The 144179-nt window shown below is 27.7% G+C and overlaps 11 protein-coding genes and 1 long non-coding RNA gene across 17 annotated transcripts; 6 read left to right on the forward strand and 6 right to left on the reverse strand.

Moving 5' to 3' along the window:
• Positions 1-4652: 4652 nt before the first annotated feature.
• On the forward strand, positions 4653-6293 carry LOC8279957 (transcription factor MYB8). 2 transcript variants are annotated; one of them, XR_003081021.2, is made up of 4 exons: positions 4653-4968; positions 5070-5199; positions 5488-6017; positions 6122-6293. XR_003081021.2 is itself a non-coding variant. In XM_002534668.4 (3 exons), exons 1-3 carry the CDS (start codon positions 4839-4841, stop codon positions 5927-5929), a joined length of 702 nt encoding a protein of 233 aa, XP_002534714.2. In that variant the 5' UTR covers positions 4653-4838; the 3' UTR covers positions 5930-6293. The 2 variants fall into 2 exon arrangements, 1 of the variants encoding a protein (XP_002534714.2); XM_002534668.4 differs by having other exon boundaries at positions 5488-6293.
• Positions 6294-22717: 16424 nt separating this feature from the next.
• LOC125370046 (uncharacterized protein At1g66480) lies at positions 22718-25287 on the forward strand. The gene is made up of 2 exons (XM_048373631.1): positions 22718-23560; positions 25067-25287. Exons 1-2 carry the CDS (start codon positions 22955-22957, stop codon positions 25124-25126), a joined length of 666 nt encoding a protein of 221 aa, XP_048229588.1. The 5' UTR covers positions 22718-22954; the 3' UTR covers positions 25127-25287.
• Positions 25288-34579: 9292 nt separating this feature from the next.
• Positions 34580-36049, forward strand: LOC125370132. Its single transcript, XR_007216015.1, has 2 exons — positions 34580-34766; positions 35646-36049. It is a non-coding gene; the product is annotated as an uncharacterized LOC125370132 (long non-coding RNA).
• Positions 36050-38519: 2470 nt separating this feature from the next.
• On the reverse strand, positions 38520-39282 carry LOC8276576 (uncharacterized protein DDB_G0280579). Its single transcript, XM_025159765.2, has one exon. It carries the CDS (start codon positions 39129-39131, stop codon positions 38736-38738), a length of 396 nt encoding a protein of 131 aa, XP_025015533.2. The 5' UTR covers positions 39132-39282; the 3' UTR covers positions 38520-38735.
• Positions 39283-44734: 5452 nt separating this feature from the next.
• LOC8276575 lies at positions 44735-45260 on the reverse strand. The gene has a single exon (XM_015727688.3). It carries the CDS (start codon positions 45121-45123, stop codon positions 44899-44901), a length of 225 nt encoding a protein of 74 aa, XP_015583174.1. The 5' UTR covers positions 45124-45260; the 3' UTR covers positions 44735-44898.
• Positions 45261-45381: 121 nt separating this feature from the next.
• LOC8276574 lies at positions 45382-50150 on the forward strand. Of its 2 annotated transcripts, XM_002532922.4 has the most exons (8): positions 45382-45617; positions 45990-46084; positions 46580-46699; positions 46790-46868; positions 47461-47547; positions 48749-48811; positions 49201-49300; positions 49765-50150. In XM_002532922.4, the coding sequence occupies exons 2-7, from the start codon at positions 46029-46031 to the stop codon at positions 49276-49278; spliced, it is 483 nt and encodes a 160-aa protein (XP_002532968.1). In that variant the 5' UTR covers positions 45382-45617; positions 45990-46028; the 3' UTR covers positions 49279-49300; positions 49765-50150. The 2 variants fall into 2 exon arrangements, with proteins under 2 accessions (XP_002532968.1, XP_025015534.1); XM_025159766.2 differs by lacking the exon at positions 49765-50150 and having other exon boundaries at positions 45394-45617; positions 49201-49498.
• A 3211-nt stretch (positions 50151-53361) lies between these two features.
• LOC8276573 lies at positions 53362-53751 on the forward strand. The gene has a single exon (XM_002532921.4). It carries the CDS (start codon positions 53362-53364, stop codon positions 53749-53751), a length of 390 nt encoding a protein of 129 aa, XP_002532967.2.
• Positions 53752-62676: 8925 nt separating this feature from the next.
• LOC8276572 (extensin) lies at positions 62677-63638 on the forward strand. The gene has a single exon (XM_015727687.3). The coding sequence runs from the start codon at positions 62980-62982 to the stop codon at positions 63424-63426; it is 447 nt and encodes a 148-aa protein (XP_015583173.1). The 5' UTR covers positions 62677-62979; the 3' UTR covers positions 63427-63638.
• Positions 63639-66982: 3344 nt separating this feature from the next.
• Positions 66983-83227, reverse strand: LOC8276571 (protease Do-like 7). The gene is made up of 24 exons (XM_002532919.4): positions 82757-83227; positions 82381-82451; positions 82140-82274; positions 81675-81733; positions 80059-80095; positions 79386-79511; positions 78127-78216; positions 76106-76171; positions 75926-75982; positions 75773-75838; positions 75428-75535; positions 74344-74424; positions 73798-73847; positions 73149-73314; positions 72257-72772; positions 71353-71535; positions 71174-71279; positions 70694-70864; positions 70535-70614; positions 70228-70455; positions 69359-69574; positions 69080-69237; positions 67565-67676; positions 66983-67397 (listed from the first exon to the last, which is right to left on the reverse strand). The coding sequence occupies exons 1-24, from the start codon at positions 83034-83036 to the stop codon at positions 67221-67223; spliced, it is 3339 nt and encodes a 1112-aa protein (XP_002532965.1). The 5' UTR covers positions 83037-83227; the 3' UTR covers positions 66983-67220.
• A 9435-nt stretch (positions 83228-92662) lies between these two features.
• On the reverse strand, positions 92663-111492 carry LOC8276570 (protease Do-like 7). Its single transcript, XM_048373919.1, has 24 exons — positions 111119-111492; positions 110309-110379; positions 109687-109821; positions 109290-109348; positions 108943-108979; positions 107586-107711; positions 106521-106610; positions 105349-105414; positions 105219-105275; positions 105047-105112; positions 104180-104287; positions 103278-103358; positions 103087-103136; positions 100845-101010; positions 100082-100585; positions 99571-99753; positions 99395-99500; positions 97911-98078; positions 97756-97835; positions 97457-97678; positions 95916-96131; positions 95605-95762; positions 94123-94234; positions 92663-93044 (listed from the first exon to the last, which is right to left on the reverse strand). The coding sequence occupies exons 1-24, from the start codon at positions 111399-111401 to the stop codon at positions 92880-92882; spliced, it is 3309 nt and encodes a 1102-aa protein (XP_048229876.1). The 5' UTR covers positions 111402-111492; the 3' UTR covers positions 92663-92879.
• A 2391-nt stretch (positions 111493-113883) lies between these two features.
• LOC8276569 (probable aquaporin NIP-type) lies at positions 113884-117057 on the reverse strand. The gene is made up of 5 exons (XM_002532917.3): positions 116911-117057; positions 116531-116752; positions 116131-116331; positions 114598-114659; positions 113884-114162 (listed from the first exon to the last, which is right to left on the reverse strand). The coding sequence occupies exons 1-5, from the start codon at positions 117055-117057 to the stop codon at positions 113997-113999; spliced, it is 798 nt and encodes a 265-aa protein (XP_002532963.3). The 3' UTR covers positions 113884-113996.
• A 7222-nt stretch (positions 117058-124279) lies between these two features.
• On the reverse strand, positions 124280-128614 carry LOC8276577 (U-box domain-containing protein 2). 4 transcript variants are annotated; one of them, XR_007216125.1, is made up of 4 exons: positions 127869-128614; positions 125507-126546; positions 125288-125375; positions 124280-125061 (listed from the first exon to the last, which is right to left on the reverse strand). XR_007216125.1 is itself a non-coding variant. In XM_048374976.1 (2 exons), exons 1-2 carry the CDS (start codon positions 128168-128170, stop codon positions 125691-125693), a joined length of 1158 nt encoding a protein of 385 aa, XP_048230933.1. In that variant the 5' UTR covers positions 128171-128614; the 3' UTR covers positions 125377-125690. The 4 variants fall into 4 exon arrangements, 1 of the variants encoding a protein (XP_048230933.1); XR_007216124.1 differs by having other exon boundaries at positions 124280-125106; XR_007216123.1 differs by having other exon boundaries at positions 124280-125375.
• Positions 128615-144179: the final 15565 nt, after the last annotated feature.

A 144179-nucleotide genomic window follows, 5' to 3' on the forward strand; every position in this document is an offset into this window, starting at 1 on the left:
TTAACGTCATCCTAATAGATATTTAGAAAGAAAAAAACCAAACATATGTTAACTTAATATATGAAATTCAGAAACTTAGATCCAAAATGCAAAGGCCAAGAAATTCTTAAAGAAAAAAAAAATTCCTGCAGTTGAAGTCTTCCATAATTTTATATAATTAATTATAAATACCACTTTCCTTCTCTGTCTAATTGATAATGCTGCAGGAAGAAGACTGTTAGAATACAAGTTAACTCAATATGTTGTTTTTTTCTTTTTCTTTTTCCTGAAAGGACCTGAGTATGCTGTTAAGAGTGCGTAAAATGCAAGATTGAATATCAGAACCACTCAGTCTTGGAATCTTAAAGAGTAGAAGAATTATGACTGTTAGATAAAGTAAAGAGGTTCCATAAACCAACCAGTCTAAAAGAATAGTAATAGAGGCATCATCCAAAGAGTTAAACCTGTCAAGCTAATAGCCCTCTGCCAATGAAAATTCTAAACACATTGTTTGAAAGTCAGACAATAAATTTATAATATTTAGTTAATTAAGCAAATAAATTTAGGGCTGTAGCTAAAATCCAACAAAAGGTAAAGACAAACGAAGAATCTATGGTAAAATATGAGTAATTTATGTTTATTACCTTTTTTTTATCTTTCCTGATACTGATCAAATGCTGTTTTGAAGTTGTAACTTTCTGCTCCTTTTCTATAGATACTATAAACTAAGATAGAGATTAATGTTTGATTCTATGTTATCAAACTTTGGATGTGTAGATTATATGTTATTTTTATATATAAAAAAAGCTTTTAGCTACGCTTGTTGTATTTCTATTTAAATTATTTGTATATATTTATTAAATTAAAAAATTAAATATATATCAATTATTTAATATCAAAATTTATAAATTTATTATATTATTTTTTTTAGATATATATTTACGTTTTTATTATTTTTATATAATTTTATATGTATTTAACAATGACCCATTATTAGATTGTAATTTTATAAGCAAATGTAGGATCTAATAATTACTCTTAAATCATAAATATATTAAAATTATATTTTAAAAAATTATTTTTTAAATTTGGTTAAAATTAAAAGTATATGTTAATAATTTATTATGATTATAAAATATCTAATCGGATGATAAATTATTCAAAAATATTTATTGTATTAAATATTTATATTTCTATTAATATTTATAATTTAAAAAATAAAAAATATTAAATGTATCTAAAAAATACTTAAAAAATAAAATATATATTACTTATTTAATATTAAAAAAATATTTTTATTCTTCAAATATAAAAGTGTTAAACCATTGGATAGTTTTCTTTTTTGAACTTTTTCCCATATTCATATTCAGTTGAGGATGCAAATTGATTAGTTGGTTATGGTGGGGAGGAAGTTGTTCAATTGACATTGGCATACGCCAATACTGCAGTTCCAGGTCATGATTAGATTAAATTAAATTGATTGATAAATTCTCACTTTCTAGTTTTAAGGTATTTGCATTTCCTAGGTTTTGTAGTTCAGTAGAGTAGCTTCTTCAATATTCATATCCACCGGTCTTCTCTTCCTTTTTGCAGCATTCTCATCAGGAAACTTTTTGGACTTTTCTTGGATACTCCTGCTGTCAGTCCGTCAATGAGTTTAGGGTTAATTGCAAAACGCCATTCCTTCTAAAAAGATTAAGCTATCAACTTTAATAATATATTATATGGTGTAGAATCGTAGTTGAAACAAATAAATATCCTTAAACTAATGTCTGCACTGACAGACAAAACCCTTTGCCTCTTATCTCCTGGTTTTCCATAAAACTGTATAGGTTCGGTGATTTGAGGCATGGGGATCTCCATACGATTGTTTAATCTTGAGGAACTAAGTAAGCACCTCGCTACTGTAACTATGGATATGGAACATGAAAATAGAATAATAATAATAAAACAAAAGAGAGTTAGATGCATTCTTCTAACATATTCTTCTTAACAAGAAGAAACAAGTGAAGTTATCAATATTTTTAAAAATAATATATAAGTTATTTTTAATTTATAAATTATTTTTATAATTGAACGATAATGCTAATATCAAAAATATAATATTTTAATTATACTTTTAATATTTTATTAACTAACAAATTAGTTTCATAACTATATAATAACTTTAAATTCTAAAAAATAACAATATCTATTATATTTTTAATTTTAATTTTATATAAAATTAAAATTAGTAATTAATATTTTTAAAATAATTTTTGTATTTATTACATCATTAAGATTTTTAAACATTTGAGATTTTATTAAAAGAGACATTTAAACATATTTTAGATTATAATAAATGATTATAAAACATTAAAAACTCTAAGAAATTCTTTTTATATACACATTCTATATTATTAATATAATTAAAATGATAAATAACAGTCGTGCAACACACGAATAACCGACTAATCTATATATATACATATATATAAATTTCTGATATTTAAATTTTTTTTGATATGTGTGCTTAAATTTTTGACACATAGAATTATTGTTTTGATATGTATGCTTATTTTTAGCACATAAGATTCAAGCTTATATGTAATTTTATAATTTTTTATTTATTTATTAATTAATAATATAATGACCCAGAACCAGATCACATTAGATATTGCCCGCTTTGGCTCCCACTGGCCTCACAGTTTTGTCCTTTTGGCGGGTTCGAAAACTTCCTAAGAGATCCCCCATTCTGGAATTTCTCTGAACCAAGTACGTTTATCTTTGGAGTTCCTATAACTTCACAGCCAAACAACCAAAAGACACCTAATGTGATTAGTTTCAACTATTTACATATATGTTATCGATCATTTCCCACCCTATTTTTATGTGTAATTCGATTCATTTATGTACCCTTGTACTTTAGAGTGCTGCCATTCTAGAATCTGCCAAAAGTTGCTCCTTGCCGAGATATCCTATCTTTACCTCGGCGTCCATTTCCCGCTTCTCTAAGTTAGGCTACAAATAAATTACATTTCTAATTAAATACCGACTTTAATCTTAAAAACTAACATATTAATTTTATTTTAATACTAAATTAATTAATAAATTAATCTTTATAATAATTCTAATTCTAGAAAATAATATCTTAAATAATGTTTTTAATATTATATTCAATATAAATAAATTTTTTAAATATATAATAAATTTTAAGATAAAAATAATTTATTTTTCTTCAATCATACTCCTTCAGTTACTCTTTTCTTTTCTTCTTTCCTTTTTTTTTTTTGTACACACCCAAATTTCTTTTATATATTCTTTTTACAATAGAGCTCACTTTTATTAAATTAAAAAGGGCAAAAACCAAAAAGAGAGAGAACTCAACATGACAAATTTCTTTTATAGATACTGTCATTTACACTTTTTAATATAAAGGTTCTTTTCCTAAAGCCCTTTCTTCTCTCAGGAATTTTATGCAAGTCCTATAAAGTTTTTGCACTACCAATCAATCAAAGTGTGCTAAAAAAATATTCTTAAGCAATCAAATGTATAAATTAACACATGCTTAATCCCTAATTCCAGGAAAGTTGCCTCACCATTCTATATTATGCCCAATTAGAGAAAAGAAAAGGCACCAACCTCAGTTCCAATTTTAGAACGTACCAACCCTTTATGTAGATATGTTTATACAGGTAATTTATAGCTTCTTTGGATAAAGTCATATTTCTCACCAGTTAGAGGAGGAAGGGAAGCCACAATAAATGGGACAAAATTTGCAGGTACCCAAAGCAAAGAACTATAGCATTATTTTTAAACCAACCTCAAACTATGATATTTATATTTGTCCGCGAACAGAAAATAAATCTACTTACATGTTAATTTGTTAAAGTAGTTTAACATATTATCCTATGCAGAATAGATTGTGGCATCATACAAGAAATTCCGATGAGTCCTTAAAATGTGTTGTTAATGCTTAATACTAAGAATATTGAATATATTATTTATTTAAAAAAATTAATGCAACATATATTCAATGTATTTGATATTTTTAGTATTAAGCATTACAATATATTAAACCGATATATATATATATATATATATATATATATATATATATATTAATTTTAAATAATTGAATATGTATTAATTATCCAATGTTAAAAATAAAATATTTAGTGTATATAAATCACTTAGATATTCATTATGATGTATATATAAAGTAAGTAAGTACCACTCGTACAAAAAAAAGGTATGTTCCACTAGATGAACAAGAAGAATAATGTATATATATGTAGAAAGTTTTTTTGTCTAGTATATGTGTATGTCTTTATTATACACCAAATCGATAGATGATTGACTCATATTCAGTAGCTTTAAATAATAAAATATGTGTCAATCATCAAATGTTAAAACATAAATACATATTACTCTTTTATTTGGTATGATTTATATATCCGATCTGATGTAGATAAAAATTTTCGGGTATATGTAACTACATATACATAGGTAAGTAAGAATGAGACATGTACTTAACCGTAAACAACAAGAGAGACTCTAAAGAAAGAAAGATCCTTATCCACACTCTTATTTACAGTAGGGCAGCATTTGCAACCCAACCTCACCTAAACACCTAAAACCACCAGTCCAAGTCAACACCCATCCTTCTCAACTATGTCTATAAATCTTCTCTTTCACTTTATGTTTCTTTGAATGGGCTAGCTTCATTCTCTCATCTCTACAGCTAATATCTCTAGTTCTATTGCTTCTTTTGTGATCAGTTACAAGTCTCTGCAATTCTTTTTCTTTCTTGAAGATCTTCTCTACTGCTTCAAAGAGGGAAGGAAAGAAAGAAATTAACAAAGAAAGCAAGAAAGAAAATGAGAAAACCTTGCTGTGATAAAGAAGGAAACAACAAAGGAGCTTGGTCTAAACAAGAAGACCAGAAGCTTATTGATTATATCAAAATTCATGGAGAGGGTTGCTGGCGTTCTCTCCCTAAGGCTGCAGGTATATACAAAAACTAGAAATTCCTGTAACTTGAATTTCTTTGTGTATGTCAGTCAATCATTAACATGTCATATATATGTCTTTCTGGTGGTGTAATTTAGGATTGCACCGTTGTGGCAAAAGTTGTAGGCTAAGATGGATAAACTATCTTAGGCCAGACATTAAACGGGGAAACTTTACTGAAGATGAAGAAGACCTCATCATTAAGCTCCATGCTCTCCTCGGCAACAGGTACTCTTCGCCCTCTCCCCCTCTCTATCTATATTCAGGTTAGGGTCTTGAGTTTGATATTCAGACAGACCCATTATGGGAACTGACTTAGTTAGCTCGGTGGTAGTACTGGACTCATCTATAAAACTATGAGATCATGAGTTCGAACCCAGCTAGGGCCAGAGAAAGAAAGAAAAACAAAGAAAAAAGAAAACACTCCCTTTTAGATAGATGGCCTTTAAGATGAATATATGCATGGGTAATTATATGGTGAAATATGTGCTAAAAGAATGTTTGTGGGGCTGTTAGGTGGTCACTGATAGCTGGGAGACTGCCAGGAAGGACAGATAATGAGGTGAAGAACTACTGGAACTCTCACATGAGAAAAAAGCTAATAAACATGGGTATTGACCCTAAGAATCATCGGCTTAATCAAATTCTTCCTCGGTCGCATCATCATCAACATAATCATCAAACGGACCATGTTTCTGCTCCTGTTGAAGTTGGTACATGTAATAGACCTAATAAGTCTACCCATGGTCATGATAATAACGATAGGGTTTCTGATGCAGCAAGTTGTTTAGAGGACGAAACTTGTTCTGGTTCTTCTGATCTAAATCTTGATCTCACCATTGCTGTTCCTTCTCCTTCTCCTACCACCACTTGGGAAACCAGGCCAGCAAATTGTGATATGGCAGCAAGTTGTGAAGTAGAAAGTGATACATCGCCCACCCTACTTCTCTTCGTATGAAGCAACAATTTTTCCTAATGATTTTGAGGGAGATAACTGGGTACTATTAATGGCTAACTTGCTAGGATGAGAGCTGTGCAATTTGCTGGTAATTAATAACTTTGTAACTTATTTTGTTGCATTTGAAGAGAATGGAGTGGCTAATTAGCTGATGCCTTGTAATGGGTCTTCATCTATATATATATTGTACAGCCTAGGAGAAAGAAGATGAGCTTCGAATGATAACAAACATGAAGGCGACTGAAGCTAATCCGAGCATGGAACACAAGAACCAACCCATATGTTGTAGAGCAGAAGATATCTATTCATGTATTTTTTCCCCTGGAAAAACTGATAATAATAAATATATATCTCTTATATAGGATTACTAGAGTAGAAAATTTTTACATGCTCTAAAAGTAATTTACATTTCTAAATTTTAATAATTATATTCTTGGAGCTAATTTCATTTATTTCACCGCTTTCTACTGTTTTAAATAATGGTAACGGTGTTTATTTGTTTTCATTAAAGTGAAAAAAACTATCATTTTATAATGTTTATCCACTAAAGCAAAGCCAATATTTGTAACATGCAAAGAAATATAAATTAAAAAGAGTCAAAGCGATTCCTTTTAATTCTAAAAATTAATTGAATCTCATATCATTGTATAATAAAATCGACAAAATTAACTGTAAGAATATAATTATTTTATTTTTCAACCCTTAAAATGTAATTGAGCTATTTTAAATTTATTATACTTAAAATTCAAAGACTTATTTCTAACTTTTGCCTTTATATTTTAACTAAGCATTCTCTTTATTTCGGTATCATATAGCTACAAATGAATCTTCAGGTCCCATTGCTTTGTTTGTCTTTCTTTCATACATTTTCTAGGTGTTTTATTTTGGAACGGATAGCCCAATTTTGGACTATGAGTGGACATGTACATGATATGGGGTGTTTTATCCAAAACACTTCTCAGATAATGGATATCCATTCTCCTTTAATACAATCCGGCCCCAGCATGAAAAGAAAAAGAAATTATCTTTCTGTTTTAATAATTTTAGAAATGCACATTTCTTAATACATCTGGCTCAAGTTAAAATTGTATAGAAAATTATGAGAATTGTTACTTACATTAGAAATGATGTTCGAGTACTATATAAAAAGAAAAGAAGAAAAAGAAATGATTTTCGAGTGGAGTTTGAAAGTAGGAGTTCCTTTTCAACTAAAGGAAATGGAAGAATCTATCTTATTCTTTATCAAAGTAAGAGCCACTTAAGCAAATGGTTTAACATCTAAAACCATGAGCTATAGTGTCAAGTAAGTACTACTCTTTGAGTCCTATTGGAAAAAGGGCATTTATTCTACATAATACTATACAGCATTTAATAAATATGTAGAGAAAAATATTGTATCACAAAATTCATTTGGGTTCTTTTTTTGCATGAATTAATGGTAGGTGGAGAGAAGGGTTTAAGATGAATATTGGCAAGTGTATCTCTGCTCAGAGTTTTGGAGTCTTAATCAAGGTTTTATATCTATATATATATATATATATTGATTAATTTAGAGCATGTTAGTGTAAAGTAGAACTTTTTAAACAAAAATATTAACTCAAGAGTTTTAATGTAACTGGATATTTAAGGCTCATGTTTAAAATTTTAATTTAATTAAAAAAAAGAAAACGATTTGCAGTCTTAGTTAAGACTTATCCATTAAATGGAAGCTCGTCTCACAAATTGATTTTGAAAGTATACGCATTCTATGTTTATAGTGGATTGGCTTAACATGAAATATAATCTACAGTCTAATTTTACCTACAGTAAGTGTTTGTTTGGAAGTTTTTTAATTGTGAGTAGGAATTCAACAGATAGGATATTCGTCTATTTAAGGATATTTGAATTCAATGAAAATACACATATATGAATTCATCTCAAATCAGTTTAAAAGATTTTCTTTATTATTCGAATTTGTTCCAAATTCAGATAGAAATACCTGCATATTAACTAAAATCGATTAAAATTTATTTAAATTAAATAAATATCAAATATATTTATAAATATATAAATGGATAGCGGATACCCTATCCGCTTATTTAAACATTCGGATAATTGAATAGATATTCTTTTATCTAACCGGTTTACAATAATTAAAATCTAAAATATATTAATAAAAATCTAATATAAACAAAAAATATAAAATATAAACTAATAAATTTTAAATATTCAACATTAAATATTCAATATATTATTACAATCCAAATATACATTTTATAAAATTTAAAATAATATTCTAAATAATAAAAATAAATTCTAATATAATAAATTCTAATATAATTAGGTCGGATAATGGATACTTACAGATTCAAATTCGAATTCGATCCGACCCGATATGGATAGTAAAATTAAATTTTAAATTCCTTCCAAACCTATTTGTTAGGTAGAAAAATCAAGTAGCAATTTGATTTTCTGCAACTGTTGGAAAGTTTCTTGGCCTAGATATGTTGTTGTTTAATTTATTCCGTCTTTTAGCTGTGTGTGGCTATCTTTTTTTCTTTTTCTATTATGCTTTATTATTTGTTTTTTAACATAAAGGTCTCTTTATATTAAAATTTGGTAAATAAACTAAAATCTCAATGGTAAAAAAAAAAAAATGAATCTGGCAATAGAAATTTGAATAGGATAGTTATCATAATTGAGACATAATTAGTCGTTTACTTATACATTGCATGATCGTTATTATTATTTTGATTATAAATTTTAGTTAATAGATATAATTTAATAAAATTTTAAATATTTAATAGTAATTATAATATTTTAAAAGATAATAGCAAACTAACTATTTCAAAATATTTTTTTTAATTTTTTTAAAATTTCAAAATTTTCTTTATACAATAGTATAAAAGTTATTTTAACAACTAATACTATCAATTATATTTTATTACTATTTTCTAGGATTAAAAATTTTATTTTATAATAAACAATTAATCTATTATTAGATATAATATTAAAAATATAATTTAAGATGTTATTTTTAGAATTATTATATAATTTGAAAACTAATCTTATTAGTTAATTTTTGTTAAAATATAATTAATATATTATTTCTATGATAGAATTAGTATCATGATTTGATTAATAAACTATTTTACTTAATATAATATTAAAATATTAATATATGTTATTTCTTAGGAATTAGAATCAATGTTTAATTAGAAATGTAACTTATCAATCAATAAATTAATAAAAAAATTATAAAATCACAAATAAGCTTGATACAACACTCCTATGTGTCAAAAATTAAGCACACGTGTCAAAAGAATTTTAGATCTTAGAAATTAATATATACTAGTCGTTTACTCGTGCGTCGCACGGCCGTTATTATTATTTAAATTATAAAATTAAGTTAATAGATACAATTTAATAAAATCTTTAATATTTAATATTAATTTATAAATCTTAAAAAAATAGCAAACTAACTAAATGTCTATAATTTTTTTAAAATTCTAAAATTTTAATAATATAATAATATAAAAATTATTTTAAAAATTATTTATTAATTAATTTTGATATTATATAAATTAATATATCAATAATAATTGATATACTATTTTTATTATATAATTAAAAAATTAATTTATTATTGAATATATTAAAAATATAATTTAAGATGTTATTTTCTAGAATTAGAATTATTATCTAATTACAAAACTAATTTATTAGTTGATATAATATTAAAATATAATTAATATGCTATTTTTTAAGTTATAATTAGTACTATTATCTGATTAGAAAACTATTTACTTGTAATTATAATATTAAAAATAATATATTATTTCTTAAAATTAGAGTTAGTATTTAATTATGAATGTAACTTATGGATCAATAATTAATAGAAAAATTATAAAATTATATATAAACTTAAATCTCATGTGTCAAAAATAAGTACACATATCAAAATAAAAATTCTATGTGTCAAAATTAAACATACTTGTCAAAAAAATTTAGATCAATTTAAATAATTTAAAAATATATTAATTTTTCACCTTAACATATTAATAAATTAAAATAATTAAAATAAAATTTAATTTAGTAATCTATTTAATAAAAACATATTTTTATTTTAAAAAATATCAATTTTGTAACTAATATTTATAGTGTTTATGATTTTAGTTTTAATCTTTAATTTATATTTTCTTCACCTTATTTCTTATATAATATTATATTTTTCTTAAAATATATTGTAATGAATCAGAATATATTTACTTTTTATATTAATTACATCGGTATATTTTTCCTGTAATTCTTAAAATGCATTAATATAAAGATGATGTTAATTACAGCTATTCTAGTTAGTTTATCACAATCAAATTAACGAAAGATTATAAATTTATAATTAATTATTTTTATATTAAAATGTATATATTAAAATTAAATTAGTTAATTGATTAAAATATAAAAATTATAATCAACTAACTTCTATAGCACTTAAAATTCTAAAAAGTTAGACTTCTAGAGTTAAACTTATATTTAATAAATTATTACTATTTTTATTATTATAAAATTAATTAATAAATAATTTAATTATTTTAATTAACGAAACAATTAATAAAATTATTTTAATAAATATAGTTTTGAAACTAACTGTAATAATTATTTTGCTAAACACATAAATGCCTATTGAGTTTGTTACGTTTTTGCATTTGATCTTCTAAATTTGGGCCAATCACAAATGTTATTTAATCCTTTCGTGTGTATTTTACAATCTAAGAATGTATAAATTCAAATAAAATAATAATACATTTAAAATATAATAATTAAATAATATAAAATAAAAAAATAAGCCAATGAGTTTTGATTTTTAAACATAATTTATTATTTTTTATCATATGTTAAATATCTTTTCTACGATTACTGATGTGGGCATTATATGTGAGTATAAAAAGACCTTAATGATATAAAAGTTTAAGGATTACAATCGTTTATTTTAATTTTTTTTAAAAAAATTTCATTTTATTCAATAAAATTAATAAAAATAATCTAAATGTATAATAAATAATATATTAACAACGAATTTCTTTTGTTACTAATCTTTTCTACGTTCTTTTCCGTATGAGTATTTTTTTTTTTTGAGTGTTTCATTTTGTTCTCTATTATTTATTCTCTTTGCTCTCACTATTATTATTATTGATGACACTTAATTGACTATTAACATAAAAATATAAAATTTCAATAAAAATTATTTCTTTTAAAATGAACTTAGCGACACATATCTTACTAATAAATTAATTAGTTTAGTGGCAAAGAACTTCTCTTCAATTGCTAATATTAGTAACGGATATTCAGGTCATTATTTTTCTTTTTTCATAAAGTCAATTTTATTAATATAACTAGGAAAAACTTAGCATAGGAATGGCTAGACTATTTCAAATTAATAGACTCCCCCAGTGTCACTAATATTATTTTTCCATAAGCTATTTTTACCGATATATTAATTTTTATTTGTAAAAATAATTAAACTAAAATATAACTAAAATTAAATAAATAAAAATTTTATGCTAAAAATAAATTAGATACCATTTATATATTTATTTATATAGAAAGCAAAAGAGAAATGTTTGATTTTATCAACTTTACTCCATGCATGCCCAATATTCCCATTGCAGATAAAACGAAATCACTTACTTCAATACATTCTTTTTATATATATATATATATATATATATATATATATATATAATTTTTAATTTTAAAGAGTCATATAATAAAAATAAAACTCTTTATTCTTTAAATAAAAAAATTAATTTACTTTTCATATTTTGAAGAGCCAAATATCACTTTTTATATTTTATAACTGTATTAAAAATTTTCATATATTTTATTAATTAATAATATTACTCCTAATCTTTCTATTGCCTAAGGTAAAAAAATTAAAATTATTAATAGTTATAGAAATAAAGTAAAATAAAAAGCAAATTATAATGAGTTCATTGAAATTAAATAAGATATATTACTATTTAAATTTAATATTTTCTAAAATATTTTATATTATAAAAATTATATTCTTTAAAATAAAAAATATTCTCGTAATTATTATTATTATTATTATTATTATTATTATTATAGCAGACGGGACCGAGAAATTTTATATGTCCACAGAGTCTTTCGTCAAGGATTTTACTATTTTTAGGGGAAGGTTTGACTTTTTTTTTTTGGCTTATGCTACGTGGCATTAAAGGGCTCAAGAAGAGGGTGTGATGTTACCTTAGTGCATAGCTCAAGTTTGAGTCTTTATTTTATATTTTATATCTAAAGAAAATGTAATATTATGATCTATTTTCTATTATATTCTATTTTTCTGAAATATACTTTTTATTAATAGTTAAATAATTATAAGTTTTTTTGCTAAAGTTTATTAATTATTGAATAATAATATTTTTTTATACATAATGAAAAACAAAGTTGAGCTTTAAAAATTTTATTAATTATAAAAATTATTAGTAATATTGAATTTTAAAAATAAGAGAACGATTTGATTTGTATGTACATATTATTTATTGAATTCTTAAAATAAAATAAGTTATAAGTGAAATCATTAAATGAAATTAAATTTTTAAATAGATTCAATCTATCACGTTATATTTATGGATTAAATCAATTATATAGTGGTATATATTTGTATTTATTAATTATTATTATTTTTAAATTATAATAAAAATAATAAAAGAATTTCGAATTTCTTTTATAATAACGTGTGCAATTTATCATTTTAAGGGAATAATATAAATACAATAGTATGATATATTTATAGAATGGAAAATAGGTATACCACATCAGCATCATATTAACAAAACTTATAACACTAAGCAAAATATATATCTATAACTTTAAAGGAAATAACTAAATTACATGCAGTAATTTATTAAGAAAATATTAAATTTAAATAGTAATATTTATTGATATTCGCAACATATAAGTTAATACAAATTCTTGACTTGCTCGCACAAACACTTTTGGTCTTAAATTTGTATAGGAATTTCCAACTTGCAAAAGAAATATCATTAGGGTATATGTTTCATTCCATATCCCTGGAAGGAAAAGTAGGTAGCTAGCAATAAAATTGTAATTGTGATGTGTACTTTAATTTTTCTATAAATGAACTCCTATAATCTAACATTGGCAGTTTGGCACCATAGACATGCTAACAAACTGGAGATAAATAGGGAGGGGGGGTTAGGTTCCAATTTGCCCCCAAATTAATAAGCGGCTGTTGTTTTCTTTTGACACCAAATTACTAAACCCAGTTCCGATTTTCAATTTGGCATTTGCTAATTTGCCAACTATTAGAATTCCCAACTCTCTACCTTGGATGCTGATAATGATTCATTGAAGGGTATGATTGTTTGGTGTAAAAATAATGATCTTTACTTCGAATTCTATAGTTTTTCCCTTTCCTTTCAACTTGTTTGTTTTTTTTTTTTTAAACTAAATGTCTTTAAGAATAAGTAGCTAGCTTGTGGCTGCGGGTGAAATTCCCAAAGTTTGAACTATCTCAGAAAATTAGATTTCATGAAATTTTGAATTAGTTATTTAAAATTATATATAAGTGCTATAAGTATAAGTATATGTGCGCGCGTGCACACACATATATAAATTTCTAAGATTTTAAATTTTTTTTTTGATACGTGTGTTTAATTTTTAATATATAGACTTTTTATTTTGATATATATACTTATTTTAAGACATGAAATTCAACCTGATATATAATTTTATATTTTTCAATTAATCTATTGATTAATAAGTTATATTTCTAATTAAAAACTGACTCTAATTTTAAAAAATAGGATATTAATTATTATTTTTATACTATATTAACTAATAAATAATTTTCTAATCAAATAACGATATTAATTCTATCATATGAAATAGCATATTAATTATATTTTAATATTATATTAATTAATAAATTAATTTCTAATTAGACAATAATTCTAATTCTAGAAAATAACATCTAAAATTATATTTTAATATTATATTCAATAATAAATTAATTTTTAATTATATAATAAATTTTTAATACTAAAAAATAGTAATATCAATTATATTGATAGTATTAATTCATATAATACTAGAATTAATGAATAAATATTTTTAAAATATTTTTATTTTATTGCATTAATAGAATTTTAAAAGTTTAAGAAAATTAAAAAGTCTAAAAATAGTTAGTTTGCTATTATTTTAAAATATTATCAATTAATATTAAATATTAAATTTTTTATTAAATTATATCTATCAACTTGATTTTATAATTAAAATAATAATAACGATCGTACAATGCACAAATAAACGACTAGTATATATTAATTTCTGAAACCTAAATTCTTTTGACATGTGTGCTTAATTTATAGCACATAGAGTTTTTCTTTTGACATATGTATTTCTTGACACATGAGATTCAAACATATGTGTAATTTTATTATTTTTATATTAATTTATTCATTAATAAGTTATAGTCCTAATTAAAGACTGACTATGATCTTAAGAAATAGTATGTTAATTATATTTTAATATTATATTAACTAATAAATAGTTTTCCAATAAGATAAAACTACTAATCTATCCTAAAAAATAGCATATAAATTATATTTTAATATTATATTAACTAATCAATTATTTTCTAGTTAGATATTAATTATAATTTTATAAAATAATATCTTAGGTTAAATTTTTAGTTCTTAATATTATGTTCAATAATAAATTAATTTTTTAATTATACAATAAATTTTTAATTTTAAAAAATAATAAAATGAATTATATTGATAGTATTAATTCATATAATACTAAAATTAATTAATAAATATTTTTAAAATAATTCTTATATTATTGCACTAGTAAAATTTTTAAATTTAAAAAATTAAGAAGGATATTCTAAAATAATTGATTTTCTAATTAATTTAATTAGATAATGATTTTAATATTATAAAATAACATTTTAAATTCTTAATATTATTATTCACTAAAAAGTAATTTAAATATAAAATAACTTTTAGAAAATAGTAATATAAATTATATTGATAGTATTAATTTATATAATATTAAATGAAATTAATAGATATTTTTAAAATAATTTTATATTATTGCACTAATAAAAATTTAAAATATTAAAAAAATTAAAATATATTTAATTTATTGTTAATTTTAACATATTATAAATACATATTAAATGTTAAAATATCTATTAAATTCTATTATATATTTAATTTTATAATTAAAATAATAATAACGGTTCAATGTGCGGATAAACATAAATGTAGACTTTTATATAGAATTATAAGCAATAAATTTTGGGACGTCTAGTAGTAAAATTAAATTAAATATTTCTTTTGCTACCGTCATATTTAGATTATATATATATATATATGGGTGTTAAAATGTGTTAGTGGGTGGTGTTCGTGTCAGATTGACCTACTTAGGTGACACGATTAGGGTCAATACGAACACGATCCATTTATTATTCGTATCATTTTATCTCAATCCTAACTCGATACGAATCTTTAACGGATGACATGAACACGACACGCATAACACGTTTAGTTAAATGGGTCGTATGTGGATCATAAAATCTGACACGACCCACTTAACTTGTTAAATAAATAACAGAACCATTTAATATTATTAACATACAAATCAATATATTTTTTCAAATTAAACAATACAAATAATACCAATTATAAATAAAAATTTCATCTAGTACAAGGAGTATCCTTAAAGTTCATTACACATAGTACCAAATCATAATGCAAAACTCATTTAAAGTTCATATAAAATTCCAAATTCCAGAATTAGATGAAGCAGTAATATCTTCTTCTAAATCCAATGACTCTATGCTAAGCTCCATAATTTTTTTTGAAAGTTCTTCCAACTCTAATTTTGCATCTACAAAGTAAAGCAAAAAGAGTAACAAATAAAAAAAAAAAACAAAAAGCTTATAAAATGATTGTTGAATGCACTTATAAAATGATTGTTGAAGCCTATATTGATCAAGAACCCTTCCACTATTGTTGAATGCACTTGCTGAAGCTACCGTAGTCACAAGAATTGCTAATATATCATGATCTATGGCTGCAATTTGAGGATACCTATATTGATTTCCTTTCCAATATATGGTAACACATCTAATTTAATCTTTCGATCTATTCTTGGCTCATCAAGATTTGACTCTTTTAAGGAATAATATCATCACACTCAAAAGAGTCAAACTGCTTCAAAAGCATAAGAAAATAATATTAAGTTAATTATTTTCATATCTAAAAAAATAAAATTAAAGAAATAGTCATTTTTTAGATATGCATATATGAAAAAATGCAGCATATTCGGTTATTTTTATATCTGAAAAGAATAATAATCTTTAATGATATTTCAGACTTGTATATATATCTGAAATCAATAAACAATATAGCTACATTACCTTCAATATATCCTTAGAAGAAAGAGTTTCATGTGCATCGACCTCCATTATTTGCATAAATTTAGTTTCGAAAGCTCCACTACTTGCATTGCTGCTTAAAATTCCAGCATTCACATACTCGGAATATAAGGAGAACATGACATTTTTAACTTTTATAACCTCGACTAATCCCTCATCACCGTAAAGCTTTTTATAGCACCACTCAACAAAACTCAACTTGTACCTAAGATCTAAAATCACAGCAATAGCTAATATTCTGTTATATACAGATTAAAACTTCAGAAATTTTCCATACATATTTTCTGCCATTGTTTTGATGTACACATTCTCACTAAATATGCTATTCTTCAAAGTTAAATGTTTAGTATATACTAAAAGAAAAAATAGATTTGTTGTTGGATATTTGATGCCAGAAAAGAGACAAGAAATATTATAGAGAACTTGTAAGAACTTACAAACCTTTTCTACTTTAACCCACTTTTCAAAGGATGCACAATGCTTGAAGTTAGAGCCACTAATTTGAAGATGTATAAAGGCATTTTGATAATACAAAGTACTATCAAGCATCAAATATGTCGAATTCCACCTAGTAGGAACATCTTGTCTAAGACATTTTCTTAAATCTAAAGCGCAAAGACGAACACAGTCCAAAAATTTAATTCTTCTAGGTTGAGGTCCTTTCACATGCTTAATGCTTTCCCTGATCTTTACAACTGCATCATCAATCTCCTTCAATCCATCTTGAACTATCAAGTTCAAGATGTGAGTAGAGCATCTCATATGAAAAGAAACCCCCTTGACATAAAAGTCTTCCTTTAGTAACCAAAAGATTTTTTAGCATATCAGCACACACATTATTGGCAGTTGCATTATTCTTAGTAATAGAAAAAAATTCTATTATCAATTTGCCAACCACGTAGAAAAGTGTTAATCTTTTCACATAAAGCTACTCCATTATGAGGAGGCAAATAACAAAAATTTAAGATTTTCTTTTGCAAGTGTCAATCCTTATCAATAAAGTACCTAGTTAAGTAAATATATCCATCAGTAGTCATAGAAGACCAACAATCAGAAGTTAAATATATCATTCCCAATGTTCCAATATTGATTTTATCCTAACATTTTCTCTATTAAATATCTTCAAACAATCTACCCTACAAGTATTTTTTGATATGAGATGCTAATCAGGCTTTAAATAACATAACAATTTTCTCATCGCCACCCACTTAACAAACTGAAATGGCAAATCATGCATAATAACAATAATAACAATTAGTTTTCTAAACTCATTAGCATTAAATTTCACACAATTCACAATAGATCTATCACCTTGAGAAATTAAAATTTGACCTATATTCCTTGTATCTCTTCTAGGACATCCTAGTATATGACGTTACTTGTTATCGGTCCCATATTTGCTGTCCGCTATTTATATTTTTTTTATTTTTCCCCTCCACCAGTTCAAAATGCTTCCATAAAACTGAAGATAACTTTCTAGATTTTTTTACTTTTTTTCCTTCCATTCCAGCAACCACATTTTCTAACTCCTTAATCTTATCTTCTTCTTCTTCTATGTCAATTGTCTCTCTATCAACTTCAATTGAATAATCTTTCACTACTAGCCATCTAAACAAATAAATAAAAACATATATTAGAAAAGGAAAAAATAAATAAATAAATAGCATAATAATATTGATAAATTATTCTACTTTAATGAATGCACATAAACTTAAATATTTAATATATTAATACAATCTAACTATAAATTCAATAAAATTTAAAATAATATTGTAAATAATAAAAACGAAATAAAATATAATATTTATTACAACTTGTAATTCTTCCAACTTCTTCAAAGTGCTTATCTACTATATTTGGAAAAAAAAAAAACACAATTAGTATTTTAAATACTAAATAATAGATCAACTTTCTAAAGGGTAGAAGACGAAATATAAGGTCAAGCATTAGAGTCCAGTCCAAAAAACAAATTCTAGAAATTATCAATAATAATAAAAAGCCCACAAATCAGCCCAGTGCAAAAGAATTTCAAAATATGGGAAGGCAAACAAGTAAGAGCGTTGCATATTTTGAGCTGAAATTTTACCAATCAAAAGACTCTAATATAGGTGAGAAACTGAGATAGAAAATTTAAAAGGGTCTTTTTTCATAGAAAAAAAAAAAGTTAAATGAGGCTCTGGAAAATTTCCTTCTTATCCAAAGTTTTTGGCAATTAGTTCCTTTCATAATAATTATTATAAAACCAAAAAAAATAATAATAAATAAATAAATTAGAATTAGATAAGAAATTATGTTGATCCTTTCCTCACAGTTGGGAATCCCACCAAATAACATTCATAAGACTATAATTCCAAATAATTTCTTCTACGAGAATGTCAGCTAACTGATGGTTTATATGACAATGAGCATACTTTCATATTATAGGCTTCTATTTTACCAAAAAAAAAATAGCAAATATTAGCTAAAGTTCCATAAAAGTGTATTAAAACTACCATATAAGAGAATTAAAACTACAACAATACCTAACAACAACGGCGACAACGACAACAGCAGCAAGTATGACAATAGCAAGAGCAACCGCAGCAGCAGCAAGAGCGCAGTAGTAGCAGCAGCATGAGGCGGCGTGGATGGCGGCAGCAACTACGTGAAAAAGATGATTTGTGAGAGTGGTTGGTGGAGGCTTTGAGGGGGTTGATGTGAGTTTGAGATGAGAAAAAAAGACTAGAATTAGAATTTAGTTTGTGATAGGTTTTGTTTAGTTTGGTATCTCAAAATTATGTAATTTTACTTAAAATTATATAGATTTATTTAAATTATGGAGATCACATTGAAATTATATAATTTTTCCTTAAGATATGTAGTTTTATTTTTATTTATATATATAATTTCTTTTCATTTGTTTAAATGAATAAAAGAATTTACGAGTTGTAAATAGGTCGGGTTGGGTTGACACGACCCAGTATGACACAAAAAATTAAATGGATTATAATGAGTTCACGAGTCAACTTGTTACACGACTCGTTTTAAGTCGTGTCATAAATGGGTCAATCCATTTACTAATCCGAACCTACTAAGATTCAACTCTAACTCTTTTTTTTCGTATTTAGCACATCGAGTTCGTATATCATGATCTATTTTGACACCCCTATATATACTAAACTAAACTAAATTAAGTTATATCAAAATATTCACATATAAAGTTGAGTTTCATTATTATATCTTGTTATAAATTTAAGTTATATATATTATATAAATAGAAAAATAATTTAAGATATTTTAATTTAAGAAATTAATTTTTACTTTATTGTTAGTCAATTCAAAGCAACATCTCAAGCAATATAAAAGAAATATTATTTAAATTTTTTAATATTTATTTACTACTTAAAATTTTATATTAATCTCTTATCCCTTTTATTATTATGAAGTTTAAAGTTTATCTCTTCTTACATTCTTTCTTTTACTATTTTTTCTGAAAATAATAAGTTTCTATTTATATTTACTTATAATTATATTACTATTAAAAGTATTTTGCTATAAGAATAAATATTTAAAAAGAAATTATTAAGACTAAAACATTAGAATTTTTTTATATTCTGCTTTCTCTATTAATATAGAGATTTTATTTTAAAATTTTTCATTAAATAATCATTAAAATAGTGAAATTATATATTTTAAAGAATGAAACAGAAATAATTATCCAAATAAAATCAACATATAAAATCTAATATTGGTAATTAGTCATTACATCGAAATAAAAAAAATTACATATTTAATCATTTTTATAAAAAATATTTTTTTTATGTCAATTGTTCATATAATAATACCTGAGCTACTAATGTACGGTAAAAACATACTTATAAAATAATTAAAAAGTGTTTAATATAATAAATTAATTTATTAAATGCTCTCTATATTATGACTTTATCATAATAATTTACGCCTATAATGAGTTTTGCTCGTTACTTACGGTCCAATAGCAATTATGAATAGGATCAATTTGTTTAATGTGCATTGTTTTTTTTTTTTTTGGTTTCAAAGAAAAAATAAAAATTTATTATTAAATGATGTTTTTGAAGTTTTATAGGGGTCACAGCAGTATCAAAGATTTAATTAGCTTTAGTTATAAATGACGGAAAGGTCAAACATAAAACTTCATCTAAATTAAAATGTGACTTACGGTCTGGGGATGGCAATAGCTAGGCTGTGGATATGCTAATATTATATCCTTATCTATACCCAAAATCATATATCTCTATTCATATGTATACTTAATTTTTTTTAACATTAACATAGGTTTTTTTGTATATTTATTTTTGACATATGAAATTCAAGTTTATATATAATTCTATAGTTTTTTCTATCAATTTATTGATTAATAAATTGCATTCCTGATTAAACACGGATCCTAATTATAAGATATAACATATTAATAATAAATTATTTTTATATTATTGTCATTATCTATATCCGAAACGATATATGTCTATTGATATTCTACTCATATATATTTAAAAATAAATATTAAATTTGTCTCCATATCCATAGAGTTTTGGGTAATTCATGGGTAACCTATTGTCTAAAAAGTTATCAAAATATAATAAAAATTGTATAAGATAATATTATTGTGACTAAAAATATTATATTTTATAGAGATTATTTATTTATCAATGAATATTTTATTAATAAACAAATATTTATTAATTTTGAAATAATTATATTTAGTTATTTGTTTATATATTTTTATCATAATTTTTCTATGAGTTATATAAAAAAAAGGTGGTCAAAAGTTAGTGTGCATGTACATAGAATATAAAAATTAATATTTATATACGTTTGTAGTAGAAGTTATATATATATATAGACAAAATAAATTTATTGTTTTATACATTAAACAAGATTATTTATTTAGTATATTGACCCGAGTTGAAATTTTTTGATAACTTATTTATCAAGATTTCAATAAACATACATAACCTGAGTATGTTATAATACATAGATTTTTATAATACATAAATTTTTAACTTATAATTTTATTTAACTAAAATTATATAATATATTCATATATGCTATATTAAAATAATGAGAATGAAGAATTAATAAAATATTAAAGAAATATTGAATAATTAAGTAGTTTGTCTAATTCTCTAAATACAATATATTAGATAATCAAAATTAGTAAGTTTAATTATAAAACTTTTAATTTTCTGCATCCAATTTAAAAAAAAAAATTGAGTAAAGTATGAGTACGAATATGAATAGGATAATATAGTATCCGTATCCTATTCATACCTAATACATTTTTTGGAGTATAAGTTATTCAAACATGTTATCCAATCAATTCGGATATTAATCAGTTTAGTTGGGTAGAGTTCGGATGAATACTCAAAGAATAGGATATAAATTTCCATCCATATTACTGTCACACAAGGCATAGATGCTTAGATTTTGTTTAATTTTTTTAATTTGGTATTGGTGGTGTTATGCATGAAACGCTTTGGTATTGAAATTGCCTTGGTTAGGTATTGCTAAGACTCCAAATGTAGTATGATTGACATTCATTTATTAATTATTGGTACTAAATTTGGTAGATTTCCTCGCATGTGATTTAGGTTTTCTAGACCTCAAAGACTAAAGCAAAACTTTGACCAAACAAGCACTTAATTTTATGCACTTATTGCCCCAATCAAAGTTAAATACGTTCAAACAGAAAATCCTGCATGTGATCTTACCGAAACATAGTAAGACTCGGTAAAACGAATCTTCATGATTCATATTAAAGCATATTCTTTTGTGTATATATATATATATATATATATATTTTGATTTTCACAACTATTCACTTTCCACAATATTTCTTAAGAGAAAAGAAATAAAAAAAAATAAGAATAAAAATGTACAGAGCTGTTTTTTCTTTCGTTTTCTTTTTCTATCCAATCAGTAAAAGAAAACACATATGCCTTGTAATCAACCAGGCACCTTAGTGATAAACGTTAAAATAGAGACATATATATATCATAATTGCATGATGTAAAGCCGACCCTCTTTTCTCTGAACCCTTATCCCGTTCTTGGAGTGATCCGAGCACCTAATATTACAGACACTTATCTTCTTCTTAGCCCCACAATGTCTAGCTTTAGCATGAAAAGATGGACACAAAACAAGACTTCCATCGAATAACTAATTGAATATTTCTTTCCATTAATTAAATTGATTCCGACTGGAGTTCGCATTCGAGATTTTACTGTACCTGAAAGAAGTTCAATATAATATAGATGCACAATTAGTAATAACTAATTGGACTTTGTTGTAATGGATTTGAATTTTTCTGCCTTATAGTTAGTTTTCACATGCTCATTATGACTTTTGTAAGGAAACAAAAAACAAAAGAGAATTTCTTTCTTTTCACACCACACCGAACAATTGTTGAAATTACCTTTAAATTACTAAACTAAATCCTTTTTTTTAGGGTATATATCCTTACTACTTGTAGACATAATTCATATATAAAAAGACCACATTTTCTTGGAGAGAATTTGATACATGTTTGATATATAGAGATGGGAAACAGTATAGGTAGAGGAAAGAAAGCAAAGGTGATGAAAATCGACGGCCACACATTCAAGCTAAAGACTCCGGCGACGGCGAGGGACGTAGTCAAGGATTATCCAGGGCATGTACTGTTAGAATCAGAAGCCGTCAAGCATTATGGTATCCGTGCAAAACCATTAGAACCTGAACAAGAACTAAAGGCAAAGAAAATATATTTTCTAGTTGAGTTGCCAAAGTTTCCTCAAGAGAAAGAGCAGGAACAGCAGCCCAGGACCAGAAGGGTAAGGTCAGGTATACAAATGAGTGCTAAAGATAGGCTGGAATGCTTGATGCTAAGTAGGAGATCAGTTTCTGATCTGTCTCTTGTTAGACCTGTGTCGTCTAGTCAATTGCCTGATGGGACGAATTCCGGGCCGATTCGGGTTAGGATGAGGTTGCCTAAGTCACAAGTTGAAAAATTAATGGAAGAGAGCAAAGATGATGTAGAGGTGGCTGGAAAGATTGTTGATCTTTTCATGGAAAATTCTGGTGACAGCATTGGTGATGGGAACCGGCGGCATGTTCAGTGGAAACCGGAGCTTGGTAGCATTGGAGAGAATCTTAAGCCACGGCAGGTAGAGTTTCTTTAAGATAAAGAATTTTATTAATTTTTACAGGACCTGTTTTCTTGTTTTATATATATTTATATATATAAAACAAAAAAAAACAAGTCCTGTAAAAATTAATATTCTATATATATATATATATATATATAAGAATGAATAATAATATTTATTCTTTTGGTTCTTTAATAATAATGTTTATTTTGGTACATCAAAATAAAAGAAAAGGGTACTAAGAGTTTAATTTTTGATGTAACTGATAGCAATCAAATTATAAGAAGAGTTAAGTGGAATTTCAACAGCGTGTAAAGAGATTAGTAAGATTTTTTATAATCTAATTAAGATATACAGTTGTGTTAAAATTTTTCAATAGTATTCTATTATTCTTAAAGCAGTCGCTAAATTAGTTGGACTACTAAATTTAAAAGAAAAAAAGAGTTAATTCTTCAGTCTTGCTCAAATTGCATTTCTTAACTGCTATCCTGACGAGTTCAGGACCTAATTGTTGCAATATTTGATTGCATATTGCTTCTATCCGAAGGGACATTTTCTGTTAGAAACCATAGTTTATAGATCTCCAAAATCTATAATGATTACATTTATGCATTCGTTAGTTATTTTATTCATGTGGGACTGGCATTAGCATACTACAAAATAGGCTAAATTGTATATAATAAAAAATTTGATTATTTCAAAGTCTCTTTTCCATTGACAACAAAACCAATGGTTGTTGGGTAATCTTATGTTTTTGTTTTTGCATAATAAATAAAATTAGATAATATATTTGTATTAATCATTGCTACTTTTATATTTTTTTTCGTATTTGTCTGTTCGATTAAAATGAATTTTTTAAAAAAATATATAAAAATAAATTTATTTTGTATAAAAATAATCATCTTTTTACACTTATTTTAGAAGTAAAACAATTTTATAAAAAGTAAAATGAGAAGAAATAAAAATAAGCTGAATAAAATAGTGCTAAAGATTATATGTTAGTTTAGTTGTATCTCATGAAAAGGCAAGCACTTGTGGTATTTTAGAAGTTGAAGATGACATCCTTCCTAGCCACAACGAACCTTGTCTGATTTTCAAAGCACTGGTAGTAGTGAAGTCAAATCCATCATAGGTCTAATTTATGGCACAATATGTGGTAAAAGCCATAATGGTCCTAGTATTTTAGGCACAAGTGGGTCACAAGCCTTTACTAATTGTCAATTTTTCTCTACCGTTACAACCACCATATATTTGGCTGTCCCTAAAATAAAACTACCTGCAAACTTTAAAAATAATAATAACCATCTAATATAAGCAAAAATATATGTCTCATAGTTTAGGAGTTTCCAATATTTTCTTAAAAGAGAAAATTGAATTATATATATAAAAGAACAGTTTATGTAATTCAATGGTCTCTCGAAACCTTTAATATATTTTTAAGAAGAAACACAAGTAGAATTTTTAATTTTTATTTTATTTTTTAGCTTTCTAACATATTTTGATAATGATGAAATAAATTTGCAGAAGCGAGTGAGCTTCGTAGCAGACGAAGGAGAAATTCAGGTAGCTGTAGACTCCCATTAGAATGGACCGACAAGATTAAAGCTTCACATAAAGAAACAAGAATCTTTATAATTTCTTATTTTCTTTTCTCAAGTCTTTTGGTCTCCACTCTGTTTATTATTATTTTCATATATAAATGATTTGTTAGCAGATTATATATAGCTATATTCGCTTTGTCTCCACTGTGAGTCTTTTTGCAAAAATCTGAAGGAAAAATGATCAAATACCTCCTTAAATTTGTGTTAAGGTGCTAAATAGATCCAGTTTCATTTTTTTTCTAATAGATAAACCCACAACTTCTGTTGAAGGACTAAATAACTCTAAATTGTAATTCAATACATGTGTGTAGCTCGCTTCTCATCCATTACAAATTAGAATAATAGAAGAAAACCAACATGTGATTATGAATTTAATTTTATTTTTATAAAGAAAATCGATATGCATTTGTTTTTATTTATACTTTCTTTAATTATTAAAAAATAAGTCATTCTCTATTTCAAAAGTAGTAATAAACTCGCTTGATCAAGTTAAAGTTTAGATTAATTTGATTTTTAAATAAAAATTATAAATCTATTTATTAGAAAAATTAAAATTAAAATCATTTAATCCTTTGACATAATTTCATAAAGGTAAGGTATTTGATGCTTTGTATTCAACATCTGTCACATGAAGAATATGTGCGCCAATCTTTTGGGTTGTGTATTAGAGAAAGATGCAGGCTTCATATTATGACTTTACTATTCAAATTTTGATGATTCCATTCTTAATGTTTGTGTGATATGATGGTCGATAGCTGGACCAAACCGACTAATTGTGTGCACGCGCGCATAAAACGGCTTTTTTTTTTTTATAATTTTAATTATATTGTAAGTTTTAATTAATACTAAATTAAATACATTTCATTATAATTCAGTAAAAGAGATAACCAATAATATGCCATTTAAGATGAAATTTTTGTGTTAGTTTATTAATTATACATGATTATATTTATATACATTAATATTAAATATAATAAATTTTCTAAAGATAAAAAATTATTATTTAATTAAAAAATAATTATTAAATGCTATTTTTAGGATTAAAATTAATATTTAATTAAAAAATAATATATTAGTTAATGTATCGATTTAATTATATTTAAGTAAATATATTAATTTAGAAAACATAAAAATTATATATTAATAGAATGTTTATCTGATAAAAAATAAATATAAATTTAATATTTTTATTCTATGTGTCAAAGCTTATCTTGTATATCAAAACTTCTATATCTCGTAGTTTTCTAAACACGCCATTACTATTATTTTAATTATTAATACTTTCGATTCATAAAATTTAATTAAATTCTTATTTAAAAAATATCTAAATGTATGAAATATAAGTAATACTAAAGTATATACGTGAAATGATTTAATAAAAGCTACAATTGGTAATATGTTATATAAGATGAGAAAATTTAGCTGATTTATTATTATATTTATGTTAACTAATATTATGAATATAATAAATATTTTTTGGGATTAAGAACTATTATTTAATTATAAAAGTAATTCAATATTTAACATGCAATTTCTTAAGATTAAAATTTATTATTTAATAAAAGAAAGTAAGATATTAGTTTATATTTAATATAACAGTTTAAATAAAAAATAATTTAAAAATACATAATAAATACTCATCAATATAATACTTATGTATCAAAAATAAATATATATTACCAAAATTATTTTTCTATGTATATTAGATTAAACTACACATGGAGATGAAAACGTTAAAATGTTTATAGTGCTTTTATAAGATAGAAATAATATAGTCAAAGCTCTGATAACCTATTGTCTTGACTTTTGAAAGCATATAACACTGACTGATTAGTGAATGTTCTCTAAACTCTTGAGCAAAATGATCAAGAGAATAAGAAAACTTTCTTTATGTACAACACACTATTTAATAGGTCGTGAGCTACACAATGTGGGTAGCTATTTTTTTACATTCACTATGGATTGAATGGGTCCTTTCTATCTCCCGGAGGGAGAGGATAGTAAATGGGGAATTACATCGCTCTTTGATATATAAAATAAGGCCTACGAGCTCTCAAAACTCATTTAATGAGAATGTAAAGACATAAACTCAAGATCTATACCTCCTAAAAGCAAACACTCTTGCCACTTGAGTGGGGTTTCAATATATATTTCAAGATTGCTTGAGATGAAATAGTATACAATATTTGATTTATTTAAATTTTTTTGCAAATTTTCTTTTGAAATAGTTTCTGAAATAACATCCTGGCAATGTTTTTGGTATTTATAAAGAATGAGAAATTATGCATCTTTGATTTATTTTGGAGTTGATTTGAATATCTTCTTTGTTTACTATTAATACCATTCCTCAAGTTGAGGAATGGCAAAAGGTTGCACGCCTAACTTGTCCTGAAAATTGAGAAATGGATCCTTAGGCAAGGTTTCTGAGCCCATTGGCCACTTGCCATTATGAGGGGATGAACTTGATTATTATGGCACCAAGAACCACTTTTTCATTAATAAAGTGATAATTGAAGTCAATGTGTGAAATATTGGATTTGAGGCTTTGAGAAAGTGAATACTAATATCAGGAATAATATATGATAGCCATATTATTTCTATTGTAGTTGCAGTAAGGGTTCTATATTTAGCCTCCCCATTCGATATAGAAATGTGGATAATTTCTTAGATGACCATGAGATGTAATTTGCTCCAAGGAATATACATAGCTTGTGATGCTCCGTCTAGTACTTTGACACTCTAACCAGTATCTATCGCAAATACCATTAAAATTAATATCACTTTGAGAGATAATTCACTTCGACCAAGTGTGCCTTTGAGATATAAAAGGACCCTTTTTGTAGCACGATGATGTCCTTCTGTTAGTTGGTGGAGATGTTGAGAAACTCCATTTACTACATAGGCAATATCTGGCCAATGAAGGTTAGATATTGCAGCTAGATTTTAAAATTTAATAGGGATATATAAAAAAAAAGTATGCTAAAGTTTTACTATTTTACAATTTGAAGTATGTATTATTTTTTTTATAAAGAGAGAGATATGATTATAAATTGTGAAAAAAAAAAATATATTTTGTTGTTAAAAAGTTTCAATTCTTAAGGATTTAGCCATCTTCATTCCAATAAATTACTCGTATTTGATAACTTAAATTTAAAACTTAACAATTTCTAATTTACTAAAAAAAATGTCTAAATGAGCTTAAATAAATTTGGTAAAAAACGTAAAGGTAATGGATGAAAAATGCTAAAATTTGAAGGTAAGGATATATCATAACATATATAAATGGGCGAAGGAGGGAGCACAAACAAATTGATTAAAACATCTTTATATATCAATCTATTAAAATTGGTTAATACAATTTTTTTATTAATTGAGTTACTTATTAATTAATTTTTAATTAAAAATAGTATTAGGACTAAGATTCTCTTAGCTAAAATCCTAACTCTATTATAAGTCTATTAATAATTAATGAGAAATATTAGAAAAATCTAACATTAGTGCTTCTAACTTAATATAATTTAATAGAAAATGATTAAAAATAGTAATAATATAGGAATAGAGAAAGGATATTAAAAAATTATATATAATATTTTTTTTTATTATAAGTAATGAAAGAAGTGGTTAATATAAACTATGCAATTTAAAGTAAAAAAAATAAGAAAGAGAAGAGCACAAAGGGAGGACATTGACGCAACCCACTGATTTATTATTATTATTATTATTATTATTAAACAACCTTATTAATTATAAAAGTTTGTAGCAAAGGCCATATTATAATGATTTTTATACTTATCTTTAAGATTTTGATTCTGAACTTGTAATTTATTAATTACTTCAATAATACTTTTTAAAGTTTTTTGTTAATTTGATTTCAGTAAAATATAATAAATATAATAATTTTACTTTTTATTTAATATTTAAGAAATAAAAAGAGAAAATTTTATTAATAAAATTATAAACAATTACAAAACTAGGAAAAGATCTATATTATAGCTATAAAAAAAGTATAATTATCGAGTCAAATGATTATAATTAATGTATAGTTTATTTAGATAAAAAAATTAATAATTAATAAGATATATAAAAGTGAGAAAGTAGATGAGGTAGACAAGTTTATCAAAACATAAGTATTAATAGCATTCTATGGATTAGTTAGTTTAGTTTCTTAAAAAATTCAAGTCAACTAATTTTTTCTTATTAGATATAATTTAATTTATTAAAAGATATACCATTTATATTAAAAAAATTTATATAAAATAAAAAATAATATCGAGGAATTCTATTATTAAAAGAACTATCAGTATTATAATTTCAATAGTTCTTTATTAAAATTTTTAAAATTAAATAATCTAATTGCTTAGTATCAATCTAAATAATTATAAAAAGAATATTATTTTAATTGTTTAGTATCAAACTTAATTCCATGATTGGTTTTATTCTTATTTATACCAATCTTTTCATTTTTAGTTGGACAAATGATTGGTTTGGTGTTTAAAACTTTTAGTAAAATATTTGATTAAAATAGAAATTGTAAGATATTTATAAAATTTGAGATTTTCATATCCAAAAATATTTATAAACGGGTATACAACAAGAAAAATTATAAAATAATAATTCTATATTTACTTGATTTTATTTTTATTTAAATTATATTTTTAATTTCAATAGATGAATGATTTAGATCGAATATCTATGAAGTTTTAGAAATAATACTTAATTAATAAAAGATTCAACTATATAAAAGAAATATATTTTAATCAAATATTAATTTTAGAATATACTACACTAAAAAAGTAATAATAAAATAATAAATCAAGTATTATGTTAGAAGAAAAAATAACCAAATAAGAAATAAATAATAATAGTAAATTTGAGAAACTAAAATATTGCAGCAATTATAAAAATAATTATATTCAAGTGGTGAAACCTTGTTTAATATATTTTTATTTGTAAAATTAGAAATTTATATTTAAATAAGATATATAATTGAACAAATTTATAAAGTATTATAGAAATTCAAACTTAATTTATATATTAAATTATTAAATAAATTAAAATAAAAAAATTAATTTTTTAATTAAACAAATAATAACGAATCAAAGTATTAATAATTCACGTGCAACTTGGATTAAAAACTAGTATACAAAAATAGCTGAAGATTGGATAAATTTCTTAAAAGAAACATATTCAAAGTTTTATAACAGTAAATCACATAATAATTTTTAGGTGAATTCTGGGTGCCTTCTTTTAGAATGCCTTTTTGTTCTTTTCAATGCCTTGATGTTCCAATAAAATTTGGACAAAAAATTTAAGTTATACTTAAATTTAAAAAGATAGTAACTTGCTAATACAAGTCATATAATAAAAAAATAATTTAATTTATTATTATTTATTTTATGTAATTCTTATTATTTTAGTGTCAATATAAAATATTTACAAATAAATGAAATAAGTTACACATTAAAAAATTACACACAAGTTAACAAAAAATACAGAAAGATATTATTATGTAATATACTTGTGTTTATATATTTTTTTTATCATATAATTTATACCATATGGTGTATAAAATCACTAATTTTATAAAGTTAAGAAAACAAGTTGCATAACTTGGTTAAATATTTATTAAATCAATTATATTTTATATAAAGAATATTTTATGTAATATTTATGCTTATTAAATAATTCTTATTATATAAAGCAACTTATTTTTTATATTGTGAAAATATAAATTTTTAACTTAGAGAAATTACTTAATTTGATAAAAATTTGCACAAGTTAGCAAAGTTATACATATAGTGTACACAATTTATAATTTATGAAGTTAAGGGAATGAGTTACATAGTTTGGTTAAAAATTCATTAAATCATTTACATTTTATATTAAAAATATGTTATGTAATATTTATGTTTATTATATAATTTTTTATTATACAAAGTAATTTATTCTTTATATTGTGAAAATAGAAACTTTTGATAAGTTAATTGGGAAAATTACTTAATTTGATAAAAATTTACACTATTTAATAAAAATTTACAAAAAGATATTATTATGTAATTATAATACTATTTATATAATTTTTCATTTGTTATATAATTTATACCATATAGTGTACAAAATTTGTAATATTATGAAGTTAAGAAAATGAGTTACATATTTAAAATTTAATAAATCAGTTACATTATACATAAAAAAATATTTTATGTAATATTTATGCTTACTATGTAATTTTTTATCATACAAAGTAATTTATTCTTTATATTGTGAAGATAGAAATTTTTGATAAATTAATTGGAGAAATTACTTAATTTGATAAAAAAATTACACTAGTAAAAATTTATAAAAAAGATATTATTATGTAAAAAGAGTAATATTTATATAATATTTTCATTTATTATATAATTTAAACTATAAAAGTTGACTATAATTTCAACCAATAGTCCGGGAATCATAATAAAAAATTATGTCTAAAAACCAACTAATTACAACTAATAAAATGAAAATAAATATAAAAATTAGCTACGAATTCAGCTAATAGGCTGATAAACATAAGAAGAGTTTTAACAGTTATTGGTGTATTAGACTTAGATGCATCCATCATTTTTTTCTTGTGTAAGCAAGCGTTTTGTACATTTTGTCTGATAAAGAAATAGACCACTTATGAAGTATTTGACTTAAACAAATATTTTGTCTTCAAATCTTTTAAAGCAAGATTACGTCCAAGACAATGGATAATTTTAGTAATTTTTTGCCTCTGTGATTACAAATATAGATAAAATGACCACCATTATTTTTTTAAAAATAATAATAATAACCATATTTGTTAAACTTTGCAAGTGGATAAAGGAATTCATTTCATTTAAAAAGAAAAAGCATAAAACAAAAAATAAAATAGAAATAATAAAATTGAAAGGGATATTTTAATATTATGGAATATATTAATTTACTAATTTGAAATTTTTTAGAAATTCCACCTATTTTGTTAGAATTTAATTTAGCTATAGCTAATTTTATAGAAATTTAATTATGTAGAATTCTAAATTAATTTTTATTTCATCTCAAAACACATAAACATTAAATTCACAACTAAATTTTATAAATTTTAACCAAATACACTATAAAGGTAAATAAGCTTTAAAATTGACAAAACCAATAGCACAACAATCATGAGACAATTTTTCAAGCCAAGTACGAGGCTTTTTTAATTTTTAATTTATTATAAATATAATAAATATAAAGTGCACGATTATTTAATTTTTAATCTAGATTATTGTGCAAGTAATATAAGGACCTAGAATACCTTGGGTTCTTAGTTATGCTGATGCAGTTTTACTAAATTAACACACAAAGCTTATTAATGAGCTAAAAATTAAGCTAATAATGAGTTATAAGAATGTAGAATTAAGATATGGACATGCAAATATGAGATATGAATGTAAATGAAGCTTAAAGAATCAATCTAAGAGCTTAATTACTATAAGCTAGAGCGACAATGTAAATGTGTAAGTTAAAGAATTTAATTACAATAAATATAAGTTGAAACAGTAACTGGAAAGCTTTAGGAATTGATTGCATAAAGTAATTAACTTGCAAAAGTAATTGAATGCTAAAGAACACTTGAGAGTTCTAAACGTATTGTAACTAAAGCTGATGATTGCTTGACTATCCTAAGAATTGTTGTTTAATCTACTGATAGCTTTCTAATCTAAGGATAAAAATAAAGTTTATAAACTATGGGTCTGTTTTGTTTGATTGATTCATTGATTGGTTAGATGGGTTTTGCTCACTAGAGAGTCCTTACTTATTTATAGACTTTCATTGCTTGAGAATTGCTCTGGCATATTCTTCATTTTTAGCTTGGTCCTAAATTAACTCCTCACCTTTGAGACCACTTAATATTACTTTTTACATTTTGAACATGTTGATAATATAACTTCCTTTCTCCACTTTCTTACTCTTCTCAACTTCCTAGCCTTATTTCTCTTCACTTTCTTTTTTTGCTTAGCTTCCTAGCTCACATATTATAAATGTGTTTTTTCTTTCATGTATATACTTCACTTCCACACCTTTCCCTTCTTGGTTGGCACTTGTATTCCTTCATTTTTACTTCTAAAAAACGTGCTTTAAACTTCTAAAAAATTCTATAATTTATTTTCACCTTCATGCTTCCTCATTTATCATATGTCAATAATTTCTAAGGATTATTAATCCAACTCTTGGCTAATTGAACATAAATTTACATATGGATTAGAATTCTAAATATAGGCCAAAATCCAAAGGCTTCAGGATTTGGATCAACATCAAGTAAATTTTCTCTATGAATCTGATTAAATTTAATTGACTTGGATCAGTATTAAATTTAGATGTAAATAAAATAAAATTTTAATTTTAATATATTATGATTTGTGCAACAAGGTAATCATATTTCACACCATTAAAGGCCAGATGCGGAATTTATATAGTACTATCGGATTCTATCATATTCTAAGCTCAAAGTATAGTGTCCATAATTTCAATCTTCATTAAACATTTACAGTCTTTGCCAGGATTTGTTCTATCAAGATTTCTACTTTTTCTGATTCTCATTAGAAATGTATCCTCAGCAGATACTTAATTCTTCTTTTCCTTTTTCTTAAAATTCTTTTTTGGTACAATTTGTTAGCAAAGATTGGTACTCAATTATACAACATAGGCACTTACAAAGTGTAGGATGTGTCTCCTTTGAGTTCTGAGGTTTATTTGTCATATTTATAAAAGGCCAAAGGTACAAATTGGACTCTAAACTATTCCTCTTTGTAGCATATTGGCACTCGATTTTTCTTTTTGTTCTCAATTAATTTTTTATTTTAAAAATGACATAAATAGACACTTATGTTATCTAAACACAAACTTTTATTAATTTTATCTTATGTGAACAAGTGGGCTCCACTTTTTTTTTTTCTCATTAGATCACCCAATGAATGTTATAGAATTTTTATTCAATTTGAAATAAAAATTGTTTTTAATAAATTATCATTTGATTTAACGTATTTTTCTTTTAGGTGTGGTTTGCTTTTTGGTATTTTAATACCATGTGAATATGACGGTCAATAAATAACTGTCAAATTACATTACACTATTAATAAATATTAACGTGATAATTGAAATAATAGTAGCTATTGTGTGCCACATCTGACTATTAATAAGTGTTAACTTGATAATTGAAACAATAGTAGCTATTGTGTCCCACATCATCATCTTTTAACGATGTTATATAATTTGATCGCTATTTGCTAACAATCATATTTACAGGATATTAAAATGACAAAAAGTAAATTATAAATTCTAAAATAAAAATACCTAAAAATCACAATGTAATTTAATAAAATTTTCTCAAAAATATAAATAGAAAATTGGTTCTAAAAGAATAAATCAAAGTATAGGAAGAAAACAAAAAATAAGCTCGCCTCCTGCTCTCTTCTTCTCATCTTCATCATTTACCTTTAATTACTTTGCCTTTTTATTTTCCTTTCTTCGTCTCTTTATTTCTTTTCTCCTAATCTTTGATCAGCACATACTCAAAGTCCAACTTTTTAACAATTTCTCGCTTATTCCCACTTCCACTCGTGCCTTACAGCTTCAAGGTGATTAGCGAGAGATAGCTTTCTTCTTCTTGTTGCAAATTTGCTATCAATCTCAAAGTGTTGTTTGCTATGTCCCATTTTGATTGTTCTAAATTGGGTTAAAAATCTTAATTTCTCATGTTCTTGAATTCTTTATATTATTTCTACAAAGAACTTATGGGCAATTGGGCACTCAATGTTGAGAAAGAATTAATATGATTTGAAATGGATTATTGAATTAGAATTTAAAATAGTGTAAACTGAAGAAAGTTATTTGCTTAATCTTTATGAATCAAGGAAATAAACTTCATATCTCCGATGGATACGCTGATTTCTCTTATGCATGAAAAGTGTTTGATGAAATGATAAAAAGAGAATTTTTTTTTTTGGTAATATAATTCTTTGACTTCTAATTCATTTTTAATTCAATTATAGTTTAATCATAATAATTTTTTAAGGCAGCAACAAAAAAGATAATCTTATTTTGAATCGTTTTCTAACCTTTCAATTTTTTGAATTGGATAGTTTATTAGTTTTTGCTTGCTTGGTTAGCGAGAAAATTTATAAAAAGAGACAGAAGAAAATTTGGTTGAATTATTATGTTAAATTAAAAAAGAAAAAGATCAAATCAGGTTGAGTTTTTTCCTTTCATATATATTTCATTTTTCTACATTTAGTTATTCTTCCATTATCATTCAAATTAGCAAGAAAGTATGTCCCTTGTGCAATATATGATGTCTTTATTATTTGTCCACTGTAAGAAAAGTCTCACACATCCATGTCATCTAAAACTAACAGAAGTTTGAGATGCTGTTATTACCACTAATCTGAAGCTTATTCCGAAAAATCAAAACCCACTCTTAATCAATCATTGCTGGAGTTGACGGATTTCGTTAACAGCTATAATAGAGACCAGACGCTGAGGCGACGAGGAGAAGGAGAAGGAGAATAAGACGTCACAACTCGCTGGAGAAGGAGGCCCCAACACGCGACTCAATTTCGGTTCCTACTGTTGCAGTGTTGCTGATGAACTGATAACACGAGGATGACGATGTTGTTGTTTTTGTTGTTTCAATGACGACAGGCACTCAGCAACGATGAGCCAATTAAATTGATTTGATTTTTTTATATAAATGTTAGTGAGAGAGATATTTTTGTATTGTTCATAAGAGCTGTAATGAAAGCTTAGACTATACGATAATAGGTGATTTGTGCCAACTTTAAAAGTTGAAGTTCCAATTGGAAATAAATAAAAGAAAACATCAAGTGCCAATGTGCTATTCGAGGCACACTTAAGGGTCCAATTTGTACCTTTGGCCTTTATAAAAAGATTCAATCGTTTTTGTGTGTTATTTAACTATTGTTATAATTTAATTATAAATAATAATGTAAAATAAATTAATAATAATATTAATAGAACTTTTATTTATCATATTTTAAAAATATAATTTAAATATTTTTAATTTATTTATTAATTAAATTTTTAATATTTTAAAATTCTATAAATATAATAAATATTGATACAATAGTCTATGGAAGCATGCTAACCACGGGAGACCGCCAATATATACAAAAAAATCGGATTTTTCTTCGATTATCTCACTCTTTCTTTTTGTAATATTTAAAAACATAATGCCGAAACAATTGAGGTTAGGTTAATTGGTAAGAATGTTTGCTTTTAGAAGTAAAAAATTTCAAATTCACATCTTTCAGTGCATTAAGTGAGATTTCATTTTTATAATGAGTGTAAGGAGATGACTATCTCCTGTTGTATAATTCATGATTTGTTGGTCCTTTCATAAATCAAAGGTATTTTTTCATTTAACAACTTTCAATATATGATTTCTTAAGACAAAAGAACATATGTGATTAAAAATCGTAATAGATTCATCATTAAAAAGTATTAATTAACAAAGGATTTATTTATTTTTACTCCCATCAACCATCATTGTCGCATTTCTCATGTTTGATAATATGGGTTTAAAGTTTAACAACTCAAAACATCTTTATTTAATTGCAAAATTAATCTCATCGGAACAATGACTTTTTAAATTATAATTTAATGGTCAAATAATAAAATTAGTAGTTATTGAGCTCCAAACTTTTATTATCAAATACAAGCAACATGATAATGATGGTTGGTTTGAGTGAAGGTGATTGAATCCTTTCAAATCAGAATTTTTTAATAGTCAAATATATATCTTTTGTTACGATTTGTAACCACATACCTTTTTTTGTCTAAAAAAAAACTACATATACTAAAAGTTGTAAAATAGTAAAACCATATAGTTTCTTTTTGCTCATCTCTAAATTTAGTTATTACCAATTTAACTAATCAGTACATCTAAATTATGACATAATAATATAAAGAGAAAATTTTAGTAAATTATCTTGTGGTTAACGTATTTTCATTTTAGGGTATGTGGTTTACTTTTTTCGCTTTGGTATCTTATGAATATGATTGTTAGCAAATAACGGTCAAATTGTATAACACCGTTAGTAAGTATTGACGTGGCAGTTAGAAGTACAATTGCTATTTCATACCACATCAAAATCTCTTAATGGTATTTTGTAATTTGACTGTTATTTACTAACGGTCATATTCATAAGGTACTAAAGTGAAAAAAAAAAACAAATCATGAATCCTAAAATAAAAATACATTAAACCATAATATAGTTTAATGAAATTCTTCCAAATAAAAATAGTTATTACGCTTTACACTTACTTTGATTTGATCATAAAATTTTAACTTATTTCATTCAATTTTAATTTTAATTACAAATCTGTAACTTTGCCTATAAAAAATTAATATCTCTTTCTCTTATTGGTTGTTTGTGTTAATTTCTTTATTTATAAAGCAATTAAATTTAGATAACATTAAAATTAAATTATTAGAATAAAATAAATTAAAATTTTATACTAAAATAAATCTAAATACAAATCCCAATCACTAATTATGTCATTAGCTCACTAAATTATATGTGCAGTTTTCCATTTATGAAGCCAGATAGTCTTTCATGACTATTAACAGAAATTTAATCTCAGACCAAACACATTATAGTTTTGCCGGTTACACTCTTGTGTCCACTGAAAACAGAAAATGGCAACTGGGCTTCGTTTATTTCGTTTAATTAAATTCCATTAAATGTTAGTCATGTCCACAAACTCAGTAGACTGGTCCAGGTACTGAACTTGAACATATAGATGAAGTATAGTGACTATCTTAGACAAAAATTTCCAGGAATTGAAAAGGACAGAATACTCCTTTAAAAGAAATTAGAATTTCATTTCCACCCAAGACCAAGTCATTGGAATTTTTTGGAAAATCCTGAAAAGCCTATTGTTCATGTAAAGAATTACCTCAAAGCCTTATGCAGACATCAAACTAACTTTCTGTCTGCACTTCTACCTTTCGTCTTTTTAACCAAATTATTAGCCTTGATTTACAAACTCTGTTTTTTCTTTTTTCTGGACAAGATGAAAATATACAAATTGAGTAGAACATGATCGCATCTCTAGCTTTCTGTAAGAATGTGAAAATTAGTCTGATCAACTTTGGTATGCCCATCTTGACCTCTTTATATATATATATATTTTTAAAAATCTATGTCGAAGTCTTTAAATTTTTCAATTTTTGGTAACGAGCCCTTAAAAATTTATTTATGTTTTAAGCGATTCATAAACTATTGTTTTTTTGTATATTAATAACACTGTTGACCCTTTAGTTCAAATCAATAATGGTGTTATTAGTCGTTAGTAATTTAGAGAAAGAGTTGGAAAGTGGGTTAATTTTATAAAAAAAATAAGAATTCAGACACCTTTTAAGCACAAAAAGTTTCAAGGACTTGAAATTAGATTGTTTTGCTCAAGAAGAAGGAAAAACAGAAAGAAAGAAAACTTAAAGCACAGAAATTAGAAAGCTTAATATCCTGGTGAAGAAGTTGAGACAATGGACGTGAAAACCTCATAAAATTTTCGAAAGGAGCAATTTAACCACTCCGATCGAGACGACCTGATTCAGGAACAAGATTTCCTTGACAATCATACTCAATCTTCCCCGAAAAGTTAAGTGGACGACACCGTTCACCCATCATGATTGTCTTCTTCCAAACTGCTTCTTCACTCTCATCTTCTTCATGATCCTCTTCTTCATGCAACTTTTTCCAAGAAATCATCTTCACCACCAGAAGAGCCTTACTGCTAATGTTACTATTCAGCTTAGAAAGGAGCCTTTTCTCACTTGCAGACTGTGAAGAAGAAGAAGATGAAGAAGAAGACGAAGATGATGAAGAAGAAGAAGAGTTTTCATCATTTGGTTTATGTGAGGACTTCTTGGTCTTGTGAGAAGTACAAAGAAATGTTACAACAGAAGATATACTAATCATGGTTATCAGGATAACAAAGAAGGAAACAGGGATGGTTAGGATTGGAAGGTTTTGTCTCTTGAGAGGAAAGAAGAATAATGGCTTCCCAATGGAAATCTTACAGATATATATAGTCAAGAAACTAAGAAAGAGAAGGAAGGAAGGAAGGAGGCAGGAAGAATAGTGCTATCATGCATTATATACCAAGGGAGTGAAGGGACCAAAGGCTTTTGAAAATGGACTCAATTAACTTGCCTAGTTGGATGGGTTAAATTGGAAGTCCAATTAATGAATGATCTAGTTAGACTTTTAAATCAATCAATCAATTAATTTTTACCTTTTTTTTAAAACATAATATAATATATTTTAATTTTTTAAATTTATAAAATTTAAACTTTTAGCTTATGGTTTGAATCGGTAATTTATAAGTCGAATATCAAAATAAATATTTTTATTTTTTATTTACAAAAATTAGAAGAATAACGCTTTAATATTTATTATAATTTTTAAGATAATTTTCTTTTAATATGTTCTTATAAAATTATATTCACATTAATTGTAAAAAAAAATAAAATTAGAAACGTTAAATTACTAAAGAGGATAGAAACATTTCAACCATACGAGCCGTTGATGACGTGGCACGATAGCTCCAACATGGATGGTGGAGTGCAGTGCCGAATGGGAGTACAGCGCCTTACACAAGTTAAAGAACTGACTTGACCGGTGACTACTCTTGGGTCGTCTTTGAAGGTCCCTACTTTTACTTTTTTATATTTGGCAAAGGGTCAAAGGTTCTATAATATTAAAAATATCTATATTTTTTAATTTTTTTAAAAAAATTATAATATTATTTTTTATTGTGTTAAAATATTAAAAATATAATTTTTTAATTTTTTAATATATAGTCAAAAATTAACTGAAAAATAATAAAAAAATATAACCACACTGTATTTTTTAAAATTAAAAAAATAATATCTTTAAAAAAATTTACACAATAGAAATAATTTTTTATTAATTTTAAAATATTTCTAAAATGTATAGTGGCTAATCTAATTCTTTTGGTTCCCGAATGATCAATAGTCACTCCTTTTATATATACCAATTTTGTACTCACGTGCGTATATGATTATTTGTCTTTTGTCTTGTTATTATTAATAAGATTTAATATATTTTTTTAATCTTAAATTTCACTTCTTAGATTTATATAATTTGTTATTTTATATTGTCTATGAATATTTACTCTTAATATTTAATTAAAGTAATTATTTACTTCTTCGATTAATTTTTATTTTTTTATGCATTTACTATTTTAGTTGTATTTTTTATATAATAAATATTTAAAACTAATAGAAATATTATTATATGTTAATTAATAGCTAACCACCAGAATTGTTTTTAAAAAAATAGAAAGAAATGCAAAATATTCAATACACAGTCTCTTTAAAAATAAAATAAAAATATATAACTTATTCTGGACTCTCTTTTATGTATCATTACTGGTAAATGATTCTAAAATATATTAAGTCGCTCGTTCCACCTCTTCTAAATTGAACACGAAGCTTTCAAAAAATTCGAGAGAAAGTCTATTTTATTCTGTTTATGGCTAGAGGATCTCACCAATTGGAATACTTTAGGTTAAACTGTGGCGAGACACTCTTCTTCTTGTAAATTTCCTTGGTCTGGTTTGTAATTATATATTTTTATCCAAATATCATATAATAATAGATTTGTTCCCTGCATAAATTTATAAAAAATATGTTAATTATGCACATGTTACTTTAATTACATACTATTATAATATATGCATACGTGATTTTTTTTACCTTGAAGGTAGTAACATTTCTTTGTATACTACAATTTTTTGTACAGGTTGTTTTTGTATTTTTTAGCTCATTTCTTTTAACCAGTACTTGTTGTAGTAGTTGAAATGCCTTGTGATAGCGCCACATATAATTGTCCATGAGAAAATACATCTTGTGGGCAAATATACTCCAACATTAGAAATTGTCTGTCCTTGAGCTTTGTTAATTGTCATTGCGAAACACAATCGTATTGGGAGTTGCTTTCTTTTGAAATGGAACAGGTACCCTTCATTTTCTGCTGGAGACAATGGTATTATTGGTAAGAACTTGTTTTCTCGCATGTTGTCCTATAGTTGTTTCTGCATGTATATAATTTTTTTCAAATTTCTTACACACCATCCTTGTTCCATTGCATAGACCATTTGGGCAATTGACTTTTAGTTCTAGTTTATGTGGTGGCAGTCCATTCTTGTAGTGTATTTAGAAATTCCTCACAGTAATGGTTATTTATGTAGTTTATTGCTTGATCATACCAGGAAACATTCGTATAATCTTTTCATTTAAGGCATCAACAAACTCATTTTTCATTATGAGTATAGCGTGGATTGTCATATATTCTGCAGACCCTGAGTTCTCTATCAAATTAGGGAACACTGCATCAATCAAGTCCTTCTTACAATCGCCATTTGTGTCATATCTTATTGCCGTCTGTTCTGGTATATGACTATATTGTCATGTTATATTGTTGGCTCTTTTCAATTATCCACTCTCAGTAAGAATTCACTAAAAGACTTGTCAGATCGTGCTCTCATATTTTTTGTCAACTTCAACACTTCCATTTTGTCCCATATATATGATTTTGCTAAGCTTGCACGTACAGTCTCTTGTTTTGTTCCTTCTAGTACCATAAATAGAACTTCTCTGAAATCACCTCCGAACATAATTACTTTTTCTCTGAATGGTTGTGTACTATTCATTATATCTTTGAGGCTTTTGTGTATTATTTCTATAGCAAATCTTTTTGCTATTGGTGCCTCATCCCAGATTATTAAGTTTGCTTTACGCAATAATTCTGCCAGTCCACTTTACTTTGATATGCTCCATAGAATTATTTCTGTGAGGCTTAATGATATGCTAAATCTCGAGTGCGCCGTCATTGCCTCTTAGTTTGATTACCGCATCTACTCTTAAAGTTGTAGTAGCTAAAGCTGATCTTACATTAGCAAGCAGTGCTCGATATAAGAACGTCTTTCTAGTTCCTGCCATCAATAAAGAACACACCACTTCTATTTGAGTTTACTCTATTTTGAATAATATTCATATTTTTTATTAATAAAATCCTTAAAATATTAATATTTTCTAGAAAATATTAAATATTGTAAATTATTATTATTGTTTTTAATGTGATAGATAATTATAAAATATTGTAAACTCAATTAAATATTTTATAAAATTATTCTACTATATTCATAATTAATAATTATAGTAACGGGGCAAGATTCAGATAAACTACATTTTTATAAAAATTTTAATTAGTACTTAAATTATTAAGATATTACATTTAGTTCTTTATATTTTTCATTTTCTATAAGAAATTGTTAAAATAATAATAATAATAATAATAATAGAAAAAACTTCCTTTTCTCAAAACTAAAAGAATATGCATTTAGTATTCTTTTAGTCGAACACCTCAAAATATTAATTCATAATTTTCTATAAAAATAATATTAAATTAATGTTTAAAGAATCTAAATATAACAATTATGAAATATAAATTAAAAAATTAATCATAATATAAAAATAAAATAATCACTGCTTTATCATGATAAAAAATAAATCAAATATAAAGGGGACCTCTTTTCATTACATAAAAGAATTAGTTAAATATATTTTTCCTTAAGATCAATTTCTCTTTAACAAATAATTTTATTAAAATAATAAGAAATTAAAAGTTAAGAAAACTAAAATATAATATTTAAGAATATGAGTAGTAAATTAACAATTCTTCAGTAAGGCATACATACATTAACCAGTGACTGTTATAGTTAAATATAAATATATAAATATATATATATGTTATTTATGATAAGTCACTAGTTTGCGCGAGCTTACCTTGAGTACACGAGGTTATAGGTCGTGCGCTATCTCAATAGACTCGCATGAGCTTAGGTTGAGCTCTTGCGAGCTGAGACTGAGCCCGCACGAGTACAACCTTCTAGACCCATCACTATTATTTTCATTGACATTTCTATTCATTTAATATTTAATATTTTATTATTATTATTTTAATGATTCCTACGGCGTCAGGGTTACAGTTCCTTTTCATCTTTCAATTCTGGAACCAATTAAAGTTTATCATCATTAGACTTTATATAACTCTAGTCTATGATTTCTAATGATAACAATAGGTTCATTTTATAATACATTAAGAAGTATGTAAATAATAAATTTATCATTTTATTCATAATTTTAGTAACAGTTTTATTTTTAAAATTTATAGCATATTAAAATAATTATTTATGAATTACAAGTTCATCATATTATACATAATTTTAATAATAAATTTATTTTTATATTGATATAAAATATTTTATATAATAATAATAATTTCTATATCATTAACAAATGATATATAAATTTTAAGTAATTACATGTCATATATGTATATAAAAATAAACTAATTAATTATATACAAATAACGAATTTATTAAATACCACTTAAAATTCATCAAATATATAACACAATTCATAAATAATAATCAATAAACCTATTTACCGACAACAGGTTGATAACCTGATATCAATTTATCGTTTGAGATGTGTCAAATATATAATAAAAAGGCCAACTATATATTTGCGCTATTAATCAATTTAACACTTTAATTTTAAATTTAATAATTTAGCATTTTAATTTTAAATTTAACTTAAAAGCCATCTAAATTTTACTTTATTTAATATCTAAAAATACTTAACTTTCAATTTACTCTTAACATACAGTTGCATTTTATTTAAAAAAATTTATGCAATATATATAGACATATTAGATGAGAAATATAACAAAAAAATCAAAATATCACACAATAAACTAATTCAGATATTTATTAAATCAAACCTAAAAATTAAAAAATTAAACTGACAAATAATCAAAATTTAAAAATATAAATATATATTTACCTTAATAAAAATTTATTAAAATCATAAATTATAAAATTATCATACATACATAATATATTCTAAATTTTTTTTTATATAGAAATAATATATACATTAATAATAAAATTTATATAAATATTTAATAGATTTTTTAAATATTTTTATTAGTATTTTTATAAACAATTTATGTTATTATATTAAAATACTACTATAAATGACTATAAATATTAAAATAATTTTTATATATTCAATGAATAAATTAAAATATTATAAAATCAAATATTAGAAACTCACTCATATATGCTCTCTAGAATTCACTGGCATTCTATTTATTAAAAATAATATTATATAAAATACAATAAATATTTAAATATTTAAATTTTAATCATCTAAATATTTAAACTTTATTTAATAATAAAATTAAAATAATTTAAATATGATTATTACTCTGCGTAATCGGATCGGAGTCCACGAGGGTTCCATGAATTTAAAAATAAAATTGTCAAAACTGAAAATATCAAAACTACTGAAAAATGAAAGAGAGAAAATTAAGAATTAACCACATTAAAATCCTTTCACGAGAAAAAAGAAATTGCCAATAATCATCTTTCATGAGAATGATCAAGGAAACATATATAGCATCGCAATTAATATAATAGACACCACATAAAAAAGACAAGACAAACACTCTTATTTTATTATACTACTCCGTACATACCTGTACGCATTATACCATAACAACAAAAGAGAACACTGTGCAGTAGTACACCATTACATAAAAGAACACAGAACGACAAGCAAGATATCAGATTTCTGAGAAAGGAAATGATGCATCAAATAGGTATAGTATTAGTGACTGATGGGTAAACAACAGTGGCGGGATGTGCCATGATTCTCCGACCTTTCCTGTGCTTAAAGAGGTACACAAAAGCACCAACCGGCCATTCCACCACCGCTGCCGCTGCAAACGCTAAGAACCCAAGAGTTGGACCCACCACCTTGCACCGGCAAGGGTTGCTAGTAGTCCCACATTGAACACAAATTGGGATTCCTGCCATATTTACACTAACATGTGTAACAAGACAATTTAAACTAGAGAATTTCGCAGGGATTAAATGAGATTAAACAAATGAAAAGAAGAATTTGGAGAGTAAAATTGAAGGTGGAAGTCGCGATGGTCTCTGCCTTTTATAGAGCATAAACCTAAGAACTACCCAGTTTTGTTCTTTAAGAAGTGCAGTTGACTAGGCTGTAATGGGCTCGTGACACGTGGTCTCAGAAGTTGTACACGTGTTGTATTCTTTTGAAGCTACGACACGTGTTTATATGGGTTTTTGTTGGGCTAGTGACCCAATTCAATTCAATTCAAATGGCCTTTCTCTTTTCTTTTCAGCTGGTTTGATCTTATCGCATACCTCAACAAAGCTTTTTTACTTCTCACAAACGCAGAGGCGCTGTTTGTTTGCTGGGAAAGAGAGAAAATCCGAAGACCTTTTTTTTTTTAAATAAAATAAAAATTCTTTATAAAAGAATACAACCAAAAGTTACCAAGGTTTGTATCCCAACACCGTGTAGCATTCGTTTTCTTTCATAGTCCTTGCAACCATGTGTGATGCTTTAGCATTTTAGCTTACGTGTTTGATAAAATGTTTCAATGAAAATTTGTTAAATTTTAAATATGTGATTATATGGGTTCTTTTCTATTTGGGTACAGTTTGAATAAACTATAGATAAAAATTAGCCAATAAGAGTGTTCTTAGTAGTTAATCTTTTTTAGCTAGCAAAAGAACTTAATTATCTAGCTGTTGTTTTAAATAGAATTTGGTTTCTACATGACATTATTACATTCACTGCATTCTTGTGAAGTGTTCTCATGGTTAATGAATTTAGATTTAATAACATGTTCACTGAATACATCTTGTAGGATAAACTTAAAAGTGGATCTATTGCATTGTTGTATCAAATGGAGGAGCAATCATTTCTTGATAAAATGATCAATCATTTACGTGCCTCATGCAAGTAAGCGTCATTTTATACTCCATGTTTTGGATACACAAATAAGTAATCGTGCCGTTGCTAGTAACTAAGTATCTGCCGTTTCCTATCATGATAAGCTGTATTTATTAGAACATTTTCTTTCACTTTCTTGCTTTTACTAATGTATTTTTATTGCTTTTGAGTTTTCTACTAGCATGTCTAGGATGTTTTGTATGACTTTCCTTTGAGATTGAAGTTTAAAGTTCAAATCTTTGTATCACAAAAAGGTAATCAATTGATCTGTTTTGATACTGCTAAACTGGATTGATAATTCAACAAGTCCGTGCTCTGATCATGATGAAATACTGCAAAGGCAGGGTTTGGTTAGCTGGTTTTCTTGTTTTGTCGGGTTTTACTGGGAATGCCTTGGTTTTCTTATGTAAATTGATTCGTTCATTACTTCTAATATCCTTGGTTACCGACCAAAAAAAGAAATAATAATATCAAGTTCTCGGTCTGGCTAATGTGAAATGCAAGGTATTATACTGGATATCCTAAAGATATTGGATCATCGCGAGTTATTCATTTTACATCAGAGCGCGAGTTTGTCCAACTTCTTCACGAAGGCCACCCTGTAGCTGTTGCTTTTACCATCAGGTGACATGAAACGAACGCCTTAACATTCTTCTATGACATTCCGCTCATTATCATAACTATTTATCTGACTATTCATTTTGGGCAGTGCAGAGGTAATTACACCAAGCATCTTGACCGAGTACTAGAGGAAGCTGCTGCTGAGTTTTATCCACATGTAAAATTTGTCCGTGTAAGTTGTTTCTTGTAAATGAATTGTGCTTCATGATAGACATATACTAATATTTTTAGATCTAACATGAGATAGTTATCATAAACTTATAATTGTATTATATTTTCAGAAATAAGTAATAAAAAATGCTTGCATAGGATGGATGGTACATTAGAGGAATGCAATTCTTGAGGATGGACTGTCCATAAAGCATTTTGCAAACATATTGAGTTAAGTGGCATCTCGAATGTCCTCCATTTAAAGGCCTATACAGTGCCCATAGTATGCAGGCCGCTTGCAATTTTGCAAAGATGCTGTTTACATGCCTTGAACCTGTGATCTACACAATGTCCTTAATGATTTCATTATGTCATTTTTTGGGAATGCCTCTAATGCTACCTTTAGATACCATTTCTTCATGTTTAAGGCTATATCTGCAGTTTAGGCATGTTTTTCGTCATTTTTGCAAGGTGTCGTCAACCCCTCCCCTTTAATTAGCTTGTGATTCCTTAAAAACCATTTAAAAAGTTTCTTGTGTTCTAAAATGTACTCGAGTCTTTAGCATCTTCGATCATTTTTTTTAATCAAGATTCCTAATGTTGGCCTTTTCCAGGTTGAATGTCCAAAATATCCTGGTTTTTGCATGACACGGCAGAGGAAGGAATATCCGTTTATTGAAATATTCCACAGCCCTGAACACGTAAGACAATCTTCTTTACTGATTTGTTCTTGTCTTATCTTGAAGTCATTGTACTGTGCCTCCATTACTGACTAATTCCAATAGATCAAAGGCATTTTCATGTGGTTGATAGTGGTGGATGAATGTCGTTCTGAGTGTGTAAAACAAGAAATTGGTAGAAATCAGCTTTTTCTTTTTTAGGTTAACAAGTATTTGTTGTGTTTGAACTTGTGAAAGCATGTTAGATTATGATGACAAGAAATGTTGATTAGGCGTCGTTGCAATGTAGGCTTTAGTCATATTTGGCTTGTAATTTCTTAGTGAGCTTATAATCATGCACTTTTGATATGTAGCAAAGTTGAATTTCAGAAGTTAAATGGAATTCACAATGCAAAAGCCAAATTCTATAACTGTGAAAATGTTCCTTTTTATTCTTCATTATATTCCTTTTGTAATCAAGGTGAGTGGGGTGAAGCAAGGAAGAGGTAGGTTCAGTAGAGAATCACATACAAGTATCCATATAGCCGACCCGATGTAAATTGGTTTAAGGCTTAGTTCAGTAGAGTTAAGTTTTTCCTTCAACAATCAGATACAAGAATGGTTAATTGGTTAGCATAAAATTGCTTTTTGTATAGTAATGGTTTGGGCGATTTAGGATGAAGAAGCCAGTAAATAAAATGTTTTGTTAAGTTTGTTTAATTTAGAGATATTATAGGTTCAGTGGCAACTATAGTGGCCCAGGCAGAGGCTGCAGTGTTTGTGGTACTGCGATTGGATATGATAGTGCCGTAGATGATTCAGGAGCTAGTATTGTGCTAATGGTCATTGAATTGTTTATCCAAGATGTGTTGCTTTGCAGAGAATGGAGTCAGCAAATTTTCATTGATAATTTCTCCTTTTCTTTTTGTTTTTTACTGTTCTTCATTCTTATGACCAAATAGAATGAATTGCGGACTAGTAGTAATGCTATTCTTTTTTTCATCTCTTGTTGAGCATCAAAAGATTATATTAGAGCAAAGTTGCAATTAATGTTCACACAATTGTTTTACACACATGCATAAATGGATACATAATTCATATTTTTGAGGCATGATCCATCTGTCCCCTTCATTTTTCTTGATCAGATGACACAAGCATATATTGCTACCAGATTATTATTCTGCTGATGCTGTTGCCATTTATTTTCTGAGCTGCCATTTAGTTTTATGTCTCCCTGTTGCAGGCAGGTAATCAAGGAAAGGTTATTGATCCTGGCATCACAAAATACTCAGTAAAAGTTCTACCTGTGAGTGTTGGGCCTTGTATAACCTTTATTGTGCTAGTAGTTTAGCCAGTACCTATAGTGTTCTTCAAAACATCACATCACTTTTACAATCTTGTCTTATCTAGTTATTTGCAATTTATAAGGATAGGCCGATTAAGGTGTTCTCTGAATAGTCATCATACTGTAGTGGAGCTGTCACGCCTAGCAGATTGTATCTGGAATTATAATTTTGTTGAAAGGTCTCTTTGCTACAAAATTTGATGTATCCAGAATTATAGACATTTAAAGAGTTGAAACCTAGTCAAATAATCAGAAAAGTTGGAATTAGAATATTATATATGATAATTGTTTTGCATTCTGCCATTTTGCTCCTGCCTGATTTTTTTTTTCTTTTTTCTTACTTAATACAGTTCAACTATGACCTCAGTGCCTATGGATTCAGAGAATTTTTTAAGCGCCACAAGATACAATCATCAGAGCCAAAATAATTGCTTGGTTGGGAAGTGTTTGGTATGTATGTGTATGGCTTAAGAACCATACGTTGTTTATAATCATTCCAAAGGTAAGTAGAGAACATAGAATGTCTTAAAGCAATAGGATCAAAGCTGCAGCATGTGATTATTGCCTCAACTATAATTTGTAAGTGGAAAAATTCCCACTTGGAATTCATTATATGGCCTACATATATTAATGCTCTCTGCCCTCTCACTGTCTCTTCATTTGCCTATTTGCAATAGTTTACTCAATGTAAACTTAATCCAGTCAACTAACTTATTACAGTACATGATTGATAGCGCATCCGAAACATGTTCAATTTTTTTCATCTCTTTGATTTTCTATCTAGTTATGTATTTATTAGCGCTGATTGTGGACTGGATAAAAGTAAAACCAAGTGTCTGTCTTTTGTTGAAAGTTACATGAAAATGTTTTCACAATCTACAACTATATTTACTGGTTATCATCCTTGTGTTCAGGATTGCTATGAATGATTAGCAATGCAACTGATCCAAGTTGAGGTGATAAAGAGTGAACTAGTTAACTAGTTGTCCAGCTAGCTCAGCCTTTGGCCATCCTCCTAAAATACTATCAGGGCAACCTCCACGTTCATATTGATATTGCTTTCAACATGAACGCTCCTTCATAGTCTGAGACTAGAGGAAAATCCTGAACTGGTAGCACCAGACTTTGATCTTGTGAGATGATAGAAAACAGATTTACTGTTAAGAAATTTTTTTATTATTTATTTTCAGTTCACCAACTGTTAGATGTGTAACATATCAGTTAATTAAAACAAAGATGATATATGTCAAGCTTTCATTGTTGAAATATAAAATATAGCTTAAATTCTTCTCTCCTTTTAGTATTGCTTTCACCGAAATGATAACTTCATATCAAGACCATCTTTTTTGTAATGTTTCTGGATTTACCATTCCTTGAAGCAGAACACCATATATATAATCATGAGTAGCTGCATGTCTACTTGCCCGGTTAGTCATTGAATTTCCCCAAATCAATCTAGTCTCTGAATTTTACCTAATAATAAGCAGGGACTCCATTTATCTTGCAAATCATAACCAAACTAGAACTTTCAATTTGATTATCTATAGAAACCAAAGCTGAATAAATCGATTTAAATGTGAACCCTCTTACTAATCAGAGTAGCATTTTCCTTCAGATTTGCGCGCACATAAAATTTTCACCGAAAGAATGTCTTGCTTATATTGATTTTTGCCTTATATTTATGGCTAATTGAATTAGAAGACAAATATGCATAAATTTGGAGTATGTTGAGTTTAAAAGTTTGAGGCAAATGACATACAAAGATCTGCAATTACTACTGATAGTGGATGAACTGATGTCTGTTGCAGTTCTGCAATGGAAGAACAAAACTGTATTTTAATTTTTGTAAATTCGTGTAGTATTATATTGTCACTCCTGATCAATTGGGTCATTTACATGTATGATGTTCCAGTTTTATTGAACACCACGTCTAACATGCTGTATTATTATGCAGGACTCTTAATACATGTTTGTATCATGATGGATGAACATACTTAATTTGCTTTAAGTGTCTATAATTTGAAACAATATTATTAAGAATTGATAAAACAAACTTTCTTAAAAGTAATCATAAATATTTAATTCTTACTGGTTGATTTTCTGATGGAGTTTGTTGTGCAACATCAGCCTACTGATAGCTCTTTGCAAATAAATAAGATTAGTTAAATAGCTAATTAATATGTAAAAGTTCATTAGTTTAATCTTGTAAACAAGTGAGGCCTTTTCTTTTAACAGAGTAATTTCTCACTTATATCATGAAACTTATTGTAATTGAATGATTGTCTTTCTAAATATAACTTATTTTTCTTTTCTTTTTTGTGTAAGTGAATGTAATTCTTTTTGCTCTCTTTTCTTTTCTTTTTTCTTGCTTAAATGGTCTGTATTCGACCCGTTCTCTCTCCGTCAGTATCCAATTTGCCCCATGGTGCTTCTGCATTAATGGTGGCAATTCTTCTCCATCAGTCATCCCCTTCTACTTTTTTGTCCTTCATATCATTCAATTAAGAGATTATCTTTTATTTTTCTCGAAAAAAGAATTTATCTTTTACATCTTGTTCCAACGACGGTGCTTTAATGACATCAATAGTTTCAATTCTAATATAATGAATAAGGTTTCATTTATTAGTTCTTTTTATGCTGAGATGAATTCTACACCAATACCATCAGTTGGGTGATAGAATTCATTCCTCAAGTAAAAGAATGGTTCTATTGCCCCTGAAGAAAAAGGGAAAAAGGGTTTTGCTTTCTTTCTTCTTTTTGCTATGGCATATGATTCTCTCCCTATCAGCTATAAAAATACAAAATCATCCACTCATAAAATAAGTTTCAGATAATCAAGTTCTCTTCTTTTATAAACCCAAATCCTATCTTTTAGATAGATGGAATAAAGATTAACAGGCAAAATGCCAACACTATTTAGATGATCAAGATTCTTACTTTGCTTCTCCACTCCCCCATGTTGGTTGGAAAGTGATATAATGCACATAAGTTTTCTTTTAATTAAAAGAACTTGAGCTCATGTCACTTATCTTACAAGATATGAAATAATTACATATAGTTCTGATTTTATATATATTGTTTTATTTTAATGGATAAAGTAATGAAAGCCAAAGTAGAAATGGAATAGAAGAATAATGCCAGCCTAGAACTATATTAAAAGTGAGATTAACAATGACAAGTAAGCTAGAATCCTACACTCTTTTTAACTTGCAAATCAACTTAATTTAGACTAATGTGTCTTTTATTGTAAATTTTAATCCTTTTTCTTTGTCTTCTCAATAGTAGACAAAGCAATCTAAGTTTCTGGAATAATTTCTATCTTTTAGTTTGTTTTTCCTTTAATTTATTTTAGTTTATTAATTATAATTTACATGTCACAACTTTTCAAATCATATCTCAGCTAAGTTGGTCATTGATTCATATATATATATATATCAATTTCATAAGTTTTTAATATAATCTATTCTACCTATTGTGCATTTAATCATCATTAACAAAAAGGTAATCTACTAATCACTGTAGTTCAATTATAACAAAACGAAGCTAATTCTCCACTATATTAATCTTATTTCTCAATGTTGAATGGCTATTACCATTTTTTTTGAAAGTATATAACTCACCTCTTATTTTTATAACATATGTAAGTTGTTTGATTTTACAATATCCCCAACAAATAAAGATGATTTTTCTTTAAAAAAAAAAAAAAAGAAATATGATTTTCAAATTTCTTAAGCCTTGTTTACCTCCCAAACATAGTCTGAGTTGGAAAATTAATTAATCCTCTCTATGCCTAAAATGCAAATAAAAAAAATTGAATTGAAATATTTCGAGTTTAAACCTGAACCAAGTGTAATTATATAAGATAAAATACACTTTCAGGTTTTAGTTTTATTTTATCGAGCTCGTTATTTTATTTTATTGAGCCACTATATTTTTATTTTTGTTTTGCTTTGATTAAGGATCTAAATAGCCTTTACTCAAAGCAAAAAGATATTTATATAAGGGCTCAATAGAACAAATAAAAATCTTATACAATATGTGTGAGAAGTCATTAATCAAACTAAAAATAAAAATACAAGGACTTAATAAAGTAAAATAAAAATTAAAGGCTCCAATAGAATAAAACTAAAAAATTTAGGACTTAAAATAATAGATATTGCCATTATATAATAACAAAAACTATAGAAGAGATGACAATATAAAAGTAAAGGTCCCCTACATTTACAACATCCACATGGAATTCGCTTTCAAAGCATTGCAAAAGCCTATTTGACAAAGTCCCTCATCTTATTTACATCTCAAGTCCTTCTCACAAATTCATCTTTGCACTTCTCGAAATAACTAAATTTTACCTAACCCTCCATTATTTGTACCTTTCTAATTCACTACTGCTATCCAATTTCCATGCACCCTTACGTCTAACCCTTCCCCTCTCTCTCTCTCTCTTCTCTTCAATACCTCCATTTCATTCTCTCCTCTCTATCTCTCTTTTACCAGTCTTTCTGCGTCAAATGAATCCATTCTTGTTTTTTCTTTTCTTGATTTTCTTTGCTGTTCCAAGTTGTGCTGCCACTAGTGTAACCAAGAAGCTGGACCAAACATTAGTGCCACAACCACAAGAACCAGATGCTGGAATAAAGTGTGGATCATGTCCTTGTGTTAACCCTTGTGCCCAGCTGCCTCCTCCTCCTCCGCCGCCGAAGACGGTATACTGCACTCCTCTGGCACCACCGCCTCCAAGGTTTATATATGTGACTGGTGTGCCTGGGAATGGGAATTTATATGTAACTGATCCTTATGAGAATTGGGACTATTATAGTGATGCTACACACAATGTTGTTTCATGGTTTTTGGCTGCTTTTGGATTTGGAGTTCTACACTTAATGATGATCATTTGGTGACTCGGTATTAAATTGTTATTAGAAATTTCTAATTCGTTATATTCGTAATTAATTATTTTTAGCTCATGATGTTGTTTTAATACCAGAAACATTGTCTATTTTATATTTATATGCTCAATATTCTTAATTTGCATGCTAATGTTAATATTATCCTTGTTGTCCAAATTTGTTTCCAGGGTACACAGAGTTATTAACTTCTTACCCCCTGAACTAGGAAATATAGTATTCTAAGCCAACATATATAACAGTGTTCTTCCATTAATGGAATTTCTCTTGTTTTCTTGTTTTATTTGTAAATGAATTTTCATTTTCGGGTATTAGAGAATAATTATAGAACTCACTTCAAATGAGACGAATATTATGTTTGGAATAAGTTAAAATAAAAAATATTATAGAGAGAAGATATAAAAAAATAAAATGTAAAAACTGAAAAAAATATTTTAATTTTATGAAATATGTTGACTATAGAACTCATTTAAAAGTTTAGTTTAATTATAATTAATTCTAAAATTTAATTATATAAAATTTTAAATAATATTTCATTTTAACTAAATGAATAAATTCTAAATTTGTAAATAAATTTTGTGAAATTCATTTCAACTAAACACAATATTAGCAATAATTTTCTATATAATTGAATTTAACCTAGCTAACATGAGCTTCAATTTTTTATTTAAAAAGTTTAAATTATTTTTCCTCTTGTGGTTCTATCAGAAATATAACTTTATATATATTCAATATTTTTTCCTCTTCACTTTGACAATTCAGTATTGATATGGTGGTCATGGCCTGATACCTACAGTTGTGGGTTACTAGATGGGGAGGTGCTGCTCTAGTTCACTAATTATGTGCTTCTAATGGGCACTTTGTTGTATGTTTATGGGCTTTCTAAGTAATTTAATATGTAACTAATGTGTTTTAATTTGTAAGCTTTATATGTACTATTCTTGTTTACAAATTACAAAATATGTTGGTTTTGAAGTATGCCCAAACATAAAATAACTTTTACAATAATTTTAAATATTCAATAATAACTGATGGTAAGAGATACCTAGAGTGTAGATTTTGAACTTTCATTCAAAGATTGTTCTTTTTCCTTTAACATGAAGAGAAGGTTTTTAACATTAGTGAGAAAATAATATTAAGCAAAAATGCATTAATATCCTAACAGAAACATTACTTCAATCCATCTAATTTAAGAAAAAATTTAAAATATAATCTTATATATATAATAAAATAACAGATGAATAATACATCTTTATTAGTATTAAATAATTAAAATATATATCAGTAATTTAATATTCTACAATAAAATACTCAAATTACATAGTAATAGGTAATATTATACATTACATGTAAGTTAATGCATCTAACAAGTGAAATGCACAAGCATACTACTCTTATTAATTGCCTTGTAAAACTTTTTCTATAGATTGGTTATTTATTCCCTTAAGCTGCCAATGTGCCATCCAGAATTGATGCCAACACTAATGCTATATGAAGTAGGTGCAACATCCACATGAACTCCTTTTTTTGCTGACTCATCTTTTATTCTTCTATTTATATTCATTTTCCTGCCACATTTAATTTGCAAATTAGCCTCAGCCATACCTTTCTCCAAGGATATATATAGATCATCTTATACAGCTATTTTGCTGAAAATGAAATCCTGATAAACAAAAGATATTAATTCTTTTCTTTTAACTTTATATTTATATATATAAAATATAAGGATCCCAAATTACAAAACTTTCCTTTACAATAGCTACCGATGTCACGATACTTAATTATCAAACTTAATATATCAATCGGTCAATCAATTGTGATGAATTCCTTTATATGAACAGTCATTCAATCTACTAAATATAATTATTCAATCATTTATGAGAAGATTATGAATATAATCACAAAATTGTAATTTTTGCATTATCATTTAGATTTCGAAAGAAATTAATAAATTAAATAGGTTGAAAGTCGTTTTCAAATTTTATTGTGTGATATAGCTATCAAAAAGTTGCTGCATTTATAAATAAATTGAGCAACCTTTATTTTTGCACTTACAATTTACATCTTCTACAGATTTGAGTCACTGCTGGCAAAAGCTGGAAAAGTTGTAAATGAAGCTAATTGCTCATCAATAATACATAGCAGCTGTAGCAGCCAAGTACCAAGTATCAAGCAACTAACTGCAGGCAGAGCCCTGGGGTTGAGAGCAGGCCCCTCTTCTTAGCAGAACGCTGCCAAATGGACCCAATGCCGCCGGAGGCTTGCTCCCTTGGGCTCCTAATATATATATATATATATATATATATATATAACATGTGATTTATTATGTTTTATACTTTAAAAAGATTATGAGTATATCGACTGTATTTCTTATTTAAATTAATTTAAAAAGAAAAGATTTGAATAAATATTAATTCTTAATATCAAAAACTAATTTTTTATTTTTATATATTAAATATTATTTTTTTATTTTATTAAAGAATTTAAATTAATAATTATTGTCTCTATTTCACTACTATAGACAACTTTTGAAACCATCATCAATACTGTTACTATCAATTTTATCAGTTTTAGTACAAATTTGAATCTGTTTAACTTTTAAATAGAAGTAACGGGTCTAATTGCTAAAATAATTGAAATTAGACTCGTTTAATCCCGAGTTACAAATTTAAGGGGTATTTGATCATTTGTGCCTTTAAAATCTGTTTCTCTTGCATGCTTACAGGAATACAAGTACATAAATTCATTACTTGTTAATTATGATTTTATTATAAGCAAGATATTGATTTTATTAAAACTAGAGAAAATTCAACCTTAATTAACAACAAAAAAAAAAACTAATTTAATGAGATAAACCCATCTAAATATTAAGAAGAGAAAGGCCAAAGCCAATGATTATCGTTATGATTACAACACCAGTTTGGTTTACTTCATTAAATAATCATAATCCGAAAAAAACAACTAAGAAATAAGGTTTAACTTTGTGTTAAGTATGTGTACATCTCTTATGAAATAATAAATATACCAACTAAAATTAGAAATTCATTTAAGATATTAAAAATACATGATACCTTTAACTCTACCATCAAGTGTGGTTTAAATATTTATGACGGTTTTAGGCAAATTATAAAAATGAGATATTTAACTTTTAAAATAAAAATAAATTAATTTATTAAATATTAAATAATTTTATTTTAAAAGACAGTGTAACTTGTGAGAACTAAAAAAATTTATGCTATTATTTAAAAAAATTTGAACTTCTTTTTCTAAAAGAATTTAAATTAATTAGTAATAAAATAGAAAATTATGAGATTCTTTTTTAACAAAAGAATAACTATTTATATATTGGTGTTATTATCTAAAAAAGGATATGATAAAAATAATAGAGTTAATTAAAATAGTATTATCACTAGCTGAAGTTTTAATTTTTAAAATTTTACTTTCCTAATCTAATTTTAGAATGTTTTTATTTCATAGGCGTTTCATTAATCAAAAATTTTATATTTTATTATGTCAACTTTAATATTGCAAGAGTAATTTTTATTTTTTAGGCTATAATGTATAAAGCCTTTATTAGTAAGGAATCCTTATATTCCAGGTGCTCTAAATATTTACTTTAGTAGCCTACCACATTGAGCTGCCACTGTCTAGCATACTGCATTTTAAAATACTTGTAATTATAAATTTATTTTTATTTCAATTCTTGAAAAATTTTGCATGTCATAAAAACATTTTTATTTCACTTGTATTTAATTTCTAATAAGAAATTTGTAATCCATTTTAGATAAAGAAGAAGAAAATAATAATTAAAAAAAACTTTGTTTAAAACTTATTTGTCATTTGTTTATATATTTGAGAATTGGGTTTTCTTTCTTACTCAGAAAAAATATTTTAGGAAAGAGTGAATATACAAATACAAGACTGTTGTCATTACTATCGAAAGAAGGAAGGAGAAGCTGTGTTTTGCTGTTTCTTTATCTCCAAATCCCAGCTAACCTTTATTAACTGTGCGAAACGGCAATGCCATCGCCATTAACTGCCCTCTGCCTTACTGTACACGTATTTCCCCATATACCATATAGGAAAGTAAATTCTTCTACTTATTTGATGATGAACCAGAAGACATATTGATCTGAGCATTTGATATAAAATAATATTCCATTGAAAAGATATATAAAGGAAAAGATTTTTGCAGACTTTCCTTATGGTACATGGGGAAGCTCATGGACAATGAAGCAGAAGGTGCGCAGTTGCATTGCCATCTGGGTCAGTTGACGAAGGTGAGTTGGTGGACAATTGGAAGGAAATATTAACGAACAATATGAGGAATGTGCCATTGTTTAAGCAAATAAAAGTAGCTATATATAGCTGCTGGTTAGCTAGGCAACAAAGTATGAAGATGCATTGTGTCATTTCATGTATATAAAGTAAACTTTGGTAGCAGTTGGGGGTCAGGTCATCCATTGGGCGTGTGCTTGAGTTAGGGGTGTGGCAGTTGAGTCATTCATTCCATCTCCTAAAGTTTTAATATGAGTGTAGTTTGAAGTAATTTTTGTTTGTTGATGATGTCCATTTTTTTTTTTAATAAGCTAAAGATTTTATTAATTAGAATAAACTCAGCAAAAACTTGACATATTATAACTAACCAGAATCATCAGGTTTACTTAAGACACTCGACCTAAGTAATAACATGCAAAGTAAAAAAAATCTGGAAAGAAACATTACAAATGGACCAAAGGAAACAATACAATTGCAGCAAATTTAATAGGCCGTGTATTATATAATTAGAAATAGTCATCTTTACAAAAATAAAACTCATCTAATACAGAGATAAAAACTTAGAATTTAAAATTTTTTATCTTTTAAAAGTAAATACTCTTTAAAATATTGAAGAAAAAAAAAAGTAAACACTCTTACACCTAAAACGGAACAAAAGTCTTGCCATCCTAACATTGAATTATTATTTTTTTCGGAAAAAATGTTTGTTTAAAGTATTGCCTTCCTATTTTAATGACCAAATTAAATGGGTCTTTGTATAATTGTCAATTTAATTATTTTAAATGATGAAGAGCTTTTTAATGGTGTATTTCGGTTTTATCTTGTTGTTCTCCAAAACATTGGTACGACACTCTTTGTCAAATGTAACTGGTCTGGTCAGTTGTCACTTAGAAATGACAGTGGTTAGCTCTTTAATAGTGGGCAGTCCTCTAGTGTGGGATATTAGTTGTGATACTCCCTCTCAAGTTTAAGTTTAACTGGTTTGATTAGTTGTCACATAGAAATGGTAGCAGTAGCTCTTTTGGATAGCTGTTTGACTGGGGCTTTTTACATAAATATGTAAAAAATTAAGTCAATTAATTTTTATACCTTCGACTCCAAAATATAACAAAATTACATTAGTATCAAGAATTCTTACTTTTATATATTCAAGTTAAAGAAACGAATCTCATCTTCTTACAAAATAGTCAATTCATACATAACAATAGGTGATACATATCAACCTATATAAATACATAATAAATTTAATAGTAGTCTCATCAATAAATATTTAAAACTAAATATTCTAAATTTTAAAATTTATTATTAGATTATTAGAATTTTCAAATTTTCTTATTATAATTACTTTTTCTAAAATTGTTCTAGTTTCTTATTAATTTATATTCTATTAATACAAAGAGAGTATGTACATTATCTAGAATTTTCTTATATATAACGAATTATAACTATAACTATAATTTTATAGTATTTTATTTTATAACAAATTATAACTATTAATTATAATAGAAATATATAAAAACTTAATAACTTCTATAATAGCTCACTATATAGAATAGAGTTATTATATAAGATAAAAGAGTTATTATATATTGTTAATAAATAGTTAGCTATTTATATAATATTTTGTACAATATAAATTTATACAATGTAATTATAATTATATAGTATCTATAAGTATATCATAACTATATATTTTAAAATTTAGTAAATTTATGTTTATATTTTGTGCATTTGATTTATATCTTACAAAAGTTATATATATTGATTATTATATGAATTAAGTATATAAAAAGAATACATTAATTATACATTACGTAAAAATGATTTTCTAAAAACATATAAAAAATATCTTAAATACATACGGTAAATAATATATATTAAATATATAATGCATTTATTTCAGGTATATAACTCTTTGATGCTTATTGAATTTTGTTCGTTCAACTTTTAAATCTTTTATATATTTTTTATTTAGATATGGACATAATATCTATTTTTTTCCACCACACTGAACATTGGAAAGAAAAGAATGAGGTATATAAATTTTGATATAACATGTATTCTCGTACCGAAAGACAATAATTTCTCAAACCTCATTGTTAAGAGTACATAGTATACTATGAGCATATAATTCACGCTAAGTTTATTTTGGGTATACAAAGAGTATCATTGAAGTACATTATGAGCATATTTTGAGTATATAAAGAGTATTATCATAGTATATTATGAGCATATTCAACTTATACTCAAGCATGCTTATATCTAAAAATTCTTTTGATGACAAGAAAACTAACACTTACACGTTTTAATTGAAGCAATAAAGTTTCTAAATATATAAATATCATTCATAACAAATTCAAACAAATAAATTCTATAATTTAAAATATGTCTGAGAGAAAATGATAAATACTAAGCTAAAAGTTCTTAAAAATAACTTCACTATATGATTTCTTAAGGTTTGAAAGTTGTAGAAAATGAATGTTAGATCAAAATTCAAATTTATAGAAAAGTAAGAAATTAGATTTGTTTTGTAAAAAAAAACACCTAGAAAATAGTATATATCGAGTATACACAGGTATATATAGGGATGAGAGATTGAGACACAGCGATTTATAGTATTTTGGCAAAATAATTATTTAAGTTCACTCCTCAATTTTTTGGTTGCAAAATTAAATTCCTTTTTTTTTTTTTTGCAATGTTTTGCACTCAAACCTGTAAGGTTAACACTCAAATTTTCAAATTAAGAAAGCATTGTGCAAATAGTTTGCCTACACTTTCTCTTCTTCCTAAATAAATGACATTCACTTCTCTCCGCTACACGTTCCCTCCCTGCCTTTTCCGGACTCAAGTCTGCCTCATCTCCCATCCCATGCGTCACCTCCTCTAGTTGCAGCCATGACAACGATATTTCTGCTGCTCGCCGCCTCCAAACTCCAATCAAAACAACTGCAGTTGAAATCTTGATGCCACTACTGATACTGCATTGGTTGAAAAATCTGTCGATACAATTAGATTTCTTGCTATCGGGTTTGAATGGAGATGTTGGGGAATTTTCGAAATCAAAGGGTTTGGAAGAAATGAGTAGGAAATTAAGAAGAAATGAAGAGAAGAGAGAAGATTCAGTTTTTTTTAATAATTTTTCTGAATTTTAATAGAGTTTAATATTTGAATAACTTAAAATAAAGAAGTGTGGAAATGATAGTATAAAAATAGTAGAAAAGAAGATAAAATTTTACACAATTTATATATTATAGTAAAAAATCATTTCAAAATATTACCGGATTATCAGGTAGGTTATTGCTTAATCTAATGGCCACAATTAAAAAGTTTTAATCTAATAGTTAAAATTCTTTAGGTGCATAATAAATTCAGGTGCACTATAAAATGACTCTATTTATTAATAAAAGGTTGGTTGGAAAAGTTTCGCCCTTAGCCAGAAGAAAATATGTTATGGGTCTCTAATTTCTAATAAAATAATTTTTAATTTAGTTTTAACTATTTTAGTTAATATAAGCTAAGCAACACCATGCCAAAACATATACATGTGTGCTTTATGATTTTAATTTGAGGTTGTTGGATTAATGAACCATGCATCAAAAGATAGGCAAGGAATATGAATCCAAAGTTGTCAATTGCTCAACATAATTCTTCTTTTTGTAGAATATATAAGTCACTTTCTCCTATCTCCTTAGAGACATTGGCTGTAAAAGAAGATTCTCCACATATATTTTGTTTTTTAGAAAATAATAATATATACATGAGGACACATTAGTCATTTTCTCTAATTTGTTTGTGCTCTTTCTTTCTTTCTTTCTTTTTTTTTTTTGTTCTTTTCCCCTTCCCATGTCCACTATATTATTTTTAGAAAAACTAATACTAATGTGTTGGGTATCATTATTTATAATTGATATGCATGATCATCAATCAAGGAACTCGATGAATTTAGCCCACCTTTTCAATATAAAAAAAATAAAATAATTTAAGAGCGTTCAGATAAAATGGTAAAAATATATATTCACTTAATAAAGTTTCGAGTTCGAATTTTAAAAATACAATGCACTAAAATTTTTGAAGTAATACTTTATCACCTATAAAAATTCTATCCGATACACTTTAAATTCACTCTAAATATATATATATATATATATATATATATAAAGAAATTTTCAAGTATCATTTGTTTGCTATGAAGCTATTTATACCATTCTATTTTTATGTCTTCAGGATAGATGATATTTAAATGCTTAATTCATGAAAAAAATTGTGTATAAAATAATGAAAATATTTGGAAAATGCATGAAAAGTTAAGGCCTATTATTAGGGTGCACCATTGGGGGTTTATTTATTATAGAGATAATGGCCGGTTAGTAGAGGAAAAAACAACATTAACATGTTTCCTTGTTACTTTTAGTATTGAATATGATGCAAAATTACAAAATAAGGCAATTGATTGAAAAATATTTGTAGAAAATTAACTAAAAGTTGATGACAAGTGGGCCAAATACACCATACCTAGCTAGTGCTTTCCAATTCCAATAGATGATAATAGTCACTACCTCCAAAAACAAATTACAAAGTGGCCATAATATCTTATAAAGATGTATCTATGTATTTAGATGTTATTCTTTTGGTGTGTGGGATTTTAATAGATTTAATGTAACTATATATTTAAAGTTTGAAATGAAATATTAATTAAATTAAAAAATATCTTTACTATCTCGTCTACATATTCTTATATTTTAAATGTTGCTTTAGAAATTCCAATAATTATTCAATTGCTCACTACTTACAATTTTTTTTTTTTTTTGGACCAAAGCCTCGACACCCTTTCAATAGCTCACCACACCTCATCCCCATTTGCTCTTGAGTCTTCACTCCATCCTTTCACATACCATTTTCTCTACTTAATTTATTCTCTCTTTGCTCATCATCTTCTATGATCCAATGGCCAAAAGCTTCCTTGAAGCAATCTTTTTGGTCATATCATTGTTATTGATGAGTTCGCCATCCAAATTGATGTCACAAACTACTACTACGCTCCCCACCCAAACTACAATATACTCTTCACCTCCTCCACCTTTTTATGATGGCTGTCCTTACTCTTGTCAACCACCTCCCACTCCCACTACTAAATGCCCACCACCACCTTCACCGCCACTGCCATTGGTGCCACCAGCGCCGCCACAGCCATGGCTACCACCACCCGTTTGGTTTCCACCACCATTTCCATATTATGCTCCCCCTCCTCCTAACCCAATATTGCCTTATTTTCCATGGTTTTACAAGTTTCCTCCACCTCCAGAGTATTCACTAGCAATACGTCCACAGGGGAGAGTACTCATCACCGTCCCATGCTTGGTCTTTGTATCATTATCATTATTATCATTTTAGTTACAGTTCTACTATAATTTCAAGTAATCAACAAGCCATTGTTCAGGTTGGAGCAGGAGTTTAGGAATGTTTAATTATTTAGCAGGCAATGTGGCTGGCAACTGGCAGGTATAGCTTCTTGGTTATTGCATGTGCATCACTTGTAATGGAAGTTAATGTCAAACATCTTTTGTATCTTCCATTTTAATATATGCAAGAAAAATTTATGGGAACTTGTTTGAGAATTTGAAACTGTTCCTCTACAAAAGATATATATATAGTCAGGATATCATATGCATGAAGAAATGTTGGGAATTCATGATTTTAGTTTAATTAGCCAAGAAAGAAACATTTGTGTTTAAGATAATTCCTTTCAACTACATAACCAGCTCCAGTTAATCTGCTTTGCTACATCATTGTTATTTTCAAATTGTTACAAATAATGGGAACTTCCAATATGGTAAGTATCTCTAGAAGAGTTTTCTAACATTGACGCTTCGAAACATCCATGTAAATCTCTACTTAGTTCAGATTTTGTTAAAGCTGTTGAGACAATGGAAGAGAAATTATAGGAAAATAATAGTTATTTCTATACAGCTTATACGTGTCATTTTTTATTCATTGTCATATATACACTGATGTAGATAAAAATTAGCCTTTGCACTATTGAGCAATAATGATAAATATGCTAGGGTGATAGAGAACTCTAAATATAAGTAAAACAAAATTAGGACATTAACGTTTCAATGAGCTTCCACTTTTAGAAAATTATTGCATTATTTGGGTGTAAAAATTCTATATGCTTTTCAAGAAATTTCTTATCCTCCAACTTTTAGCTTTCTGTCAACCAGTGGGATATGAGGGATTATCTTTAATTTGCATGAGGCGGCCATTGTAGCATCTGGGCATTCCATTCCAAGCAGTTTAATAGAAGTTCTGGTGGTCCATCATTAGATTCCTTTGTTATTTTATCTAACTTTACAAACAAAGATATGCCACCTAACACATGATGACAAATTCAAAAATATTTCATTTTGCTGTTTTTTCTTTTAATTTTCCAACTGTCCTGTCCAACTTAGTCGGTGAAAAGAATTATGCATGAACTAGAAGATCAAAGAAAATAGTTAAGGTGTTTTAAGATACTCGATTTTTTGAACGGATTTTTTAAGAGTATATAATCAGATTTGAGCCGCTTCAAAATTAATTTTTGATATCCAACATTTTAATTTGTGTTTGAGTTTTATATTCACAGGCAATGAATGCTCATTTAATATAAATATTTAACTTTTGCTTACAATTTTTGTTTTGACTGCTATAAAATTTATTAATATTTTCATTTGTCTAATTAGTATTTTATCTCAATATTAATAGGTTACTTTTGTTAATTTAATTTTTATCTTCTGATTTCGTTAATATTCAAATAATAAATGAGCTTACTATGTGTGAACTTATTTTATTTATATAGACAGATTATTAGAAAGTAGGATACCCATTATCTCACTAATAGTTATATTTATCAGTATAAAATATAATCAAATTTGGATAGATTTGAATAATATATAGATAATAATGGGATTTGAAAAAGGTACATAGAGTGAAACTAAATTCTTAAACAGAATTAAAACAGAATCAAGATAATTATATTTTAAATGAATTAAACTTGAATGAATACCGCTTACGCGAACATCCTAACCGTTATCATTTTTAGTTTTATACAACTATCAAATCACACATGATTTTAAATATATCAAAGCCAAATACTAAGTAAACTCTCACCAAGATTGGTGAATGATGAACGAAAGACCTCTCTATCCATCATAAGTTAGGATACAAGCCAGCTCATCCTTAGCTTTTCAATCACTTAAGAAAAGAAATTATTCTAGCTTTTTTTGGAGAAATTAAACTCATATTTAAGACAGTTATTCAAATTAATTTGGCTATGAAGAACTCAAACACACATGAAATGTTTCCAATTTAGCAGGTTAATGGTTACCAGAAGAATATTTGGCCGTTGATTTCACATCCTTTCAAATGCCAAAAGTTTTTCACACAGAACCAATTGAGATTAGTTCAATCCATAAACATACATATATATTCACATGAGAAACATGGATTCAACACCATTCTATAAGAGACAAGAAATACACAAAAATATCTCCACATTGAGAGATTCTGGTAGTTTGCATGGTGGACCAGCACTATCAAACTTGTTGGTTCAATGAGAAAAAGTGGTTTTCACATACTTGGATAAAGCTCTAAATTTTCTGTATCCACAATATATATTTGGATTATCTTAACTGCTTTTGCAGAGTGCATACTGATTCCCCTCAAAAAAGTAGAAATTTCCATATTGGACACTGTTATTGTTCATATCATAACAAAACCCTAAGAAAACACTTCTTATATTATAGCAAAGATACAAATAACAATCAGTTCAGGCTTCGCTCGATTAGCAAGGGGCTCTCGCTCTTAGAGGTAACTCCACCTCCGGTGAGATTAATTTCTCATGGAGTAATTAATAAATAAACAAAAAATGTGAAATCCATAGCGTTCCACTTAAAAGATTCTTCATCCCTCTTATACTAATAACTATCATATACTAATCATATCTTTAGTAAGAAAGATATAAATAATGTTGAACAGTTATAATCAGAGTTATCAAGATCGTTTCTTTGGGTTCAGGTTTTTTATTGAAATGATATATTTCAATACCTATCTATTCCGGCATACCAAATTTCTTAAATAGAAACAAATAAAATAATGACATATTTCAGCTGAAATGACTTCTATTCCAACAGAATGAGAGATTTCAGCTGAAATACTGCTGAGATTTTAGTTCAGAACAAAATACATCATAATAGAGCAAAATCATACAACTATGGTTATAACAATCAAATGATCCTCACAGATGCATATAGGTTAGAAAAATACATCGAATTGTCAGTCATAAATTTATAACGCATATAAAAGTCCGAAATCACTATCATAACCAATTTAAATAAATAGCAATGCAAAGTACACAGATTTACCCAAACTCAGTTCAAAAAATGGAAAAAGAAAAAAAGGATGAAAGAATCCATAGTTAGCAAGACAGCAGAAGAACACATGTGAAGGAAAATCTCCCCCCCCCCCCCCCCCCCCCAACCACAGAGGGACCCCCAATAATCTAGGGTTACATGTCCAGTACTCCTAAGCCATAGTTCTTAAGTTAACATGCCTCTTAATGAACAAAATAATCTTTATGTCGGTTAACAGGACGACAAACTGATCATGAAGAATGAATGGAAATCCGCATCGACCTAACTGATGCAACTAAAAGATACTGAAAGCTTCAACATCATATAACATCATAAGCCTTTTCTGATGGCAGAAAATGAATAAACAAAAGGATTTTCAAGGCTTTTGTAATCTTTTTAGAGGAAAATATCCAACGAGAGGTTGAATTCACATTTGCCCCATATCATCTTCCATGACGAATTAATACATAAAACTATAAAGATTCAGAGGAAATATTGACACTAAACAGAGAAAATTGGGAGCACTCCATCACCACCACTTAGATAAAACTAAAACGGGCTAAATAAATGAAAATTTTCAATTTCTTTTTTCCCTGTTGCTGAATTATTCGTCAGTATGTAGTTTATTTATTTTACTGTGACAATTTTGATACAACAATTAGTAAAATACAGTGAAACTATAAACCTGACACCAAGTTGAACATCTAGCTAAACCCAACTCATGTAACTTGGCATACCTGTTCAACTCTGCTTGTTCTTCCTACAGTAATACTGTGCAAGTTGACCAAAATCCTTTATTCAGATAGAATTGCAGTCTAATGCTTTGATTGTTTCTCTACTCCACATTGCAGTGCCGGGATCAAATCTCAGCTCCCATGTAGGCCAATAATGCAGATCCTGCTTCAATGTCAATACTCGAGGTTTCCCATTTAGGTGGACAGTCCTTACGCGCACAAATTCCCCATGCCCTAATTCCTGATAAATCATAGCAGCATCAACACCACAACTATGTAAATGGCACCAAATAACTAAATTAACAAATATGAAGAAGAAAAGGGAGGCAAACAGCTCCTGCTCCAACATATATTTAAGATATTAATTCCCAGCATAATTACTGTTACTTCTAAGGAGAAAGTACATACCTTTGTCACATTAATGAAGGCGTCTAAATCAGGCACTGGCTTCCCATTAATTTCAACTATCCATTGAAGAGCGTACAAGCCATATCTGTGTACAGGACTTCCATGACACCACCTATTAAAACAAACAAGTTGTTCTGTAAGTATCTGATAAGCTGAAATTTCCAGGCATGACTAATGACATGTCACTAAATAACGGTACATATAACATTCCTAAGAAAAAACAAGAGGGAGTGAACATAGATTATGAGTAGCAAACAGCTGTCACTGGCCTGTACTTGAGTATACCAGTCTTAAACTCATCATCTAGCATATCCATTGGGACAGGTATCAAGGCTTTCAAGAGGACTGAGCAATCACTAAAAGATGCTTGAAAAAAAGCATACTCATAATGCCTCCTCATCGGCGCTGTCCTTCAGTTAAATGATCATTTTCTTTCAATTTAACTTTGCACTCTTTCTAGTGCTTCCTGTCCATACAACCCATGCGAGGGCATTCTTTGTCCTGCAGTGTCCTTCAACATATTATTTGTCAAAATACAACTTCACCAGCCAGCAAGTTTAATTAGCTGAATCTTTCATACACATCTAACTATGGAACCAAGAGCAACTTTGCTAAACCTAGCCTAGAAGGGATCAGTTGGCATGTCATAAATCATTAGAGATCCTAAATAGACAACAGCAGAGTGCCTTCATCCCACCTAGGGCTGAGCATGAGACTCGAAGATCCCGAACCGCACTGGAAATCTGAACCAAGAAAATCCATTAACCATTTGACTTTCTCTGAATCAAACTGTATCCAAAAAGAAATAGTACGGTTTTGGATCCTATTAGTTATCCATACCAAAATCTTCCCGTATTTTACCGAATCGAAGAGCCAAACTACAACCGGTTATTTATAATAAATAAGTCCAAGTCTAACGAAGAAAGCCTAAACTTATAACCCCAATGTAAGCAAAATCCAATAAATCAAGTGATTTTAGTCTAGTAAAACTATTAAGTTCATTGGCCCAAAAATAATAAATCTAAAATTACAAATCCTAAGTGTACATTTTAGTTTCACGTTATTCACATCTATTAGAGTAAGCACGTAACACATCACTCTACTATATAATTGTTGAAAACAAGCATGTAATATGTAATTCTACTAATTTTTTACTTCTATTGTGTACAATTTAAGTCTTCTTATAGATTCTCAAGTTTGAAAATGGTCTTTTAAGCTCAAAAATATAATTTTTTAGTTTAAACAAAATTATAAAAAAATGTCCAAGTTCCCTTGTCCAATTCCGTACGGAATTGTTCCAAAAAATCAGAACAGTTAGCAAAAGAGATCGTTATGTTACTGAAGATTGGGTATCGAAGATCCCCAAAGTTCGGTTCGATTCCAAAGATTTTCCAATCTCTGGTCCCTGAATCATGCTTATCCTCCCACCATGTAATGCCAAATTCTATTGCTCTCTAATTGCCATTTCACATCAAAGGAAGCCAGACCTATTTGCAGCAGAAGCAAAACTCTTACCTAGCCACATACACGCCATGACCTTCTTCAGGAAGAAATCCAAGAGCACGCACTGCCGGATGAGGATCTTGCACAATGCAACCACACCAATTTATTACACGCGTTGTACCATTCCCTTCTCTAACATCTGTTCCCACAAGAAGATCAATCTCACGTCCCTAAAAGCCATAAAGAAAATGGTCACATCATATACCCTTATAAGCAAGATTAAAATAAAATGTTCATTCAGCTGGCAAATAAGAGCAAGATGCAGAATACTACAAAGGGCATGCCCATTACCTGTCGAAAGATTGTCATGTTGAGTTTCCCATCATTTTCACCACTCTTGTCTAAAGCCTGGCAAGCACATTCTATGTCATGGAAGCAAGTGACTGGCTCTTTGTTGACTGCCAAAACCATGTCCCCTTGTTCTAACAGATTTTCAGCTTTTGATCCAGCCAAACAAACTTTAACACGTAAAACTTGTCGTCTAACTGGATCTTTCTTGACAAGAGCCTACAAGATATACTGACCATTAGTCATCAAAACAAAAATGAGACAACCTACTTTTCTAGTGAATATGCAAATGAAGTTCCAAGAATAGTTAACCGGCTCAACAACCACGACAACCACGTAGAAGTCATCAATAAATAGTTGAATAGCAACCTTTTAGGTGACCATAATAGCATCTAGAGCTAACAGGGAAAAAAAACCAGCTGCTGCAAATTTACAAGTGACATATATAATCCATCAACATTGAAACATAAAAATCAGCCGTGCATGCACACAAACTAGCAGACTCAAGCTTTAGTGCAAACTAGAAGCATAAAAGAACTAAAAAATGGTACTTAACCAACTACAAAGACTAATAAATTCCATCACTCTATGCATCCTACACATTGAACATGACTATTTTAACTTGAACATTTCAGCTACAACCACCTAGAATTCCGTATCTTACAAAACTCAAAACCATGATAGCAAAACCAATTATCATTTCCAATAATGCATATTCATCAAGAAAAAAAGAAGAGAAATAAAAGAATTTTAATTACATTTTCTAGAGCAATTCGAAGGTAACAGATATTCACATTTCACATGCAATTTGAGAGCAAGTTAAATGCAGATGAGAGCAAAAAAAGAAAAGAAAATCCCAAAAGAAGACGTACTTGGACCCAGTGATCACTCAAACCAAAGCTTCGTGCCTTTGAAAGTAGAGTAGGGTAAAGCTCAACCTCCAAAGTCCTGACAAGTGGCATTGGCTTTCTGACACCATTAATGAGAAGAGGTGGCCCATTTGCACCATGTATAATTTTCTCAAGAATTTGGCTGATCGAGTAAATAGGGATGCCTCTCACGAATTGATGATCTTCTGAGGTATTGCAACCATATTTCAACTAGAATCAAGAACAAAGCATCAAAATATGACACAATACAAAGCACATAATAGGAATCAACTTCTATCAGCTAGAATACCTGAGTTGAAAAGCTTCCCCATATAGCTTGGACTCGTCCATGCTCATCGGTAAGCACACCCGAAAATGTACTACCAAAATCTGGAAGATAGTATAAAATACAACTTCAAAACGCACTATTGCATGTGAATTTTTTAGCCAAGTAATATGTAATCCTTACCAGTATCAAGTTCAATGACTTCCATATTTGTTGCTCTATAACGTGGACAATCAGCTGAGCCAATATTCAAAGCAGCACATGGGTTGGTTACTATGGATTTCCTAGATGTTGCTTGCAGGCTTCTACTTAAGCCAACAAGATAGACTGAATCCCCACGACGTAATGCCGGCTCTATTCAGAATCATAAACTGATCAGTATTAAAAAAAAAAAAAAAGAAGCATTTTGCACATAAAAGAAATCAGTGTACTTGAGAAGAGAATGCATAGAAGGTGCAGCAGTAAGGCTCCCTCAAAAGGGAAAAGAAAAATTCACAATGGGACAAATTTCCATGTCATTAATCGACTCAGAAGAAAGTCCTGATTAAATGGAGATAAAAATTTGTGTCCAAACAAAAACACAATAACTACAACCAAGTTATATACACTCGCAATAATTTAGGGAAAAGAATTAATGCTACAATTGTACAAAGCCGACCTTACCAGGAAGCAATTCAGCAGCACGAACCATTGAGGCACCAACAGCTCCAAGGGCCAAGGGGTTATAAGCAACAAGAGCATAATTGTGAACAGGATGAAGAAATATCACCTGGAATAAGAAGTAGGCATTAAATACAACATTATGCAATTTCTTTCAGTAGTATTCACTTTTAAGAATCTACCTCGCCAGGAATTTCAATAGGAAAAGCAGCAAAGGACAGCATAACATCTGATGCAGAAATTGCAACTGTATTCCTATCTACCGCAACCAATCCCATATCTTGAGAATGATAAACAATAACACCAGTCCCAAAAAAATGCTGCGAATGGACGCCATCAAGCATAATTGTTGGTGGAACATGAACCTGCAAGTACAAGGAACAACTGTATGCTTCATAAAACCATTTTTTGAAATGTAAGAATAAGCTTTCGTAGGCAAGAACATGGGACGAGGAAACTACAGCAAAAAATCACTTCTATTAATTCATCAGAAATGAACAATAAAGCAACAAGGATACCTAACTATTGAGAAATAAAATATAAGGTTCAATATGCAACATCGCAAATAAAGAAAGTACGAGCTCTAGTGAAGCCTTGCCTTTGTCCATACAGGTGGCTATTATATGAAATAAATAATTGCATTCAGACTTCTCATTGAACATCTGAAGAAACATGAACTAAAGAGAATCACAGCCCCACAACATCAGAGTTGTTGTCATTAACTATACATTTATTTTCATGCTGAAAAAACATCGAAGGAGCAGAGAAAAGTTGTAGACATAAAAGAAAACAAAATAGGAAAAAAAAACAGAGAGAGTAACATAAACTTTTCTTAAGCTTGTCAAAATATGGCAAACTCTCTGAAAAGTGGTAGACACATATTTCTGAAGGCTCAAGCTTCAGGACTGAATTAAGTGCTAAGTTAGAAAATAAAGAGCGTAATATATTGTGATGAAAATAAAAAATGGGCTATTAAAATAGTAAAGGAAAAAACAGGAAATCTTATCAGAAGAAACCAGGACAATAAAAGTGGAAAAAAGACTGAAAACAACTATAACATTAAACAAATCACTTATCAGATTTTACCTCAAACATTACAAGAGTGGGCTCTATCACACTTTCTGCAAATGAAGCATTAGCTGTTGCTGCTGTTGCACCTTGATAATCTCTAAAAACATCATTTTCCACAGAACTTCGATCCTCCAACTTTACTCCTCCACTTTCATGCAGCAAGGAACGGTCAGAAACAGCAATATCATTGGAAGCCAAATCTGATACCCTTCGTTTCTTTGTTCCAACATCAGATTCATCCTGAAAATTTGGCTCCCCAGAAGATTGTTCATAACTGGTTTCCATACTGATAACACCATCAGTCAATTCGGGTTGGTCGCCTTGATTTACATGTTCTGTATGAGTTGCCTCCCCACTCAATGAAACAGTTTGGCTAGTTAAGCCTTGTCCAATTTCATTAATCTGAGTTGATTGCAGCAGAAATTCAGGTTGAATAGCAGGTTTTGCTGTCCATAAACCAGAGCTGTCATCACGAGTGTATATCTGTGGAGGGGCATACCATTCATGGCGATCAACCGTAACCAGGACAGACTGCAAGCATCATAGGAGATAAGAGACTTCAACCAAACTAATTCAACATACTCTCATCCTAAATAGAGAATAGCGCGGGCAAGGATATTATTCTTGGGGCAGGGTCATAGCTCAATAGCCCAAAACCCAGTTTCAAATATAACTCTGTCGCATATGGGCTACAATCTACATATTGGCTAAACACAAAAGGTCAGGAGCCAATAATTTTTACTTACTGCTATTGGGGCAGGGAGAAGAAATATCAATAAAAATCATTGAACTCAAATTAACAGGGTTTTATCACGTGGATGCAAGGCAATTCACTAAAGCCTACTGGTAGCTTGTACATAAATAAATCATTTGGTGGAAAATGTTGCCATAGTTAGTCACCATATACCTTCCTTCGATGACGATCCATGTAGCTTAAATATTCCAATGGAACCCTAGCACCCCTCGACAACTTAGATATAACAGAGATTAGTTCATCAACACGTGATATCTCTTCACCAGCAAACTTCTTGATGATTGCATGGCGAGGAACTCCAGCTCTAAATAGCATATATCTGCAACAGGTACATAAAACGATTTAATTCAGTATGGACCTGATATTCATGTTAAAGTAACCAACTAAACAGAAGTCAATTGAAAGATTCAAATATTCAAAACTATGGCACTCAACAAAATGATGACCAATTCTCTCCATTCTGTTAGGTAAAGCTTTCTGTGAGGGTATTGGATGCTATTCATTGCTACTTCACCTCAATAATCCATTTATACTTATTAGATACAATAAGTTGGATGCAAGCCAACTAATAGAAGGTTAACGACTATTAAGACATTATATCAGAATTTTTATTTTCAGTATATCATTCATCAAAAATGGCAGCAATGAGCTTGCTTGCAGATATCAGATCATTGTGAAAGTCTTTCCCAGCTCAAAATGTATATTGAACACAATCACAACTTAAAATGCTGAAGAAAATGTACACTATACAAATGCAGTAAATAGCACAATCAATTAAAAATATTTCAGAAAATAAACCTACCCAGGTTCTGACACGTACACCAGACCGCACTGGAAACGGAAATTTCTAGCCTGTTAAACAAAAAGTGAAAGTTTCAAGATGTTGACATGTAAGCTAGCATATGATAAATATAGTCTAAATGACAAAAATCAAACCAAAATTTTGACGCTACACTCGAGATACATTTGGGGAAATAATGTGTCAAATAGTCGAGGGAAAAATATCGTTAGAGAAAAACAGGGCTCCATGAAATAACAGTGTAGCCTAGGAAGACATTACTTAAAAATATGCAAAAGGAGCAAACTGAGGTTTTCAATAGAAATTTAAATTTCTAGTATAGAATATTTATATGATATACTTTCAAAAACATGCAAGACAGGTATGCATCACATGACCTTGGTTACATAATAATCAGTTCCTCAACCTGTCAATAGCAAGCTAGGCATAAACCACACAATCATAGTCTACCATAACAATTTGAGTGAAGTGGACAATCTTTTTAAACATTACGTGATCTAAAAATCGTTATCACCTTATTATGAAGAAAGGCTACAAAATCTGAGGTACCTGTTGGTAAGACAGAGGGTGTATCACTGCACCGCTTACTTCTAAGAAATAGTCAGGAGTTATTGAGTGTAAATCCTGAACCTGAAGCATAAATAGGTTAAAATGTGAATAAAGGAAGACAAAATATCATACCTTAAGAATGAAAGCAGCATAGCAAAAATTCAAGCCAAGGACTACTGCCATGCAAGAAACATACACTCTAAAAGAAGGCATATAGATAAACGATTTTCTTTTTTTTGCACAAAGTTATGCAAACATGGGGAGTCTTGAAGAAACAACTGTGATATCAATAGCCTCCTTTCAGAAATTCATGTGTGATGAACTTTGAACGAATATGAGCATAGAGGTAAAGCAGGCAAACAATGAGTAGTAAATCCATGTCCATCCAACCACTAACTCCGAAAGAAGCCTATTTATATCAAGTTATGGTGCAAGAATGCACTTCATTGCCCAACCTCCATCTAAAAATGGTCCTTCTTCTAATGAAATTAGCCTAATCTGTTCCCTTCTCGTAAAAGTCCACTCAGGAACCTTTTAAAAGTTTCTGTGGACACCTAAATTTCTAATCCAACAAATGCTGAAAGAGATGTACTACTATACTCAAAAGTAATCAATAGCAATAGTAGTTTCATTCATTCATATAACATGGACAGTGTATAGCATGGAGAGTGTATAGCACTCACTCCTTTGTTCAGCTATGCTAGCCGTGATGATTAGCAATTGATTAGCATAGTGCTCTTTAGTTATTTTCCCAAAATAGATATTGCAACAATGTTTACAGATGCACAGCTAGCCACATACAGGGTCTGATAATTAAATATGACACATCCTGAAACCTAGGAATGAATTTATTGCTTGCAACTTGCTTAATCCATAATTTTCTGCAGATCTTTTATCGTGCTGCTAGACAAGGATCAGAAAGAATTTATGGTCAATAGATTCCAAATGAAATGAAGAACCAGGATACCTACTTAAACATTTTTCCTCTAAATAAAGAAAAAGCAACAAACATTAGTAAACTCGGCATCAATAGATAAACAGAAACATAAAAGATGAATAGCTGAAAAATGAGAACAAGTCTTACCACTAAGTTAACAGTCAGGGACGTGCCACCCCTTTCAATCTGCAACTCAATCTTCTGGTCAACACTGTCATCAAGTAAACTCTCCAGTTTCAGAAATTGTGTAGTTACCTGCAATGCAATTCAAATAAATTATAAAATAAGGCACAGCATGCAAATAATTAAACATTCATGAAAGCCTAAGAGGCACACAAGAAAAACAGAGGAGGAGAAAGAGGGAAATCTTTACTTAGTACATTAGTTTTATGATCATGATAAAATAATTTATAAAACAGGCTAGTAATTGGAATACTGTTAAGTCAATCTACAAGTGCATAATTGCTTTAAAGTGAATTAATTCAAACTTACTTCTCCATTCACACGGACAAGCACATCACCTGGTTCTAACTTTGTATGAGCTGGGCCACCTGGCACCTGAAACATGTCAGAGCACATAGTTTACACTTTCATTTTATTCTTCTGCTCAAACTATTTCAAACTTATAAGAACACATGAGCTCACCACAGAGTCAACCACAAGCATTCCAGTTTCTGTAGGCGGAGATGCAAGCCGTACCAACTAAACCAATCAAAAGCACAATCAGATATTGAGGAGCCTATCCTGTTGGTAATAAGTTTTAAACACTACAGCAATAAAAAAAATTAAAAAAAATAAAAATTATGACTTTTAAAAACTGGATACCTGCTCAGTGTCACTTTGTAGACCAAGTCGGCGTGTCTCATCAAATCCTTTATGAAGAAATGTCACCTACAGCACCAAAAAAAAGGAAAGAAAAAGCCAAATTATGCAATAATATTCCTCCAGCATTGTCCACAAACAACAAACAGCATCAAGTAAAATCACCATTGATTATTACAAAATGATTTCACATGAGAAGTGTCTGGCAAGCAATACTGTATATGCACACATGCAGAAATGTGTTTGTCTGTGCAGTTGCCCACCAATTTGACTCCCCCTTCATTGATTTGCTTGAGCTAATGTGGAAAGTGGGCTTTTTCTTAAGCCAAGAAAAGGGGAAAAATAAAAGAGACCTGATTGCGACTATTAAAGAGCCATAAATGCAGTTCCTATATAATACACAGGGACACAAGATCATGAAGCCAAATTACTCATAAGCATTATTTGTCTTCATTTGCAGTATCAGTCCATTGAGGAATTGGATTTACATAACTTACAGGTCCTTAGTAGATTATTCCCTAAAAAAAAAGTCAAAATAACAACTGAAGGAGTAAAAATAAAAATAGAGTCTGCAGAATACTATTCTCAAATATTAACAGGATTTAACAAAGCTTCATATGCTTGAGTGCCTTGATATTCAAGCAATACTTTTACCACTGCTGCTGAATCAAATATCTGCATCACTTTTGAATGTAGTAATTCTTTCAACAAGCAACTCTCATATTCCACAAATAGTGCCTGAATGCACAATTTCCTGAAAGTTCAATCTGGCATGTTAAGTATCTTATATCAGTCAAGTATCCATTTAGAAAACTCTGGTATCTCCTCAATCGATAAGTCTCATATCGCCTCAATTGTTATAGCTGGAAATGCAGCCCCTACACCCCCAAAACCAGTCTTAGTTTACAAGAGATTCTCACATGGGAAGAGAAGGGAAATTTCCTAAACTATCTTTCCTTATTTTTGGCTGGTGGATCGATTTAAATATTATAGCTGATTCTTAAAATCTTCCTTAATTAGGTTTCCTTATTTATTTTTCTTTAATTATGGCAAGTAGGATTCAAGGAATGGGGGCTAGCCTACCCTCTCTTGTACTATTTAAATGTTATTTTCTTATGAAATAAAGGGGCAGAAATTTCTTCAAGGTTGTGAACTCCTAAAGTTCAGAGATTGTACGGTTCTCTCCATTGAGCCCTTAACTGTAATTCAATATAGGTCGTAAAGGTAGACACTCCAGAAAACACTCTTCACCCGCTTTTGATCCCATGGTGAATCGTAGGCCCATAACCCAATCCCAAATGCAGGACCGTAACATCAATCTTCATGCAGCATATGGACCTCTTTACCTGACGGCTAACTTAAGCGGTAGGCTAAATATATGAAGATGGAGTCCTGACCCACCAAACACAAACATACATTTTTTGCATCTAACAGTTCTTGATGCCCACAACCACAAGCTAGAGCCAATTTATCAGGCAAAGCCTTTTTGTCAACTGTTACCAAGCATGTTACATGTTGTCCTGCTATTCCTCTCCCAGTATTTAAAAGGAGACCATTCTCTTTCTCAGGATCCATAGCTTATGCGATGAAATGGCTAAGGTCCAAATGACCCTAAGAAGAAATAAGATGCATGCTTGGAAAAAGAAAGTGCAGATATTGGTCCAATACTTGTGTGCAATAATAATGAATGAGCCAGTTAAAATAGAAGACACAAATTCATTATAGCACGTTTAACAAAAAGAAGTTCAATAATTCATTAGTGTTAAGACGTAATCCACTTAAAACAGGGAGGTGAGAAAATGTGTTGGTCTTTCAGCAAATTGCAAGTGTTAGATCACAGCTACAAAATCATTTACCATGAAACAAATATGCGATAAACGATTAACATCCACATGTTCAACCTTTTATTTAGCACAATCAACATTATCTATTGAAAATATTAAAGGTAACATATATTACACATTGAAAATAAAAAAGGCAACATACAGTTTACCAAAATTCAAGGACAACATCACCAAACAAACCTGAAGCGTACCACGAGGTATTCGAACTGCTTCCCATTTATTTGTATAAGAATCTCTTCCCTTCTGAAGAAATCTAAGTGCCCTAACAACCTGCAAACAAATCAGACGGTAATTCCATGCCTATAACGGTTAGCTAAAGTTGAAGTTTTTAGAAGGGACCAATAAGTAGAAGTCCAATCATGTCTAAGGCAAATTCATTTAAGTGTTTTTAACATATGATATCCCTTTGCTGAATTTACAGTTTTTCTACAATTTCTACTCTGCATTCCACGGGATAAAACTTTTGTTATGACTTTAAGAGGTTAGTGTATCAGAAGGTGTATTTAGGTTCTCCATGAACCTAATGTCTATTACCACTAACATAGATAATTCAAACAGTGGTTCCTGAAAGTCAAACTAACCCAAAACAAATTGAAGTTGAAAGGAAAATAATGAAGCTAGACAAACTCCATTTGCAACTCAACCCTCTCTTCACAATGAAGAGAAGCACCACGACTAAAACTGAGATAAATGGATTTATATTGAGGAAAGATAAACAGGCCCAACAAAAATCAGACAAAGATGCCTAGCCATATTGTAGCAACTCAAGTCTCTAGATACGAGACAAAGATGCAGCACATTTTTTATGTCCATACCATAACTTGGCTAGTGAATGTGAGAACCCTACTCTTAACACTCCATATCCTAAAGATAAACTATAAATTAAATAGCAACTTACATGCCTACCAGTGTGAAGCTGCAACCTAGGGCCAAAAGTGTTTTCCGTCATTCGCGAAGGCATATTTACTTATGCAGGCTTGAGGCACACAACAATACCTATACTTGAAATTTTAGAGGTTAAAAGGGTGCCAGCATATGTGAATTCTTAGATCAAACCATTGTAAAGTTGTTATAAGTTCATGATTTCATACACCACCAGAATGTTGCTTTCAGCCAAGGAAGAACTAAGGATGGTCATTCTCAATTCCACTGATCCAGGTTCCACTCCTCTCACCACGTAGCACTTTCCACCTCTCTCTGCTTTCTTCCTCTCTCTTTATATTTCTCCTACTTTTAGCAGAAATAGTTTTTACTATTTCTTTTGCTACAAGCGACTACGACTTTTTGTTCTTCTACTATTTTCTGTATGTTTTTACCACTAATATTAACAACATTAGACACCTCAATACATGGATTACATTAATTAATTTAATGTAAAAGCATTAGAAAACAAAAAGTAAGGTAAATCAGCCCAAATAATAAAGAATCAAAGCACTCACTCGTTCTAAAGGTAAGAAAAAGGCAGAAGCACTTGAGGACTTGCTGCCAGCATTCAAGGCTACTGCTCTGCCTTGCCAATCAATCACTGGGGAGCCACTCGACCCACCCTTAGTCCCAGATGCAGCCTAAAAGAGAAACGAAATACAAGTAAAAAATGTAGTTTCAAGATGCAAGGTGCCTGATTAATATGCTAGTAATCAACAACCTGGAGTACATAATTTGATCAACGGAAAAAATCAAGATAAGTGTTCTCAACAAAAATACATTCAACAAGATTAGTGCAGCTGCAACACTTGGTGCAGCATCTTAAACCAGTCTAACATAGATTTAAAATCTATACACATGCCAATTTATGTAACAGAAAAAGTAATCGACAAGCTTACAAACTCTAACACTACCAAGCATTTAAAAAAGACTTATAAAAATGCCAAAAAGACTAAAACCGCAGAACATATTAACATTCATGATCCGCCAAGGACTTGAAGAAATACAAAGAATGAAAATTCCATAAAAACAAACAGTTAATGGAGCTCATTCCTAACATCAATAGGATGTCCATTGATGAGAAAGTTAAGTCCCACATTGCTTTATGCAAATTGTGGATAACCTACTTATTGAAGTACTTGAAAATTATCTATCTGCAATTCATAGAACAACAGTTGAGCTACTTACTTGCATGTAGAATGTGTTGAAGTCGTTATACCCATCTCTACACCAAATAAATTTCATGGTTAGCAGAGTTCTAATATTAAATCAACAAAACTGAACCTATAAATATTTGATCTTTATGTTTTATCAGCCGGGCAGTGCTATAAAATAATATGGACACAACTACAAACCAAAGGTAAAACAATAAATTAGACATGAGCATGAGCTTATCTGTTACAATACAAATTCCAAAAACCCCCTTATCATCTATCCCTTCTCTCTAGAGATCAAATTATTATCAACTGAACTTAACACAGTTAACCTTAATTAAAATCTAACCAGGGTTGACTGTATATGGATCATCTTCTTCTGTATATATTTGATCTTTATGTTTTATCAGCCGGGTACTGCTATAAAATAATATGGACAACTACAATGCAAAGGTACAACAATAAATTAGACATGAGCATGCGCTTATCGGTTACAATACAAGTTCCAAAAACCCCATTATCATCTATCCCTTCTCTCTAGAGATTAAATTATTATCAACTGAATTTAACACAATTAGCCTTAATTACAATCTAACCAGGGTTGACTATATATGGATCATCTTCTTCTATTCCACTTGGTTTAGGGTCAATCTACTGAAAGGTCTGAGTCCATAAGTCCCTTTTTGCCACTTTCCACACGTCATCGTAACTATGCCCCTCATTTGCCTCTCTCCTGCAACTTTTGTACCAGAGCAATTATTAGTTTATGATGGACATACCAAAACCATATCAATCATCCTCCTTTCAACTCTTCTTCAATGGGTGACACTTCCATCTTCCTATAAAGCACTCATCCTTATCCATTCCTCCCTTCTACTTCCACATATCCGACTTAGTATCTTAATCTTTACCACACTAATCTTATGTACATGTTTCTTCACCACCCAACAATTGAACCAACATAGCTTGTCAACATTTTGTCCTCCAAAACTTCCCCTTCAACATACTTTATATTTTAAGACATGCAAGACTCCTTTCATATTTCTCCATCTTATGCATCATGCTTTACTCCACTCCTTTGGGTACCACTGTTCAATTATATAATAAAGCCTAGGACTGTGAAAAAAGAGCTTTAGACCGCCACACCATCCAAACTAACCAACTTTGCCCATTCAGCTCCTCAAAACTCAATGCATACACTCTGTTTTTGTTCTATTTAACTCAAGATTGTCATGCTCCAATGTATTTTGTGATACATAAAATGATAGGAAAAGAAAATTTAAGCTATCCACTCATTTTTATCCAAAATAGAGTAAGCACAATTCCTATGGTCAAAATATACCTTTGCGATTCACCAATACTTCATAAAAGTCATCCCCTATCATTTCAAATCAACCATTACCGAACAACTCATGAACCTCCTAGTAACCACATGTTTACCTTAAGAATTATATGAAGATTCCAATATGAATGACCACTTGACAGTCCAAAAGTGGAAAAAGAGCGAGAATGTAGCAACTAATAATGCCATGCACGCAGTTATTATTGTTAATGTTAAAAGTTTACAACTATTTCATTCAGTTTCATATTTCAATCAGACTTTACAACAAGGAGAGGAACATTGACAACATTAATAAATGTAACACATACTTTTTGTAATGAGGTGCATCTCTATCCAAACGAGCAAGAGTACCAGCCAAGATGGAAACCTGCAAATTCATAATCAAATGGATAAAAGAAAATTGACTGGAGAAAGAAATCCATAAATAGCAAGCTGAATTACGATAAAATTGAATCACTAGGGCATAGAGAAACATAAATTCAACATCAAATGAGACAGGACAGGTCATCACAAGAAATGTATAAAATGGGTAGAATTTTCATGGGATTAATGATTTGCCTAGGTGGCATAGATCAATAGGCTCACTAAGGAATATCTTTATTTACCACCTCTTTTCTAGGTTTGGCATCACCCAAGAAAGATGATCATAGAGATTCTTATCCCCGTAAATAAGGAAAGTTTGAAAAGGAGATGAACAAGATAACGGAAGAAAACTAACACATAAATACAATCCTTTGCACTAATAGAAAAAGAACTTCATGTAAGCAAAATACCTTCTCACCACTATCATTACCAACAACCCTGATCTCGAGCCCAACACAAGCAGCCTCAGGGGCTAGAGGAATCTCCTCGTAATTCAGAAACTGAATTGCACTAGGGTCATAACAAAAGAAGCCAAAATCATGAACCTATGAGAAAAAAAAAAGGCATTAATTCATTCCAGGACAAACATTGTGCAAAGGTAGTCAACAGTGAGAACAACAACAACAATAATAAAAGGAAGTGAATGCTTACAGGATCTCGGTATATAGGATAGATAGGAATTTCTTCACGATTTAGAAACATTGCCTCAGCAACTACAGGTCCTAGGAAACAAAAATTAATAAAACTGTCACTGCTACAAAACATAATGATAATCCCATTTATTGCTAACCAAACTTGAGTCTGACATTAAAACACTGTCAATATCTTATATACAAAGACGCCTCTCCAAAATGCACATATTCAAGTTTAGAACATAACATTCAAACACTATTTCAATTCTTTCTTACTTGATTTACTCATTCATTTATCTGTGTAGTTAGTTAAACTAGAAACCAATTCTATAAGCAATTTAACCAAAATAACAGAAAATAAAATTCATTTTCTTTGTAATACAAATTATGAGTACCAGGCTTGACGACGTGGCGATTAGTAAGAATTATTCCGCGGCGTTTATCGACAACAAAACCGGTGGCATAGCTAGCACCAGCAGACTCAGTATCGAAAGCGCGACAAGCAGTTGTACGCAAAACGACGACGGCGGGGACCACCTTGTTAAGGGCCTTACGCCAGTCCTCAGCCGTAGCAGCATTTTCTTTAAAAGGAGGATCGATCTCCATACAGAGATCCTCCTTCATGCTTGACTCTATGGCTGTCTCCGATCCTAATCTCTCCAGCGGATCCCCCATTCCGTAATTTTTCTTTCTTTTTCTTTTTTTTCTTTTAAGGGATTAAAGAAGTTGGTTTTCTCGGGAAAGTGAAGGGAAATGAAAAATCTTTTGATGGAGTGAGATGTGGAGTGAGGGATAATTACTATGTCCCCATTAGAGTTCCCTAAATAGGCACTTCATCCTTAGAGTGACTTCTGCAGGCACATATTTTAGGTTTTTAACAACGTTTTCCTTAAATGACTAGTTTTAAATCTTAATTGGGTGTTTATCCATTTTATTATTATTATTTTAATTATAAAATTAAATTAATAGATATAATTTAGTAAAAAATTTAATATTTAATATTTAATTTATAAAATTTTAAAAATAAATAGTAAATTAACTATTTTTTAATTTTTTTAATTTTTTAAAAATTTTAAAAGTGTATTAATAAAATATATAATTTTAATTAATTTTAATTTTATATAAATCAATATATCAATATAATTGATATTACTAATTTTTAGAATTATAATTTTATTACATATTTAAAAGATCAATTTATTATTAACTACAATATTAAAAATATAATTTAAGATGTTATTTTTTAGATTTAGAATTACATCTAATACAAGACTAATTTATTAGTAATATAATATAAAAATATAATTAATATGCTATTTCTTAAAATAAAATTAGTATCATTATTTGATTTAAAAAATTATTTATTAGTTAATATAATAGTAAAATATAATAAATATGCTATGTTTTAGGATTAGAGTCAGTATTTAATTAGAAATGTAATTATGAATCAATAAATTAATAAAAAGACTATAAAATTACACATAAGCTTGAACTCTATGTGTCAAAAATAAATACACATATCAAAATAAAAAATTTATATGTCAAAAAATTTAGATTTCAAAAATTAATATATGTAGATATGATTTCTCCCTTCTTAAAAAATACCTTTATTTCTAATATGTACAGCAAGAAAGTATAATAATATAATTCAAGCTTAAATCATATTTTGCTCACTTTTAATACATTTAACCTTGTCAAAAGTATCATAATTTAAGTCCAATTTTAATTTTAGACTCATTGAATATTTGAATCGAACATAAAAATATAAATATTCAACTATATACATTTTTTAATTTTTAAACTCATTATTGTCTTTTATGAATGTTTCTATAATTAGTTGCAATATTAAGAATTTATTTTATTTATAGAAAATTTTAATTATTTTTAAGTTATTAATTAATACTTTATTCATTCTCCTCTACATATCAAAAATCTTAATAGTGTGCTAATTCTTTTTTTTTTTATTCTTTTTTTTAAATTGTCTTTTATAAATTAAAAATTACAATACTTGAGCAATTAAAAAGTAAAATAAATTAAGATGTTTAATTTTTTTTATATATGTCAGCACTCCTTTTCAGAATCTAGATATCGAGGGAATTCTAGAAAATTCGATAACAAAAGTTACTATTTTTTCCGAGTGTCGAGGAGTTAAAGGACAATCAAATCACAGGTAGGGTTACGAATAATTGAGCTAAAGATTACTTTTTGAAATTAAATTAGGCTAGATTGATTAAAAAGTTTAAGTTTTAGGGTCAAAATCAGTCAAATGGCCAAATTTGAGGACTAAAACGTAAGTCTGCGAACTGATTCTGTCACACAACCGATCGGCTCTAACCAAAAAATTGAATTTTTGGCATTGTCTTTTAATATTTTCCGACCTTAAACGTCAATGATTATTAAAATGCGTATACTGTAAAGTCTTATGAATAATTATTCAAATTCTTAAATATTTTTATGATTTATTCAAATATTTATCATTGAAAACAGTTTTGATAAATCTAAATAAATATTAATAATTATTAGTAATATCAAAAATTAAAAAAAATATATCCTAGCTTCTAGGGTTTCCTTCATCTTTCTTTAAAAATAGAAAGGAAACACTAGGCAAGGAAATGTTGGCAACTATTAGCAGAGATCAGCAATAAGGTCTTAAGGCAAGGCAACATACACGAACTCCCAAAAACTAAACATATAGCCAAAACTCTCGATTGTTATCTAATCTTTTATTCAACTTCCTTCTTTATTTTGAAACTCAATGATATGTACAATACGGAGACAGTTTGAGAGTTTCAAAATAACCATATCTTCATCTTTCTTCTTTTTTATGATTATTTATGATTAGTAACATGTTGATTATTATATGATTAATAACATGTTAGGTTTTTTTAATTATTATTCTTCAATGATTATTTTACATGATCTATGTGCTTAGACTTAAGGTTAATATGATTTTAAGCATTTTTCATCATATGATATTCTTGAATTTTGAAACAGGTAACTTTTCTTTCTTGGATTTTGAATTAGATAAATCATATGAGTATTTTAATATGTTAACCTTTATTCGATGACAATTCATGTATTTGAATGATTAGATCTAAGTTATGCATGATTAGTTCAATATGCATGTTTTAGGAAACTATTATGTTTATTCATTGTAAGTTCTCTTTTTCAACAATTTGATTTTTCTTCTCTTAAAAATAGATTTATTTATGTATTATTTAGTGTTTTGTATGTATTTTAATTGTTATTTATATATTTTCATGCATATATCTTAGATGAATGGGCGTTGGAGGTATAAAGTTGTCAAATCGGCCTAAGATGGAACTCTAAAGCCGGTCGATTCTATGAATAGTCGATCGGCTATACGTAGAGCCGATCGGTTTTGTGACACTGCCAATCAACTATTTGTTTGATTAGTTGCTCATTTTTGCAATTTCGAGAATTTTCATTATTTCTAGCCAATTTTAGCAAATTCTCAATTATTTTCAAGTTAATTAGTTCTACTAGGATTATAATAATTTAGTTTTTATTGCTTTCTCTTATTTTTCTTTATTTCCACTTCATGTTTCCATAATTTGATGATCAAATGCATTCATATGCGATTGAAAATTAAAAGATGAATATCTAGACCTAAGGTCTATAATCAAACTTTGGTATGTAACTTGTAGCCTATTAGGTTTAAGAGATGGTAAACTGGACCTAACTTATAAAATCTATTGAGACTTAGGCGGGCTTTACCATGTTTGATTAATGAATTAACCTACTTAGATTAGAAAATTGAATCAAACATTGGGCATGTAAGATGTAGCTCATATAGGATAAATACTTAGTAAATAAAATATAATTTATAATTGGGCTAGACTAAGTGAGTTTATTTGTACATAATTAAATGGTTAAATTAGGCTAACCACATAAATAAGGGAATTGGGTTGAAACAAAAATAGATTAAACTTAGGTGGACTACATATACCGAATTGCTTAGTGTGTAAATTATCACTATGCTACATTTATAAAGAATGAGTTATTAACTAATAAAATTAAAAGTAAGGATACACCACTAAGGAAGTTGGCTTCCAGATCCATCTCTAGATATGGCGAAGCTTCCTTATGGAATCTAGTACGTCGTTCAATTAGTAAAAATGTCTTGGAGAATTATTTGGGTGGCAACTCCCTTTCCCGATCTAGTCTCTATGACTAGTTAGTATGTCTCCAATTATGTTGAAAAGTCTTGCAGTGTCGTAATTGCTAAAGACACTTAGGTGAGTGCCCGAAACTGCCACCGACAACATCCTAGGCTCTTGTATATGCTTAAATTTTGAATTATTAAAAAACTCAAGCTTGAACACGACTTTATGCTTGATCTTATATTCGACTAAAGGTCCAATTTGAAATAAATATAAATGAAGCAATCTAGAAATTACGATAATCAGTTTGAGTTACCTCATTTAAGCCATGTTTACATTATGCATTATTCAAGTTTGCATTGATTGAAAGATTTTTTTATTGTTGAACATATTTTTCCCTACATTATGTGTTGGCGAAAATAAAAGTAAGGTAAAGGTAAAGGTAAATTTAATAAAGTAAATAGAAATAAGGTTTTATGAAATGAAGAAGAAGTTTTAATTTTTTATTTGAAAAAAATGGACGGTGAATAAAGGTAATATGGAATTTTTTAAACTATAACCTTCTCGACCCACCAATTTAGTGCGTTGAAATTTGAAGGATTTGGAGATTTTTGCTATTCATATTTTCTTTTCATACATGGATTGGAGGTTCTAAAATAATATAAAACCTTCAAAACTTAAAAAGATCTAATCATTTTTAAATTGATGATTGCAAAAGAATATACATGATTCTTTACATTTTTTAGTTTAATTACGTGTTTTTAATTGTAGTATTGTCATGTACAATTTTTTTATGTTTGTAATTTGATACATATAAATGGAATATGATGAAATTAGTATAACGTGGCAACCAAAGCTTGATTTGTTCATACACTAAGCTCCATGTAGGACATGCACTGTTTTGCTCCCAAAACTCTTGGATTCAACCTTATTTATAAACTAAAGTAAGTAAATCAAAATGATATTATTCATTTTTTATAAAGAATGATGCATATTTGTAACGACATTACTACTATTTTCATTATATCTATGTTCCCTTCTACTCTCCTGACTGCCATCAACAATATTGCCACTACCATATCCCATAATATTGTCAAAACTACCATTATCATTGCACTTCTATATTCTTTACCATCACTATAACCCGCAATAATGGTATATATCCTTCCTTTCCAATTATTTATTATTTTTATACAAATTATGGCTTCATTCTTAATAAGGGCTAATTGTAAAAATCATCATGACTTTTAGCATTTTTTATAAATTTTTAGCATGATTTTTTAATTTTGGCAATTTCAACACGAATTTAAAATTTTTTACAATTCAAAGCATCAGTTTAAAACTTTGGCATCACGTGGCGCTAGAATTGGCTGAGCTAATCCACGTAAATGCCACATTAAGAATCTCACATTTGGTTAATTACAAATAAAATCACGAACTTTGATTTTTTTGCAATTTTATCACAATTTTTTAATTTTGATAAATTGGTATACAAATTTAATAATTTAATTTTTTAAGATATAATTCAATTAAAATAAGTAAATAATAAATTTAATTACAATAAGAAAAGAATAAAAATTAAAATGTTTAGTAATTAATATAAAATTTAATTACAATAAGAAAGGTATATAATTAATTAGAATAAATTAAGAGTTTTTGCCTTATAATTAAAATTTTCAATTTTAAGACCTCCTTCTACCTACCGTGGGTTTATCTTCCATAAAGTAACTAGACAAAGTGTGAGCCCATAAGAACTCACCTAAAAAAAATCTGCTACCCTACTAACATTAATAACTAACATATATTAATCATGTTTTTGAAGAATAATAAAACAAAATTATAAAAATATGTATTCATATCTTATTTAGATTATGTTAAGCTATTAATATCAGTCATGATTAATTATAAAATTGCAGATTATAAATCATGAAGATTTATCTTAAAACCTTAATATGCTTTATAACTGCATTATTTTTTAAATAATATTAAAATTACATTTATAATTTTTTAAATAATATTAAAATCACATTTATGATTTTTTAAATAATATTAAAATCACATTTATGATTTTTTAAATAATATTAAAATCACATTTATATTTTTATTTTAATAAAATGCTTAACTTATTTACTGCAATCAAGTAGTATATTCAATTACTAAATATTTTAATTTTAATTTTTTCTTATTGTAATTAAATTCATTGTTTACTAATTTTAATTGAATCGAATATTTGTGTATCAATTTTTCAAATTAAAGTCGTGAATAAAATTTACAAGAATAAAATTTGTGACTTTCTTTACAATAAAGCAAATGTAGGATTACTGACGTGGCATCTACGTGAAGTAGCTAAGGCAACTATAGCTCTATATCAGCAAGATTATATCAGATTTTTCAACAGGTGCTTTGAATTGCAAAAATTGTAATGTCCATACTGAAATTGTCAAAATAAAAAAAAATGTTAAATTCGTAAAAAGTATTAAAAGTCATGATTTGTTCGTGCAATTAGCTCTTCTAATAACGACAAGATCAAAGAAATGAAAGCTCTATGAATTCCTGATAAGCTTGTGATAGGTAATGAAAATCTGAAATAAGTTTTCAATTAAATCCATAAAATAGAATAAAAGGTTTTCATGACTGAAATAGACCACCTCTCATCTTTATTATCTTTTGTAGTTTTATTGAAGTCATTAGCAACAATTACTAATTGCATAAGTAGTGTTTTTGCTTACTTAATTATAAAGCTTTGACAATTAGATCTTTTAATTTTAAAATCTTAAGGATGTAGATCAATTATTCGATTAAATGTCCAACTAAAATTTGAATTAATTACTTTTAATATTGTTGATTTATGGGTAGATTTCTAATTGGACGCAATGATTTCCTATAGTCACCGAATTTCTAGTTACTTACTATAGTTGTAGAGTATGATATGTAATCAATGATCTTTGTTTTCATGTCTTTTCCTTTTTCTTTCTTTTATTTTTTAGTTTCTTTGGATGATATTTTGATAATTTGGTTTGGGATTTTGTTTCTAGATATATTTAAGAGTAAAGAACACGAGGAAAGAGAAAGAAGAAGAAAGTGAGAATGGAGTATTTTAAATAGATCTTAGTGGGCATTTTCAGTTAGCTCCCATTGACACTTGTTCTTAATTTTGCTAAATTTTGTTACTATATAGATTTGTAAGAAAATAGAAAAAAATTGTACGTGACATTGTTACAATAAAAGAGAATGACTAAATAAAAGAAAAGACCTAATAGTCTAAAAAATTTAAACTTTAATGGTAATTTACTATTTTAGTCAATTCTTTAAAAATTGTCAATTAAATGCAATTTTGGCTGATTGAGTTAGTTGTTAAAATTAAGCAACGTTGATGGTAACATTAACACAATTTAAGAAGTGAAAATTCAAGATTAAGTGACATGTATAAATAATGTGGTATTAGGATCTATCAATTTAGATTTCTCATTTCCCATTTGGCATTTATGTCATTGATTTGTTTTTTAATTTTGATAAATAACTCGATTAAGCCAAAATTGTACTCAATTTGCTAAATTATGGCTAAATTGACAAATTTTAAAAAATTGGCCAAAATAGCAAGATTTTATAAAAGTTTAGATTGTGTAGGCATTAGGCCTAGAAAAACATGAAAGACAAAGGCTATGTATTTTTTTGTAATTACCCATTTTAAAATAATTTTAGGGGTACCATTGGACTAGATTAACCAAAAAATTCAACTAAAATATTTTTCATGGTTGCCATGCTTAGACAAAATTTTAAAACTATACTTGAAGCTAAGCACAAAATTTTTAAGGTCGATCAACTTAGGTGTAAATCTAACTCACCTATAACTTGAATATATCGATTCATATTTATAAAATATAATTTGATAACCGAGCAAATTATGCCAAACCATTCAAAAATGGCTTAGTAGATTACATCAAGCATATATTTATAATTGAGCAAAATATGCCAAATATAAAGTACCGAGTAATGTAGGCTTGAAATAGTCAACGTCCTATTAGGATTACACATTCTATAGAGTAATATTGCTCTTATTAGAAGTTATATTGAATAAATGATTTATGTTATTTGTTTAGAATAAATAGTAATCCTAAATATGATACTCTATCTAATATAAGAAAGCATAGTCTAATCAAGGCTAGAAGTTCTATAAAAATTCATTGACCCTCACAGTGAAAGTACCATATAAGTATCGAAAATAGACACTACAAAGAAAAGAATTCATTCCAAACATAGATTGGTAAAAAATAGAACGATTAAACTAACATAAGAGTTTAAAGATATCTACAAAGGCATCGTAAGTTAATAAAAAAGATCAGTCATCTGAAAGAAGCTTCTTGACAATTAAGTACGCAATGTTAATAATTTTTAAGAAACTTCACCTTCAAATTCCATTTCGACCTAAATACAATCCATTAAAAGAAAGGGAATAGAGCCATAAAAAATGATACTCTAGATAGAAATAAAAAAAGACCAGTAAATGAGTTATTAGCCGTATTTTCTGATTAAGAGAAACCAATGAGCAAGCTCAAATCAAAAGAGATAAGTTGTATAAGAAATTTAGAAATACAAATGATAACAAAAGGATAAATATAAATTTGATATTCGAACTTATTGAAATTTGATAATTGAATACTCAAGTTTTTATTTATTTGAATTGAGTATATAAACCTATAAATTTGTAAGATTTTAGTGTATTTAACAAGTTACTCTCTAATTGCTCAAAAAAAGACTTCACTCATCCTTCAACTAGAACCACTGTGACCAATCTTAGTCCCTGCTATCACCATCGTACTCATTGCAATGAAGATGCCATGAACACATCCAATCAATCTAAATTTCATTTTATCCAATATTTATTTTAATATTATTGAGAGTATATAGATAACTAAATATTTTGTGATTTATATGAAAATAATCAAACATATTTTACTTCCTTTGTTCTAAATTTCGTTTTAAAAATTACCTTTTCTTTCTTGACATGTAAGAAAGTAAATGAAAAAAAAAAAAAAGAATACTTAATAAATATATGAGTTAAAATAAATTTTAAAGAGCCTTATGATTCATTTATTATAAACGCTTTAAAATATTAATTTCTCCTTATTGCATGATTTACAAACTTGTATTACAATTCTTCAGTGATGTTCTCAGCTAAATTTGTCTGAAGTTCATCTTAATAATAGGTTTGTAGTTTTATCTCAAGTTTTAGAAGTTTATGTTTCATATCATTTATTTTACTTTATGAGGTTTACAATCTTATTTGAGTTCTATAGGTTTCTATTTTTTTTTATTGTAAATTTTAAAATAAATGAAAGAATTTATTGATTACACGGTGGAAAAGTCTTGCATTCAATTGAATCACCATCCATCAGATTTTGTGATATTTGAAAGTTCAATTTTGTCAACTCATACAAAATGGAACATTTAATAAAAATACTTCTCAATTCACCTATATTTATAAGTATTTAATTTTTTACTTAAATATTTATTTCTCTTTTCATAAGACCTAAAAATCAAGAATTGCATGAATAAAATGTTTACAATTTCTTACTAATAAAACGATTGGTTTCTAATACATTTTAAATTAAGAAATTACTAATAAAAAAATATAAAGCACATGCCAATCAAATATAGTAAGTTTTCTAGAAGTTTGAAGAAGAAATTTGATGTGATACTTAGAAATATAATAATACTATTAATTTTTTTTTATTTTTTTAATAATGCAATATTATTATTTTTTTGAGCAGTCATGTTATATATTTAGTCATGTTATATATTTATGTCATGAATTTGTATCGATGACTCAGTTTAACATTTTAATTCTTGATTTAATCTATCAAATATTTGAATTTTACTTTGTTTAATATCTAAACACCTTTAACTTTTAATTTAACCCAACATACAACTTAATTTTATTTGTAGTAATAATTAAACACCTTTGTATAATACATGTGAATATATTGAATAAAGATACATATAAAAAAAATTAAGATATCATAAAAAAAAAAAAGTAAGTTCAGGTGTCTGCTAGATTAGATTGAAACTTAAAATGTTAAACTAACTAAATGACCAAAGTTCATAGACATAAATATGCATTTGACTGCATTCTTATTCTAAAGTTATGTACCAATCCCAAGCATTTGTATACTATCATAATAACGTTTCTAGCATATTATATTTTCAATTTATGAAGAAACCAAGTAAAGAAAGAAAAAAGTATGTGTTAAAGAGTTGAGTAAAACCTTTATGTAACTTATCCAATATTACAATAAACTGTTAACTTCAACACCTTGCCACGAGAAAATATAGAGCTTGGGTTTGCAACTTACACAATCCTTTTCATGCACAAAATGTACATACTTTTCTTACATTACTGCAATGCCTTGATTGTCTGTCTGCGCCACATTGTTGTTTCTGGATCAAATCTCAGTTCCCAAGTAGGCCAATAGTGCAGGTCTTGCTTCAAGGTAAGCACTTGTGGCTTTCCTTTTAAGTTAATAGTCTTTATGCGAACAAATTCCTCACATTCCAAATCCTGATAAATGTAAAGGAATTTATAATTGTTATAACATATAATTGGAGTTTTTTCCCATAACATGGCAACTCAAACAGGGCAATGATTCATAATCTGAAAGGTCTTCTATACATGATGCAACGAAGATGTGTCTAATTTCAAAACATAAAATAAAATGCACATAACCATTAAGAGTGCAAAAAGAAGAAGTTTTAAATTTGATCCAATTCTAGCTTCGTGCACATTAGTGATTAAGAGAATAAAATGAAATATGAAATAATGTTTATATGTATGCTATAGTTTATAATATAGGTAGGAACTTTTCTCTAATGACGTATCACCGCTATAAAAATTATGCTATCCGTTAAGTTATTATAAATCATCGAAATGCAATAGGAAAAGCTCACATTAACCTTCAATCTAATAAATATATCCCTTTTACAAGTCAGTATTTAATACGTGTATTAGCTCAACTATAATTATCTAAGTAGCAATTATAATCAAACAAAATATAACTGATTTAATGAGTCATTTGTTGTCCAGTGTCTGTCATTCATATTTAGAAACAATGAGTTAATAGAGGAAGTGTTTTTTACACTCTATATCCACATAGAATTTCACATCCGATAGCTCGACAATAGCCGAAATACATGTTTGAAATACAAATACTGCTGTGATGTTGCCCCATACCACAAAAGAGGCACAAAGGTGAAATAGGACAGCAAGAACTTTGAAACTCATGTACGTTGATATATAACACAGAACTATGTCCTTACCCACAAACAAAATATGCATTTGAACTAGAATTGAAGAAATCACACACGATCTACTAAAGAGAAAGTAGCTTGATTGGTTCAAATCACTTTTTAGTAACAATTTCCAGAGAAATTTTTTTCTTAAGTCATGTTTTGGAAAATTAAATGAGTTGTCAAAATTTTAATTTCTATTTTAATATTTTTTAACTAAGATTATTACCAGAGAGCGATTTTGAAAAATATTTTAAATTTGGATAAACTTTATAAATTTTAAAAGAATAAACTAAATTATTTAATAGTTCAAACTTCATGACCTATTTATTATTACTGTGAGTAATTATTACCTTTGTCACTTTAGCAAAGGCATCCAAGTCAGTAGTCGGTTTTCCGTTGATTTCAACTATCCATCGAAGAGAAGTTAAGCCATATCTATCAGCAGGACTTCCACGGTACGACCTGATAAAATTGAAAAGAAAAAATAAATATTTATTCATTTAGTTCAGAAATCTTATGTTATCTATTCCTATTTAAGAGAAACTTGAAGAATCATGACATGCAGTGAAAGTGCCATTCCCTATCACTTGGAGGGTTCTGAACTACTAATATTGCATGGTATATAAATATATATAAAAGTTTTGCAACGAGACTTGACATGGCAGAACTTTAAAAAGTCATGTTATGTTATTTTCCAATAAAAAAAAATAACACGTGGTATATTTATAAAAGTATTAATTATAAATATTTATGAAATAATTAAATGGAATCTTAAATGCTAATAATGAATATAGTAAAAATTTATGGCTTATTTAAATATAAGACTTTTATATTTTTAAAAAATAATTATAATAAATATAATAATTATTATAGCTACTATATATTAATAATAAATCTCATTATTTTTCTAATAAAAAATATATATTTATATGTATATATAAAAATAAAAAATAAAAATAAAATAGTAGAAAATAAAAATTTTATATTTGGATCATCAAAAACAGTTACAAAAATATGTTGGAGAATTTATTAGTTCAATATAATAATAGAAAAAATTTGAATCTATATATATATATGTGATATCAAAAAGTAATAATAAAAAAAAATAAATAGTAAAACTTTAACAATCTGATTTATTAAAATAACTATTATATGGACATTCATGATCATGTTTAAACAAGACTTACTTTTTATACCAATATGGTTACAAATTAAATTATATTTAAAATAAAATTTTTAAATTTAAAATAATCATGTAATAGCATGACTAAATTGCTAGTTAAGGTAAACCGTATTTCATAAACATGATATCTATATCTGATGTGATGTATGAATATATGATAAAGGTGAAGTGTTGGATTATTTCTATTAATCCGTCATGTTTTATAGGCCCGAGTCCATTCATGTCAACTATATTTGACCAGCTTCAGAAAAAATACCAACATAAATTACCTGGGATGATTCTGAAAGATCAACTAATATTGCATGGCAGAATTAAGTCAATGACAAACAATTTCATGTCATCTATGTTTGAACAGCTTTAAAACAATACCAACAGAAATTACCTTATCCCAACTTCTATAATTATGGGTTCAGACCTGTGTCCGCATAGCTTAGGAGCAGCTTGTTAACACTAACTAAGGTATATGTTGCTGAGTAAGTATGTGAAAGCATGTAAACTACTTTTATAAGCATGTTGCTGAGTAAGATTGTCTATTTCAGGCTATATAATGCATTCAAACGAAGCAAATTCTAGCATGCTGATGCCAACATCTGAATATCAGCTGTTATAAGAAAGCGTATAAATTTTGAGATGAAGGGAATATTCTTACTTTACAACGTATACACCATGTCCTTCTCCAGGAAGAAAGCCGAGAGCACGAACTCCTGGATGAGGACACTGAACAATGCAACCACACCAATTAATCATCCGTGTTGTGCTGTTCCCATCTCTAATATCTATCCCTACGAGAACATCAACTTCACATCCCTAGCAACAAGCCATGCAGAAGAAGACATCAAATTAATATAATAATTAACGACAAACCAGAAACTATAACATATCAATCTACATATTTCCAGTCAGATGGAAAAAGAGAAAAAGAAAAATTGATCTTGTACATTCTATTTGGTGTCTGCTTACCTGCCGAAAAATGGTCATGTTCAGTTTTCCATCATTGTCACCAGATTTCTCTGATGCTATGCAAGCATTTTCTATATCACGGAAACAAGTAACAGGTTCTTTATTGACTGCCAGCACCATGTCACCTTGTTTTAATAGAGTCTCAGCTTTGGATCCAGCCAAACAACCTTTAACACGTAAAACTTGTCGTCTTGTTGGATCTTTCTTGACCAAAGTCTATAAAAAATAATAACCAGTATCTAAGACGATGCCATACCATTATCCTTACTCATTAAGATTCTAAGCACAGCAAGCAAATGCAGCACAAAAACTAAAGAATGTTAAGGAATGAAAATCTGCTTAGCCTAAAAGATAATGTCATTTCTTCTGGATGTGAAAACTTAATAAGAAAGGATTTGAAAACCAAAACAACCATTAGAGAAATTTATACTCACATAGTATAAAAGTTATCACCTAGAGCTGGAAGCATAGACATTATCCAGCCACTTCAAATTCACGAATCGAAACTTAGTTCATCAACAATAAGTTATATGACTGGCCATGCATGTTATATATATGTATCTATATAGTTATGCAAATTACTGCAAAAAGAGGATGTCAGCACCATTTACTTCTTTGAGCAAGCCTTACTTTAAATATCTGGAATATGAATACATAGACCTAATACAATATTTCAAGATATTAATGCATAGATATTGGTAAGCCTATAGGGTATAGGCCTCTTCTAAGGAATTCTGGTTTTCTTGAATTCTTCTATTTTTTCATGCTCTTTAAATCTAATCATGTACCGGCACCTCCACTTTCACAATAATATCATGGTCTTAGGTAAATGTACTTTAGACAGGAGTAATTATCCCAAGAAATGATAGAAGTTAAAGCTAGCAAATTCCTAGCCATGGGATTGAGCATTGAGATCAGATATGCAGCATTCAGAGTTCCTCTTTGTTTACAACCATGAATTCAATATTGAATGAAAAGATTAAATCAAAAAGAAAAAGAATAAAGAGTTTTTATTCATAGACTGATTAGGGACAAAGAAAATAAATGGGAAAACAATGGAAACTAAACAATAGATATTAAAGTAGAAAACGCTGGCAGTTAAGATATAACCCCACCTAGGACCTTAGGTTGAACCATTCGACATCACACCTTAAGTTATGGATGTGTCTCAGAATATCACAAGAGCTCTTATAGCTCTTGAATTAGCTTTGGCAACATCTCATAATTAGTAGAATATAGGAAAAGTAATTAAAGTTCGAAGTCCAACTGTACGGAGGCACACATATCTTGAATGCTTGATTACGTGTTCAGTTAAAAATTTCAAAAGTGAAACATGCAACACTTTCACAATTATTTTACATAATATACTAGATGTCATCAATTTATGTTGAGGTTGTTATATTTTTCCATTTTGATAATGTATATCTACACCTCAACAATTTAGTATCCTTAGCATAGAGAAAAGTAAGGGGTTAAGAAGAGAATGCATTCAGACTAGAGAAAAGGAAATAAATAATTTAGAAGAAAATAAGTATACATACGTGGATCCACTCCTCACTCAGACCAAAACTCCGAGCCTTTGATAGCGATCTAGGGATAAGTTCAACCTCTAAAATACTAACAAGTGGCATTGACCTTTTGACACCGTTAATGAGAAGAGATGATTCATTTCCACTAGTTATGATCTTCTCCAGTATTTGACTGATCATATAGATTGGAATACCTTTAACAAATTGAGGAGGTACATTGCCAACAGGTTTTACCTGAAATGAAGATTTTAAGCAATTTCACATAACACCATAATGGAGAAAATTAGGAGAACTATATGAACAGTAAGAACCTTAGTTGAAAAGCTTGCCCACAAAGCTTGCACCTTTCCATGCTCATTGCTTAAAACTCCAGTAAATGTATTACCAAAATCTGGAATCTAGAATCATAAGAAAGCTAACATACATATAAAGAGTACAATTTGCTCAATTACAATCTAACTCTTACCAGAATCAAGCTCAATCACTTCCATATTCGTTGCTCTGTAACAAGGAGGATCAGCTGAACTGACATGTAATGAGAGACAAGAATTTGTCACAGTAGATTTCCTAGAGATTGCTTGTAAACTTCTTAGCCCTACCAGATATACTGGATCTCCACGACATAATGTAGGCTCTGTTCAAAAAATATGAATATAGTTCTTAGTACAAACATTATGAGAACAAAACTAGAAATGCAGAATACGAACACACATGTCACATGACCAAAGAAAGAAGGCTGCAAATGACCATGTCATCAAGGAAGCTTGATGAGTAAAGGTTATGTCACATGACCAAAGAAAGAAGGCTGCAAATGACCATGTCATCAAGGAAGCTTGATGAGTAAAGGTTAAAAGACAGAAATTTCTGTCCATTACTTCATAACCTCACCAATTGGCTCATTGTTGGCTTACAGATTTAAAGTGATCACTGCACGGTAGTAGTCAATTTTGGTTGTTATATTATATCTGCTTTATTTAAGATCTTAAATAGGAAAGATAGTGAAGCTCCAATAATTACACATTACACAAAGACAACTATCAGAAGTTGTATTCATCCACATTGCTTGGTTACCCACATTGCTTGGTTACTGGGCTATTATAGTGTATAAGTGGATTGGGCATATTCTTTTTTTGAGCTAGCTTTTGGGAATGAGTTCTACTCAAGCCCATTTATCATGGTATCAGAGCCGACCTTTTGTCTGCGATGGTGGGTTTGGACTCGGCCCATTTGCATGTCACGCTAAGCGTGAGGGAGGGTGTTAGAAGTTGTATTTATCCCACATTGCTTGGTTACTGAGCTGTTATAGTGTATTGGGCATCCTCTTCCTTTGAGCTAGCTTTTGGGAATGAGTTCTATCCAAGCCCATATATCAACAACAAAGAGGGAAACTTCCCCCCCCCTTAAAGCAAAACTATCATTTTTCCTAGTGTTTGAAGCAAAGATCATGCGATTGTATAACTCCCTATTACAAAAGATAAAGCAGGCCTCACTTTGCCCTATGCTTCCGCATCATCACACAATTAACATGGTTAAAGCAAGCCTATTTGCTTATTGCTGGTTAATTTATGCCAGTTGAAGATTTCAACCATGTAACAACATATTCACCTGGTTAAAACTGAACCAGCCTGATCTTGATACTTCAAATGAGTCAAGCTTGAGCAACCGTGGCTTATGAACTCTGTGATTGAAGCTCTAAAATATTTAAATTTGGAATGAATCTGAGCTCTTAAATAACAGAGCTAAGAACCAGAAGTTCAGCTTGATTTCCTAATTTTACCTATGACTCCTCCTCAGTCATTCCAAGGCTGAGATAAGTAAAAAAACCTTTACACCTGAATACAAATCCTCCATGTAGTAATCAACATTTCTTTCTTATTACAAAATAAGAAGAAAAAAGAGAAAAAAAGAGATAATAATTCGGAGAGAAGTAACTATGTAAAGTCAACATACCAGGAAGGAGTTCAGCAGCACGAACCATTGAAGCCCCAATAGTTCCCAGAGCAGAGGGATTATATGCAACGAGAGCATAATTGTAAACAGGATGAAGGAAAACTACCTGCAATGAGATATCAGTAACTCAAGTGTTACAAAGTAATTTTCAAAATCGTTACATCTCAAAAGTTTACCTCGCCTGGAAGTTCAATAGGAAATGCGGCAAAGGATAGCACCACATCACATGCAGATAGTGTAACTGTATTTCTGTCAACTGCAACCAATCCCATTCCTTGAGAATGGTATACAATGACTCCAGTTCCCAGATTATGACGTGAATGGACACCATCAAGCAAACATGATGGGGGCATATGAACCTGCAAGTACAAAAGTACCGTTTATGCCATTGATAATGACAAAGATAGATTTTAACAAGGACGCAACATAAATTTCCATAATAACAAAGAAATAAGTCATCCCGCTAGAATAACTTGCAAGTACATTGAAAAATAGCAAAAAGAAAGCAAAAAATAATTCTTAACAGTTGTAGACGAAAAAGATAACGATAAACCAGCACAGAAATAGTAGCGCCATTTTGTCTAATTGAAAGCAGAATTAATAATGTTGCTGGAATAAAAGTGAGTACATTAACATCAGTCATAATTATGAAGGTAATTCACAAATCTTAAGACTTTGACATGTTACCTCCACCATCACAAGAGCAGGCTCTATGACACGTTCTGGAAATGAAGCATTATTTACAGCTTCTGTTGAATTTTCATTGTAACATTCTGTGATCATTGGATCCTCCAACTTCTTTTCTCCAATTTCATGTGAGGAACTGTCAGCAACAACATTTTCATTTCTCGACAGATCCTTAATCACTTGTGTATTATTTCTTTCAACATCAGAGTCACTTCTGGAACAGACTTCTTTAGGAGCATGATCATAACTGACTTCCAAACTAGCAACAGCTTGAGTTAACTCCAAATCATTAGTTCGAGGCATGACTTTCGATACAGTAGATTCACTAATTAATGCAGTTGTTTCTCTTTTTGAACCTTGTTCAAGATTACTAATACAAGATGAGAGCAGTAAAGACTCGGGCTGAATAGCAGGTCTTGCCAACCATATACCAGAACTATCATCACGAGTATAAATCTTTGGAGCATCATACCACTCATGGCGATCAACTGTGACTAGAGCAGACTGCAGTCATCACGGGAGTTAAAGGGAAATACAATTATCAACTGTAACAAATCTAATGAGTCAAAGTTATACGGTTCTATATGTGCATACTGATTTTCATGTGTTTCTAGTCTTATTTTCTGAATTTTGCATCTCCTCTTTTCCATCACCCAGTTTATATGACAAGGTAAAGGTATGAAGAGTAGGATAATATGAAGCTATGATATCTGAAACTTCAAAAAATAAATGCTACAATGACATGCTATATACTGTTGCATACCTTTCTTCGATGGCGATCCTTGTAGGTTATATACTCTAAAGGCACTCGAGCACCCCTAGACAACTTAGACAAAACAGAGATTAGATCTTCAAGTCGTGATATCTCCACATCAGTAAACTTCTTAATGATGGCATGTCGAGGTACTCCAGCTCTAGATAACATATATCTGCAAGAGGTTGATAATAGTGACATTTACGTAGTGTTTGGTTGAAATCCAAAAAATTTATGAAATTCATTTGTGAATCTAAAATTGATATGCTTTAAATGGAGTAAAACTTAATTTAGTATTCTACATAATCAAATTTGTGTGGAATTGGTTATAGTTAAACTAAATTCTAACAAAATAGGTAGAATTTCTAAATGAATTCCACATTAGTAAGTTAATACATTCCATAACACTAAAATATCTCTTTCAACTTTATCATTTTCATTTTATTTTCTCTCTCATGTCTTTTTCTCAAATGAAATGGATTCTTTTGTGAATTTCAACCAAATACAGCATTAGTAAAATGTCTATATAGAAATTCGGTTACTTGAAATTAAGCCAATACACTTCATATTCTTTTCCTTGATGTAGTGATTTTCCTTCCTCTCTTTAAAATTTCAATCACATACTTGTTTCCTCATAATGTTTTATCCTGTACTTTAAGACGAGAAAGAGAAAGAGAGAGAGTTCTTAGATCCGCCTAAGAAAAATGCTTTTTTGGAACTCTTTTCTCCGTTCAAGCGGAATCACTATAAGAGACTTATGAGGTATCAGAGTAACCCATCAAATATCTTTGAAGAGAAGGCTATCCACGACATTTGCAAGAGTAGAATGATTGCAAATATGGCCACTTTTATCCAAAAGTGAAGTGTAGGAAACAATTTTGATCCACATTTATCCAGTGGAGATTTCAGAAGCTCATATATTGAATCCTTTTTATGTTATCCAAACAGCCACATAAATTGCATCTAGGTATCATGATATTCATTTAGGCTGTCTTTAAGCCATAAATAATTATTAGATGTTGTCCAATCAATTAGCACAGCCGACTTATGAACACAGAAGCTGGAAAAAGGAGTGATCATAAGTAAAATTACTGGAAGGGAAAGATTGCATAGTTTTCTTCTCCTTTTTCCTTCTCATGAACTGTAACTAAAGGTAATTGTAAACTCAGATTCTATAAAATTAATATATATCAATCATGGTCACAATTTAACCTAGAATTTATTATGAATATTCCAAGTATTATTTCATTTATTATGGCCCTACTAATGGCTGCATAGAGTTTCTTTCACTGTTTAGTTTTCCCTCATTACTTTGTTTCTGATATAATGTCCTCTAAATATCATGCTCATTGCTAAGCTTGACTATGATCAACTAGTGATTAAATAGAGAAGTTAAAGTTTCACATCGGGTTGTGGATAGAATTACCTTTAAGTAGTAAGGTTGTAAAAACAATTCTAGACTAATAGGCTGATACAGTGTTCTGGCATGATAGAATCAGAATAAGACTTGTGAAAGTGAGACAGACCATCTCTTTTGTTCATAGAAAGCTTGAATGTTGGCCTTTCTCTCTAAGAAATATGTGACCTTTTAATTTTTCCATGGCCATATCGACAGTTTCCTTTCTCCAGCTACTGAATTCTAACCACTAGCTGGTCCCCTCTCACTACAGAATACAAATAACACAAGTAACATTGTCCCACCATTAGTACTCCATCACACATCTCATATGGAGAGACTTTAGCTTCACTTTGTAACCTTACTAAGTCATTCCCTTAAAACTTTCTTTATTACAAGAAATTTTCAACAGCAGAATCCAAAAGTTCATATCAAGCTAAACTGCTGACACTTTTTTCCTAATGAAAACTACAGTCACAAACTACCATTATAACCAAAATAATCTTTCTCATATCTTCAGTACTAATATGGCACATATCAGGGATTCTTCATGTAACAGAAAGCGGCTTGTAGTTTCAAATTGTTTTCCAGCCAGAATTCAAGGTGTGTTTTTGGTATAATTCCTGAATAAGTATTTGATTCTTTTCATCCGTAAAAATAACAAAGCTGAAAAGGTTTTTGTTGCCTCCATTTGTATAACTTTGACCCAGTCATAATATTTGTATAATATAAATATAGATCATGGTGCATGACATAAATCAGAATAAGATTAAAAAATTGAAACGTCAGATCATGGTGCATGACATAAATCAGAATAAGAATAAAAATTGAAATGTCAGACACTATATAACTGACCCAGGTTCTGAAACATATACAAGCCCACAAGGGAAGCAAAAGTTTCTGGCCTGTTCCAAACAAAAGTTGCACATGTTAAGATATTTGCAATCACATATGAGTCTAAGTAGTTCAAATAAAATAAAAACAAGAGCAACATTTTAGGCATCCTTAAAAGAAATGAATTGATACGAATAAATAATCTGACCCACCTGTTGATAAGACAAAGGGTGAATTACTGCTCCACTAACTTCCAAAAAGTGGTCAGGAGTAATTGAATGCAAATCTTGAACCTGGAACAAATGAGTCAGAATTTTCATTATGTCAACTTTGCACATAAACATAAGAGATCTAAGTAATCCTTGGAGGAGATACTGACAAGTAGAAATACAAAGAAGAACTACACTGAAATGGGATACAGACCCAAGCGATTGAGCCAAAATCCAAAAGATTAGTAAATAATTATGATTAGGTTATGGGAATATTATGAATAATATCAATAAAAAGTACAACTTAAAAAGAAAATATTAGAAAGTGAAAATATATTTCTCAAATAATTTTCATAAATGACAAGAAACAAGGTCTTATTGAATTAAAGTCGAATGACTATGTTCCTTTTCATTGGTAGATCTAGGAAGAATCGGTAAAAGAAGCGGGGAAATTAAAATTTCATAGACAAAAAAATGGAAAAAAACATCTATTTTACTTTAGTAAAAATAAAGAGCTTCTCTGATTAGAGATTACCCAAAAACTCTTTATAATTTATAATTTGTCAATTCTTGTTTCAATAAAAAGAAGAGATTCTCCCAGTGTTTTCTCAGCTGTGCTACCAAGGTTCTGGGAAAGTTGGGGGGGGGGGGGGTTTAGGGTTGTGTGAAAGAATAAAAGAAAAATTCAGTTGATCATTTCTTTACTTATTTGTCTCCCACAACAATGCCACATCTTCAAAGAGCCATTTATAGCAGTTACAGTTTAAAGTGAATTCACATTTAACACCAGGAATCCAGCATCATAATCAGCCCCAATAGATGCATTTAAACCACTTTCCTAATAAAATTAAGAAGTTAGAGTTGATTACTAATGAAGGATAAATAAGACCTAGAATAAGTCTTACCTCTAAGTTTACAGTCAAAGACTTGCTACCTCTTTCAATTTGTACTTCAACTTTCTGGCCAACACTATCATCAAGCAATGTCTCCAATTTCAAAAATCGAGTAGTTATCTGCATTTGAGCAGCTTAGAAATAATACTCCAATATGAAGAAAAATAAGTAAAGATTGCATTTTGGCATGAAAAACATCTGTATATAATCATAAGGAAAATCTTTACTTTGGATACACAAAAGGTAAAACTGAAATGATCTGACAGTAATCATTTAAAACCTAAAGCAGACTCGCAAAAATGACAGTAGCTGGAGTGGTTTGATAGTCCACGACTCCTTGTAAACAAATAAACCAAAAAGATACTTGTCTTTGATTCATCCATTACTTGGTACATTTTGCACAAATCTTAATTTCGTTCTCATCACAAAATAGCGAGAGACATCCATCTTAATGAATCTCATTATTAAAGTTCTCAACATATATGCATGCTTATGACCTTGTAAGGTTGTCACCTTTCAACCATGATCTACCAAATGTTTGAATAAACACAAGTAGACCTCATTATTTTTTGTGGATCTAACAAAAACTTCCTTAAAATTGTTGATCCTGACATACTATGTTCAATGCCACTTCAACAAATTACAGAATAAATTGGAAATATACAGATTACTCGTACATTTAATATTTTAGCCACTAGGAACTTACAAAAGCTAAAAAGTAGAAAGAAAGAGGATGATATAAAAAGAAGACAGTGCATGAGAGAGAGAGAGAGAGAGAGAGAGAGAGAATGGAAATGCAATTTGGCTGCACAAGTAGTTAAGCAATTTCAATCTGAGAAGTTGTATGTTGTAATAGATTGACTAGTCTAGATGTTATACTTCCCCATTCATGCATATTAGAACATCCCCTGGCTCCAGTTGCATATGAGCTGGACCACCTGGCACCTGAACAGACCAGTATCAATGCTATGGAGACTAAAATTGAAGAATAGTTAAACGTATATAATGTTTAATTACAATAAATAGTATGAAAATACATGTGTGAGCTCACCACAGAGTGAACAACAAGCATTCCCGTTCCACCTGGTGGAGAAGCACGTCGTACCATCTGTACAAGCCAAAAACAGAATTAGACACTAATTGTTGTTCTTAACAGTTATCCACAAGGAAAAACTAAATACCTGCTCTGTTTCACTTTGAAGACCAAGCCGCCGTGCCTTTTCAAATCCTTCATAGTGAAATGTCACCTAGATTATAAATCATAAACGCCAAAACGTACAAAATAAATGGTATTGCAACAAAATGCAGAATGAAAATAAAATAAGTAAAACATCAACTCTACTGAAACCTATATTCTAAAGCTTAACTATATCCATAGCATTTTAAACCAATCTATTTTAATGTCATTGTAGGAAATTCTAAGATGTATGTGAAACCTCCACTTCTATGTCTTCCATAATGACCGTCCTGATGCTCATAATTTATAAAGAAAAAGGTCCCGCATATTGGAGGTACCCTTACCTTCTGAAAATTAAGAAAATAACAGGTGTGACATGAAGTATTTGAAGTCTTAAAGTCTTAAGTTTTTGCTCAAAGCCCAGATACCTAAACATTTAAGCTAGGGTTGGAAAATAAATTACATCTCGTGAACGGATGATACAAGGATATTATTTTGGCATAATATGATGAGATAATCAATACAGTTCCAGCAGTGAGTTCGGAACCAGTATTTATTATATCGGAAGAAAGTCAACAACATAAAGAGAACTCGATTCTAAAGAGAAACAAGTTCGATACAACCATGTGTAGGACGATGTAGTATTTCAGCGATATACCATTACCATCATTCAGTACTCTTAGATCTTGATCCTTAATGAAATGGCTCCTCTTGTCACATTATTTTATTCATAAACTTGACTAAATAAAGATAGAACACAGTTGCTTGCCTCCTGATTTTAAATAGAAGTAGATAAGGTTTTTTCACTCCAAGAAAGTACTAATGTTTGTTACATTCAATGAAATAAGGTATTAACCCCAAATTGGTACTGTCAACTCCATTTGATTCTGAAACACAATTTTGTTGCCTGGGAGTCGGAATATAACAGCCTTACTATTAGTAATCATAGCAAACCAATACAGCCTATGATTCATTTATAAAGCAGAGTGAAAAGGCCATAGACCAAGCGGAACTAAAGACATGACCTTCCATTGTTAGTATCTAATCATGTCAGGACAATGATAACAAAAGTTAGTCATAATAGAAATGAGCCTGTTGTTGACCACCAGATTTTCAAATCATTCTCTAACAGTTCCAAGAATTCGAAGAACATTTAAATGAAGTGTAACAACAGACCTGAAGAGTACCACGAGGTATAGGAATTGTTCCCCAGTTACTAATATTAGAATCCCTACCCTGCTGGATAAGTCTCATTGCCCTAACAACCTGCAAAATTAAATACCTGATAGTTCAAAGCCTAGACGATAGAACTTCTGTTCAAAACTAGCGCTCACTTAAAAAAATTAAAGGCTTCATAAGAAAAAAAGATCAGAAAATATACACCAGTAGATTGAATTAAAAAGGACCTAATGATAAACCATGAAACTTTAGCATCTAACCATTATGAACTGTGGACAAATACGAACTATTACACAGCAACCATAACGAAATTGAGACAAACATGTTTGGTTTGTGTACATCCAGATATACATATTTGGTCTTCTGGAATATATTAGCCAGAAGGAAGAAAAAAAAATTAGATTCCAAAAATCAGATACAAATTTTCTTTTTCTCTTTTGTGGAAATATTTGCAGGACTTAAGCTATGCTGACGAGCAATCTTCATTACAACAATAGACTTAATAGATAAGAATGACCTTATGTCATAGTGGAAAGCATATGCTTTGAGACTTCAATTTATGAGGCATATACTTCAGCTAAGTAGTCTTTGTTTCATATCTTTTGAAGGCTTATAGACAGTGCATATCTTAAAAAAATCCGAAAACAAATGCATAAGCAATACCATAAAGGTTATAATAAACTTTAAATCATTGCACAAGTTCCTCAAACCATCTGTTGCCTAAATTCTTTCAAGCCCTTGGTTCTCATTGACACTTAAGGTACACAAAACTTATCCATATACATGGTATTAGATCATAGAAAGCAAAGAAAATGGTATCGCCGGTGATCTCAACCTATGCTGACTATGAAAATTGGCATTTTAGTTGAGCTTAATTCTTAAGTGAAAAGAACTAAGACACCTTGTTACTTTTTAAACTTCTATGTGATTTGTTACAATAACAATTCAGAGGACCTTATTTTGTTATACCTCAAACCGTCATGTCATCTAAAATATTTTTCAGCTAACAAGAGTTAGAAGCATTGTACAATGAAATAAGCAAATAATAAATAAAATGCATACTCGCTCTAAAGGTAGAAAGTATGCTGATGATGTTGATAACTTGCTTCCAGCATTCAAGGCCACTGCCCTGCCTTGCCGATCAATCACTGGTGAACCACTAGAACCACCCTTAGTTCCAGAAGCTGCCTTAAAGTAATGTGTAAAACAGGGAATAAACATTTTAGTACTGCTAATCAGAATTCAAGAGAGTGAGAAACACACTTAGATAATGTAAGATGACAACAAAAATTGCATGAGAAATCATTATAGCAAGCTAACATGGCTTTCTTCTTTTTCAATGCTAGTATCTCATAAGATAAAATTCACAATTGATGACATTTATATTGAGCGTCCAAAACATCCAACTTTTCAAACTAAAGTGCCTTGCTTTCTGCCTCCAATTTTGAAAATCTGTAAACTTCATACTAATTGATAATCTGTAATGCAAACAAGAAAGAACATTGGGGAAAAAAGGTAGTTTCCGGTCCAAAATTTTAACTTATTCTCAAAAACGCATAATAGAAAAACACAATATAGTGTTCAAGGGGCTGGCCAAAAAGAGCAGTAATGCAACAATAAATCAGAATATCTCAGCAGGTCTCTATACCAGGAAAATATTATTATGTCAAACTTAGTTATGACATTAGAGGGGCCAAAAGAAATTCTATCTATAACCCATGCTAACATTTATTTCAAGGTCAGTGCTTTTGCTGATTTTTTGTCTTCAAAAGGATGAGTACTATGTCACCTATAGTTAAGAAGACCCAACACATTACAGCATTAACTGCTTGTGAGTGTTTTGGGCCACAACAGTAGTATAAATCATGCCTCTCTTTATGTTGCTCCTTTTCAAATTCTATGTGGGATATATATTGTGGTGCTTTTAGTGAGTAATGGATTTAACTCTCAAACTTGAGAGCTGTGATGCTAGTATATGGAGAGGGAAGGATGCACAAAGGCCTTGATCTTTTGCCATCTTTGCATATTGTGCCTTAATATGGATAAATCTTCGTCTTTGCAATTGTTTGTTTGAATGAGAACTCAGATGTAGAAGGGGTTCCTGTGTACGCTATGCATCTGATCAGAGATGATCTTCACATTGTCCTCATCAAGATATTAAAAGTTTCAACCAAGTCCTATTGCATGCCCTCAAAATTAATTTATAATCATTGTAATCCAGTCTAAGACAAAGTCCAATATATGATGTTTCTATCGAAGTGTGATTCCAAACATTTATATTCCTCACCTAAAACTGTTACCTAAACAGGCATGCAAAAACTTTATAGTCAAATTACAATCATATTCGATCCACTTATTATTCCCATGCAAAACTTCTCCTACACGTTCCCTGATTAGTAGGATAAAGAAAATTACGTACTTGAATGTAGAATGTATTGAAGTCATTGTAACCATCCCTGCACCAAGTAACAGAATTCTTTTAACCATAATGAAGTGTGTAAGAAACTGATGGTTAATGGAGAGAAGTACTCAACATTTCAGACACCAAGATTTTTGCAAGAAATAATTTAACTATTCAATTGTAGTTTGTTGAGGTCTGACCAAAAGGCATGCCCCAAAGGTAAGGAATTTAAAATTATCTCACATCCTATGTTTATCACAGCAAGTTCGATACCTACTCTGACCAATAGTTTGTTGAGATCTGATTACTGAAATACACATTTTATTAAGTAAATGGATTAAAAGAAGTTATCGAAACTACTGTACTTTTTATATTTGGGAGCTTCTCGATCCAAACGAGCAAGAGTGCCAGCCAAAATTGACACCTGTGTATTACAAAGTTATATTAAAAAATCACTAGGCTCAAGAACTTATATTAACTACACAAACCAAATTAAAAAGAAAAGAAAAAACAACATCAAATAGGAGCCACTATAACGATCACAATCGATTAGTACATGAATAAAGCAAAGCAAAGAATCTATTATCAAATAAAGTTATTTAGACGAGATAAAAATCTTCCATGTTTACTGTTGGCATCCAACTTCCACAACTACACCTACTACTCTAAGAATGCAATTAGTGGATTTCTCCTTCAACTAGGTAATTGTGTATTAACTATCAATATTCTTTTAAGTTATAGAAAATCATAGAGATTAAATACCTTCTCACGACTATCATTACCAACAACTCGAATTTCTAGTCCAACACAAGCAGCCTCAGGAGCAAGAGGAATCTCCTGATAGTCCAGAAACTGTATTTCAGCAGGATCATAACGAAAGAAGCCAAAATCATGGACCTAAGAGAGGAAATAGCAGCAAATAAATCGTTCAGATAAATATTGATACGCATGTATATAGTATTCAGGTCAGCAAGGGAGAGAACAGGACTGACAACAACAATTCATATCCTTTATTGATGCTATGTCAAGAACTATGAGTACCGTTCATATTGTCCATGAAACTTTAAAAAAAAAAAATCTCCGCACTGTAAAGTAAAACATAGCAAGCAAGTAAATGAGCAACAAATAGGATATAAGCAAAGGTTTCATTGCCCAACTATGTTATAATTCTTGAAAGTGTTTAATTGCATCTTCAGTGTTTGTTTATAGTCATATTATTTTCCAATTACATTTTAATTCTTCTTTACATTTTTAAGACCTTCAAAGGAAGCCTTTAATTGCATCTACAATTTCTTTTAAATGCTTTAATTTTAATAAGAGAAACCAATATGAAGGTCCAGAGTAAATTCATTGAAAGGAAAGAAAAAAAAAAGAAACAACTCACTGGATCTCTGTATATTGGATACACATTAATTTCTTCACGATTTGTAAATATCGCTTGTGCAACTATTGGGCCTGTTTCACCAGAAGAATATAGACATGTGAAATACAAAGAATAGCAACATTTCTACAATTATGAAGCTAAAATGTATTTTTCCATTTTTCTTTTGTTCACAACTTTCTCTAATTTAATCTCCACATTTTTCTCTACATATCAAAAACCCTCCTTCTAATTTCACTAATAAATCTACAATTGTGAACCTAAGTTTATTTTTCCATGTACTTATTCTTTTGCTTTTTTCTCTAATTTAATTTCCACATACTTCTGTACATAACAATAATCCTCCTTCCCATTTATTTAATTAATTTACAATCATAAAATTTTGAATTTTTTTCTGAGAACATACGCTCTACCGTCTATTTACAACAGTGTTTGTCTCTCCCATTAAAATAAATAAATAAATAAATAGGCTTTCTCATTTCCTCTCTCTTATGAATTCAGGCAGACTGCTGCAGACCAACTCAAAATTCAAAATTAATTAATAAATACATTCCTTTTTTTTATTTATATTAAAAAAATCTACTGTAGAATATAAAAGGGTAAAACCGTAAATATACCACTCTAATTTTCCCGCCTATTATTTTATTTAATTGGAAAAAAGAAAATCACTAAAATGATAAATTAATCTCGGAAAGAAAGGGATATGAACAATACTAATTCAGGAAATTACTTTTTAGAAAAAGCATAAAAAGGAGAAATAACTATAGAAATTAAAAAAGGAAAACAAATTAACACATTGAGGAGGTAGTATACCGGGGTGAACGACATGTCGATTAGAGAGGATGATGCCACGTTTCTTATCAACGACGAAGCCCGTGGCGTAGCCGGAGGCAGGAAGTTCTGTGTCGAAAGCGCGACAGGTAGTGATCCGGATGTCAACAACGGCGGGAACTACCTTATTGATAGTCTCTCTCCAATCCCCGGCAGTGTCGACTTTCTCTCGAAAGGACATGACGTCCTCTTGCTCTCCTTCACTCGATTGTAGAGCCGCAGATTCCATCTCTGATTCCAATTTCTGTGAGTAGTCGTCCTCCATGATTGTTATGATGATCAGTAAGAAGAATTCGGATTGCAAGTTGATTAGTTGATTTATGATTTTGCAAGTCTTTTATATATATATATATATATATATTTATTGTATACGTAAATATAAGACTAGTAGGTAGCTTCGTAATTGGCAGTTTTGTCATTTGGAGTTTTGCGGTGAGTGTTCATCCTCGTCAATGTCGTTGTCGTTTTTGGCTTATTTCTTTTATTTTTATTTTGCTTTTAATAAATATATTAATCTAGATTATAGTATTGAATCTATTCTTTAAACACAAATTTGAAGTATTTTACGAATTATAGGATTATGTATATAAAAAAATGGAAATACAAAATAATAATTATCTTTTTTATTAGTTTTACATCTTACAAGAATATTAGAGGAAAATATAAAATTTGACCTTTTTTTTACTGTTTAATATTTTAAAAATTAATATTTTAACAGTTTCTATTCAAATTCACAATTTGCATCAATAATATGTATCATTTTAATATAAAATACATTTTATATAATAGTAGAAAAATCTTTGAAATATATCTTCCCTTTTCAATTGTGATGTTCATGTGCTAATACCTCCACATTGAACAAACTAGTAGCATTGAAATCTACAAATAAAACCCGTAAAGGAGAAAGTCATTTATACATAAAACCTGCACAAAAAATAAAGAAATAATAACTAAAAAAAGCTTGTTCGACATTATTCGTTAAATTAATATAATATAAAAATTTATTTATCTTATATGTCATGTTATAATTATACAAATATGTAAATAAATCTGACGTCTCATGAACGGTTCGATAAAAAACTTGTTCGAAATTATTCGTTAAATTAATCGAGTTGAGCTCGAGTTTAGTTTTAAACTTGATAATTTTATAAAACTGAATTTGAGCTAGATAGAGTTTAATTTATTAGCTCGCTAATCTATTCGTTTATTAGCTTATGAGTAAATTCACAATTAAATTCGTAAGCTCGAGCTCGAATTTAAATTAATTTATTTTTGAATTAATTTATATATATATATATATATATATATATACTTGATGAATCAAAAACTTATATTAAATATTAGAATTATTAATTTATTAAGTTCATAAATGATAATATAAAGTTATTGTATTAAAATTTAATTACATACATAAATTTAAAATTTATAAATTATTATTTATTAATATGGATCTATTATGAAATTCTATATATTTTATCGAATTTAGTTTAATATGATAAATTTTATCGATATAATGAGTTAAATGAATTTTAATTTCAATCAAACACATAAACTTTGAATTTAAAATCAATTGTATAAAATTATTCATTTCAACTAAATATAGTGTAAAAAATAATATATAAATATTAAACATTTATTTTTAAATATTTTCTCTAATAACTAATAATTATAAAGATTATTTCTGAAATATTACTAATTATAGAATAACAGAATTATTAATTATCATAAAAATAAAATTGATTTCTTACAAATTTATTAATTAGTAAAATAATAATTTATTGATTTTTAAATATAAGAGAGTGAATTGTATTATCTATATAATACACATATATTATAATAATAATAATAATATATTATTATTATTATTATTAGAAATACTTAACAGGTTTGAGCTTTCTTTTCATTATATTATTATTATAAATCAAATTCAAATTTAGCTCGTTTAGTATAATAAATAAACTAATTATGAACTAAATTCCAACTACTCGTAAACTTAATAGTTTTAAAACAAGCCAAACTCGAATTTTTGCCATATTAAACTAAACTGAGCTTGCACTTGGTTACCCCTCTAACTGTGCACTACTGTTCCCTACACTATAAGCATCAATATTACAAAAAAATATATATATATATCAATAAATCATACATAAGTAGATATAATTCATCACTAAGTAACATAAATAGTATAATAAAGATAAATACTAAGCAAGTCCCAATAGAATGTAATAAAGATAAATACGTAGCAAGTCTAATAATCAGGGAGTAAAAAGAACAATAAATTAATGTAACAATAATCTTTTAAAATAAATATAGCGATTGAAATTTATTGTTTTTTTATTTAATTCTAAATTTTGTAATTTTTACTATTAAGCCCAATGAGCCCTTGATTTTTTCCAAAAGAAGTTTTACTTTAATAAAAATTTGTAAATGAGTTCGTATAATTTTGTTTGAAAGTGATTATATATGATTTTTTTTCATATTATGATTTTTCATTTTATAATTAGTTACTTTATAATAAATTTAATTATGAAATATATTGGCTACTCATTGCTAGTTCTATATTCTTTTACTTTTATAAGTTCACGTTTTGGAAAAATTACTTAACACCTATTTATGTTATAAATTTCATCATTTTCTAAAAAATCTGAAAATTCCAGGACCTCTATAAACAACTAAAAGTTTAGGTGCTCAATCTATCAAAACGATAAAAGTTTAGGGGCCCGATCGACAAAACTTCATCAAAAATCACGCATCTTATATGGAGTTTGATGCAGACGCACCTAACGCACGAGGGTTAAAGAAGAACCTAATTACAACAAAATTGAAAGTTAAAGGATTCAATTGAATAAAAAAAATGGAGTCAAGGGGTCTGATTATATGGGGATCTTAATAAGTTATAGGCAGATGCTCCAAGAATAGCTCCAACAATTGGCCCTACAATATACACCCATAATCCTTTGTAGACATGCTTAACAATGGCTGGCCCAATACTTCTTGCTGGGTTCATTGAAGCCCCTGAAACTGGCCTGCAACACTCAATACTTTAGTAGGTGTAAAAATATAATGGTTATCCTTCCTAAACTAAAAGACGAAAGCAAATTAGGTAATACATGTACATTTATTTATGGAAACTTTTCAGGAATATTCTAAAATTAATAAAAAAATATCATTTTTGCTGTATAGACTTTTTTTACAAAAATACAGTGTGATTATTTTTCAGTTGTTTTTTTTATTTTTTTGTTGTTTTTTTAGTTTTCCTTTGATTGTTTTTTGGTTATTTTACCAAAAAATAACTAAAACTGTATTTTTGAGAAAAGAAAATAAAAAAAAACTGCATTTTTTATATTTTTACATAATAAAAATGAAAAAAAAAATTACATCATCAAAAATAAAAAAACATTGGTAACTTTTGTTATTTTTTCTTTATTTGTAAGAGTGGAAAAGAAGAGAAAAGAAATTACCCTGCCACAAACACGTTCAATAATATTGTCATGCCAACACCAATCCCTCCCAGAGGTCCAGCCTGCCAAAAAAAAAAAAAAAACGAAAAGGAAATTTTTCAAAAACATACTAAAATTAATTAAAAAAATATCATTTTCACTTTACAATTTTATTTTAAAAAATGTGAGTTTATTATAATATTTTTCAAATTTATGATATAATTTCTTTTCAATTCTTTCTCAATTATTTTCTGTTATTTTTCACTTTTTTTAGTTGTTTCTTGGTATCCAATAACAACCAATAAAATCAAAAATTAACCAAAAACATGAATTTGAAAAAAAAAATTAAAAAAACCATATTTTTAATATTTTAACGTAGTAAAATTTAAAATTAAAAACCTTAATTTTGATTAAAAATAATAAAGCATAAATATTTTCTGATAGAAAAGTGCTAAGAATATTTTCTTTATTATCTTCCTTTTACTTTCTCTCTATAAATAAGATATGGATTTTTAAACTAATATAACTACAATAAATAAGACAAATAATAATTACACTTTCATAATACTCTTAGAATTTTAGAATTTTCTTACTTCATTCTATCATGCTAACTTAACATTATTATATATTCGCATTTTTTATTTCAACGATACTTTATTGATATCTTTAAATAAATTGCCAATTAAGAAATACTGTATTTTATTAATAATAAAATGCTTATTTTTATATGACATAATTGTGTTCACAAAATTGATATGCAATTTTTTTGAGATTTTACATTTTTTATTGATTAAAAATTATATAAGATAACTTTCGAGTTCTAAATTTAGACTCTTAATATCATTTGTACTTTTTTAATGTTTGTAGAGTCAACATAATACTTTCTTTAGAAAATAATCATACTAACAAAATAAATAAATGAAAAAAAATTAATAAAAAAAAAAAGTGAGAGAAAAACCATAAAGAAAACTAATAAAGCTCTAGTGTATTCAAACTAAAAAGACCTAAGATTGAAATAGTATAACAAAACTATCATTTTCAATTGTTTTATTTTTTGATATCAAGGAGGGGATACCAAAGAGAAAAGGTAAATAAATGATGGGCTATACAATATAAGGTAATTTGCGCTATCTAATAGGGAGGAAAAGACTTGAATCTGCGACATCTCTCTTGAATAATTTTATTTTTTTATTTAATAAATTAAAATTAATCATATAGTATAAAACGTATTTTATTTAGAAAAAAAAAGAAAGATAATAACTCATTTTGAATATTTTCCAAAAGAAAAATTTAATGATAGTGTCGTAGAATATATCAAGCCGCCCTAATAAAATATGGGGCTCTAGGCAAGAAAATGTACCGAAGAAGAAAAAGAGACCCACTCGAGAAAAATTTGTTCCGGAAAGTGATGATTTTGCTATTAATTGTTTAGAGACGAGATAGTTAAGAAATCAAATAAGAATTTTGAAAAAGAGAAATTAAATTATTGATGGTCATGTATTCATATTACAATAGCAAGTAGGAGGGCCATAAGCAGGAGTTGTAGAGACGAACCGTGGTTCTGTCATCGGTGGTAACACCAGAAATGACGAACATGAGGAGGAAGGTGATGATGATTTCCATAATTAAAGATTGCCAATTCGATCCAACTGGTACAGTTCCAAAATATGCCTTAGGGTTTACATCAACCACTAATGCCAATGTCCCACTTGCAAGGATTGATCCCATTACTTGAGCAACAATGTATAAGGGTACCTATAACATAATATAATAATAAATCACATTTAATTCGTGATTAAAAAATATTTATATTTATATTCAAGACATGAATAATATTTGTATTATAATTTTTTGATAAATAGAGTTTTAAAATTACTTTTTAAATAAAAAAATAAATTAATAAGACGTCTAAAATTTAATATTAATTTTAAATTTAATTGATTGGGAGACTGGCCTCGTGCATAGGAAACCGGTGAAAAATAGCGGAAGTGATAGTGACAGCAGGATTAAAATGTGCTCCAGAAATATGACCAACTGAATATATCATTACAGCTACAATTAGACCCCAAGTCACACATACACCTGGAAATGTGACTGAACCATAAATGTTGTTCACAGCAACAGATCCACATCCAGCAAATATCACAAAATAGGTTCCAATTAACTCAGCAACAACCTGGAAAATATCCCCACAAAGCAATTTACAACATATTAAATCCAAAAGTTATATAAGGAAACAAAGAAAAATAATTTAAAAAGGAATTAAAAAAAAGACCCTTATTTCACATAGAAATATCCTTACTTTACACGTATCAGAATAATCTTAAAAGTAACCTTTTGGGCAATGTTGACAGATTTAGGTGATAAACAAGTGCCAAAACTAGTGGGATTTGGATTAGACTTGGTGGAAGTTACCACTAAGCCTTCTTCAATGTTGGTCATCTCCTCCTCTTCAATTCCATCAGGTTTTCTTGCAGCCATTGTGAAAGAGAACAAGTGAGAATTCTGAAGGATGGTACGTGCAATTAACAAGTTGCTATTTGTAAGTTGAGAAGTGGTCCAATAATTAGGATTTTGGTTTCCTGATAAAGAGATCTTTGTTTCCTGATATGTATCTCTTTGTGGAATTTTTGGATTGGATATTGTAATATGGTTGAGTCAGTTTAGGAGTCTTTGGATACTTGGGATTTCAAAAGTTTTTCTTTATCAATTGGAATTAAAAGTGTTAAGTCATTCGTCGTGAGGTTGGATAACATAATTCATTTTGCCATCAATATATATATTTATCAACATTAATTATAAACTAAAGAAATGATTTAAAAAATAACTAATTGATTGAACTAATAATATTTAATTTACATTTCATCAAGAGATTAATTAAAAGGAAAAAAAATAATCACCTAACAAATAAATTATTTTTCTTCTAAAAATTATTAATTAAAATTAATCCATAAGAAAGAAGTATAATTTCGTATGATTGTTTGATTTTTAGTTGATAAAAATAAAAATTGGATGGTCAATTTTTTATACTCAGAGTTCAACTAATCAAATCATGATCACTTCTGATTAAAATGTATTATCAATTATTTAAAATTAATAAATATATATCGTTCATCTACTAGTTTGGTATTGATGTATCTTTTTTAGTACTCGCAAGTGCACGAACCGCTCATATAGTAAGGATAAGTTCACAACGAGGTTGATCTCTTAAGAAACTATGAGGCCACTTATTATAAAAACTAATTATCAATATAAAATAATTAAAGTAAATCTAAACACTCTAAATCAATATTTTGAGAGGATAATATTTATAAAATAAAGTAATTAATCAATAAATAAATATGCAATGCAAATGTAAATGCTTATGATCTAAAACTATATGCTAAAGATAGTATTTAGTCTAGCCATTTACTTAGTAATTTCCTTGTTTTACTTTAAGCCTAGATCTAATAAATGAGATGGTAATATGCCTTTTTCTGTGATTTTCTCAAGCTAATGATGCAATCTAAGTTTCTTATACCAACATAGATTAAAGTAAAGATGATGTTTCTAATACTTTTAACCTAAAGATTTTCATAACAAAAATCATTACTAAATTGATATGATTGTCAACTAATAATAATAGATGAAACTAATACATATATGAAGGTAAAGAAATCATTTATTAAATAAATAAATAACAAGGTTCATACAAAAGTAAAAAGGCTAAACTAAACACTTATGAAAACTAGCCTAACATATTTAACCCAATGATCATGGTATTAAATAGAAAGACATAAAATAAGACTCAAAATTAAAGCTCCCTCTAGATCCAGGATTTCTTCAAGTAAAAAGAAAATTGGTCATCACTCTCCATCTCTTGAAAAACACCTTAGATCCTTAAAAGAGTAATGAAAACTAAAACTAAACGTTTATAAAGAACTGTAGAGAATTATGGAGAGAATAATGGTGGGCAGATATAGAGAGCAGATGGGATAAAACTCTTCTGCTCCAGAATTAAATTTTGCAGAGATATATATATATAGAGAATAGTTCTCCTCTAAATAAGTCTCCCTAGAGATAAATATACTAATATAAGTCTATCTAATAGATAAAACTTTAAGTATTTTTATCTCCACCAAATACTATCCCATAAATAACTCTTAATATAAATCCTAATAATTATACAAATGATTAAACTATCCTTTGGGCCTTGTAATTAGCAGTCTATGTGTCTTAAATTTGGGTCTTGACATGAACATATCCAATTAAGCTTTCTTTCGTGTATTTAGCTCCATATTTTCATCTTTTTGCTAATACTACCTGAAAATAGACAATTAAGCTTAAGTAAGGTAAAAACACATATTGTCACCATATTATATATAGAATATTTCATTAAAGTTCTAAAATACCTTTAAATATCTATATATAATTTGGACCGATCAGGGATATAGATGAAAGATGTTCTTGCGAAGATGAAATAAAAATTTTAAAAATAGAGCATTAACGACAAATAAGATTCTATTAGTGTTATAATGTTCTGTTTAATTTCTTAAAATTGCAAAACAATAACATACATATAACAAGATTACATGCAATTGGAATAATAATAAGTTTTAAAACTTATAAATAAAATAAAAGATAGTCAAAACATATTTGATTTTTTTCTTAATCACTTCTTAAAATAAAATCAGTGTCCATTGGAATTTTACATTTTATTCTATTAAACTCTTAAATTTCTATTTTATTTTATTGAGTTATTGTATTTTTATTTTTATTTTTATTAAGGAGTTCTTATACATAATTTATGAAATTTTTGTTTATTTTATTGAATCCCTATACCTATATTTTTTATGTTGATTAAGAACTATTTAGTTCTCAATAAAAGTGACAATAAAAGTATAAAAACTTAATGAAATAAAATAAAATTTAAAAACTCAGTAAAATAAAATTACAAAATTTAAAAACTTAAAAATGCATTTTGCCAAAACACAAGTACTAAAAAGGTAACCTTTTACTGAATTAAAAATTATGTGTGTTGACACTCAAAACTGCAGCATCAATAATTGCGAGACATTTAATGCACTTAAAGGAATAAAACCATAAACAATCTTAAAAGGGCAATAATGAGTAGATGAATGCACACTACAACTATAAGCAAACTCAATATATGGCAAACAATCTTGTCAACAACTCTCGTAGTTCCAAATTTTAAAAGCCAACGTAATGAAATTTAAGAAAAATTCATGTGGCCCTACCTCATAACACTCCAAATCAAATTACTACATACATCACAAACATCAAAATGCTTGTATACCCGATTATAACTAAAGTGAAATCATGAACGAGAGAGGAGTTAACTTGTCAACAATTCTCGTAGGCCTAAATTTTATGAGCTAATTTAATAAAAATAAGGAGAAATTTGTGTAGGCTTACCTAATAACACTCTGAGTCAAATTACTTAATTATATGCATCCAAACATCAAAACGCTCGCATTACTACTTGTATTATGCTTGGATTAATTGAAAACAATATGATTTCTCCCTTACACCAGTGAATTTACATCTCGTACTGCTTGATTATCAAACTAAACCACAATGCCATCGGTCAAGCTTGTCAATTGTGTTGCCATGATTCCTTATACCAATCCTTATATCATCAGGACTCCTCGTGCATAGAGGAATAAGAAATAATGGAGATTCCAATGGTGCAAGTCCTGAATCATAATATTAGGGCGTGCTATGAGGCACCTAATATTAGGGAGATTCCGATGGTGCAAGTCCTGAATCACATGAGGCACCTTTTGGTTATTTGGCTGTGGAGTTAGAGGAATTCTAAAGTTAAACATACTTGGTTCGGGTAAATTTTAGGATGGGTGACCTCCTAGAAAGTTCTCAAATCCGCCAAGGGGATAAAACCATGAAGCCAAATAGGGGGCCAAAGCGGACAATATCTCATGTGATCTAATTCTGGTTCATTACAAGAGCTTAACTTGATGATCAAACAGGATGAGACGTAAATCTATGGTTGTAAGGGAGAAATCATATTGTTTTCATCTAATCCGAGCATAATACAAGTGGTAATGGGAGCGTTTTGATGTATGGGATGCATATAAAAAAGTATTTTGGATTGGAGTCTTATTAGATAGGCCCCGATACCTAATTATCTCTAAAATATTGAGCTAGTGAGTACATATCTAATGATCGACAAAAAAGAGAATAACAATAATAATAATAGTAACAGCATGTAGAATAGCAAAAAATGTATGTTGTTTCATATGAAAGGAAGAAATTTATACCTGATTGTCAAAAGTGATGGCGAGAGAGAAAAATATTTCTTTTTCCGGATTAGGTTCAAGTCACTAATTCTGTTATAACCCTCTAGTGGCTAGGGATACCTATCTTATGGTTTGATGATGATATTGAGGGGTTTGACGTCAGTATTAAAGTTTTTCCATAAGCTTTATATGAGAGTCCGGATAACACGCCTTGAGGCATGAGGCTAAGCTACTCCGTCGGGATTTCATATTGCTCAGTAAGTTTGTCAAAGATTGGCAGTTTGACCTTGTTGATCACTCTATCCTATCAGTAGTCCCCTCCCTCCTTGCTAGTCTCTTATTCTGACATTTATGTCAATAAGTTCTCTTGAGCAAGAACTTAACTTTGCACCCGGGTTAAAATGAAGAGTATTTCTTTTAAGAAAGAAAACTACATCTTTATTTATAAAAGTTAAGCTTACATCTTCAAACTCTAATTTCCAAAATGCTTACAAATGAGTCTTCTTATTGGGTGAATTCTCCAACAAAAGTAAAGAATACATTGTTGGTGAGCTTGGATTAGGTGTCCAACAAGATCTCTGATGCTAAAGTCAGTAAGAAATGGAAGAAAAATCGTTTAACAAGCTACAAATGATGAGCTTTCATTTTTACAGTAGCGGCGAAAAGTTGTTTTTTATGTGCTAATATCATTAATTCATAATTATAATTTGCCACCTCTAAAATATTAATTATTTAAAAATAAAATGACTCATTCTTTTAAATTCTTAATATTTGGTGGTTACTTTCTTTTAAAAATGTATTTTTTTTTCTAATTTACCTATGAGCTTTGATTTATATAATAGCGATAATAAGTGTCTTTTAATGTGCTAATCATTATTAATTAGTGTGTTTTGATGTGCTAATCATTATTAATTTATAATTGGTATAATAATGTTTGTTAATTGTGATTTGTGCAATTTCTTGTATTTTTAAGAGTTAAAATATAACCACTAGCTAACGATGAAGAGGCACAATTTTACTAGGATGAATTCATTTTATAGTATTGATCCGTATTTTACAGAATAAAGGACATGTGAAAATTGAGTATCATCAAGAATAAAACTTGTTAAATTGAAGAAGAAAACCATCATTATTCTTTTAATTATGTAATAAAATACAATAAAATAGCGATAAAATAAAATCACTTTATATAGTTTTTATTTTATTATTTTACTTAAATTAATTAATGACAAAAAAATAAATTAGTAAAAAAATAAATCACTTCTAAAATTTTTATTTTAATATCTTACTTAAATTAATTAATGATAAAAAATAAATTAGTAAAACATTAATAATAATTAAATACCAACTTAATTAGCACTTACTTAAGTAACACTAAAAGTATTTAATTAGAATATTTATAATCAGATTTAATTTGTTGATATTATATTATTACTTTAATGTAATAAAGTTGAGTTCTTTGATCTATTTTTTTTAATTAAGATATTATTTATTTATTTATTTATTAGACTAGTACATGAGTCAGCTCGCGACTTCTCAAATGAGTCAGCTCGCGACTTCTCAAATGAGTCAGCTCGTGAGTTCTTTAATGAGCCAGTTCGCGAGTTCATTAAACGAGCCAGCCCACGAACTCCTTAACGAGCTAGCTCACGAGCTCAGACGAGCTAAGCATTACTAAGCTCGAGCTCGACTCATTTAATAAACGAGCTTGAAAATGAAACTCGAGCTCGGCTAGTTTATCATGACGAACGAACTCAAATAAACTTTTACCAAGTCGAGCTTCGAGTAGTGCTCAGTTTATTTGCAATCCTACAGAAAGCCCAAATTTTTATCAAAATTAATGAGAATCTGGTTATCATATTTGACAGAATATTGTCTAGGCATATATTTAATATAAGTGGTTTACATGATATTCTCTGTGACTAAATCAAGTCACTTCTAGATTTTTTTGTCTTTGTATGAACCTAGTCAATACTGCTATAAATGGAGGACTCATAAGCAGCTAAGATTTCTCAATGTATGAGGATATATAAATGGACGACTCATAAATTTCAGTTTAAAGAAAATAACAAAAAAAAAAAAGAAACAAATCACTAAATTCTTATTATATCTTTTTATAGAAATTATGAGATAATTAGAAAAGATAAGGACAGTGAAAATGTATATGATAGAGTTCTTACATGGGCAGTAAAAATTCATACTAATATTATTTAATTATATTAATAAAAAAGTTTAATTTATAATAAAATTGTCCATATAATTTAAATCACAAATCGACTATTTAATCTTAAATGAGTATAATTATAAAAGTATTTGATAAAAAAATTATCATTATTAATATTTCAGATCCGATAAATTTTATTTCTTATTAAAGTCTAATCTTTTAGTCCACCATTGATTATTTTAAATCGACAGTAATTCTTTTTCGATATATATTTTTAAAGAATTTATATATTTTTTTATTAAGGTATTAAATTTTTTTCTTCTATATGAGTTATGACATAATTATTGAATTTCTTTTTTGAGGGAATAGTGAACAGAACGAAGAGATTCAAGTCAATATTTAAATAATTAGACTTATCAAAAAATACTTATGAAATCAATATATGATTTAGTGCCAATCGGTGGAACGTGCTTTCCGCATAATTGTAATCTATTGTTCAGTTAATATGATTTATGATTATTAAAAAATATATAGTCTTTTTTATATTTAATATTTATTTTTATTTTTTATATTAAGATATATTTATTAATCTTTATTAATAAAATATCTATACTCCTTGAAAAAATTACCACCGATTAAAAAGATAATAATGGTAGGGAAAAAGAAGAAATCTAGATAAAAATATTATAAAAGAAAAAGAAAAGAAATAGGTCGCTGAGATTTTATTTGTCTTGTCAATTCTTATTATATTAAAATTAAAACATGGAGAATATTGAGATTTTTTTTTGTTCATTGATTACTTCTTATTTAAGATAAAATGTCTAAGATTTTCAAATTTTATTTTCCACTAAAATGACTCAAAACCAGAGATTCTAACAGGTTTTGATGAAAGATAAATACTATAAAATTCTCATTAATTCTAAAATAATCCCTTAATTCTGTAACTTTTTATAATCATCATGAAATGAAAGGTTTATAAATGAAATTTATTTTCTTTTAACTAATAGTACATAGATTTTAGAAGCCTTGGATTCAAACATTGCCTAGTCACCCATCCAAGAAAGAATTATTAAAACAAGAAAGGCCCAAAAGTGACCACAAGGTTGGTGCCCTTATAAGCAAATGATAACAATTGCCTTTATTTACCCATCTTCTACTTGATGAATTTTGAGCTTCCAATGCCAAATTCTACCTTATGACCCCCCAAGAAAAGAGAAATGGTTAAGACCCAATAGGCATTGTTAGGTGTAGAAGCAAGTTCTTTCAACTTTCAATTCTTTGATTGCAAAATTTCTAAATTCTCATAATTATCTCTTGGGCAGTAGCAGGTATACAATAAAAAAGAGAAATAAAGAAAATTCTACTTGCTCTTACCTAACTTCAGGAATCATGTTTTAAATGATTCTTAAAAATTCTTAAACCTAAACAAAAGCAGAAAGCTGCCCAACTGCCTCAGAAAAGCAAGTTGGATCAATGAATTGATAACTAATGGAAGCAACAAAAATCAAGAAATAAAAAGCTCAATAAGCACCAGATTGATGCTGACTTCAAGCCTTATCAATCCTGAAAACAAGTAATGCTATGCAAAACAGTTGGTTATAATTAAAATCGAATCACACTGAAAAATCAAATAACTAAATTTTTCATAAAAAATGTAAATAAAATTAAAACGAACCAAATAAAATGATTTATTCTTGCAGTAAATTAATGAAATAAAATATCAAATTTTATAAGTCGGTTGAGTTTAATCGAAGAACTTTTGACAAAAACCAAACCACATTAAAATTAGTTTGATTGTCAAAGTTTAAAACTGAACCGAAACCAAAAAAACAAAAAGAAAAAAGAAGAAAACCTAAAACCAAATCTATCACTGTCTTGCTCAAACCTAAAAACAAGGCTACCCATAAGTCTCATTCTTCAAACACTATGAATGTCTTAATCAAGTAAAGGAAACTGTTGGTAAAGTAGTGGAAGGACTTTATTTCTGGGTCATGTTCTGTTTCATGTGTATATTTTCTGATATCCATCCATGAGAAATGAAATGAAGCTTATCCTGTCACAGAGCTTTTATGACAAAACAGACAAAATATTTCAAAAATTCTGCTGGTTCTGTGAACAAAAAACATGGGATCAATAAACTTTTGAAATTTAGAAAAGAAATGCAAAAATGTAATGAGAGCAGTGGTATGATTTTATCATTGCAGCAATATGTAGAATGATTTAGGGAACAGGTGCCTCTGGTGCCTATATTTTCCCTAACCCATTGATGATGACAGTGGAAATTCCTTACCAGAACAGTGTGGGGATGTTCTCCGCCTCATGTCAGGACCTCAAGTTCTCTCCAAAAACAATCAGGTAAAAGATCAATCAAAGGAAAACTGAAAAATAAGAGAGAGGAAAAGTTTACTAATTGTATAATGTATTTGTTACAACAGTTTCTTTACAAGCAACCCTTTTCTACAAAACTATGATTTCAACCTCATAAAACTTCCAGATTATTGACACTCACCAGTCACCTGATACCAACACTAGGGCCTGGACTGGCATTCTTCTTCCCTATAACCTTTTTCTTCTTTTATTTTCTTTTTTTTTTCGCTTTCTTTTTTCTTTTTTTACAACAAGGACAACTTTATCTGACAAACCCCACATGAGAGAAAGAAAAAGGCAAAGAGAATTTTGATACCCAAAATCAATCATTTCAGGGAAACTTCAGAAGTACAGCTACTAATTGGCAGATCGCTTGGCGTGCATACCAGAGCAGCCCTTTGTTGTAGATGTCTCAAGCTCTGTTCCATACTAACTTGAACCATTTCAGCCAGCATTTTCTTTGCTTTACCAGATTGTTCATCTCCATCTATCTGTGAGATAATGTTGCATACGATATTCTCTAGTGTGTCTGCTTGAAGTTCGGATCTCGGGTAAGGAGTTTCCCTCAGTAACTGCAATAGCGTTTGTGCTTTTATTTGAGACTTCGATGTTCCTTGAACTGTAAGCTCAAGTAGCCCAGGAATCACACCTTCTCTGAGAATTGGTTCTCTATATTTACATCGATCACTTTGACACATGGTCAGTAAAGCCCCAACTGCATGCTCTCGACTCTGCACAGATCCATTTTCTAGTATTTCAACAACAGCAAGAACTCCACCTTCTTCAGATGTCAAAGCTGTTCTACCCTCATCAAAACCAACTAAAGATTCTATGAGAACACAGCATTTTTCAGCAACTTTTGAAGATTTTTTACAGGTCTTAAGTAAACTAACTAGATAAGGTATTGGATTAGATTCGAGAATGATGCTCAGATTATCTGTATGTGTTGAAAGATTAGAAAGAGCCATTACAGCATCAAACTTGGCTTGTGAACTTCCGTCCCTAAGGATTTCCACAAGTAAAGGAATAGCACCAGAAGCACTTATAATCGGCTTGTTAGTGGAAGAAGCAGATAAAGTAAGCAAGGCTGCTGTTGCATACTCCTGTAGGTTTAAATCCTGTGACTGAAGGAAGCCAATGATTGGCTCTAAGGCTCCAGCTTCAACAATGCTTTTCTTATTCCTGCAAAATAAGAAATGATTTAATAACTAGAATTCTGTGATGTGCATGACATCTCTTGGCAGAACAGAGAGCGTACACAATAACATCATCAACCATTAGCCTCCATTACATAATTAGCACAGACACATACTAATAGTCAAGTTTTAAGTGCCCTAAAACATCCAATTCTGGGCAGGAGAATAAAAAGATGGAAATTGAACTGAAGTGCAAAGCAACTTCCAAGTAGTTGCACATTGCATTAGCAAATATAAATTCTACCCTTTAAGAGGTTTATCACTTTCCATAACAATATCTAGTTCCTAGTAAAATACTATTCTGCTTCCCTCATCTTCCTATGCCTTATCCTTGAAAATCACTTCCCTTACAAAAAAACAAAACAAGCGATTAAGGACAAAAATATAAAAATCAGAACTTTTTTTTAAATCCAGAGAGAGTAAGAACAGCAATCTAAAAGGAAAACAAAAGTTTTTTTAAATAAAGAAGCTTCTGCCTCAAACTTACTAAACCAGTCCACACAATAACTTGAATGAGAAGATAAAAGGAAAAGGTAAAAAAGATACCAAAAAGAAAAGAAAGAGTAACATAACATGTGAAGCAAAGAACAATACCCTTCTTGAATCAAATAGTGTTCAACTGTAAAAGCATCCAATTCCTTCTTTCTTTGTAACATAGAATTAAAGCACCGACTGATTTAAATACTTAGGGCTCAAATCCCTATACAAATACGTGATTCATGCCAATCTAATTTCCCTTTTTGGATCAATGGTGGTTTTGTTTTCTATTCTGTTAGCAACAAAATGAATTCAAAGTCTAGAAAATGAAAATTTGGACAGAAAACACTTTTTTTCTAGAAAACCCAGTTTCCAATAAAGCAAACTTCTAAACTCCAATAAAATTTTAAACCCACCAATCAGAAGCACAAATCAAAAAAGTATAATTAAAGACATGAGATATAAAATAAAGAACAAAGTCCTACAGCATAGAATGGAATTTAATTTTAAAGACCCAAATTGAGAAATCCAGAAAAAGTCGCATATTTGAAGATAAAAAATAAAAATTAAGGTCGAACTGAAGCAAAAACAAGAACAATTCATCTAAAAAAACAAATACCCAGTTCACGAATTAAACAAAAAGCTCCAAACTGAGCAATTAGAAACACCAATTTAAATAATGTTCTCAATAACCGACACCTGTTGATTCCCAATTACTGAATTGGTTAAAATTAAAAACAATGCTAGTGCCAATAATTCATATGATAGCAGTTCAAAAGACCAAAAAATCAAAACCTGAAATAAAAAAGAAAGTAAGGAAGAAGTACGTACTTCTCATCTTGAACAGCGAGATTAAGGAGAGCAAGAAGAGCAGACTCGTGAGAGTCCCGTGAGCCAAGCACATAAAGCATAGAAACAAGACTATAAACAGCTTCAGATAACTGTCGGCGACACCTTTGTGAAGTCTTTGTAAGCTTTCTAATATCTTTAGCACCTTCAATCTTTAACTCAAGCTCATCCGACTGGACAAGTCGGAGAGCCCGTTGCACGGCGGAGGAGGCAGCGGTGGCCATTCTTGGTGTCCCATCGGTGTCGGGAGATGAAGGGAGGTGATTGTCTCCACACGACTCCATTATTGAAAGAAAGAAAGAAAGAAAGAAAGAACGTTAGGATTGTACGTGGAAGATAGATAGAGAGAGAGGGAAAATTAAAAAAAAAAATCTGGAGAATTTATGAGAGAGAGAGAGAGAGAGAGAGAAACATATGGTGGTTGATAGGGGTGGCGTTAAGCAACAGTTTAAAAATGGTAACTTTTTTTTCTTTTTTTGGTAGAGTAGAGTGGGACTGGGAAAGCTTTAATTTGTAAATTCATTTTATATATATAAACTTTCATCATTTAATTCACAACTTTTAAATAGAGATCTCAATTTATTTTTTATAATATATTTTAATTTTTTATATTATTTTTATTTATACTTTTAAAAAATAATCTCAAATCATATATTGGTCGCGTCTTTTTTTATTTGATAGTATTGCAGTGACAGGCTTAGATTCTATCAAACCGTATTGTATGGTTATGCCCAATAAATATTATTATTATTAGTCATCTTTTTTTTTTCTAGTTTAAAAAAATTAAATTGAATTAAAATTTATATTTTAAAATATTTAAATATTAAAAAAAACAAAACTCAAATGCTTATTCAATTAATTACTGGAAACCAACTGAGGGCATGAATATGAGATGGGTATATATATTAGGGGTAGTTTGGATTTTCAACTGAATGCACAGTTTTGAAGGAAAGTCAGGTAGATGATGCTGTTGTGGGTGGATTGGAGGTAGTGGGGAAGTGGTTCTCTTTTCTTTTTTTTTAGTTTGGTAAAAATCTTCATTTAGGGTTTTCTTTTTTCTCTTTTTCTTTTGATTTATTTTACTTTTCCTTTTTCTTTTTTTTTTTCTTTTTTAATTACTTTTTTTGCCTTTTATATGTTTTAGATATTTTGTAGTCTTTTTTAACTCATTAGAGGTAAGGATGATTAGTTGTAATATATTGGATAGGTTTGCAAGTTACAAATTAGCATATTCAGTTTTTATTTTTTTATTTTTTGAATTATAAATCAAACCAAATATTCAGTTAATTATTAGTTTGATTAATAGAAGAATCGGTCTTTTTACTATAGTTTTTTGGTTAACTAAGAAATTTAAAATTAGTATGAGAAAATAAGGAAAATTGAATTTTATTTATCAAAGTTTTAGTTGACCCGATGAAGATTTTATAAAATTATTATAAAATATTATACTTTCAAGAAAATAAAATAAAATAATTCAAAATTTAAAATTATTTTTAGAGATTATAAGAAATTAAGTTAAAAATAAATAAGTAATTAATTGGTTCTTTCAATCGTTAACTTTTCAGCCCCTTTATTTTTTCTCACCCTTAATTGTGACAGAAGAGACTCCATCTAACTGTACAGTGGTGTTGGATTTAGTGATTTTTGGTTAGGAGATTTAGAGCATATTCGGTTGCCTGATCAGTGTAGCTGTTAATTTATACATGATAATCAATAATTGATAATTGGTATCTAATATTTATAAATTAAATATTTTAATAAAATTTTATTAGTATTTATTATTAATATGTTAAATAACTATTGAGAGTATAATTTATTATTAAATATATTTTATTCTATTATATTATATTTAATAATACAAGTTAATAAAAATAATTTATAACAATTAAAAATATTATAACTAATTTTATTTAGTGCAATTGTATTTATTATTAAAAACTTAAATTTAAATTCTACTAATAAATTTTTTAATTTTAAATACTATAATTATAAATATTATAATAATTTAGCTATTAAGAATAATTTTAGAATAATAAGTTTTATTATAAAATTTAAAATTTAATTATATAAAATCAACTTGAAGTAAGTTATTATTAATAAGTTTGAGTACGGATAATAATATCCAAATAAATAAAAAATTCAAATCGACTATCGACTGATAAAAAAAAGCTCTAAAATAGAGCTGATACATTCAACAGTTAATTAGAACTAAATTAGCTATCGATTATTGTTTTTTAAATTTTTACCAAATATTTTAATATAGTTGTTCTATAAAAAAAAAAAAATTATCAGTTGCATAAAAAATTTGAACCAAATACCCTCATAACCTACCGTCTATAATTGATATATTTAATAGATTAATTTATTTTAGTTCACATTGTATGATAAAATTATAAAAATTTATGATACAAGAATTAAAAACGAATGGTTTAGTAACAAATTAATTTTAATTTAAATCTAATTATTAATATGATTTAAATTAAATTTGATAAATTTATTTTTCTATATTATAAATTCTCATAATTTTTTTTATATATGACGTGGGATAATTCACAGTTCTCCGACAAAATTGAATTTTATGTACTAATTTGTTCTTCATGCACATTTGCATTTTATTAGTTACTGAATTACTCTTTTGATCAATGTTAATTCTTTTTTGGTTTAATCTAGAGTGTAAAATATAATTAAATTTTTATATTTTGCATGAGCTAAAAATTGACAAAATAAAAAATGAAAATTTATAATTTGAAAATTATGTAAAAAATACTTGCAGGCACAAATAAATATTTTTATTCCAATAAACTGCAAATACATCTAAACACTTTAGTAATTCAAACACATCTAAACACTTTACTTAACATACATTTGAATTTTATTTTCTTAGTAATATTTAAACATCTTTGTGCCGGAACTTATTGAATGAAGATATATATAAAAAAATATTATCACAAAAAAATAAATTTAAGTATATATTAAATTACATCAAAATTCAAAGTGTTAAACTAACTAAATGGCCAAGGCATAAATATGCATTTAGCCCGTAATTAAAATTACTAACTTTGCTCCGTGAATGGATTACTGGAGATGTGTTTGAATCTTTTGTTAGATAAAAATAATATTTAATCATATTTTATGCTGATGTTAGATAAAAAAGAGTCATAGATATAAATGAAAATAATAATTGGGAGAGGCAGTGAAGGATAAATGTAATTTAAGAACCCAAAACAGGAAAAGGGAGAAGCTGAGGTACCTGAAGATGGATTTTTTTTTCCATTTAGATATGTGATTTTTATGAAAAGACAGAAATGCTTTGAAGGATCACTCTTTATTGTAGTATGATTTAAGATATCTAATTTACTAAATTTAAAATAGAAATAAATAAAAAATAATATATGAATGATTCTCATAATTATTAATAATTAAAATCTGCCAAAGTATAATTTCTAAAGTTCTCAATACCAATTTCTTCATTAAATTATTTTAATAGTTACCAATTACTATTATAAGAGTTAAAATCAAATCAATTCTTTTTCCCTTCATCAATTGTCAAATTAGATTTGATTAAAAAATGGAAAAATAAAATGTAAAATTTCTTTTAACTGATGTGATATTGTTGATGTGAGAGACTGCATAATCTGCAATTATTTATTGTCCTTCTCTTTCGTTTGCATTATGTTTGGGACCAAAAAGAGGAGAGGAATGAAAATGAAATGAACTGAAAATAATTTGCCTTCCTGTTTGTAATGGAGGAAATTGAATTCTAGGTTTTCATCTACATGGTAAAAAGAATTAGATGTCTTGAGGTTAATTTCTTCAAGAATTATACTGAAAAAGAAAAGAGTAAATAGCTAAAGATGTTTTTCAATTTTAAAAATAAAAATGAATAATTGATCTTTATATTTAAATAAATAGAATTATTCTTAAAATTCCAATTTAAAATTAATATTAATTATAGTTATTAACAGTTTTAAAAGCTATGAAATTAATATGAACTAAGTTATTAGCAATCTAAAAGTTAACGGCAATCGCTAAAAGAAATTATCAAATATTTTCATATATCAATTTAAAATTAAAAAAAATTACTATCAGTTATTATATCAAATATAATTTAAATAATAAAATAAATATTTAATTATTGTTCGGCTTTTAACCCGACATTCATATAATTATAAAGGAGGAGGTACAATGACAACTCTATGATCATATAAAGATAGACAAAAGAGTGTTTCTTTTTTCTTTATTTTTATTTTAACGTGTAATTGTCATCAATAATTGTACTATAGATTTGCCTATTTTTCAACTTTTTGGCCGACAGTAGTCGGCAAATATAAAGTCAAACTATCAATTTTCTTATCCTTAGAAAAATATTTGGTAAGCCAAATTAAAATGTCTCCTGTAAACAAAAACTTTGTCAATGTATTGAAACATGGATACCATGCACACAAGTTAATTTTGTTTTGAGATGTAATTCACACAGAGAGCTGCCTGGCTGATATATATTTTTATAATTAACAAATAATTAATCTATTTTCAATCTCATCTTATTATTATATTTACATTTGTATTTATATACTAAATTTATTATTACAAACTAAGGGAAAATTATATATATGTTTATGTAGTTAAGTCCATAAATATATATTATCTATTTTATGAGTAATAAAGGAATCAAATAATTATATTCACATATAATTAAAAATATTAGTATATAAATTTTTTTCATAAAACTGATTAAAATATCTTTGTAATTAATTTATTTCAACCTCATTTTAATAAAATTAATTAATAATTTATTTTATTCTATTCTTATTACACAAGTAATCAAAAAAATATATATATATAAAATATTGTGACACATCATATTTTTTAATATATGTCACCATTTTGAAGAAATATACAATTCTGAATTTGACACGTGTATTTAATTTTTTATACATATATATAATATTATAATTTTTTATTAATTAATTAATTAATTAATTATATTTTTAATTAAATAATAATTTTAATTTTAAAAATTAACATCTGAATTATATCTTAATATTATATTAATTAATATATTATTTTTATAATTAAATAATAATTCTAATTCCAGTCAATAATATTTTTAATTATATTTTAATACTACACTAATTAATAAATTAATTTTCTAATTATACAATAAAATATAATAATACCAATTATATTTATATTATTAATCCATATAATATTAAAAATAAATTAATAAATATTTTTAAAGTAATTTTATATTATTTATTATAAATATTTTAAAATATTAACCTATTATAGAAATACATCTAGAAATATTTTTAATTGATAATTATTATTAAAATTTTGTAAATACTCATAAAATATTAAAAAATTTATCAATATTTTGTTTATAAACTTATTACATTATTATTTTTGAAATTTTATAAATATTTATAAAATATTAAAAGAAATTATCAAATTTTCTTAATAAACTCATTACATTATTATTTAGAATTAAAATAATAATAACAATTATACTAAATAACAAGTTTTAATAAACTATAGAGGCCCACAAGTTTCCATATAAAAATTCTCAAGATTATTTATCTAAAATAGTACTTTTTTTATTTATTATTGTCGTTGTTTTAGTATATTATTTTAATTTTATTTATTAAAATGATATTAAATTAAATATATAATTAATACTAAAAATATAATGAATGCTAGTTTTTAGAATTAATATTATTTTGAGATTAAAAAATTAATTTATTAATTGCTATAATATTAAAAATATGATTAAAATATATTTTTTTGAAAATAAAATTACTTTTAATTTAAAATTCTAATAGAATTGGATTTCTAAACTTAAATTTATACTAAATGAGTCATAAAAATTATATATATTGAATTAAATATATCACTAAATAATTAATAAAATTTAATAAACAAATTTATTCATCAAATATCTAGTTAGAATCCTAATAATATAATTTATTTTTTTTAGAAAAAAATGAAAGAGAGAAATTATATTTTGAGGGAGATTATAGAATATTAAGGATGATGGGTGGATAATTGACATTGAAATGATTATGTAACGGTTTTGTTGTAAATGGGTGGGTGACTCATCATTATCGACTTAACATCAGTGTTTAAGAATTTGAAAGCCACCGCCTTTTGTTTGGAAAAAGCATTAGTTGCTGGGTCCCTCTCACTATAAATTCCACTCCTTAATTAATTACAGTTTTTAGTTATAATTTTGATAAATTATTCTTTTCCCTCACAAAGCTACTTTCTATTAATTATTAGTTTCATATTTAATTTTTTTTAAATATCCTTTACTAGTTATTATAAATATAAATATTTACAAATATTGTATACTTTCTTAATTTTAAAATTAAGATTATGATTATGAATTTTAGTGAATATTTTTTATTTAAATTTTAAAATTATAAATAATTTTTTTTGAAGCAAAGACCAATATCAATAACCTTAAAAAATATAAGCAAAACATATAATATAATTATATCAGTTAGTCACATAATGTAATTGTTAAAAAAAATAGATCGCTCATAAAATTTAAGAATCTTCATAGTTTTAAATAATATTTATTTTCTGTGATTTAGTTTAATATATAACTCACTCTTTATATTTTTTTATTATATTACATTTCGTCTAAATTTTAATAAAATTGATTATAATCCCTTCCGTGTTTGTCAAAGAATTAAATTAGTAATTTAAGGTTACAATTTAATCATTCAGCTTATTATCAAGTATCAAACTCGTTTAAAATAATTTTATTATCAAATTAAAGTAAAATTTTATTTTTAGCACAAATTAATTCTAATGTCGAATTAAAATAATAAATTTTACTTATTTATATTTTTTATTTCTTTTAGTATAATCTAATTCTAAAAATATAAACATATTAAAAATATTTATTTTTTATTTAATATTATTAAATTACTATGTAGTTTAATTTTAAATTTTTAAATAAAATAAGTAGTTACAAATTATTATTTTTACTAGATACTAAAATTAAACTATATTAATTAAAAATAAGAAATTTACTCTTATTAATCTCATTTAAATAGTTCATAAAAAAATTTATTTTCTTAACATACAAAATTAATATGATCTCTTCATTAGTAGTGAATTTATCAACTTGGTGTCTAGATTATTTCACTAGATTCATACATGATTGTTTGATTTAATTTTTATTTTTATATAGTTTAACTATAATATATAATAAAAATAACAATAGAATTATATTCTTTAACTATAAATGTTTATTTTATATTAATAACAAAAAATTAAATTGTATAGTATTTTAATAATATTATTAATATAAATATAAGTAGTTTTAAAATATTTAAATTTCTTGAATTAAAATTATATTAAAATAAAAAATAGAGCAAAAGAATGAATACTAAATTTATTATTTTAATTAGACACTAAAACTAACTTGTGTTAAAAATAAGATTTTGTTTTACTTTGATAATAAAATTAATTTTGAACGAGTTTAATATTTGATAATAAATTTAATAATCAAATTGTAATCTTAAATTACTAGTTTAGTCATTCAACTAACACAGAAAATGCAGTAGCTAGTTTTATTAAGATTTAAAAAAATTTTAATATAATAGAAAAATACACGGACTGAATTTATATATTAGACTAAACCAGATGAGTTAAATAGTTATTTAACTCAATTAACAGTATGACTGATATATTGAAGCCGAATGCTAGAAAAAGCTAGACTCAGCAAATGCTAAATAATTATTTAAAATAGTATCTAAAGAAGAAGAAAATGAAATATTGTGACTTCGCAAAGACATCAAATTAAGGCAATTAGAGTAAATAGTTAGAAGTAATGGTAATTGAAAAATTAAATTCTTTAGTTTCATATAAATTAAAATAACTTATTAAAATTAGATGGAAAGAATATATATGCTTCTATAGAATTCATCTTTAAATCAATGAATATTCTTTCTAAAAATAGTTTTACAATTTTAAAGAAATTTCTAATTATTATTTAGGTAATTACTATTTATCTTATGATCTTTTTATATTATACTAATTACCTTTTAACATTTAAAAATATATCTTTTATTATTTTATTTTGTAATTTTATAGTAAAAATATTTTTTCTTATAATTTCGGTTAAATAAACTTTAACTAGGTTTGATTTTGTACTATTTGTCCCATGATCTTTGATATAATGTACAAATTATCTCTTATAGTTTATTTATTATACTAAGATTTTCATTGTCTAATTTTTATGCAAAAATTAATTTTAATATCTCTACAAAAATAATTAATTAGTATTATTTAATTATTCTAATTTTAATATAATTAAATTTTAATAAAATTTAAATATCTTAAAAGTACTTATATCAATCAGAATATTGAAAATTCATATAATTTAAATTTAAATTATTAAAATAAAATAGATATTATTCTGATTATTAATTTGAGGTTAAATATTATTTACCCCATGTGGTTTGGTCTAATATATGAGTCAGTCTATGTATTTTTTTATTATATTAAAATCCCTTCAATGTTAATAAAACTAATTACTACCCCCTTCTGTATTATATAGTTTAATATTACAATTTGATCCTTAAACTTATTATCAAATATTAATTTTGGTTAAATTTAATTTTATTATTAAATTAGAGTAAAATATTATGTTTAGTACAATTTAGTTTTAGTGTCTAATTAAAATAATAAATTATATTTTTTTCTTGCTCTATTTTTATTTTCAATATAATTTAATTCAAGCAAATTTAAATATTTTAAAACTAGTTATATTTATAATAATATTATTAAATTACTACATAATTTAATTTTAGTTATTAATATAAAATAAAGATTTCTAATTAGAAAATATCATTCTATTGTTATTTTTTTATATTATAATTAAATAATATAAAAAATAAAAAATTAAATTAAACAATCATGTCTTAATCTAATGAAATAATCTGGACATTAAGTTGACAAATTCACTATTAATGAAAAAAATCATGATAATCATGTATGTCAAATATAAAATCTTTTATCAACCATTCATATAAGATTAATATGAATAAGATTTTTATTTTTAATGTAGTTTAATTTAGTGTCTAATAAGAATAATAACTTTAACTATTTATTTTATTTAAATATTTAAAATTAAACTACATAGTAATTTAATAATATTAAATAAGAAATAAGTATTTTTAATAAGTTTAAGTTTTTTAGATTAAATTAAGCCAAAAAAATAAAAGATATGAACAAATAAAAGAAAATCAAATTTGTTATTTAAACTAGACACTAAAATTAACTAGTGCTAAAAATAAATTTTTATCTTTTGATAATAAAATTAATTTTAGACAAGTTTGATATTGGATAATAAGTTTAAAGATCAAATTGCAATATTAAATTACCAGTTTTCTCTTTAAACTAACATGGAAGAGGGTAAGAGTTAGTTTTATTAAAACTAAAAGAGATTTTAATGTAATAGAAAAAATGCAAGGACTAAATTATATATTAGACTAAACTTTAAGAGATAGATAGTATTTAACGCTATTAATTTTGTTACAGTAGAATTATAACTTTGATAAGAAGTTTGAAAATCAATTATTTTTTCTTTATTAGTATAATTCTTTAATTGTATTGACTTTCAAAATACAATAAAATTTTAATATAACAAATAAAATATAAAGAGTAATTTGTATATTGTATAAAATATAAAATAATAAATAATATAAAAATCGAATTTATTTAGATTAATATAAAATTATAAAATAAAAAATAAAAAAATATATTTTTTAAATATTAAAAAATAATTAGTATAATATAAAAAAACCCACCAAAGAATGGTAATTATCTCTATTATTTTTAGACGGATGAGATTTGATCTTTGATGTTTTCTTAAAAATATTTTTAGTACAAGTCAGTTCCTTGGTACTTTCTTAGAACCATCATGCATGTGTCATTTTGCATACTAGTCGACGCTTAGTATTGGCAGAGAAACTTGAATTTTTTATAATTTGGAAATGTATTCTTTCCAACTCATTACAGTACTAATCATTGTTATATTATTTCCAAATGGTGCATTAAAAAATTGTTAAACATATCCTGCATTAATTAGTATAGATCTTACTACGTGTAATTGATTAAATAAAAAAATATAATTAATTCGCATATAAATTAAAAATAGTGCATAATAAAAAAAAAAAAAAAAAAAGAGAAGATGGGAAAGGAAGTAAATGAGGCTAAAAAGAAGCAATAACAGTTAGAATGTAATAGGTATTGTTAAATATTGTGGGTTCTATGGATTTCTCTAATTATGTGCCTTATCCTATAACAATCATTACCAAAAACTGTTTTAATTTGTTAAAAGATTAATATTTTAAATATATCCACTAACTTTATGCTTGTATTTATTGTTGTTGTTTTAATTAATTTTTTTATGAAATAAATATCTAGTGGTTATATAGTACCATATATTTTATATTAATCTAATGATGAGTAACTAAAAAGAAAATCCTACATATATTCAAATAAATATGCATATGTTAATAGATACAATATTATATAAAATATATTTTAAATATCAAAATATTTATACAAAATTATTTATAATTTATTTATTTTCTTATATTTTTTTAGAAGTAGTAACAAATCATTCAATTTCTTTAATATACCAATCTATCAGTATTAGATAATCTATAAATATTTGAATGCATGTATAAGCACATGATACAAGGTAAAAGAGAGGCATATAATAAAGATTAATACAACATCTAGATATAGTCCACCATTAAGATTTTCTATAGTCGAAAAATACATTTGATTATTTCAACCTAAATTATACTATAGAATGATGATCACATCTTCTAGCTTTTAAACATTTATATGAGAAAAAGAATAATATTTAGGAGTCATTTTCCTATAAGTTAGGCATAAACATGTTCTTCCACGTACTTTATTTTTAAAATGATGCACATTTACTGATATATCAAACTGTTTTCTATTATCAAATACTTCAAGTTCATAAACGAATCAATATTTCTAAAATTTAGTTTTTTTTTTTTAATTATTTTCGGAAAAGAATTTAGCTAATATATATATAGTTTATTTTGAATTATTATCTCAAAGAAAAATATAATTTTTACCGCACATACAGATTTAGCTGATAAGTGCATATTTCAATTCGAATAAAACCCAAATCCTTTGACAAAACCTTATATAAGTCAAGTCAGTCTTTCCACTACCTTTCTAATGCTTGTCAAATACATTATTTCTTTCCTTCTCTTGTGGCTCTTGATATTTTATATGAATGAAAATGGTAAATAACAAATTAACAATTCTTCTCCTAGATGTATGGTTCATGGACTATTTTATTCACATTAAGTAAAGCCAACCATTAAATACAATTGACTCCATATGAGTACATAGTTATTAAGTCAATCTCAATTTTATACCCATTTATTATTAAAATATACTGCTATATGTGTATAGTAATAATAATGATCATGATATATAACACTTCATTGAAAAATATAAAACTAAAAAGAATAATATAATTTAGCCTTAAATCAATCCAAAACGGTTCATTTTCATTTTAGTTTTAATTTGATTATTAATAAAGAAACAAATCGTATTTAATGATAAATAATTTTCAATTCAATTCTAAGAAGTTTATCTTTTTTTAATCTATGTCTTAGTATTTTTAATTTGAATAATAAAATCAAATGAAATAAGGCTCAGCTTTAATTAGATCAACCGTCTACCTCTTTAGAGGTTTAAATTTAACTATCTCATATTGAGTTAGGCTATAATTACACAAAATATACGAAAGAGTGTACAATGATACATTTTGTGAGAATGAAATAAAATCATATGTTTTCTAAAAGTAAGACTATATGTAAATTTATTTGTTTAAAAAAAAATTATAAATTATAATAATCAAATATTTACTCTCTAGTCTAAATAGTTTTATAGCTAAATACATAAATATTTTAATATTTATTAAATTAAATTAAAAATTAAAATATAAAACTAACTGATCGGTCGATTAACAGTAATTTTATATTATTTTATCAACTCGTCATCTCTACGTTTTAAAATGTAAATCTGAAATATCAAACTTTACAGATAAGAAAAGTTGCATACAAGTATCTGACGTGTCCATGACATTGGAAGGCCAAAGCATGTCTTAAAAAGAGAAAAAAAGAAGATTCAAATTATTTAATTCAATTTCTTGCAGAAATTTTCGATACCGGAATAATCACGTAAACTTAATAATAATATATAACAATAAAACTAAGATTTCTTTTTCTTTAGATGTTTAATAAAATTGTTATAAATATTTTTAGATCTGTGGAATTAAATATGATTAGCCTTAGCGTAACTAATTGTTGTAATGTGTGTAGCAGGAAGGGTATGACTAAGATATTTTTAAAATTAATTAATTTTAATTTAATATTTTTAATTATATAATATATATTTATGATGAAGCTTAAAATAATTCAGCATAAATTTTTATGAGAATTAAGAACAAAAGCTTAAAAAAGTTTAATTTTATCTCATTATTATTATTATTTTGTTAGTAGGATACCTTTAAGTGAATCAAAGTGAGTCAATAATTTTTTATATTAAATTAATTATATGCCAAAGTGTCCATACGTATAAAGTTAAATTTTATTATAAATTTAAATAATATATGATACAAATAAAATTTTTAAATATTCTGAATTCAAATAATTTATTTTCTATTTTTATGTCATCGCTGGAATTATAGCTATATTAGCAAATTATTAGCTAAAGTTCTTCCAATGCTAATATTGAAATTAATATTAAAATAAATTTTTAAAACTAAAAAGATTAAGAACTGCATGTGTACTTTAAAAAATAAATTGTAAGTGAAGGAATTATGTAATAATTAAATCTATATTATTGTTTTATAAATTTAAAATGTATTTATATATCTTGAAAAAAGAAAGGGAAATATATTGATAATCTAAATTTAAAAATTTAAGGACTCATTAAAAGTTTTTTAAATAAAAATAGAAAATACTTTGCATCTTTTTATAAAAATTATACTTAAAAACTGTTTCTACTATTTTTTTAAATTTTAAAATAAATTGTAAAAGAAGCTGAAATAATTTTAAAAATACTGCATAATATGTTAAATATTTATTTTTTCTGTTTACTATGCAATCTTTTTCCCATTTGCAACAATTATTCTTAATTGGAAGAAGAAGAAGAAGATGATGATGTAGTGAGAAAGAGCAACATAATCCCAAAATCATATCAAATTTATCAATTCTTGTCTCTCCTATCAAGTGATTGTGCATGTGGTAATGGAGACTTCCTAGCATTCAACCACGTGCTATGCATCACTCTACTGTTCTTCTTTTTCCTTTTCCTCTAATTTGTCACCCAATTTTATTTATATAATACTAACATGTGAATCTACTTATCATTTCACTCTTTATTACTTTAAATATATTTTTAGATTTAAAATTTATATAATTTTTTATTTTGTGCCAATAATTTTTTTATTCTGTAATAATAGTTTTAATGTATAAATATAATATAGACATACATTATATTCATTTTAATTCATGAATCATATCATATAATTTTAAATTTTAAATACTATTTATATAAAGTAGGTAAATTTATAAAGTTTTAGAATCATACTTTAATTAAAATTAGTATTAGATATGATCAATTAAAGCACTACAATTACCATTACTTATTTTATTATTATTATTATTATTATTATAAAACTAAAATAATATATTAATATTTGGATTTAATTGGTAATATTTTTAGTTTTTTAATGAATTCTTTGTATTATTAATTTATGTAAAAACTCTATAATATTATCTTAACATACTTATTTTTTAATTTTAATGAACTTTAATATTTATAAGTATACATATAAAAATTATATATATTATTTATCTCGTATAGTATTTTTTTTATTTTTTACTGTGGTGACGCTATTTTAATATATTATTTTAATGTTTTAATTGTACATTATTTCTTAAGATGCTATTTTAATATAATTAAAAAATTTATTTTATTAATTAAATATAATATTAATATTAATTAATGCTCTAATTTTAAAACTAGAATTATTTTTCATAAAAAAGTCTAATAGAGTTAAGCTTTTAAAATTAAGTTTGTATTAAATAAATTATTAATTATAAAAATTAATATGTTATCAAATTAAATTTATATAAAATTAAATTAATCTAATTAATAATTAGAGCTATATTAATAAATTTATTTGTTTCTCCGTTAACATTAAAATTAAAATATTGATTCTGCCTCCTTCTGCAGATATGGTGGTTTTACTGGAAGACAGATGTATTCTTGAAGCTCTGAATTGGGAGCTTTCTTTGGGTTGCCAACAAATGATGCTATCGATATCTCCATTTCTCCTACTAAACATTGCATGACATCCCAACTGTTTCCTCCAAGGTTTCAGTGTTTTAGTCTTAATTACAATATACTGCCATTTCACAAAAAGATATGAAAATATGAATTTAAATAAAACTCATAAATTATTTATGCTATATTTTTAAATTCTAACACAGATAAATTTATTTAACAGATTAAATAAAATAATATACATATTTTTTAAGAAACAAATTTAATAAATATATAACTGTAATTATTTATATTTATTTGTATCAGTTTATCTCATATATATATATAAATCTATCTAAATTTTGTATTTTGTTATTTAAAAGAACTGTATTAAAAGATTATCAGCTATTATTCCACTATTCTAAACCTTAATGATTAATTTAGGCTCATCAAATATCAGAGCTAGAAATTCTACATTTTTCCTAGCCAATTGGCTATCTGTTATGTGCTTCTGTTTGTTTAAGTAAGGATGTTAATCATTATTCCACAGCCCAGAAATTCTTGTTTTTTTTCTTTTCCTCTTTTCAAAAAGGCAAAAGAATTGTTCGTCCATTACATTACAGGCATTTCATTAGGTTTGTTTTGTAGGAAATAGCACTAAGAAAGTGCAGATAACTTGGATTTTGATGTTGATATTCTCAACCATGCAGATTCTTTTACGTGTCAAATCCCAACAGATGAAACTTGTCAATTCGACCATATTGTTTCATGTCATAATGCAAAGTTAGAGCCTCATTACTCGTTAGTCAATTTTGCATTCATACCTTACAAGATTCCATTGTTCTTGTTGTGGGTTTTTAGTTTTTTAATTTTTCAGAATTTTAACTCTTTTTTTTTTTGTTTTTTCTATCTCAAATACAAACTATCATTTGATCCGTCTGAAAAACAGGGATAATTTCACTACACTACTATTTGCAACTTATGGTCTGTAATTTTTTTTTTTTTTTTTACTTTACCCTATATAATGATAATTAATATGTGACATGCAATAACCATTTTCTTTTTTTCTATTTTATCCTTAAGCATGTGTTTTTCTTTGAAAACCCTTCAAAGTGTGTTTGTTTGACATTATTGTCGACAAATTGTTTTTTCAATTTTAATTTTAATTTTAATATTATTTTTAAATTTTAAGAATTATTTTTACAAAAAAAAATTAGTATTTTTCAAAAACTGATTTGCAAAAAATAGTTTATAGAATTAATATATTAAATTAAAAAAAAATCTAAACCTGCCTTTTCAACTCAACGCCAATTCCAAACATACCCTAAATCACATTTCCTCGTGTGCTTTATGCACGCTCTTATCAGGCATAGCAACAGGTTCTGTAAATTCCATCTTCTCCATTAGTTGTATGAACACCTTTAAGATCCATTTACCACCCACATGGATACTCTCAGTCTAAGTTACCTCACTAGCTCTCATATTTTCAAGTTGCTTCCTTATATCAATTTTCGTTAAGAAAATCAGGAATGCCCAATATATATTTCAATACATGAATAATTCTTATTGTAATCAAGAATGTTATGCACATTCTGGTCAACATATCTCTCTTCCTACCCTTCTTTCCAAGGCAACCTCCATATTCTTAACCACATTCTACACTCTTTCTAATATCCCAAATCACAATAATAACTCCTTAATAAATGTCTCTTCATACCCTTCTTTCCAAGTCAGCCTTTATATTTTTTAACCACATTCTACACCCTTTCTAATATTCTAAATCACAATAATAATTTCTTATCTCAAAAGAGATAAATATCAATATCAACATTATTCTTATGGTGAATATGACCACCCATATACACCATTTTATTTCCAAAATTCATGAATGTCTATGGTGCATTAGAAGATCAACATAACTAGTCTTGGTTACCTAGTATATAAAAGAAAGTT

This window comes from Ricinus communis, chromosome 5, assembly GCF_019578655.1.
Source record: "Ricinus communis isolate WT05 ecotype wild-type chromosome 5, ASM1957865v1, whole genome shotgun sequence".
NCBI lineage: Eukaryota > Viridiplantae > Streptophyta > Magnoliopsida > Malpighiales > Euphorbiaceae > Ricinus > Ricinus communis.

Excerpts from the sequence above, each read along its gene's own strand:
- LOC8276572 (XM_015727687.3), top strand. The coding sequence starts at position 62,980 with ATGGCCAAAAGCTTCCTTGAAGCAATCTTTTTGGTCATATCATTGTTA.
- LOC8276569 (XM_002532917.3), bottom strand. The coding sequence starts at position 117,057 with ATGGCTGCAAGAAAACCTGATGGAATTGAAGAGGAGGAGATGACCAAC. Across the intron at positions 114,660-116,130 it reads CCACCGATGACAGAACCACG|GCTGGACCTCTGGGAGGGAT; the intron begins GTTCGTCTCTAC and ends TTTTTTTGGCAG. Across the intron at positions 114,163-114,597 it reads TTGAACGTGTTTGTGGCAGG|GCCAGTTTCAGGGGCTTCAA; the intron begins GTAATTTCTTTT and ends TGAGTGTTGCAG.
- LOC8276573 (XM_002532921.4), top strand. The coding sequence starts at position 53,362 with ATGAATCCATTCTTGTTTTTTCTTTTCTTGATTTTCTTTGCTGTTCCA.
- LOC8276575 (XM_015727688.3), bottom strand. The coding sequence starts at position 45,123 with ATGGCAGGAATCCCAATTTGTGTTCAATGTGGGACTACTAGCAACCCT.
- LOC8276576 (XM_025159765.2), bottom strand. The coding sequence starts at position 39,131 with ATGATTAGTATATCTTCTGTTGTAACATTTCTTTGTACTTCTCACAAG.
- LOC8276577 (XM_048374976.1), bottom strand. The coding sequence starts at position 128,170 with ATGGAGTCGTGTGGAGACAATCACCTCCCTTCATCTCCCGACACCGAT. Across the intron at positions 126,547-127,868 it reads CTCGCTGTTCAAGATGAGAA|GAATAAGAAAAGCATTGTTG; the intron begins GTACGTACTTCT and ends CTTATTTTGCAG.
- LOC125370046 (XM_048373631.1), top strand. The coding sequence starts at position 22,955 with ATGGGAAACAGTATAGGTAGAGGAAAGAAAGCAAAGGTGATGAAAATC. Across the intron at positions 23,561-25,066 it reads AGAATCTTAAGCCACGGCAG|AAGCGAGTGAGCTTCGTAGC; the intron begins GTAGAGTTTCTT and ends ATAAATTTGCAG.
- LOC8276570 (XM_048373919.1), bottom strand. The coding sequence starts at position 111,401 with ATGGAGGACGACTACTCACAGAAATTGGAATCAGAGATGGAATCTGCG. Across the intron at positions 101,011-103,086 it reads GTATATGTTTCAGAACCTGG|ATATATGTTATCTAGAGCTG; the intron begins GTCAGTTATATA and ends AACCTCTTGCAG. Across the intron at positions 100,586-100,844 it reads AGGATCGCCATCGAAGAAAG|TCTGCTCTAGTCACAGTTGA; the intron begins GTATGCAACAGT and ends TGATGACTGCAG.
- LOC8279957 (XM_002534668.4), top strand. The coding sequence starts at position 4,839 with ATGAGAAAACCTTGCTGTGATAAAGAAGGAAACAACAAAGGAGCTTGG. Across the intron at positions 4,969-5,069 it reads TTCTCTCCCTAAGGCTGCAG|GATTGCACCGTTGTGGCAAA; the intron begins GTATATACAAAA and ends GGTGTAATTTAG. Across the intron at positions 5,200-5,487 it reads CATGCTCTCCTCGGCAACAG|GTGGTCACTGATAGCTGGGA; the intron begins GTACTCTTCGCC and ends TGGGGCTGTTAG.
- LOC8276571 (XM_002532919.4), bottom strand. The coding sequence starts at position 83,036 with ATGGGGGATCCGCTGGAGAGATTAGGATCGGAGACAGCCATAGAGTCA. Across the intron at positions 80,096-81,674 it reads GATGCACCTCATTACAAAAA|AGATGGGTATAACGACTTCA; the intron begins GTATGTGTTACA and ends TATTTGGTGTAG. Across the intron at positions 67,398-67,564 it reads CCTTCATTAATGTGACAAAG|GAATTAGGGCATGGGGAATT; the intron begins GTATGTACTTTC and ends ATGATTTATCAG.
- LOC8276574 (XM_002532922.4), top strand. The coding sequence starts at position 46,029 with ATGGAGGAGCAATCATTTCTTGATAAAATGATCAATCATTTACGTGCC. Across the intron at positions 46,700-46,789 it reads GCTGTTGCTTTTACCATCAG|AGGTAATTACACCAAGCATC; the intron begins GTGACATGAAAC and ends TGGGCAGTGCAG. Across the intron at positions 46,869-47,460 it reads CACATGTAAAATTTGTCCGT|GTTGAATGTCCAAAATATCC; the intron begins GTAAGTTGTTTC and ends GGCCTTTTCCAG.